Here is a 102,808-nt window from a genome sequence, read left to right as displayed (position 1 = left end):
TTGTAGTGTGAGGCCGGAAAAGATTCCATTTCTGTGCTGGGACCTTAAGTTACACCCCAGCCCCCAGGGAAAGCTGAAGTCCACAGTGGTGTGGGAAATCCTTCTGTGTATATGTTGCTTTTATTGGTTAAAGAATACAAAAGCTGCTTTCAGCCAATGACTTAACAGAATCTATCCAGGCTGGAAAAGATATATACAGAGAGTAGGCAGAGTCAGGAGCCACCATAGGAGGAAGACGCAGGCTGCCAGTTGGAACCTTGTCGGTAGGCCATGAACCTTGGGGTAAAATATAAAATAATAGAAATGGGTTAATTTAAGAGATAAGAGTGAGCTAGAGCCAGGCAGTGGTGACACATACCTTTAATCCCAGCACTTGGGAGGCAGAATCTCTGTGAGTTTGAGGCCAGCCTGGTCTAAAGAGCTAGTTCCAGGACAGGCTCCAAGGACAGGTTTGAGAAACCCTGTCTCAAAAACAAACAAACAAACAAACAAACAAAGAGTGAGCTAAAAATATGCATAAGCTAATAGGCCAAGCAGTGATTTTATTAATTGTAGGGCCCGTGGGTCTACCCTTGCTCCCGGGTTTCATCTTGAAGACAGTTTCTGGTCAGCCAGCTAAAACATTCTGTTTGTTCTTGGGCTCCCTCTGCCCCACCTGGTGATTAGCTATAGGGCATTTACTCCACCTTGGACGTGGTAATTTCCCACCTACCTGGGGGGAATTCCTTGTGCAGCAGCTAGGTATATAAGGATTTTCCCAAGGTTGAATAAACAATTGGCTGATCTTCTTTCGAATGAGCCAGGTTTGTGTGTTCTTTCTATCTCCATGCCCTTGCCTGGCACAGTGGCGCGCGAACTGTACCTAGAGGGTACACAGACGCAGGTGTTACAGTTTGGAGGCACCGCTGGGATATCAGGAATTACAATTAATAAAGTTTCTGCATGGTTATTTCAGGGCTGAGCAGCCGGGAACGAACAAGTGGCCTTCTGCCAACAATGCAGGACACACACACCCCCCCCCCCCCGCCCCTCTCTCTCTCTCTCTCTCTCTCTCTCTCTCTCTCTCTCTCTCTCTCTCTCTCTCTCTGTCTCTTTCAGACAGGTTTCTCTGTGTAGCTTTGGAGCCTGACCAGGCACTGCCTCTGACTCCCAACTGCTGAGATTAAAGGCTTGTGCCACCACTGCCCAGCTGACCCCTCTCTAGGGGAAGTATTAGCTAATGGAGAAAATTAAGTTACACAAAGTTGCTAACTGTAGCCCATTCCCCCACCTGTAGTCATATAGAAAATGTTGACCACCCAACTTCCCCTGTCAGCTGGGTAATATTTCAAACAGCCCCTGAGGTTAGCAAAGGGTCAGCAGATGTCTGGAGGACGTAACCAGGGGGCTGTTGCTCTCCCCCTTAGATAACAACAGCCTATTAGGAACTAACAGCCCAGCTTTACCTAATTTAGCCAATTATGATATAGGATACATTATTTTGCATTTTGAAACTGTAACCTTGTATGAGTGTTTTGTGGTTTTTGTCTTTATAAACCCCTTACAATAGTAGATGGGGTCCTTCTATCTCCATTTGCTGTATCAGCCTGTGAGGCAGGGGACCTGTGCTAGCCTGTACTTAATAAACGAAACCTTGCTTTTGCATTCGGAAGTGTGGCTCTGTGTTAGTCTTCTTGGGGGTCCTAGGACTTGGGTACAACAGCAGTACATTTCAAATGTATCGTGTATATTATTATGCATGACATATGTGTGTGTGTGTGTTGCGGTCACATTTAATTTTCAGAAAAGTAGTATGTATCTAAAGAACGACATGAACAGGGGGTCAAGGTTGATTGTGATGGCAGAGGAATAAAAATAAGAGTCCTAGCTGACGAAAATCCCACTCAGGATACAGTTTTCCTGCCCCTTAACCTCTGCACTTCCATTCCATCCTGTGCAAGTGTTTTCATTTACCTCAGTTCCCTGACGTGGAACTGTGTGTGTGGGGGGGGGGTAGTTTCCCTCGTCCTCTCAGAAGAGTAACTCCTAAATAAACCTCTGCTTCCGGCTCTCATTCCCTGAGCACTGGCTTCTGTGTGGAGCCGGTGAGCTTGGGTCTGGTAACGTCTCTGCTGAACATTGCATTGGGTACTTTTCTGATCAACCACCATGGCCAAGGCACCTTCCAGATGGGTGTGTTCTTCTGTGACAAAAGGACAACATCAGGAAGTGCCATGAAACGTTGAAAAACCAAAGTCCCTCCATCTTGTCTTCTGCCTCCATCTTGTGTCTTGTGTAAGCAAGTTCCCGTAAAAGTTCCAGTCCTCAGAAATGGCTAGGGGCAAAAGTAACAGGGTAGCTGTCTGGAACGTACAGATAACCACAGATAACCGTAGAATGGCCCTAGCTGAAGGTCAGCCAATAAGAAACCTTGACAAGCAACAGGTGAGGGTGAGGTTTGAAATTAAAAATTTCTGAAAAATCCTTAGATATGAGCCAATCAGGATTGAACCCATCGCTCCAAACCCTGCTAATGTAACTTTCCTGGGGTTTGCCTTCAAATAATGCTGTCTAGAAGAGTGGGGTACCTCCTCTCACCGCCACGTTGACGAGGTCCAGGCTGGCTGGTAATTAATTGCTTTTGCATTTCAGTGAGTCGGTCTCCCTGGTGGTCTTTTGGGGTCCCCACAGGCTGGGCATAACTACATGACCAGCTGAACTAATCTTAAGGTCTTTTCAGGACTGGAAACACTGATGTAACTCACCATTTGGGGTAGAGAAGCCTGGACTAATCCCGTGCAGGGCCTGGGGGTGAGGGTGATGCTCTTCAGGCTCACCTGGGTCCTTGATGTTTGACAGGAAAGAATGTGGGCATGGGATAGAGTGAAGCAAATTTAGTGAGCTTATTGGTTAAGAAGAATGGCAAGACAAACCTGAACCATCAAATATGAGCATCACAAGAAGAATGCACCTAAGCACCTTGGCGGTTGCCATATTTGACTTTGGGGCTTTGAAACAACTTAGTCCAAACCCGGGTTTAGAGATTAGGGGAGTATAGGCTGGTAAACTTATTTTTCTTGCCTGCAGAATCTTGTCCTTAGAGAGACTTTCCCCACTCATCGTGAGAGCTTGCTGCTGGAGTGCAAGAGCATTGGGGCAGCTTCGGCTGAAAGCACTGACTCTTCACTAGGACACCTAGAGGCAGGGTGAAAGCTTGGCATTTCCACTTTGATTTCATGTCTGTCTCCTTCACTCAGAAGGCACAGAGGTAAATCTCATGACCATTAACCTTTTTTCTTGAGTCACCTTGGATTTGAGGAACAGCAAAACTTTATGGGTCCGAGGAATCAACCTCAGCACAGATAAGGACAGTTATGTCTATAAAGGCGGGACCTCACCTGGCCACAGAATTAATTGTTTCTCAACAACCGCCTTTTCTTCCTTAAATGAAAAGACTTCTTGAGACCTCCTTGAGGGACTGGAGGTGAAACCAGGTCAGGAAGACCAGGTCTGCTCAGTTATGAATACACCTTGCCTCTGGGCCAGTTCTTCCTCTATTTAAACCTGAATCCACCCTGAAGATGAACTCGGAGTGATCAAACTCACATGTTTCCTTCCCCAATGGTGCCACACTGAATCATCTCTTCTTTCTGCTCTTCACCTTGTGTATGTGGTACTTACATGGTGTGTTGGGGTGGATGGGCAAAAATCTAGCCTCCCAGGGTTGCTGGAGGTCGTATATCTGCCCTAAAAACTCTGGTTCCACTATGAGAGATAGAATGTTGAGCAAATGGATCCTTGTTTGTGTATGAGTCACAAGAAGGTAGATGAAAGGGTTTTGCAGTCAAAGAGTATCTTGGTAAATATTGGGTCCAGGGGTGTCGTGCAAAGATGGGGACAGACTACTAAAGTCTAATATACCAGAAGCAAACTTTATTGCAGAAACCAGAATCCAGAAAAAAATAAAATAAAATAAAATAAAAAAATCTTCATGGGGCACAAAAAGCTTATCAGCTGGCTGAGATCACAGCCAGAGATGGATTTTAAGGCTGTGGCAGAGGCCAGTTTCTAAACCCACCTTTTTATAATAGGGGCACCAAGCATTAGGTCTGAACAAAGGAATTTTTACAATCTCAAGGTAAAAGTCAGATACAGATTTTTTTTTACTTAACAATCTCCATTAGCAGAGTTTCTCAGTTGAACTAGTGTTTATACTTAATCTATTGTCTTTCTTGGTACTTCCAGGTGGTGTTTATTGAAGCCCTGTGCTCTCCCCTTTGATGCTGCCAGTTTCACATAGCAGGGATAATGCATAACCCAGAGGTCATATATCTATTTCCTAAAAGTTGACTCAGTTCATATCCGTAGGCTAGCTCTCAGTTTGCAGAGAGATGCTCTGGCCTTGTAAACAAAACTATGGGTTGTAAAGTGAAATAACACACTATTATTAGTTAATCCTCAAGCTGCAGAGAAAGCTGCTGACAGTCAGCTCTCATTCTCCTAGACTTATAACTTTCTATTTCCTTGTTTCTACATTCTTATCTTTGGAATCTACATTTTTATATACTTATCCTCGGACCCTTCAGTGATCAGGGGCTTAAGGAATGCCACAAAGTCACACCACAAAACAGACCTCATACGAGAGATTTATTGGGGAGGGGGACGCAAAATGGCTGCCTCTAAGCTGGGATGGAAACAAACTTTGGGTGACTGTCCAGGCAGTGAGATGTCTCTCTCAACTCTAGAGTTTGAAAGTTGCTTACAATGTACTTCCTGTTTACTTAGGTAATATTATATCCTTCTGGAGTCTTTGATGGAGTGAAAGAATAGATAATTATAATTATAGTTTTCCTTAGTTATGACAAAAGATAAAGTAGATATAAATGTTGTAATTGTAATTCTTGCTTGATACCTGTCTTGTTATATATAATTTTACTATGTTAAAGTTAAAACCTTCCTTTTTATTTAAACAGAAAAGGGGAAATGGTGTGGGAAGTCCTTCTGAATATGTGTTGCTTTTATTGATTAATAAAGAATCTGCTTTCAACCAATGGCTTAACAGAGTATAGCCAGGCTAGAAAAGATATATAGAGAGGAAGGAGGCAGAGTTAGTGAGAAGCCATGGAGCCACCAGAGGAGAAAGATGCAAGCCGCCAAATGGAAGCTTGCTAGTAGGCCACGAGCCTCATGTTAAAATACAAAATAATAGAAATGGGTTAATTTAAGATATAAGAGTTAGCCAGAAATATGCTTAAACTATTGGCCAAACAGTATTACAAATAATATGGTTTCTGAGTGATCATTTCAGGTCTGGGCAGCTGGGAACGAACAAGCAGCCTCCGACAACAATAAAAGGTTAGAAAATAGGAAAGGGCTACTGGTGAGACAGGAATGAGGGAGCCATGCCCTTTAGACTGCTTGCTGTCACCTGGAAGCATCAGTCTCTTTAGTGACCTGCAAAAGCTGGAATGCTGGCCATGGCTGGGAGGAGCAGTCTATTTCACTCCCTGTCCAGGCTCTGGGGGACCTTCTAGTGCTAGGGAAATGCAGGCTGCGTCGCAACCATTTCAGGTCTTTAAATGATTGGAAATCTGCTGGGGCAAAAGGTGGAGTTAAGGAATTTAAGGGGAACCTTTTTATCTTGGGTGTACATTTGAAACTTCCAGGCCCATGGTCCTGATAGCTGAGGGAGAGGGAGAGAGAGAGAGAGAGAGAGAGAGAGAGAGAGAGAGAGAGAGAGAACAGGAATAGGCAGATGGGGAAAATTTCTGTGTCACCTGTGAAGCAATTCCAAGGCAATTCACTGAAGCATGTATTGTTGTTTTTAAGTTTATAAAAAGAGATAAAAGGTTTTATATGTGTTAGCATTCCCAGGGTTTGTAATCTGTACTGGTTTCCACATTATAGTAGAGGCAGTAGAGTCACATCTTTGAGTCATAGTAAAAACTTGGGGACCCAAAATGATTCTGGGTTAAAAGCATTAACACTCTTTCCAGAAGGCTGCATATGCAAATAGGACAGAGATGTTTGAAACGTGATTGAGAAGCACTTTTAAGTCTATTCTTAGAAGACAGCCAAAAAAAAAAAATTGAGATCTTGAACTTGCAGCTGATAATAGTAGTCGGTACTTTGCCAGCTTGTCAGAACTCCATTGAGTGATGCTGAAAATTTGAACTTTAAAAGTTTTAGTACAGGGAGGAAGAAAGAAATATAAAACCCTTTTTGTTGCAGGAGGAGTGGGCTGCTTGTTCTTTCTATCTGCCCGGCTAGCTCAGCCCTGAAATAACCATACAGAAATTGTATTAATTAATCACTGCTTGGCCCATTATCTCTAGCCTTTTATTGGCTAACTCTATATCTTAATTTAACCCATTTCTATTAATCTTTATATTGCCACGTGGCAGTGGCTTACTGGGAAAGATTCAGCACGTCTGTCTCTGGCGGCTCCATGGCGGCTCTCCTACTCTGCCTCTCTTCCTCTCAGCATTCAGTTCTGTCTTCCCCGCCTACCTAAGTTCTGCCCTATCAACTGGGCCAGGGCAGTTTCTTTATTCATTAACCAATAAAAGCAACACACAAACAGAAAGACCTCAGACACCACCTTTTTATTTTTCTTTTTCCACAAGACATGGCGTGGAGATACACGCACGCGCCAGGTCAGCACAAGCAGCACACACACACACACACACACACACACACACACACACACACACACACACACGGGATTCGAACTCGCTGACACGCGCACGCACCCGCACGCGCCCTAGGCTCGCTCACCGTTTTATTTTTCATCTGCTTAAATCATTTTCTTAAACCTTTACAACTTGCATTTCAATGCCTTAGAGCCCTTTCTTAGTCCCTCAGAACTAACTTACATAAACACTCATGTCTCAGACCCTTAGACCTGTATTTATATGTCTTAGAGCCCTTTCTTAGCCCCTCAGGATGAACATACTTTCAGCCTCTTTCTGTCCAGCCATTTACTGTGAGACACAGGCAGTCACTGTGAAGCAAGATCCTTTAAACAAAGGAAAAGTAAAGCTATTTGAAACCTGTTTTGTGAGTTTATCTCTTTTCAGAGTCTGGTAACAGGTAAGCTGTTTGTCTTTCTTGGCTGGAGACCTATTCACTCTAGGAAAGTGAGGCCCTGCGGCCAGATTTAAATGGACTAGCAAGGCAGCTCACCCTTGGGGGACGAGTTGGTATGCTTGTTGCTGTTAAACTGAAGAAGCTACAGTTAGTCAATATCATCAGAGATAAGAGAAAAATAAATTATAGCAGTAAGTACAATCCAAATGGCCTATGTGAAAAGCTCCTGCACCCCAATAAGCCCCTCTGCTGATGCAATAATCCAAGTCAGACCAAATCAAACTGAATTAGAAAAAGCCCAGGTTTAATGGATACAAATGCTCTTGCATGGCTTTCCAGCTCCCCAGAGAGGAGACAAAAACCATGTGTTTGTTCTCTGGGAGCTGTTTAAATACCCTGTGGGAGTTGTCTTGAGCACCTCTGGGGAGGGATCATCTTTTGACAGACTTTCTCAGGGGTGGAGTCTCGACTGAGGCAACTCCGAGGGGGAGGAGCCTCCAACCAAACTTTACAGACTCTTTGGATCTGTGGATGCCAGGGGCTGGAGTGAAGGCTTCCACCCAAACACTATGTATCAGAGACTTACCCACTACCTAAGCAGTTGTGCTAGGCTCTAGAGGCCTCCGTAACTTCGTTGGAGGCAAAGGTCATAGGTCTTCGGCCGTCACACAGGACAGCATTTAATCTTCACCTACACACAGAGCCGCAGCGGCCCTCGGTTGTCAGACCCAGCTCTGAGAGACTTTCCTGTGGAGAAGGTACTTAGAAAAAATGGTCTTACTTTAACGGGGCAGGGCAGAAGCAATCAACCCAAAAGTGTACACAGTTTGGGCAAAGCCCTAACAGCGAGCGAGGCTTAAGGCATTTTTCCCAGTGGTTAGGGTTACCACAATTCAGGTGGAGTCATTGTGCTCCATCCATCTTTTTTGGAGACCATAGGGTTCTTGGTATGAGCTTGCATGTCTGCTATGGATAACTTTTTAAATTAAGCATTTTAAATGTCATATTCAGCAGATCTCTGAAGAGTGTGAGGACCATCAGTCCACTAAGTTTACCTGATTTTAAGTTTGACCTCAAAAAACACACTCACTTGTATGTTTTAGGTATCTCCAACAGTTTTAGTTGGTAGCTTTTATAAGACTAGGATTTTACAGCTTTATCCCTGTTAAGTTTAGCGTTAAAAATAATTTTTAAATTGAAGATCTTTTAGTATCAAAATAAAGCTTTAAGTCTTCAAAGTAGCTGAGGATTAACAAAGTAAGCAAGGACAAAGAAACTAGACAAACATTACTGTGAACCTGAGTAGAACTTAGGAATGTATTATATCTATTATCAAATAAATCTTACTTATCAAAGATATGTTACTACTTATCTAAGTTTTTAAGAAGCCTTGTGTTCAACAGTTAGCAAAAACATAAGTGGTCAGACATACATCTTACATCAGCTTTTGTTAACTTGGTTAGATGTTTACTGTCTTGACTTTGTAGAGCCTCCCTGGGATTCCATCAAGCAGGAATATGGGGTCATATCTGAGGCACACTGAAAAGGTTCCCTGGCTATTAGACTGTCAGCAGCAGACTGGGAGAAAGACACTGGTAGGATATTATGTACCATCTCTGTTCTGTTGTTGTTTGTTATGTTTTTCGAGACAGGGTTTCTTTGTGTAGCTTTGGAGCCTGTCTTGGAACTCTGTAGACCAGGCTGCCCTTGAACTCACAGAGATCCACCTGCCTCTGCCTCCTGATGCTGGGATAAAGGTGTGCATCACCACCACCCTATGTACCATCTCTAGACCACAGGATCACCAAAGCGTTTTCTCATCTGAAATTCCAGTGTTAAGGATGTTGTTATGTTCAGAGCCTCGCAGCCCTAACAGTAAATTTAGATACCTGTCCTCACCATGCCAATTAAACAAACAATAGTGAAAACATGGATAAAAGAGATTTCTTTAGTGTGGCCACATTAGGAAGAGAATCAAAGAGGTCCATTGACCTCTCAGCGGATCTTCAGGGCCCTAAGGTTAGAAAAAAGCTCATGATCTGTGGTGGTTTGAAAGAAGATGGCCCCCCAAAGGGAGTGACACTTTTAGAAGGTGTGACCTTGTTGGGATAGGTGTGGCCTTGTGGGAGGAAGGGTGTCACTGTGGGGCAGGCTTTGAGTTCTCTACTCTCCCTGTGTCTCTGTCCAACTTCCTGTTGCCTGCGAGGTGTAGGACTCTCGGCTCCTCCAGCACCACACCTGCCTGCGTGCCGACGTGTCTGCTGTGATGATAATGGACTTTAAATAAATAAACTTTAAACCACCACTTCAGTTAAATGTTTTCCATTATAAGAATTGCTGTGGGTTAGGTAATGTTGGCTCATGCCTTCAATCCCAGCATTAGGGAGGCGAGACAGGCAGATCTCTGTGAGTTTGAGGCCAGCCTGGTCTACAGAGTGAGTTCCAGGACAGGCTCCAAAGCTACACAGAGAAACCCTGTCTCAAAAAACTAAAAACAAAAACAAAAAGATTTGTATCTGGGCCAGGTGTGGTGGTGTACACCTTTAATCCTAGCCCCGGGCGGCAGAGGCAGGCAGGTCTCTGAGTTCAAAGTAGCCTGGTTTATAGAGATGTGTTCCAGGACAGCCAGAGCTGTACAGAGAAACCCTGTCTTGAACTCCCAACCTCCACCAAAAAAAAAAAAAAAAAAAAAAAAAAAAAAGGATTTGAATTCTTTGTCCTGAACACAAATTTTATAGTGTTTGATAGAACAGCCTTCTATTTGACATTTTTTATACTAACATGAGATTTAGGGGTTGAGATCAGGCTATGTCCTATTCTAAGTTGTTCTGGGTTGTGGGAAACGTAGTCTTTGCCTTGCCCCCCAAAGTCTTTCTTTCCCGAGTCTCTGTGGGTCTGCTTGCTTCTCAGCATGTCTGTCTATGATGTGTTGTGTGTCTTTTGCCATTCCCTGCCTACTCCACTGAGGCAGGATCTCTCTTTGAACTTAGGACTAGTGTTTTCTAGGATACAATAGAAGTTACCAAGCCCCAGGGAGCCTCCTGGAGGAATTCCATTTTAGAAGTAGCTTCATCTCAGTCTTGAGGATAAAGAATGGTTTGGACCTGGTTGGACACTTGAGGAGTGCCATCTGCCCAGTACTGATAAATGGCTTAGTCCTGGGAATTAAATCTATTCCAAACTCCAAATGCATCAAGATGAATTACTGGAGTAGAAAAGAAGCAAATAGTTGCTTGATGAGTTACCTAAATACAGGATGCAATTCACAAGCTTAGTAAATGTTTTGAAAAGCTTAACAGGTGAAGCATCAGGCCAAGAGGCTACTGTTCCTCCCAAAGATGTGAGGAGAAAGACCACTGACCCAAATCATCAAGGCTAAGTTAATTAAATCAGTAATTAAGTAAAGCAAGCTTTTAAAAAAATTTATTATGTATACAATATTCTGTCTGCATGTATGCCTGCATACAAGGACGCCAGACCTCATTACAGATGGTTGTGAGCCGCCATGTGGTTGCTGGAATCGAACTCAGGACCTCTGGAAGAACAGGCAGTGCTCTTAACCACTGAGCCATCTCTCTAACCCTAAAGCAAGCTTTTTTATTCCTGTACATGACTGCCTTCCCCCAAGGTGGGGTTTGAAAGGTTAGCATTAGATGTGAAGAGACAAGACTGGTTGGTTGGTTGGTTTTTTTTTTTTTTTTGGTTTGGTTTTTCGAGACAGGGTTTCTCAGTGTAGCCTTGGCTATCCTGAAACTTTCTCTGTAGACCAGGCTGGTCTTGAACTCACAGAGATCCTCTTGCCTCTGCTGGGATTAAAGGTGTGCACCACCACCAGGCTTTTTTTTTTTGTTGTTGTTTTTTGAGACAGGGTTTCCCTGTAGTTTCTAGAGCCTGTCCAGGAACTAGCTCTTGTAGACCAGGCTGGCCTCGAACTCAGAGATCCGCCTGCCTCTGCCTCCCGAGTGCTGGGATTAAAGGTGTGCGCCACCACCGCCTGGCTTTACCAGGCTTTTTTTTTTTAAATTGTTTTTATTGAGCTATATGTTTTTCTTCACTCCCCTCTCTTCCTCTCCCCTCCCCTTCTACCCTCTCCCAAGGTCCCCATGCTCCCAATTTTCTCAGGAGATCTTGTCTTTTTCTACTTCCCATGTAGATTAGATCTATGTATATGTCTCTTAGGGTCCTCTTGGTTGTGTAGATTCTCTGGGATTGTGGATTGTAGGCTGGCTTATTTTTGTTTTATGTTTAAAAGTCACTTATGAGTGAGTACTTATGATATTTGTCTTTCTAGGTCTGGGTTACCTCACTCAATATGTGAAGGGGCGTGGTCGATCGGCAGTTATGATTGACCAGACTAGACTAGCTTTAATATATAATATTCTACTTTAATAAAGGAAAGAAAAGGGAACTTACAACAGCCAAGGTTCCAGCAAGGAGCGCAGGAAAACAAAGAGAAGGCAGGCCGCACACCCGCAAGATTTTATAAGTAAATATTAGCCTAAGGGGGACACGCCTTACAAACAAAGTGATTGACTGGGCTTCCCCTTCAAATATGATGTTTTTTTAGATCCATCCATTTGCCAGAAAATTTCAAGATGTCATTATCTATCTATCTATCTATCTATCTATCTATCTATCTATCTATCTATATCTTACTGTGTAGTACTCCATTGTGTAAATGGACCACATTTTCCTTATCCATTCTTCAGTTGAGGGGCTTCTAGGTTGTTTCCAGGTTCTGGCTATGACAAGTAATGCTGCTATGAACATAGCTGAGCACACAAGACAAGGCTTTTATACAGGGGTAGGAGGTTTCCAAATGGAGAATTTGGCTGGCAAAATAGGCAGGGTTACAGGAACACAGCATTATAATGAGTTAGTCCTGAAGCCCTCCTGAAGCAAAGACATGGTTGCAAGGTGGGCATAACAAGGTAGTCATAGCAACAGGTAGCCATAACTGTTTGGGTGGAAGCCTTGCCCCAGCCACTGGCGAATGCTTGGGTGGACGTTCCATCCCAAGACCCCCCTGGGAGTTGCCTCAGTCAAGATTCTACCCCCAAGAAAGCCCAGAGATGCTCAGGACCACGGCCACAGGGTATTTAAACAGCCCCCCCCCCACCACCAAGAGCACAAATGTGGTTTTCTAGTCTTCCTTCCCCAGCTCTTCTCTGGGGGGCTAGAAAGCCATTTGGGAGTGTTGGTATCCATTAAACCTGGGCTTTTTAAAATTCGGTTTGATTTGGTCTGATTTGGATTATTGCTCCTGGAGGGGCTTATTGGGGTGCAGAAACTTTTCAATAACAAGGTAGTCATATATGATTATATAATCTTTTGAACTAAGGTAGAGATGCAAGATAAACATCTTTTTGTTTGGTTTGTTTGGTTTTGATTTATAGAGACAGGGTTTCTCTGTAGAGCCCTGGCTATCTTTGAACTTGCTCCATAGAACTCGGAGGTCCATCTGCCTCTGCCTCCTGAGTGCTGGGATTAAAAGTGTGCTCCATCACCACCACCAGCACCAGCACCACCTAAGTATAAACAACTATTTGAAACAAAGACATGATTGCCATTCCTGGAACTGGCAGCACAGAACGATTTGTAGTTAAGGTTACAGGTGGGGCAGAGTCCAATCCTTAAGAAACAGAGGTTTAATCATAAATAGGAATGAGCCGGGCAGTGGTGGCATGCCTTTAATCCCAGCACTTGGGAGGCAGAGGCAGGTGGATCTTTGTGAGTTCGAGGCAAGCCTGGTCTACAAGAGCTAGTTCCAGGACAGGCTCCAAAGCTACAGAGAAACCCTGTCTTAAAAGGAAAAAAAAAAAAGGAATGACCCTAGTTTGTCTTTATTATAAGCTGGCTTTTAAGCCTAAGATGGAGACAGGTTGGTTCTTCACTACCACATCAAGGAGTCACAGCATGTTCATATTTATTTTATTTACATGGTGTTTCTTATATTGAAATAATTTATATCATGGCATGATGCAGATTTCACTGTGTGGGCATACATTGGTATGTTTCCCTCTGGTTTCTTTCCTCGGTCCTCCAGCATCTCTTGACTACTCTTTGGGAGCTATAGAGATGGCGCAGTGGTTAAGAGCACTTGCTGCTCTCCCAGAGGACCTGGATTCCAGCATCTACATAGCGGCTCACAGCCATCTGTAACTCCAGCCTCAGAGGATCTGATAGCCTCCTCAAGCCTCTGAGTACACCAGGTACAGACATACATGCAGGCAAAACACCTAAACACATAAAAATAAATACATTTGTTTAAAAACTATGAATTACTTTCAGAGGACTCAGGAGGTTTGTGCATAGTTAGACGCTGCCTCTGGGGAGGCTGATGCAGGATGATCAGCAGAGTCCCAGACTTCAAAACCCAGCGTGGTGAACATGGAGGTACATTAATTTTAGTTTCATCTCTGTTACCATGGATAAAACAAACAAATAAAAACAAACAAACAAACAAACAAACAAACAAAAATCCCTCTGTCTTGTGGGTCTAGTGGCACAACTTTAATCCCAGCAGAGGCAGTGGTCTCTGAGTTCAAGGTCAGCCTGGTGTATAGACTGAGTTTCAGGCCAGCCTGGACACAGCATGAGTCCCAGGACAGCGAGGACTGCATAGAGAAACCCTGTCTGGGATGAAACAAAACAAACAAAACCACAGAAACACTTTGACGAAAAGCAACTTAGGGGAGGAAGGAATTTCCATAAGCTTACAAGTTATAGCCCATCACTGAAGGGCGGCAGGGCAGCGACTTGAGGCAGAAACACTGCTTGTTGCTTGCTTGCTTATCTGGGTAACTCCTCCCTTCTTAGGTCATGGTTAAAGCTAACTGGGACACCATCTCAAGAAAAAAGTTAATTACAGATCAAATTGTTCCTAGGCCCCATGGATAAATTGAATCAAAATCATTGGGGATGACACCCAAGCAATGAGAAAATTTCAATATACTATAATGGGAATCTTAAGTTCTCTTTTTTCTTTTTTTCTTCCTTTTTCTTTCTTTCTTTTGGCTTTTTCAAGACAGTGTTTCTCTGTGTAGCTTTGGAGCCTGTCCTGGAATTTGCTTTGTAGACCAGACTGGCCTCGAACTCACAGAGATCCGCCTGCCTCTGCCTCCTGGGTGCTGGGATTAAAGAGGCATGTGCCACCACCACCCGGCAAGTTTTATTATTAGTATTTACTTTATATGTTTGAATGTTTTGCCTACGTTAGGTCTGTGCACCAAATGCTTCTCTATTGCTCTTGGAGGCCAGGAGAGGGCGTCAGATCCCTTGGATCTCGAGTTACAGACAAATAGTTGCGAGCTGCCATGTGGGTGTTCAGAGAACCTGGGTCTTCTGGTAGAGCAGCCAGTAGTCTCCAGCACCAAGTTCAGTTTTATAAATAACTGCTTTATGGGAGATTATAGGTGGTTTTACTACCGAAATTTATGAATGAATAATCTCAGAGCGCGATGAGTAAGCTTGGACAAGTCTTAGTTCAGCATTCCATAGACAATGTAAGTCAGCTCTCTAATGGAAGAGCGGTGGACCAGACTAAGGGAAGGAAGATTCTTTTCTGACTCCATGGCAGGTCTTTCTTTGAAGGCCACGGACAAGTTTGCCCACTTAGTGGAGAGCCAGCCTGATGGTTCACGCGGTTGCCTGGGAAGTGGACTGCGGGGGTTTTAAATGCTGCCATCTGGACTGACTGTCCTTCCTCCCAAGTCTGACTGTGCGGCCGCCGTAGGTCCCTCCAGAGAGTGTCCCTGACAAGATCTGTTGCAGATCCAGCCAAACTATTCTTCGTGCCAGCCTTTAACTGGGAGAGTGAGTCAGGCTGACTTCAAACAGGCTCCCGTGATTTCTGACGATTTCTGACGCTGGCACCTGGTGGGTGTGGCGAGCCTGCCCGAGATAACAGAAACAAAAACACTTTGTAAACTGCGCCGAAGCGACTCCTACTTGTCATTACCCGGGGTCCATCCTGCTAGACATCACAAAGAAAAGTGGGCACTCAGCAGAACTAGAGCCGTGCCCCACAGCGAGTGTGTGTTCTAGAAACTTGCTAGGAAGCCTTACACCGCTGAGGCATTGGCTCTGCCCATTTCCCTGGCACCACTGGGAATGAAAACATCAGTTCTTACCACTCCTTGAAAATTAAACTGCCACATGTATGAAGTGGAGGTACCTAGATTTGTTTTCATTTCCTTCTCTAGCCCTGGGTAGAGAGCTGGCCGCCTGAGCTGCCCAAAAAGAGACTGGAGGATCAGTTATCTCTGTGTTGTGTAAAGTTCCTAAGAAATTAAACATTCCATCCTGCAGGGAAGCTCCTTAAACAGGAAGGTAAACAGCTCAAAATAGCCTCAGAAAACCCCCCAAGATCCACCAGAGCGACTAGACCCCTCCCTTCCAGGGTAAGCAGTAATCTGAGAGCCGCTCCCAGAAGAGCAGAGCCAAGCGGCAAGATTCTGAGACCAGACCAGCTTCCGGTCTGATTGGAAGAGGTTTAGACCCACTGAGGCGCCTGGAAAGGACGCTCTCCAGGTTCCCAGCTCTGTGAGCTGTTTCTCCTGCTGGGGTGAGTTTTGGTGATACAGCCATCTTTGAGTCATTTCTGCTCCTGTACGTAACCCCTCACCCATGCCCTCATAAGTAACCCCAATAAAGCTCATGGTCCACGGAGCGGAACTTTGGTGTTATCTGCACTTTGGTCTGTGGTGGACTCCCTGTCCTGGGTGTCTTGAAACACCTCCTAATGAGATAACATACTTTTCCTTCCCGAAGCCTCCTTTTTCAGGACAGCCCCTTGCAGCTGCTGTCACAATATCTGCCACAAAGCCTGCCCACTTCCTAAGTTACACAGAAAAGTGTGGCTTTCCCCCCTCCCCGCTCCCTGCCAGAGCCCAGGCACTTTTCCAAGGCTCTGTGCTTTGTCATTTCTTTCCCGGTGGTCTCCCTTCACCTCTCCTTCCACCACCTGGCTGCTCATCAATCTCCATTACAAGTGGCATTGTCTTTTCCTCTTCCTCTTTCTTTTCTCTGCTCTTGGCCATTGCCAAGATTTTGAACTTGCCTGTCCTGTTTCTTTTTTTTTGTTTGTTTGTTTTGTTTTTGCTGAAGCTCTAAGGAATTGTCCTCAAGCTTCCTGTCTTCTATCTTTACCAAACAATTTTAACTTTATTGTGTATTTGAGGCTTTTGTCTGTACCACGGGCATGCCTGGTGCAGGTGGAGGCCAGAAGAAGGCATCAGGTCCCCTAGAACTAGAATCGCAAGCCACTCCGTGGATACTGGGAATTGAACCAGGGTCCTCTGGAAGAGCAGCCAGTGCTCTTAACTACTGAACCATCTCTCCGGCTCCCTTCTTTTATTAATAAAACTAACAATCTTAAAGGGGAACCCCAGTTTTCTTTGTAACGAACTGTTGCACATGTTGAGGCTGAATTTTAAGGCATTTAAACTGCATCTTAGTAAAGCCGCTATACTTTAAAGGACGGATTTAAAACACGCGAGCAGCCACAGTTCCTTCAGCATCTCACATCTGAATGAATACTTCATGGTTAACTAAGGGGTGTAGAAATTTCTGAAGTGTCCACTAATAACCTTTCAGCCATTCCCTTCAGGAGAGTCTCCTGTGCCAGAACTTTACTGGTAATGACCATCACGAGTATATAAATGGATGCAGATTTCACATACATGCACATTGCACACACATGCACAGATACACATTATACACATACACACATCACGCATACAATGCATGGTCACACACACAAAGATCTATAAAAGGGACTGAGGGAATGGCTCAGTGGGTAGAACACTCACTGTGTAAATGTGGACCACCGAGTCTTGAGTCCCCAGAACTCTGTGAAACTGGGTAGGTAGCACACACCAGTAATTCTAAAGCCTCAATGGTGATTGGGGTCAGAGGCAGGAGAGTCCCTGCAAGTTCACAAGCCAGCTCGCCTAACATCCATGGTAGTGAACATTAAGAGACTGAAAGTAAGTACTAAAACCCAAAGTTGTCCTCTGACCCCCATGTGTGCCATGGTGCATGTCTTGTAGTGAGAATAGTATTCTGAATCCTTCTTAGGTTGACTGCATCTTGCAGCAAGCTACCACTGACCTGTTCATGTGTCTGACAGCAACAGACTGAGTCACCCTTGCAAGGTAGGGTAGTGTCTGCCAAGACCAACAGAATCCCTGGTAAGGGTCGTGGAACACACATAAACACAGAATCTAGGGTTACTGTTGCTGTGATGAAACACCGTGACCAAAAGCAATTTGGAGAGGAACGAGTTTATGTGGCTCACACATCCTGAATCACCATCTACTGCCCCATCAATCACTGATTAAGAAAATGCCCTACAGGTTTGTCTGTCTACAGCCTGGTTTTATGGAGGCATTTTCTTAATTGGGTTCCCTCCTCTCAGATGACTCCAGCTTGTGTCAAGTGAATATAAAACTAGCCAGTATACCTTCCCAGACACTGTTTTACCTGTGGGGAGTCTGTAGTCACCTCTGCTGCAGCGCTCGGAACCCAGGCTTTACATCCCCTCTCTTGGAGAATTGGAGCTACCGAAATGCAGCTCCGGGGAGATCGGTGGGCACTGGCGAGTCTGAGGACCAGGCAGCTATGGGTTGTTTACCACCCACAAGTTGCCCTTGGTAAACGGTAAATGGTATTTTCACCAACATGAACGAGTCATTTTCTCCATTGTTGGTGCCTTTGCAGTTTGAGGGCAGAGGCTAATGTTACTTTTTCTCAGAAAAAGACAATATTTACAGGCTGAGGTAGAACAAAGTTCCTAGATGTAGTTCAAAGTTTACAAAGAGGAGCCAGACATGGTGGTTCATGCTTGTAATCCTGGCTCCCAGGAAACAGAGGCATGGGGATGGTGATAAGCAAGACCTTATCTCACACACATACACATGTGTGTATATATATATATATATATATACATATATATGCGTGTGAGACATATTTACATATTATGCATATATTTCCATAAAAGGAATATTTAACAACAGAAGAAGTTCGAATGGCCAAAAGACACTTAAGGTCATGCTCAACCTCCCTAGCTATCAGGGAAATGCAAATCAAAACAACTTTGAGATATCATCTTACACCTGTCAGATTGGCTAAAATCCAAAACACCAATAATAACCTTTGCTGGAGAGGTTGTGGGGTAAGGGGCACACTCATCCATTGCTGGTGGGAATGCAAACTTGTGCAACCACTTTGGAAAGCAGTGTGGCGGTTTCTCAGGAAATTCGGGATCAACCTACCCCAGGACCCAGCAATTCCACTATTGGGAATCTACCCAAGAGATGCCCAATCATACAACAAAAGCATATGCTCATCTATGTTCATAGCAGCATTATTTGTAATAGCCAGATCCTGGAGACAGCCTAGATGCCCTTCAGTGGAAGAATGGATGAAGAAACTGTGGAATATATACATGCTAGAATACTACTCAGCGGTAAAAAACAATGACATCTTGAATTTTGCAGGCAAATGGATGGAAATAGAAAACACTATTCTGAGTGAGGTAACCCAGACCCATAAAGATGAACATGGGATGTACTCACTCATATTCGGTTTCTAGCCATAATTAAAGGACATCGAGCCTATAAATTTGGGATCCTTGAGAAGATAATAAGAAGGTGAACTCCCAAAAAAAGATATAGTAATCCTCCTGGATATTGGAAGTAGACACGATCGCCAGGCAAAATTGGGAACTTGAGGGTTGGGCAAGACTGGGCCAAGGGAAGATGGGGAGAGAAAAGTGTGAAGGGGAGAGCGGGGGGAGCTCGGAGGAATGGGGTGCTTGGGATATAGGAAGGGTGGATATGAGAGCAGGGAAGCATATATCTTAATTTAAGGAGCTACCTGAGGGTTGTCAAGAGACTTGACCCTAGAGGGGTTCCCAGGTTTCCAGGGAGACACCCCCAGTTAGTTCCTTGGGCAGCTGAGGAGAGGGAGCCTGAAAAGGCCAGTTCCTATAGCCATACTGATGAATTTCTTGCATATCACCATAGAACCTCCACCTGACAATAGATGAAGAAAATGACAGAGCCCCACATTGGAGCACCGGACTGAGCTCCCAAGGTCCTGATGAGGAGCAGAAGGAGAGAGAACATGAGAAAGAAAGTCAGGACCGTGAGGGAACCTCCAGCTGGCGACAGATGGGGAAGGTGACTGAGCCCCACATTGGAGCACTGGACTGAGCTCCCAAGGTCCCGATGAGGAGCAGAAGGAGCGAGAACATGAGGGAGAAAGTCAGGAACGAGAGGGGTGCGTTCACTCATGGAAACGGTGGGACAGAACTAATGGGAGATCACCAACTCCAGTTGGAATGGGACTGATGGATCATGCGACCAAACCCGTCTCTCTGAGTGTGGCCAACAGCAGGGGCTGACTGAGAAGCAAAGGACAATGGCTCTGGGCTCTGATTGTTCTTCATGGACGGGCTCTGTGGGAGCCTTCTCAGCTTGGTCGATCACCTTCCTGGACCTGGGGGGAGTTGGGAGGACCTTGGTCTTAGCATAGAGTGGGGAACCCTGATGGCTCCTTGGCCTTGAGAGGGAGGGAGGGGAGGTATGGGTGGAGGGGAGGGGAGGGAAGGGGGAGAAGGAGGGGAGGGAAGGGGGAGGAGGAGGGGAGGGAGGGGGGAGGAGGAGGGAAGGAGATGGAAATTTTTAAATATAAAAAAAATAAACCATGAGAAAAAAAAGCCAGAAAAAGAAAAAATGACTAGTACCAAGTTTATCATAATCTCTGTACTTCAAATCTATGAAATACATTCTACTCACAAGGAATACAGAATTGACAGAATGCTAAATCATATTGCAAAGAAAGACTGTGTCCCTCTACTGTTAAAAAATGTTTGTATGCTATTCACATAAATGAAAAAACATGTATTACAAATCGGACATTTAAGTAAAGAGAAACCCACAGAGAGTCTACTGATACTATTGTTTCTAAAGATGACATAATTTGTGAAAATACCAATAATGAAGCATGAGATATTAGCAATTTTTACAATGTTATCTTTTATGGAGTGAGGAAATTATATTATTTTGTCATTTAACAATATGTATTGGAAATGTTTTAGAAGGAAAACCACAAATGTCTTGAAATAATAAACACTTATAAATCAATATTAAAAAAAAGGAATATTTAATGATTAAAAAAAGAATTTTTAGCATATTTTCTTCCTTTGTTAATCATGTTTAGACTAAAATAGAAATATTACTTGTAAGGTGGCATAAAAGAAATGAGTGCATTAAAATTTTTATGAGATGATTTTTGTCTCCCTAACATTTTCTCCTCTGAACAAATATATAAGCAAATAAAAACATGGAAACACAGAGAAATGTTAAATTTGTTGGGTCAAACTCTGTTTGCAAAACCATTGCAATAATTATATGTCATTAATATTTTTAACATGGAAACACATGGGTTCTAGTTTTTTTTGTTTTTGTTTTTTGTTTTGTTTTCTGAGACAGGGTTTCTCTGTAGCTTTGGAGCCTGTCCTAGAACTAGCTCTTGTAGACCAAGGTAGCCTTGAATTCACAGAGATCCACCTGCCTCTGCCTCCCGAGTGCTGGGATTAAAGGTGTGCACCACCACCACTGGGAAAAATTTTGTTTTTTATCTTTTAATTATTGGTGTATGTGTATGTGTGTGACTGTATGTAGTTCTGTGCACATGTGATACATGTACCTTCAGAGTTCAGAAGAAGATACCAGATGCTCTGGGCCTGGAATGACAGGAAGTTGTGAAGGGACATAAACCAACTCAGTGTTGAGCTAGACCCCAAGGTGGCTGTTAGCAGAGCGGAAGTTCCCTAGACTGGAGTCCAGCTGTTTGAGGTGCTGTCAGCAGAGTGGAAAAATCCCCTGGACTGGAGCCAGTCAGTACCCCTTATGCCCATAACAATAAATTTGTGATTTTTTTTTTGCCTTTATAAACCCTGCTTGATAACAGTGGGGCACCTCCTCTGGTCCCCACTGCGTGGGTGTGCAAGATGAAGTCCAAATCGCAGTTTGCATAATTAAACCTTGCTTTTGCATTTCGATAAGACTGTCTCTAGTAGTCTTCTTGGGGTTCCTGTGACTTGGGCACTACATTTGGGGGCTTGTCTGGGATCCTCAGGCAACCCCTGAGACCCCAAGACCACAAAGGTTTAAACTGGCCGGAGGGGTGAGTTACAGTGCAGTCTCTGTCTTTTGTTTGTCTAAAACCTTCCATTTCAGGAGCAGCCACATTCAGCTCTCTGTCAGGTTCTTGCCTTAGTGGATGCACTTGCAAGGCAGACCTGGACTGACCAGGAGACGTCCTGGGCCCTCGTCTGGGAAGTCAGCGGACTTCCGTCAGTAATTCTGATCTTGGGGGATAAGGAAGCGCTCTTAGAGACCTTCCTCCCCATCTGTATGTTTTTGGAATCATTGAGCCCCCTTTGCCAGGACTCACATTCTGGGACCATCTGTAGATCTTGGTCATCTGTTTAGAATCCTCTAATTGTAGTCTGCATCATAGTCCCTGTCCTAATTGTGTGTCTGCCATTTGCTTGACTGCTGACTGACAGACTGAAGATGGGGAATGTTTCCTCAACCCCCTTAGATTTGATGCTGGCACATTGGTGGGAGGTTAGGAACAGCCACCCCCATAACAGTGTAGACATTAAGAAAGGATTAATGTTCTTCAGAATAGCCCTCTTTTGATGTGGGCTGGCCTCCAGAGGGGACTTCTGATCTAGACACCCTACACCAAGTGAAGGAGCAGATTTTCAACCCAGGACAGAGCATCTGGACCAGATAGATCCTTTACATAGTAACTTGGAGAGAGTTGGTGGACAGGCTGCAGGGCCCCCTCCCCTGCATTAGACCCTTTCTCTCTCCACCCCAGCCCTCTGCCCCTATACAGGTGTTTCAAGGTGAAGCCAAAGGAAGATCCCAAATTCTCCAAGAGGGGACTGAGGAGTCTGAACTTTTTCCTCCTCGCTACACTCCTCAGCCTCTGCCATGCAGCTCCTGTCCCTCCCCCCAATGCCTGAGTCCCAGCCTGAGGCCAATCAAGGGCCAGCATAGGCTACTCAAAGCTGGTAAGAGGCAGTAGGGACAGTACCCCAGCTAGAAACCTTGGTTGGCCTGCCTCTCAGGCCAGCAGGGCTGACAGAGAGGATGGGAATCAGCCTTTTCACTATTGGCCCTTCATAACTAGCAATCTATACAATTGGCGTACCAGAATGCTCCTTTTTCTGAAAAACCCCAACATCTTATTAACCTGTTGGAAATTGTCCTCTTCACTCAGCAGCCTACCTGGTGAGTTGATTGCATCCAACTGTTGAAAATATTGTTCACCACTGAAGAGCAGAATCGGATCCTTGAAGCAGCCCAGAAATTGGTTCGGGGCCAACGGGAGCTCCCCTAACAGATCTGGCTCTCTTTAGTGCCTATTTTCCTGCTACCAGACCTGAATGGGATTGTGCTAAGGAGAGACTCCAGGTCTATTGCCAGCCTCTATTGGCAGGTCTCAAGGTGGCGGCTCGCAATCCTACTACTGTGTCCAAAGTTTATGACATAAGGCAGGGTGCAGATGGAAGTCTAGCAGCTACCTAGAAAGACTCCTTGAGGCTTTCCGGCAATATGCTCCATACGACCTGCAAAGGGAGGAAACCACCCAAATGGTGATGTTTGCCTACATTAACCAGGCTGCTCCTGACATTAGGAAAAAATGACAATCTTTAGAAAGGCTAGGAGAAAAACATTATCAGAGCATTAGTGGCGGTGGCAGAAAAGGTTTACAGTAGAGGGAGACGGAGGAACAGAAGGAAGAAAGAAAGGAGAGGTTGAAGGAGAGAGAAAAACGAGATACAAAGCAGGAAAGGAACTTGGCCCAGATCCTGGAATGGCAACAAGCACAACATAGACAAGACCTGACAGAAATCCTGATGGCGACAGGTACCAGATGCCCAAATCGTCAAAAGACGCTGAAAGGAGATGGTGACCCAAACCCAAGGTAGGCAGGAACCAATGTGCCCATTGTAAGGAAGAAAGGCACTGGGTTAAAGAAGGAGGGCTGCCTGACTCCAGTGCTTTTGGTGGCCTGGGCAGAAGACAATGACTCGGGGAGACGGGGCTCAGAACCCCTCCCTGAGCCTAGGGTACCCCTAAAGGTGGAGGGGAAACCTATTGATTTTATGGTAAATACAGGAGTAGAAAACTCAGTCTTATTAAAATCAGGGGGGGCCCATGTCCACCAAAATTACCCAGGTACAAGTGGCTGCAGAGACTAAATCTTACTCATGGATTACTGGAAGAATAGTGGACTTGGGAATGGGATGGGTAACCCATTCATTCCTAGTCATACCTGAATGCCCCTACCCTCTGCTAGGCCGAGACTTCTTATCCAAAATGAAAGCCCAAATTCATTTCTCTGAGAAAGGAGCCAAACTGGTCCACCAGAGTGGAGAGCCAGTCAGGGTCTTGGTCACTAGTGACTTGGCTGAGGAATACAGACTCTACCAGGAACCAGCAACACCAGAGCCTGATACAGAGGACTGGCTTCAACGGGTCCCTCTGGCTTGGGCAGAGACAGGAGGCATGGGACTGGCCCTTCACAGGGCCTGGGTCTACATTGAGATCAAAGCAGGAGTGGATCCCGTTATTGTCACCAGTATCCCATGCCACTGGAAGCAAAGAGAGGCATCACCCCCCCACATATGGAGGCTATTAAGGCTTGGGGTCCTAAAACCCATCCAGTCTGCCTGTAACATGTCCCTGTTGCCAGTTAAAAAGCCTCATGCTAGTGACTATCACCCAGTGCAGGACTGGAGGGAAGTCAACAAAAGAGTAATGGACATGCACCCTCCTGTCCCTAACCCTTATACACTGTTGAGTACCCTGCCTCCAGACCAGCAATGGTACACTGTACTGGATCTCAAAGATGCATTCTTCAGGCTGCCATAGCCCCTATGAGCCAGTCCTTCTTCACCTTCGAATGGCAGGACCCAGAGATCGTAATCAGCAGGCAGCTGACTTGGACCTGTCTGCCTCAAGGCTTCAAAAACTCTCCCACCAGCTTTGTTGAGGCTCTGCATGAAGACCTGGGGGAATTTCGACTCCAAAAACCCAGAGGTGAGTCTATTACAATACGTGGATGACCTGTTGGTTGCTGTGGAGGATCGAGAAAGTTGCCTGAGAGGGACTGAGCATCTGTCGCACATCCTTGGAGAACCAAGACACCGAGCATCAGCAAAGAAGGCTCAAATCTATCAACGACAGGTAACCTATTTGGGATATGTTCTTAAGGAAGGGCAGAGATGGTTGTCTGAGGTCAGTAAAGAGACTGTACTAAAGATCCCAAACCCCAAGTCGGCCAAAGAAGTTAGAGAATTTCTGGGGATGGCAGGATTCTGCCGCCTATGGATCCCTAGGTTTGCTGAGATTGCCAAACCCTTATATGAGGCCATGAAAGGAGGTCAGGACTTTATCTGGATGGAGGAGAGACAAGGGTGTTCGAAGCTCTAAAACACAAGCTCCTGGAAGCCCCGGCCTTGGGCTGCCAGATGTGAGGAAACCCTTTCTCCTCTTCGTTGACTGAAGTTTCTGTCCCGCCCGGTTCCCGCAGTCATTCAGTCCCAAAAAACCACACAGAGGTCTATATTAGTTATAGACTGATTGACCCATTAGCTTAGGCTACTTATTAGCTAATTCTTATAACTTACATTAGCCCATAATTCTTGTCTGAGTTAGCCACGTGGCTCGGTACCCTATTCAGTGAGGCAGTTACATCTTGCTTCCTCTGAGGCTGGGTCACAGTTATGCGCTCCTTCATGAGGTCTAGACTCTAGCTTAGATCCTCAGTAACAGTAGCAAGTGCTCTTAACCGCTGAACTATCTCTCCAGCCCCTTGTTCGTTTCATTTCGCTTTGTTTTAGTGCTTGATAGGTAAGCACTACCACTGAGCTACAACTTAGCACTGTTCTTAGCAGCAGTAGTGACGTGTGTTGTGGTGGACAGTACAGGTCTGTTTGCCTGCTCATGTGGAACTCAGGGGACAACTTCTGGTTCTTTTCTTCCGTGCTGAGCTCCTGGGAGAGAATGCAGGTGGTCAGACTTGTACTGCAAGCATTTTCACCTGCTCAGCCATCTCATCAGACTTGCTCTTTTGGTTGTCTGTGGGGAGGGAGCGTGTCTCACTTTGTAGCCCGAAAACTCACTACATAGTCTAGTCTGGCCTTGAACCCAATGTAATATCTGAAATTACCTGGTGCAAGAGAGTAGGAAATACGGAACACGCAACAAACCCGCTTAGGAGTTTATTAGAATGGGCGTGTACAGGCCTGGGGAATCGGTGTGCAGAGAGAGAGAGAAAGATGGCGCATCCAGCTTTTTAAAAGTTGCCTAGCGCACGTGCACAAGGAGTTGGCGTGACTACTTCATACACAGATGACGGGCTCACGCATGCGCACAAGAGCTCAGCTTGAGTCATAGTGGATGTAACCACGCATGTGTGCACGTGGGTCATGCGGGGCCATTTAACATTCAGGCACTTCTGCTTGAGGGTGTGCATGACTCTAGAACCCGGAAGTGCAGCCTTATTTGTGGTGAATAGTAACAGTTTCTCCTGCTTCGTTCTTCCAAGCGCTAAATTGAATGACTGTACACTCCTCAGTTGTGGGACCAGTCACTACTGACTGTCTGCTCAGTCTCAGTGCTCTCAGTAGTATAGTTTCTCCTAGAACATGGAAAACAACTCAGTTATGATCACTCTGTATGTATCCATGAACAGACAATCGAAAGACCTGGATAAATCCAGACCCCTCTAGCAGAAAAAATAAAGCCAATAATCTAAGCATGGAGAGAAGCATCAAAAATCTAGATTAACCGGTTCAGTGACTCTGTTTCAGGAACTTGCTGAAGATAAAGTTAGATTATAATCTTGAGAAACAGGGAGTAACCCCCTTGTGATTATCACTGGTATTTTCGGAATTTTCCAATGATGCCCTCCCTACCCCCTTTGGGTGGCTTCTTTCCTTAAATACTCCTTTTCCCAGCTACTCGGGGTCGAACTCTCTACCCCCTGCGTGGGAAATGAGTTTCGGCCCCAGTGCACTGGCTCCTGTCCTGTCAATAAACCTCGTGTGATTGCAGCAAGGACGGTCTCTTGTGAGTTCCTGGGGGGTCGTGTATCCCGAGACTTGAGTGAGAGTCTCCCCACTCCGGAGGTCTTTCATAATAAGTCCTAAAAAAGGTTTAAGGTGACTGATTTTTGTCTTTCTCTAGATTCTTTGCTAAATACACAGCAAAGAAAGCAGAATTTAAGATGATTCATGATGCTATGAACACTGATGGCTGAAGTGAAGTCTCAGTCCATGACTACGGTATACAATCTCCAACCTCAGAGCCCAAGAACTGAAGCAAGCCAGAAGGAAGTGTTGTCTTCCTCCTGTAGAGAAAGGTACCACACACCTTCCTTATCTCCTGCCCCAAAGCTCTCCATCTCAGGATGCCAGATCATCTGAGGAAATCTGCAGGGCTCCCATGGGGTGTGGCCTAACCATCTACAACCTTTTCAGGTAGTGGCCTCAGAACCCTGGGATATCTTTCTTATATCATTAAGCATCTGTGGACAAATGGCTCCTTGAGGGGGTCCCGGCAGGTGTCAGACAAGGAAATAAACTGCTGGAAGAGGTGAGAATGAAAACCTGGTGTAGACTGACCTTGTCAACCTGGATCAGACTATTCTCATCATATTTAAAACACAGTACAATTAGGGAAGAGGTCTCCAGGCAACAATCAGTCCAGTTCCAGGTGCACAATAAGGTTTAAGGTGTGACCACATAGGCAGTCCTCTACAGAGTTCATGTGACCACGAGGGTGGGTTTCTAAAGCTAAAATGGCTAGAATCTAATGTGGTCTTTGACCAAGAGCACAGAGGTCAGAAGGCCTTAAAGTACTTATGACATCAGCTCTACAGATGGGTAACAGTCTAGGGAGGGAACAGTCTGGGAAATTGGGTGAGGTCTGCCTCCACAGAGAGCCAAAGGTCACCAGGTCATTAACAAAATCCACTGCGAGCTTCTGAGCAGGAAAGCAGACGTTTTATCTCCTCCACTGAGGAGAGGCCTTGTGTGTTTAAGGTTCCTATTTCCCTACTGCTCTGTGAACACAGGGACCTTTGTGCCCCCAGCATCACTTGGTACCCACTTTAATTTTTTCTTATGCTTATTTAGTGTGTGTGTGTGTGTGTGTGTCTGTACAGGCAATGTATGTTGAGATCAGAGGACAATTTTCTGTTCCTACTAGGTGGGTCCTCGAGATTGAACTCAGGATTGGTAGCAGACACCTTACCTGCTAACACATCTCCCCTGTCCTTGATGGTCATTCTAAAGAAATAATTAAAACGTTATACTCCGATTACAAATAATATAGTAGGACAAACTAATGATTCCATGTAAGCAGCAGCTAAGGAAGAACTGAAGGATTTGGAAGTAAGTGTTTGGTGGAAAGTTCCAAGCCCCTCCACTGGGAGTTGCCACAGTCCAGACTACACCTTCAAGAAAGTTCGTCAAACGCTGACCCCTCCCCGGGGAGGGTCAAGACCACTCCCATAGGCTATTTAAACTGCACCCCAGAGAATGAACTCATGGTCTCCCTGGTTCTCCTTTTCCCTTCTTCCGTGTTTTCTTGGAGGGCCACTGGGAGCGCTGGCATCCATTAAACCTGGGCCTTTTAAAATTCTGTTTGATTTGGTCTGATTTGGATTATTGTGTCTTTGGAGAGGTTTGTCAGGCATGAAAAACTTAACAGGAGCAGCATCTAATACAAATTGGGAGCCAAGTGTGGTGGTGCACACCTTTAATCCCAGCACTTGGGAGGCAGAGGCAGGTGGATCTCTGTGAGTTCCAGGACAGCCAGGACAACTTGCAGAGACCCTGTCTCAAATACCTGACCCCTCATGAGAAAAATGTAGAATAGAGTTTTAGGAAACCAGAGATTTGGCTGCCCATGGGAGTATATTATGAGACTTAGCTGAACTCCGCGAACATCAGCACAACTTCCCTGTGTGAAGAGTGTATCAACGGGACGAGCTGGACACCGAGAGCTTGAAAAACACTTCCGATGGGCTGTGGAGATGGCACGCTGGGTAAAATGCTTGCCGCACAAGCTTGAGGACCTGTGTTTGGATAATGCTAAAAACCAGCTGTGATGGTAGTTCCTGTAATCCCAGGACGGGGTGAGGTAGAGTGGAGCCAGGCGATCCTCAGGGCTTGCTAGCCAGCCAGTCTAGATGAAAGACATCTCAGGTGTAGTGAGAAACCACATCTCGAAATGTCTGCAAATGATAGAGAAGACACCAAAGTGGATCTCTGCCCTCCACATGCCCAGGCGTGGGTGAGTGTACCCCTCACACTCATGAGGACCCCAGCAAACACACAAAATTGAAGGTAGAAGATAAATCAGGATATGTTAGGAAGGCTGATGTGGAGTGGATCAGTTTATAAAAATCTGGCTCTTCCCTCAAACTCTTCTCTGACACATGAGACCCCAGTGCTCAGTTGCCTATGCCTGGTGTGCATGTGATGCCACATCACGTGGACTGGGGCTTTCTTGGGGCTCCAGTGACAGCCGTTATCCAGTATTATATCGTTTTCACCCTAGATTCATGATCTGAATTTTCCTTTGCTTGTTTTTTTTTTTGTATGTACACACATATGTACTCTGTGTGTGTGTGCGTGTCTGCGAGCATGCTGTGTATGTAGCGGTCAGAGATAAACCATGCATGCTGTTTCTCTAGAGCCATCAACCTGTTTTTTTGTTTGTTTTGTTTTGTTCCTATTTTTTTTTGTTCCTATTTTGAGACAGGGTTTCTCTTTGTAGCTTTGGAGCCTGTCCTGGAACTCACTCTGTAGACTAGGCTGATCTCGAACTCACAGAGATCTGCCTGCCTCTGCCTCCCAAGAGTTGGGATCAAAGGCGTGTATCACCACCACCTGGCCAACCTGTTATTTTGAGACAACACCTCTCACTGAGGCCAGAGGCTCCCTAATTGGTTAGGCTCGCTGGCCAGTGACCTTAAGATCCTCCTGTCTCCTTTAGCCTCCTTCCAACCATGGGATTACAGACACATGCCATTGTACCCAGCTTCTTAGGTGAGTGCTGGTGATCAAATCCACACCCTCTGCTTGTGCAAGGAAGACTTTACTGACTCAGCACTCCCACAAACTCTCTGCTTATTTTTATTAATTTTCTTTGCCCAAGATGTGTTAGGTTTTGTGTGCTGTAAAAGTTGGCTGGCCAAGGAGGCTGGTGGTGAGTAGAGAATATACCATCTGTCGTGGCTCTGTGCTCTTTCTCTCCAGAGCAAACCACTGGGAGGCCTGTTACAGCAAAGTCATCAGGGGAAACTTGGGTGGTTATGGAAGCTAAGTGTTGTGCTGAGCACTTGCTTGCTTAGGTCTAGGCACTCCATAGACCTGTACTGCACCACCCAATCTTACTAATCTGACCAGGGCCTTCACATGGACTCTTTAGAAGCAGGAGGGTCTACATGCCTTCTGGATTTTCCCTGTTATCTGACTCCAAGGCCCAGAGCTTTATCTAAACTCTCTGTGGTTGAGCCAGAGGCCTGGAACACTCACTGCTGGCAAGATGGGCTTAGGGAAGTTCAGTGTGCAGCTTTCAGCCTTGTCACCTCTGCTGTGGTTGATCTTAGGTGCCAACGCCACTGGAGTAAAGACTATCTAGATCCTGGGTGTGGTGGCTTAAAACAGAATGGCTCCCATAGGCTCGTGCGTTTGAATGCTTGGTCTCCAATCAGTGGAACTGTCAGGGGAGGGCTAGGAGGTGTGGTCTTATTGGAGGAGGTGTGTGACGGGGGCAGGCTTCAAGGTTTCGAAAGCCCACATCATTCCTGGTCTATTTCTCCCTGCCTCATACTTGGGTATCACGATGTGAGCTCTTTGCTGGGTGGCGGTGGCACATCCCTTTAATCTCAGTACTTGGGAGGCAGACAGGTAGATCTCTGTGAGCTCAAGGTCAGCCTGGTCTATGGAGTGAGTTCCAGGACAACCAGGGCTATTAAATAGAAAAATCCTTGCTCCAGTGCCATGCCTTTCCTGTCTGCTGCCATGCTCCCTGCTATGCCATGCCTTGCCTGTGCTATGATATTCATGGACTCATCCTCTGAAACTGTGAACCCAAATAAACTCTTCTATAAGTTACCTTGGTCATGGTGTCTAGAAAAGAAACTAAGAAACTCGATAAAGAATTGTTTTGAGTTTACCTGTAAAGGCGTGGCCAGAGAAGCCGTGAGGCTCAGTAGAGTAGGTGAAAGAACCCTCTGTGAATGTGTGTGAGTACCATCCAATTGGCCAAGGAGACACTGAGAACAAAACCAGAAAAAAATTAAATGTGTGGATCTAGTGCTCCCTGGAGTCTATGGCTCTTCTCCTTGTCCACTGACTCTATGTGCCTGGCCCCGGTCTCTCAGGACTTACATGGTGTCTCAGCCTTTTGGATTCAGTCTGAGAATGACATACTCAGCTTCCTTTGCCCTTTTTATTTTAAAGATACACTTTTATGTCAGATTAAGTGTCTGTTTCTGTGTGGCATGGCCTGTGGGTGCAGGTGCTATGTAGTCCATAAGAGGGCGCTGGATCCCCTTAGAGCTGGAGTTACAGGGGCCTGAGTCACCTGACATGGAGGAGCTGTAGGAGCTCTTAAACACTAGGCTGGCTCTCCAGCCCCTTGGCTTCCCTTGGGACTTTGACTAAGACACTATAGATATCCCAGGCTCTTCTGCTTGCTGCTAGTTTTAGGCTCCATGACCCTATGAGCCAAGCCCCCTAATAAGTTATATGTTGGTTGACATCTGTCTGTGTATCTATCTGCCTGCTCACCTCTCAGTCATTGGGGTGTGCGGGGACTCGTGTCGCACACCTGAAATAATGAACAAAACTTGGAGGAAGGGTTAGCTGAGCTGAGGGGAGCTTTTCTTTTTTCTTTTTTTAAAATCTCCTTTCAAGTCAACTGTGAGCTGTTTCTTCTCTGGGAAATCCATAAATGTAAAGCAAGTACATAGCCTTTGCTTTTAGTAGAAAACAAGGGCCAGGTGGTGAAAAAAGAGAGAGCAAAAACAAAAGAAAGCAGAACCCTGGAAATCTTAGAAGTCTTTGTTTTTACTTTTGTTGTACTGGAACTTGCTTTATAGACCAGGCTGATCTTGAACTCAGAAACCCACCCGCCTTTGCCTCCAGTGTACTGGTACTAAAGGTGTATACCCCCATGTCTGGTTGACACTGAATCTTTTTGACACAGTGAAGGACAATTTTGGAAATGTGCTGGTTACTAGAAAAATACATACAGAGCTACACACAGGGTTTCTATTGTTCTGACTCACCATTCAGTCATATCAATTTGATTGATAGATGATAGGTATTAGATTCCCGGTTGCTAGATTCCTCTGCCACCGATGCAATAAGCCAAATCAAACTGAATTGATAAATTCAGGTTTAATGAACAGAACAAAGCAACTCCTGGGTGACCTTTGGGAAGGTAGGGGAGGAATCACACGGCAAATATGGCTACCAGGTCTTACATAGCTTGTAGGCGTGGTCTTTGGTGGGCTTTCTCAGGGATGGGGTTTGGAATGGGAGGAGTCAGGCCAGAGTGTGGAACGGGACCCCTGGCTGGAGATCCCCAACCATGGGAATTCAAGTTCCTTATTATGAAAATGGGAAAGCTGGGTAAGGACCACGAAAGCTATAAAATGGACATCCTCATGTTAGGGGATTGACTCTCAGTTTTATGTGGTGTTTCTCTCTAAGAATTACCTAGGAGGAAGCTGCTTAACCAGGCTGCCATAACTGGGCAGTTGTGCAGAATCTCTGCAAGAGATTTGCACATTTGTGTGGCCTTGTTCTTAAGAACCCTGGGGGAGCCTGGGTCACAGTAGTTTCCAGGTAGGAGGGGAATCACAAAGAGAATGTCCTCCCAACACTTTTTATAAGGGTAGGCCAACAGAAAAAGGCAGGGACTAAACTCTTAGCCAGCAGCAAGCAACCGCATGTGCTCCTTGGTTCAGCCAACGCGTATCTGTGAGTGAGTCACTGCTTTGTAAGGGCTTCACTGCTAGTCTCAGAGGATAGCCCTTTCCTGGTCCCAAAGAACTCTTTCTATAGTTCTCTATTAAACTTAGCCTTTTAAAATTATGTTTATTTACTGTGGCAGGCACGGGAGAGTGTGTATGTCACAACACTCCTGTGGCGGTAGGAGGACCTCTTGGAGGACTTGGTTTGTCCCTCTGCTATGTTGCTCCTGGGAATTGAATTCTGTCTGGCTTGGTGGCGAGCGCTACCCACTGCGCAGCCTCCCAGGCCTTTCTCCTGTACCTCAAAGGTCTTCGGATTCAGAACCACATCCTCTCCTCTTCTCGAGCAGCTCAGACCTGAGAGCTCTTGGAGTTTAGGGAAGATGTTTATACGGTCTCCTTGAAGACACCCTGGATTTAAAGGCCAGTCAACCTGCTTGGCATCGGCTAAGACGTAAGTGTGAACAAGGTAACAGACACCTGTATTTGGTGTTGTTCTCACTGCTGTGATTTGACGTGAAGCTACTTAAGGGATGAGAAGTTTATTTTAGTCTGAGGGGATTGAGGTTTGATGGGATGTGGTCCTTCATCATGGGGAAGGCATGGCAAATAGATAGCTTCTTGGCCACAGGTGCTTGTAGCAGTTTGGCCCGTGACATTGTGGGTCAGATGAGAGGAGAACAGTGGCCCTCAGCACACTTTCTGCTTTTTTTTCCCTTTCTATATATTCATCTCAGGGCCCTGGGCCATGGAAAGGTGCCACCAACTTCCAGGCTGGCTCTCCCCCATTGTCTGGTCTTGCAGCTGTTCAGTTCCAACAAAACACACAGAGGCTTTTATTGATTATAAACTGGTTGGCCTATTAGCTCAGGGTTATTATTAACTAGCTCTTACAACTTACCCATAATTCTTATTCATGTTTAGCCACGTGACTTCGTAACTTACTCAGTAAGGCATTCTCATCTTGCTTCCTCTGTGTCTGGGTAGCCACTGCAGATTGAGCCTTTCCTCTCCCCAGAATTCTCCTACTTTGGTCATCCCGTCTATACTTCCTGTCTGGCTACTTGCCAATCAGCATTTTCTTAAACCAATACAAATGACAATGTTTACAGGGTACAAGAGCACCCATGCCATTGGTTAAGGGCAGAACAGTAATGAATGGATTAGGTTTCACAGTTGGTTGTATCAGATAATCTAATATTTTAGGACTGCAAAGGTTGTTAGAAATCATGAAAGCGTAAGGGAGCATTTATTTGTCACCAAAATGCAAACATTTTGAGAGTGAAAAAGGATGCTGTTAAAGTATATGCGAAGTGGCCGGGGAATGTAGCTTAGCAGGGAGAACGTTTGCCTAGAATGCATGAAATCCTGGTTTGACTACCACATTCATGGGACAGATGGTGTGTGTACATGTGTCATCCTGACACTCATGGGGGAGAAAACACAAGATGCTGAAATGTAAGGTCATTCTTAGCCACGGAGGAGTGAGTTTGAGGGCAGCCTGGGCTATGTGAGACTCAGACAAAAAAAAAAGATTCTTTCTCTTTATCACACACACACACACACACACACACACACACACACACACACAAAACCTCCACCCTGGACAAATTTCATACTGTGCATTTACTGTTAATTGAATTTTATCTATTTTTTTTTTTTTTTTAGATTTATATATCACATATACAGTGTTCTGCCTGCAGGCCAGAAGAGGGCACCAGATCCCATTACAGATGGTTGTGATCCACCAAGTGGTTACTGGGATTTAGGATCTCTGGAAGAGCAGGCAGCATTCTTAATCCCTGAACCAGCTCTCCAGCCCCTAAATTTTATCTTTTTTTTTTAAAAATAAAAAAGTACATAGTTTTATTCAGAATCATAGACCTTGTCGTGTTAACCGTGGACTGGGCATGTCGGCCTGTGTCAGTGGTTCCCAGCCTTCCTAGTGCTGTGACTCTAATACAGTTCCTCTTGTTGAGTTGAGATCAACCATAAAATTATTTTCATTGTACTTCATAACTGTAATTTCCCTACTGTGATGAATCATAATGTAAATATTTGTGTATTCTCATGGTTTTAGGCAATCCCTAAAGTGAGCAAGACCCACGTGTTGAGGATCAAATCCCAGCACTCAGGAGACAAAGGCAGGTGGACCTCTGTGGGTTCAAGGACAGCCTACTCTACAGAGAAAGTTCAAGGCTAGCCAGAACTATGTAGTGAGACCCTGTCTAAGAAAGACAGAAAGGAAGGAAGGAAGGAGGGAGAAAGACAAAATGAAATGAAATGCTAACTGTGCCAGAGTTCTAGAGACGTCAATCAGGCTTGGGGACAAAAGGTCCCTCTCTCTTCTTGTGTCCCCATAATTTCTCTGTCACAGTCTGATTAATTGTAATCAATATTGTTTGTTGAGTCAAGATCTTACTGTGTAGCCCTGGCTGGCCTTGAGCTCAAAGAGATCCACCTGCCCTGGTTTCTTGAGTACTGGGATTAGAGGTGTGCGCCATTGTGCAGGCCTAAATAATGGTGGATTTTTAGATAAATTCTTTCTAGATTACTGTAGACCCTAAAGCAGGATTAAATGTCTTCATAAGAGAAGAAAAAGGCTGAGGATGTAGCTCAGTGGTAGGCTTTTTGCCTAGGAAGGTCAAATCAATACTGGGCAGAGATGGGGGTTATACAAACCCAAGGCCTCTGGAAACAGAGGCTTGAAGAGGGAAAAGATCCTTGCGAGGGCTTAGAGGGGAGCCTGACCTGCACTACAGACGCCTTGATTGCAGATTTCTGGCTTCCATTAAGGTGAAAACTGCTATTTGGTGTTGCAGAGGAGTCCTGCCTGAAGGAAGGGGAAGGAGCTTCCCAGGAGGTAAGGCAAGCCTGGAGCCTCTCCTTTTCTGAGGTTGCCATGGGCGCCAGCATCTTTGGGGGGGCTGTGTTGGTTTTGCAGTCTTCAGGTGAGAAGGAACACTGCCCTTCTAGCAGTTTTCTGACTTCCGGATACAGCTTTGTTTACAGAGCCATTCCTAAACAAAACCCCAAACCAAAGCCAGTTCACAAGTTTGGTTATGAACAAGCAAACATACTGGGGCGCATGTGCACTCAGTACCAGTGTGTTTAAACAGAAATAAGGGCTGCCTGGACGTTTCCTCTGCAGGGTGGATTCTGGAACAATCATTCAGCATTTGGTTGGAGGAAATAAAGGAGGCTAAATATTTTTCCTGGATAGTATTAAATGAGCTAGTAAATCCTAGATTGTGAGCTAACTATATAAACCACACGTGTACACAAAGATATATGTTGGCCAGCTTCCAGAAATGTTTATTTCTGCACATAGATGTTTCTTTTTGTGATTTTGAGACAGGGTCTCTTATAGCCTTGAACTCCTGGTCCCCTTGTCTCCATTTCCCAAGTGCTGGGATTACAGGTTTTTCTCTTCATGCCTGGTAATTTTTTTTTCTTTTTGGTTTTTCGAGACAGGGTTTCTCTGTGGCTTTAGAGCCTGTCCTGGAACTAGCTCTTGTAGACCAGGCTGGTCTCAAACTCACAGAGATCCAACTCCCAAGTGCTGGGATTAAAGGTGTGAGCCATCACAGCCCAGCTGTCTGGTAAAATTTTTAAGTGATGTTTTATTTTATCGAGTGAGTGAGTGTGTGTGTGTGTGTGTGTGTGTGTGTGTGTGTGTGTGTCTGTCTGTCTGTCTGTCTGTCTGTCTGTCTGTCTCTCTCTCTCTGTGTCTGTGTCTGTCTCTGTCTCTGTCTCTCTCTCTCTGTCTGTCTGTGTGTGTGTGTGTGTGTGTGTGTGATGCCACTGAGCACCTGTTGTCAGGGGTAAATTGGTTCCATGGGAGTTCAAAGACGGACAGGTCACTATGTTTGGCAGCAAGGCACCTTTGTTGGTGAGCCATCTCACTGGCCCCCTTTTGAGAGTAAGTCCCTTCACAACTTCTAGTGGGGAGAGTGTGGGCAACTGGTTGGAGCTGCAGAGGAGATTCCTACTTCTTTCATGCCCACTGGGGGATGGGGGTAGCTTTCTCTGCAATGTTTGCTTAACTTAACAGGTTCCGTTCAGTTTGCAGGTCACCCTACTTTTTCAGCTCCAAAAACAGTTCCTGACTGTCAACTGTAAAGCTAGTTTGGTCTTACTAAGGATTTAGAGCCGTTTCAATTATGGTCTGGACCCTACTGCTTTCAGCGTTCCTTCTCAGGCTTAATCTTAAAACTGTTTGTGCTGCAGCGGAATACACGTGCAGGCTTTTTTGTTCTTTGTTTTAGTAAGGGCTAGCACCACAGCGGCGTGGGATGTGGATCCTCGGGAAACTCGAGCGTGCGGGTTGGGTGAAGGTTAGCATTTGAGAAGCATTTTCTGCACTATGTGCTAAGTGTGGGTGGACTAAGGGAAGCTTAGACTGGAATCTCCTCCGGGGAGGGGAGTGACAAACAGTCTCCTCCCTGCTCACCCTCTTAAAGAGTCTGTAAGGGATCTGGCTATTTAGCCCCAGGATGACTATTGGACCACCACGCAGCCCAGTACCATCTCCTCTTCAGTTTCAGATTCCTGTGTGTAAGTGCTGGAATTACACTCCTGCGACACTGCCGCTCCGGTCCGTGCCAGGGAGGTGTTGGCAGAGTGATTAAGGAGGCTTGTGGAGAGCGAACACGCTTTCTCCTTTCCAGCCCGGTAGGCTTCAGCCCTGCGGCTGGCTGGGTAAGGAAGGAGGCGTGGGGGGAGCCAGGAGAGGCGGTGACTGCTCACCCTTGCTCTGCAGTTTCCCACGGAAAGCTTTTCCCACGAGGTCATTTTGCACGTTCACAAAACAAGGTTTTCCGCAGTGTCCGGGAGACCACAGATTCTGTGGGTGAAGATGGAAAGTCTGCTCCCGAAAGGACCTTTGCTGGGAGTGCAGTGCACGGGGGCGGGGGAGAGGCGGGACGGAAGGCAGCGGCTCACAAGGCAGCGTGCCCCTGGGACTCAGTCGTGCCAGGGAGCTCCCTGTTGGGTGGCGAGGGGGGTGGGGCAAGGGCAGAGTGCAGTAAAAGGGGCTCCCAGCACCCGAAAGCAAGCCAGTGGCTTGCTACCCGCATAGCCCGCAGCCCACGCCAAGACACAGGGAACCTGCAGGGATCCTCACTGCCCCAGGGCCTCGGTGAGTCACCGCGGGGTTGTCGCAATCGCTCCCCGGAGGAAATCAGGCCCGGGGTGGGGCACGTTCCTGGCTGCCTTCGTGAGCTCTGACCGCACCAACCAGGGTGTCCCCTAGATCGCCGCCAGCTGGGTCTTCTCGCCCAACACTCCGATCTGCTCCTGCCGCGGTGTGGCCGCAGCTTGGCCTGGGCCTCTAGTGGAGAGTTAGCCCTTGGGACAGCAGGGACCCCAGAAGAGGAAGGAAGGAGATCGCCGTGGTTCTGAGAGTTCTCCCTCTCCTCTTCGCTCCGCAGAGCTCAAGGGAGTGAGGCGAGCGGCTCTGACTCCCCGGAGCCGGGCTCCAGGTCGGACGCTGTATTTTCCGAGCTGCGCTGGGCTGCCCAGGACTCGGGTATCTATCTACTGCGCTCGGATCTCCTGGGGACGTCTCCCAGAGGGCGTGCCGAGACATGGAGGGCACTGACCTGGCGGTGAAGCTCCTGTCCACCTGGCTGACGCTGGTAGTCGGCCTCATCCTGTTGCCCTCGGTCTTCGGATTATCTCTAGGCATCTCGGAGGTCTACATGAAGATCCTGGTGAAAACCTTGGAGGTGAGCGCTGCGGGGGAAGGATGCGGAGCCCCGACTGCTGAGAACTTAGGGAGCCTGAACTTAGAATGGTGGGAGCCTTTTGAGCAAAGGGTCGGGGTGGGACGTTGGGTAGGGGGGGATAGAGATGGATTGGGGATCTGGTCTGTCTTAGCGAGAGAGACAGCGACCCGCCTCAGAGGAGCCCTTGCCCCCGGGCTCTGCCATCACTAGTTCACTCGCTAGATGAACTCTATGACAGACCTTTGCTACATCAGCAGGTTCATTGCCCACTGTGCCTGCACGGCAAGCTGTCAGTCACTTCGTTGTGAGTTTTTTACAGCCCCAGGTTTCAGAGGTCCTTTTGTGCCCACAGAGATCACGTTTCACTTCATGCCCAAGATAAGAAACCAGTGGCTGGGTGGCAGAAAAAGAATCTGATTTTATTTTAGTGGAGTCACGGGGATTTTTTTTTTTATTAAAGATTTCCATCTCCTCCCCCTTCCCTCCCCTCCCTTCCACCCATACCCCCACTCCACCCCTCTCCAAGACAAAGAGCCATCAGGGTTCCCTTCACTATGTTAAGTCCAAGGTCCTCCCAGCTCCCCCTAAGTAGTCACGGGGATTTTTATCTAACCAGGGGCACTGGCAGACCATCACAAAGGTTCTTGGACCTCAGTTTGGCCTAGGGTGTGTTTCCAAATTCTCCTAAGGATGTTAGGTGTGACTGAGTGGAGGTTGGAGAGACACTTCAGCTTAACTTTATACAAGTCTTTAGTAAAATTCAGGAGGCCTCACCATGCAGGGAGGCAAGTGCCAGGAGACTCAGCGCTCCAAGGTTTGTTTGAATTCGCGCACAGACAGTGGTCTTAATGGAGAGGGGCCCTGTAGGCTGTACAGATTTGCCTAGATTTTGGTACTTAACTCTCATCCCTGTTTCCCAGTATCTGATCTAACAAGGTCATCTGACTCCAGTACTTTATAGCACTCACCTACCAAATAGGAGTACCAACACCTATTTGCATATCATTTTCATCTGTCTGTCTGTTTGTCTGTCTGTTTTGAGACAGGCTATCATTCTTGGAGCCCTAGCTGGCTTTGAAAATCTTTTTTGTTTTGTTTTGTTTTTCGAGACAGGGTTTCTCTGTAGCTTTGGAGCCTGTCCTGGAACTAGCTCTTAGACAGGCTGACATTGAACTCACAGAGATCCACCTGCCTCTGCCTCCCGAATGCTGGGATTAAAGGCATGAGGCACCACTGCCCGGCTGGCTTTGAAATTCTTGACAATCCACTTACCTCAGGCTACCAAGTTCTGGTTTTTCGAGACAGGGTTTCTCTGCAGTTTTGGAGCCTATCCTGGCACTAGCTCTTGTAGACAAGGCTGGCCTTGAACTCACAGAGCTCCACCTGCCTCTGCCTCCCAAATGCTGGAATTAGAGGTGTGCACCACCACCGCCCCACAAAGTTCTTTTTAAATGTGAAAATAAGTGGGTACACAGAACCCCTAGCAGGGTGCCTGTTTATTTGCTGCCCTGTGTGTTTGGTGTGATTAAGTGAACGGTATGGTTGTTAGAGTTGGCTGTCTTTGTTTCTCCAGCTTCTCTATTACCACTCACAACTGTGTGTGTTTTTTTTTTTTTTTTTTTTCTGGCCTGTACTTTCGGTCCTCCTGTAGGATTTGGCTCTGTCTCTTCTTAGTAAAGGAGTGGCTCCTAGATGTCTATCTCTACCCCATGGCTGCCTGCTGCTGCTTTCCCTAGATGTTTATCTATCTCTACCCAATGGCTGCCTGCTACTGCTTTCTTCTGGACTTTTTCTTTGTGGCTACTTCTTTGCTGAATCCTTGAAGCTATATTAGATTCTTTATCTCCAGTCTGCTGCTCGCTCTCTGCTTTTTTTTTTTCCAAGATGGCATCTCACTATGTAGCTCAGTCTGGCCTCAAACTCTGGATCCTGCTGCCTCAGGCTCCCAAACACTGGCTGAAGAGGTGTGTACTACCTTGCCAGCAAGCTCTTGTCTGTTTGTCTGTTCTTCTCATCGCCGGTACACAGTGTGGTCACACTGTACTCTGAGTGTGTTCCTCGCTCTGTTAGACATTCTAGCATGCTCACACCGCAGCAAATGAGCCTTTCCTCCTGGGCTCCTGAAATGATTGAGCTGGTTTCCTGGGTAGCAGTGCCATTTGGAGAGCGAGATAAGGGGAATCACACACTTTGCTTCTAGGTGCTTATTACTGCCTTTTTGCTTTAATCTTTTCTGGGCAGCTAAAGATACGGCAAGGAGGGAGTTACCACTTAGCTATTCTCAGCTGGTAAATTACTATATTTGATAAGATGATTACCAGGCCAGGCTCTGACTTTGAGTTTGTTTGACAGGGCCTCGAGTTTTCCACCTAGAACAGAAAGAAACTCTACAGATAGATGGTCTCTCTCTCTCTCTCTCTCCACGTGTATGATTTAAACCCAAACAACATACACTCATATATATATATATACACACACACACAGCACATACACACACATGCGCACACATACACACAGGACACATACCACAATACCACACCATGTATATACACAGCACATACATACACCCAACCCCACTACACACACACACACACACACACACACACACACACACTATAGCTCAAGTTAACCTGGAACTCAGAACTCAGTATATGAGTCAATCTGCCATCTGAACTGACTTCAAATGGTATTGGCCCCCAAGTTCATGTTTTGAATTACTGATGTGAGCTTCTACACCTAGTGTCAGAGGTGAATTTCTTGATAATTGGAGAAGTTTGTCTTCAAAAGAAGTCTTTTCATTTTTTTAAAATTAAAAATAGACCCTTTCTTGGGAGACAGGATCTCATGTGGTCCAAACAGTCTTTGAGTTGCTGTGTAGCTGAGGATGCTCTTGCCTATCCCAACATCCTGTCTCCACCTCCCAAGTTCTAGGATTCCAAGCACGCAACACTGCTTACAGTTCCATTCGATGCTGGGAATGGAAACAGGTCTTCATGCCTGGCCATCTCCAGAACTTGTCATTAGTTTTCTAAGTTGATGTACAAAGCAGCGAGTCTCGTGGCATTTTCACTCAGTGATGCTGATACCGTCTGATGTTTTAGGTCTCCTTCCTCCTAACTTCTCGTAAGGAATGCTATTCTAGTTAAAGCAGACATACTGTTAATCTTGGACAGTAAGTGGGAGCCAATGTAAGCAGTCATCTTCACTGCCAAGCTATTAGATTAGGGGGTGTTTGACATATACAGGATTTAGGTAGCGATTCATTTTGTGAATCGGTTGATTGTTGGTCATGGCTGCCTAGAGCTCCTAATAGGGACTCATCAGGGAAGAAAGGTGTGACCCCAGGTTAACATTCTTCCCCCAGAACAGTGCTGTCTCAGGCACTTCCCAAAGGCTAGACTGGCTGCAGTGGATGGCTATCTCCAGTGTAGGGATAAGTTCCGGTGGAATCGTTTAGTCTTAGAACATATTTAGCTCTCTGTATATCAGCATTCAACGAAGTTAATTTTATAGACCCAGTACCTTTGTTATTCCTATTGCCCAGTAAGTGCTCAGTTAATTTGGTTCTGGGTTGTCTCAAGAATATTCTTCACATACACACACACACACACACACACACACACACCACACACACACGTCTCACTATTTAACTTTAGCTGGCTTGGAGGAACTTTGAATATGAGTCCAACTTGGGTATATATCAAGTCGCAGATCCTGTCTCAAGAAACTAACAAGAAAACAAATAAGCAAACCACAGAGATCTGCCTGCCTCTGCCTCCCTAGTCCTGGGATTAAAGGCGTGCTCCATATTGCCTATGTGTTGTTTAAAAAGATCATTTAGTCTTGCCACTGTGTGTTTACCTTAGTTTTCTTACTGTTGGTAGATGGTTTTATAATGATCACACTCAGGTTCTGGAGGTTGAGTTGGGTGTGGATGTCTGCTTGTTATACTGTCAGGGTAGCTCTGCTTACTGCAGGGCTTATTAGACTGCCAGGATAGCTCACTGAAACCACAGGTATCATCCTATCAAGCCCAGCAAACAGAGACAGGAGGATTGCTCGGAGCTTGAGGACAGCCTAGGTTGCAGCATGAGACCTTGTCTTGAGAAAACATCCTGTGAGCCCTCTTGATGGCTCATAAGAATTGTTACTATTGGGACTGGAGAGGTGGATCAGTAACTAAAAAGGTGCTGGCTGCTCTTCCAGAGGACTGGGTTCGAGTCCCAGCACCCACATGGTCTGGGATTCTAGCTCCAAGGGGTTCCAATGCTCTCTCCTGGCCTCCTCAGGCACTGTAAATTGTGGTGAACAGGCATACGTGCAGGCAAAGCACCATGCACGTAAAATTAGTAAGTCTAAAAAATTAAAATGAAAAAAGTATTATTATGATTAATTTTGGCTTTTATGAGACAGGATCTAAGAATTATTATTATTATTTTAATTGTTACATGTTTACTTTAATAAATGGAATTTATTATATATATGCATATATAATACATGGAATATCTATCTATCTATGTCTATTTATATGGGCATGAAAGCAGAAATGACTATCTGGGGAGGAAGCTGGTGGCAGAGGGTGAAGGGATAGAGGGCAGATATGTGGGGATTATGGTCAGAATAGATGATGCAGCTGAATGAAGATGTCTTTATGAAACCCATCACTGTGTACAAGGAATAAAAAGATGCTGAGATATTTTAGGTGGAAGCAGAGCAAAATCTTTCTATCTGCTAACTCATATCTGTTAAACACTATAGAAATATTAACGTTTCCTTTGTCTGACACGGTGGTCGTACCTATGATCTCAACACTCAAAAGGCCGAGGAAGGCTGTCGTAAGTTTGAGGCCAGGTTGAGCCTGGTGAGAGGGTACTTATCACCTAGCCTGATGACCTGAGTTTGGTCCTTGAAACCTACATACATGGTGAGTCAGAGAGGGGACCATGGCAAGTTGTCCTCTGACCTCCACACATGCTGAGTTGTACATGCCCACAGGTTCTAGTAGCCATCACGTTCTCTGTGAGCTATTATTTGATGTCTCCTTCTCCTCCCTCCTTTCCTCCTTCTCTGTCATTAAGTAGGACAGGATCTCCTTGCAGTGTGGCATTAAGGTAGTGAGGGGCATTGACTTTTCTTGCTTTGTTTCTTCCGTTAGAGAAAATACTTCTAATCTTAAAAGTTGTTACATTTATTTATTGTATTATATTATTATTCTTTAGAACTTATATGTGATTACATATCATTATGTACTATATATAATTACATATTATTATTTACATGCCTGTAAATGTTACATAGTTATATTACATTATTATTTTTATAAATTGCTATTATACACACATATATTATATATATTTACATATGTGCTTGCATAATAATTATTATTTGAGCATCTTCTGCATGCTGCTTTCTCAGTTGCTAGGTGTCCTTAGATATGAATACATGTCCTTGGTATGGCGAGCTGTTTGAAGATGAGGCTTGAGTATTTGGGACAGGATCACTTCAGTGAGTGTGCAGACCTGTGATTTCTAAGGGGTATATAAGAACCTACTATGTAATATGCATGCCAAAGATTAGTTAATGTTGGGGGAAATTGTTTTGGGATTCAAACTGAGAAGTAAAACTTCAGACTGAGGCGGTGTCCTCAGGAGAAATCCTCCCCCTGGATGGTCAAATGTATTGTCAGAATTCCTAGTGTGTGTGTGTGTGTGTGTGTGTGTGTGTGTGTGTGTGTGTGTGTGAGGTTTTCATGTTTATCCAACAGCAGTGTAGGTTAAACACTGCAAGGTGCCCGCTGCTCTCAACCCTCCAAGTTAATTGTAAGGTTAGCGATTAAGGTGCGAGAAGGGAGGAGTTGCTTTGCGATAGTCTGAGGTTTACGAGCAAAAAGAAACAAGGAACAGAAAGACAACATAGAACTATTGACAGGAAGAAAGTAGGACAGCCGTGGATACGGCTCGTAGAGGACCCATCGTGGGCCCAGCCCTGGCGTCTCTCGCCAGCCCTGAGAGAAAGGGTTTTGTTAGATGCAATTATTTTCTGATAACGCAGGCACAACAAGCAGGAACCTCTCCACTTTTGTGGACTAAGATGGAGTCATGGACAAGTTCTCCCATGTTTCTGGCTCTCTGGTCTCTGGCAGGTCACTTTGTCACAGCCTTGGTTTCTGCATGTACAGCTCCAGCATCCTCTTGTGTTCTGAGGACTGAACTAGAAGAGGAAATGAAGGCCCTTGACACACAGTTGGTGCTCGGAGTTTAGACTGGGACAATGGGACACTGTGTTGCCTGCTCACACACTGAAATTTAATATGTTCACTTTGATGGTGAACACCCACTCAGCTGATTCTTCTTGCGCTTTCTCTCATCTCTTTACTCTCTCTGCCATCCACAGAACAGTTTTCCATCCTTTGAAAGAGGCGTGCCCGTAATTCCCAGGAGCCGATCACCAAGTTTGTATACCAAGAGAGATGCTCCCTCTGATGTTGGAAATACAATGAGTGTGCTGGAAGGCCCAGGCTGTTTACAACAAGCAATGGCAACAACGAAAAGCTGGGTTTTCATATCTTATTCCATGGGGGCCTGTCATTATTCTTATTGATTTAGGGCAGGAGTTCAGTAGCATTCAGCTGTCGGGGGAAGAATTAGGTTCTCAGTCTGAATCCAGAACCAGGATTTTTAGTCTGTGACTATGACGGACTCTGCCAAGAAGTTCCATTTGGCTACAGATGAGAGCTAGCCGTTATTTTTTGTAAACCTTACAATTTGAATTTTTAGATGATTTTTTATTCATTTTCCTTGTCTCCTTCCCCATCTTTAGTCAATTCTTGACTCGTTACAGCATAAAGTTTTAGAAGTTGTGATTGTCTAGGGTGAGAATCTTATAATTGTGCAAGCTTTGGGCTTGTTTGAAACTCAGAGTTGAAGGCTGGGGATGTGGCTCAGATGGTACAGCGCTGTCTTGGTACACACGGAGCCGTGGGTTTGATTCCTAGCACTACATGAACTGAGCAGCATGGCACACGCCTGTAATCTCAGCACTTGGGAGGTAGAGGCAGGAATATATATATATATATATATGTATATGTATAATACAATATATATATATAATACAATATATCACTAATAATTAAAGAGATAATGAAATTGAGAGGGAGTGGTGGGGACATGAAAAGTGGGAAAAGATAGGGTGAAAGTAATGTAAATATGGTACTCAAGTATGAAATTTTCAAAAAAAAGATAAAAGAAAAAAATTTAAGGTATCCTCATCTCCATAGCTTGGAATACATGAGATTTTTTTTTTTTTAAATCTGGCTTAAAATAAACTTTAGTGAATTTCCCCCTCCAGACTTTGGAAATTAAGTGGTGAGAAACTTGATAGATCCATGCTTTTTAGCTTTCCTTGGGGCTTGAAGATTGAGGTGGGGTGTAGCAGTGGATGTTAAAGCTACTTCTGTATTCAGGGTCCTCTTGTCTGCATGGTCTTGAGGCAGAAGCATTCTGAGAATGCTTGAAGAGATGTGGAGTCTCCAGAAGAACAATCCTGGGACTCCCCCATGAGTGGAGAAGCTGGTTTGGTGAAAGACAAATAGTGGCTTGTTGGGAAAGACACTGATGGTCTGGGGACCTAAACCAAGCGTGAGGTGTGTGAGGAATTGCCTAGTATTCTCCCATCTGCTGGGCACCAGGCAGCTGCTCTCTTTCTATGCTTCCCCACAGGCCCACATCCTCATATTGGGGGTGGAACCCAAGGACTTGCATGTGCTAGGCAAGTGCTCTCTACCACTGCCCTGTCTCCCCAGTCCTCATTTAACTTGTATTTTGACATAGGGACTCAGTAAGTCATGCAGGCTGGTCTTTAAATCCCTAGAATTAGCTATTAGATTTAGTGTAGGCAGGCCTTGAATTTATGATCCTTCTGTAGCAGCCTCCCAAGTAGTTGGACTTACAGATCTGAGTCAGACCTTGCCTGGCTCACTAATCTTTACTGTCACCTTTGGTATTGACCCTCCTTAGAGAGATGATGAAACAGATGCCCTGAGAGCTTAAAGTCTCAGCTGTGGGAAATAATAGGAAGACAAATTCTCCCTGACACCAGGCAGGCTGCAATGCCTCTTGGTTTTCAGTGGTGAATAAGCACACACTGAAAAGTGGTTGTCTCTACAGATTCCCAAGCAGTTGTCTACACAGATTCCCAAGCAGTATGTCTACACAGATTCCCAAGCGGTTGTCTACACAGATTCCTAAGTGGCTCTCTACACAGATTCCCAAGCGGTTGTCTACACAGGTTCCCAAGCAGTATGTCTACACAGATTCCTAAGCGGTTGTCTACACAGATTCCCAAGCGGTTGTCTACACAGATTCCCAAGCAGTATGTCTACACAGATTCCTAAGCGGTTGTCTACACAGATTCACACAGATTCCCAGGCGGTTGTCTACACAGATTCCTGTTGGCTTTGAGGAGCTGTTTCTCCAACCTTGAACAGTTGCTCATCTTGAACAGTTTTTGCAGATCCTTGGTGCTCTCCACTGGAGAAACCTTATATATTCTCAAAGTTCTTGTCTTTGAGTCTGATTTTTATGATGTATGCAGGAAGTTAGCGTGAAGTTATTACCTTCTGTGGATTCTCCTGTTTCTGCCTCCCATCTATTCTATAGGAGAGCTGGGATTATAGATGCTTGCCAACACATCTGGCTTTCTGTGGGCCCTTGGGATTTGAACTGAAATCCTCACACATGCACGGCAAATGCTTTAACCCACTGCACCATCTTCGTAACACTCTCTCTGATAGTCGAGATTTCTTCTTAGACTACTCATCAGGGTTCCCTTTAATGGTGTCATTTTAACCGACTCACATCTTTTAAAGATCTGCTCTCCAAATATAAACCTTCTTTATTTAACATGTGAATTTTGGAGGGTACATAATTGAGTGCTTACCTGCTAAAAGTGCTACGTCATTAAAATTAGAAATGCTCACATCGTTAGTATGTCCTAACTCTCTAGTCTAAGGTGCCTTAGTACGAAATATAAAATCAGGTGGCCACAATAGAAAGGTGAGTTCTAAGAGTAATAACGATTGATTGATTTATTTTATATGATCTTTGACTTTTTACAAGTGATAATAGATGTCAAAGCTTTAGGGGGAAACTATGGAAATTCACCTTTTCCTCAGGTGAGAAAAGATGGGAGCCCAGAGTTTAATGCCTCTCCCCCAAACAAGAAGAGAAAGGCAACCAGGTGAAGACTAAGTCTATTGGTAGTGAGGGGCGACTGGAAGCCTGGAGGACTGGGCCTCTCTCTTTAGGTGTTCTAAGTTAGGTGGCCGTCTCCTGCTTGGCTCCGTGCTGTTATGTATGGTCCTGCTGGAGTCTTGCTCCTTGACCTTCGTGCTATGTTCTAGGCTGTTTATTCTCTTGCTTATTGGAAAAATACAATGTTGAATTTCTCTGTTTTAAGATGGATATCTGAGCCTTTCAAGTTTCTTTCTGTACATTAATAAATCTGTCTTTTCATTCCTTAACGTGTGCTTATATATGATTATAATTATCACAGTGCATTTTAACTCTTACTTTGCCCTTTCCCATTCCTTTCAGATAGTCAGTTTAGACTTTAGTGTCTAGGCTGGGTGTGGTGGCGCACGCCTTTAATTTTAGCACTGGGAGGCAGAGGTAGGCCAATCTGAGTTCGATGCCAGCGCCTGGTCCACAGAGTGAGATCCAGGACAGCTAGAGCTACACAAAGAAATCCTGATTCAGAAAGAAAAAACCCAGATATTAGTATCTGGACTGTAGATATCATTGTAATTGGTTTTAAAAATAAACCTATTTATCTATGTTTCTGTCTGTCTCTCTATCATCTATGCATCATCTATCTGTTTATCAATCTATCATCTGTGTGTCATTTCACTATTATTGATGCATGTATAGGTGTGTCACCTACCATCGTACATGAGTTGTGTATACTCTAGCAGCGAGTCAAGAGCGAGCGAGAGGAGAGCGAGCTAGAAGCGAGAGAGCAGCGAGCGAGCGAGCGAGCGAGCGAGCGAGCGAGCGAGCGAGAGAGCTGAGGCAGGCGAGCGAGCAGCCAAGCGAGCGATCGAGGCGAGCCCCGAGCGAGCGAGAGAGGCGAGCGAGGAGGCGAGCGCGAGCAGCTAGCGAGCGAGCGAGGAGCGAGCAGCGAGCGAGCTGAGCGAGCGAGCAGCAGGAGCGAGCAGCGGGCGAGCGAGCGACAGCGAGCGAGCGAGGGAGCGAGCACCGAGCGCATGCGAGCGAGCGAGCGAGCGAGCGAGCGAGGAGCGAGCACGAGCGAGCAGCGAGCGAGCGAGTCGATAGAGAAGCAGCTAGCGAGCAGCGAGCGAGCGAGCAGCGAGCGAGCTATCTAGCGATCATCTATCTATCTATCTATCTATCTATCTATCTATCTATCTATCACCTATCTATCTATCATCTATCTATCTATCTATCTATCTATCTATCAATCTATCATCTATCTATCTATCATCTATCTATCTATCTATCTATCTATCTATCTATCTATCTATCTATCTGAAAAATAAAATCCACTTGCGCCTTTTAAGTTATGGTGGTAATAATACTAGAAATGCATGAAGAGAGGGCAGACTGTAGCTCAGGTGGGAGAATGCTTGCCTTGCGGGTGTGAAGCTCTGGATTTAATCTCCAGGCTTGCATAAACCAGGTGTGGATTGTCATCTTCATCACAAGGGGAGGTGGAGGCGGGAAAGTCCTGTGCCCAAGGACTGGGGTGGGATCAGCAGTAAAGTGCCTGCCTAGACTGCTCCAGGCACTGACTTTAGTAGTTTAGTTTCTGGTTTTTGTTTGTTGTGCTTTTTAAATCCAAGGTCATTCTTGGCTATTTTTATGAAAAACCTACCGTAGGATCTTTAGTGCAATGATGGGCATTCACGACCTTGCAGGAAATGTGCTGCCCCACCCACTGTGTTATCCTATTAGCACAGGACCCTTCTGATGGGAACTTAGAGGACACTGACTTTTGGTGGCTGAAACAAAAGAGCTAAAGTGGTCATTAAAAACATCTTGGAAGCCCAGTTTGGTGGCTCACGCCTTTAATCCCAGCATTGGGCCTGGCGGGAGGGGGGCAGAGGCAGGTGGATCTCTGTGAGTTCGAGGCCAGCCTGGTGTGCAAGAACTAGTTCCAGGACAGGCTCCAAAGATACAGAGAAACCCTGTCTCGAAAATCCAAAAAAAAAAAAAAAAAAAAAAAAAAAAAAAAAAGTGCAAGTAGGTGTTTTTCAACACAGCATCTAAAGACTCACATACTTTGCCCCGCCCCCTGGGGTTGGTTTGGGATTTGGTGGGTCTTCTTTTCCAACCAGACATTGTTGAAACCATAGCCTATTTTTTTGCCCCGCATGGTTCACAGCTTCCTCAGGAAGTAGGACATGGTCAGTGACAGCTCTAAGTGCACAAAGAAGAACTGTGTTAATCCACTGGGTGAACATAAGACCACTACCGCATGCTGAGCTGAATTTGAGGCAAACTTTATTAAATACTGGCCAGGTTCATACCTGGGATTCCCAGAGAATGGCCGAGAGTTAGTCCTGTGTTTGTGGAACCCTAGAAGGCACGGTCTCTCACCTTGCTCCACTCTGGGATGAGTATACATCCTGATGAGCGTCCTGACTGTGTTCCTCCTGCCAAGTGTGATCAAGCATATCCTGTGCAGCAGGGGCAGCCAACCTTGTTACAGACGTGAAAACGCAGGGCTTGACATCTTATGTAGACAGCAGCCCCAGCTCTCCAGGGAGTCAGTACTCTGTCCTTGGGCAAGCGGGGCTTACAGGCCAGAGGCTTTTTTGTTTTCTGGATCTCTTAAGCCAGAGTGATTTAAACTTAAACCATAACTTTAGCCTTCACCCTAGCAAGAGTGCATCTCAGAGATTCCCTGGGGCGTCTCCCTAATTCAGACGGTGCCCAGCCTTAGTTTTCAACGTCACTTCTGTATGTTTCTGTGTTTGCAAGTGTCTATGGAAGAGTTTCAATGAATGCTTCTTGTTTTGAACAGTGGGCCACATTGCGAATTGAAAAGGGAGCTCCAAAGGAGTCAGTTCTGAAAAGCTCCGCTTCTGTGGGTAAGTCTTGCCTTCTAATCTGACTGTTTAACTACACGAACTGAATGGGTTTAGAGTGCTCAGGCTGTAGTTGGTGCTGCTACTTCTATAGGCCTGAGGCTATTCAGAGTTTGTCTGTGATGTAGTAGAGCAGCTGCCTGGGTTTTGATAGAGTTGTTATCAGGAGGGCTGGGCGGTATGTGTTAGCTCCTCTATGTGTTCTTCCATATATTATTTTATTTCCAAGGCCTGCATTTGAAGAGGATACTCATAGCTTTAAAGATGTAGTCAGCAATTAGCTGAAACACGGACAGGCAACGAGTACTTTCGCCGCTCCAAGCTAACAGGGGTATTCAGCTCATTTGCATATAATCAAGGACATAGTGGGGTTCAATCTGCGTACTTACTACTTGTTTATTTGGTTTTGTGTATGCTTGTTTTGGCGGGGGAATTATTGTTGTCTCTGGTACATTTTCCAGTTGCTGTAGATTATATGGCTGTCTTAATTACTCAGTACTTCACAATAGAATTTCTATGTTTTATACATATATTACTGTTGAGTTTTCTAATCTTTACATTGAAAATTTTGTTAGCTTGAAAACATCAGTAATTATTTTTTCCATTTTGGTTTAGGGTTTCTCTGTGTAGCCCTGGCTGTCCTGGAACTCTCTCTCTGTAGACCAGGCTGGCCTCTAACTCAGAGATCAGGCTAACTCTGCCTCCCAAATCTTGGGATTAGAGGTGTGTGCCACCACCACCTGGCATGGTAATTATTTTTTTCATCTTAGTCTTTTGACTTGTCCTCTGACTTTGCTGTGTGTATGTTTTGATGGCATCAGTAAATTCTTTGTTTTACTTTGATCATTTATATCTTAATTTTGCAACTGACTAATTTTTTTCAAGAGGGCGGGATGAGAGCTGTTCGTCACTTTTTTTTGTTTGTTTTTTCGAGACAGGGTTTCTCTGTGTAGCCTGGACTGTAGTCTTGACTGTCCTGGAACTCGCTCTGTAGACCAGGCTGGCCTGGAACTCACAGAGATCTGCCTGCCTCTACCTCCCGAGTGCTGGGAATAATAAAGGCATGCACTACCATTGCCTGGCTGTTCGTCATTTTTTTTTTAAATCACTATAACAAGTCACGGGGTGGACTACTCTGCTCAGGTGCAGGAGCAGGATGCTGCTCTCGGCTCCCTGAGGATCTCCCACAGGATGGTGGAGCCCAGGTGGTAGGAGGAAGCCCCTCCCACTGTGAGCCAGAAGCAGACAGTGACTCAGGGGTCTGTCTCAAGCTTTAACCACTCATACCTACAAGTACTATCACTAGACTGCCGAAGCAGAACCTTAGTCTCTTCCCTGATGACCTAGGGACTCATTCAAGAGCCCACCTCATAAAAGTCTTAAGTACTTAAGCTTGCCACACTGAGGACCAATCCCCTGACATGGGAACCTTTGAGATTTACACTTAAGCCATCGCAGAACAGAGACTCATCCAAACCATAGCCGAGACCAATCGATCAGAATACTTGGAAGTTAGAACTTGGACGCTGAGGTTTTATCAGGCCTTCATTCTTACTTTTAACCAGATGTTCTCAAAGTATCATCTTTAGATACATCTTACTGCTGAAGGCTGATTGGGAATGCTGCGATAAAGCTGTAGGCTGGACGGATGGCTCGGTGGGCAAGAACAAATAATGACCCAAACGCAGCACCCAGCACCCACGCTGGGTTGTTCACACCAGCGACTCCAGCTCTAGGGAGATCTGATACCTCCGACTGCCTCAGGCACCTGCACCCACGCACACACACTGCATACAGACACACAATGAGAAATAATTCAGATAAATAATAAAGAAATTAAAGAAAACCATCACAACTCTTGTCTGGGGAAGGACTGTATCTCACTGGTAGAGTATATACTTCACATGCATGAAGCTCTAGGACCAGTCTCCAACAGCACCCCGAAACTCCAGGAACAACAGCATCAGATCCTCCAGGGAAAAGTTTAGAGGCATTATATACTGTCCCTTCCTCTGGAAGAGCACTATTGTGTGGTGACAAAGGTCTAGAAAAGTTCCATAGTAAAGAGCATGTTGGTGGAACATGGTGGTATGTGTCTGTAATCCCAGCCCTGGAGGCTGAGGTAGGACCGTGTGTTTGATAGCAGCCTGGGCTACATAGCTGATCCAAAGTCAACTTGAACTATGTTACTAAGACCTTGTTTTTAAAAACTGGAAAAATGAGAGTGCACATGAGAGACAGAGTTTTTTTTCTATTAAATGTAATGCTTTCCTAGGGTTACTTGACTTCAGACTTCTTTTTCCCATACAATCTATGATACCTGTTAGCTTCTGGTAGAAGCAAGTTAAAACCAGCCCTTGTTTACTTACGTGCTTAAAGAATCAGTTTTAGTTGGAGTAAGAACTCGGATAATCATTTCAGACATTACGTTCATAGGAAGTAAAATTTTATAGGATTAGTGACTAAACAGTAAGGAAGAAATAAATCATTAGATTAATCAAAGGCTAAACTTTTCAGAGTCCCGCAGTGGTCCTTGTCTGCCCTGTAGCCTCTCTGATGGAGTGGTCCATCTAGCGTTGCTATCTGTAACGTGGGGGATTCCCAGAGGGCCGAGCTGGCTGTCTCTAACTAAGGAGCAGAGTTTTGTCCCCTCGCTGGTGTTGCCACCAAGGTTAGTTAACAAGGCCCACAAGAAGTTCAGGGGGTGTCCTGTCATGTCCAGTGCACACCCTCTTCCGCTGCATTCAGTGGGCCAACCAGAACATAGTGCAAGTGTGTCTTCATTCCCTACTTCCCCCCTGGCTGCTGGAGGTATTTGCCATGCGTGCATAGCTTCTGGGTTTTGGGGCCAGTTCTGCATACACAGGAGACAGTAGTAAGGGTTTGGAGGGTCTGTTGGGTCTCCTGCTCTCTGCCCTGATGGGTACACGATGTCCTCTACATTCCAGCATCGTAGACGTCTTAGACTTGACCTGGGCAGTGGTTCCAGATGCTGCCACCAAGTTTTTACAGGACTTTAAATTCTCACTCAGTTTGCATGACTTACCCTAGTTTCCAGTTACAGTTTTTTCCTAAACATAATAAAAAATGTAGAAAAATCTTGGCCCTCTGCTTTCGTGTTAAAACTGGTCAAGTGATCAGGTACTTTATAAGAAGAAGTTTATCATCTGAAGGGTTGTGGATGAGGAACTGTAGAACTGTATGCTGTTTGGAGCTGTGGCTATTAGTCGGTAGATTGCTTGTCTGGCATACCTGAAGCCCACACTTCGATCCCAGTGCCACACGAGCTAAGAGAAGTGGTGCACACTTGTAATGCCAGGCACTCAGGATGGTAGAGGCTGGTCAAGATCATCCATGACTGGAGTTTGAGACCAGCTTGGGTTACACAGGATATGCGGGACCCTCGAAGGAAAGAGTGGGAGAAAACACATCATTTAGAGTATGGCTAGCACCTATGACATTTACTGCATTTAATCCAGAGAGGCTGTCCTTTAGCCGGTGAAATTGGAATAAAATCTCTAAGTTATGGACCCTCTGCAACATCTAAGGTTGGCACAGGGTCCTAAGCTCGTTAAAGTGTGGAGCCTGTTGGGAGACAGTCATCCTCAGGCCCCTGCGACAGGTACACATAGATGAACACACAAGAGATGATGTAAGAGGAATTATGATGTGTTCTGTGTTCATTTGTGTGCATTACTCCACGTAAATCATGACTGTATGCTGTTCACCTCTGCCCCACATCTGATTCTATGTTTAGGAAGCCCGGGCTTGGGGCCGTGCCCTGTTGATCCACCCAGTGTTTGGAGTCATTAGGGAAACGGTGTCACAATCCTAGACAGACAGTAGAGGGTGATGAAACACACTGAGCATTTGTGTGCCTGGCTGGTGCAATCATCCATCCATGGGGCATCATGTCTCTGTACCGGAGCCAACAGAAGCACAAGTCAGTGTGGAGCCATCCAGCTCAGGCAAGGGTCACTGGGAGGCCTGGGGCCTTGGGCAGTGTGATTTCTGACATGCCTCTGAATTCTACAGTCCCAATAATACATTTGGAAGACCCGTGAGGCACAGATTGGCTAGGGAGGGGTAGGAACTACTTATCTTTTGCACGCTCATGCAGAGTCTGCTCCCGTAGATGAGTCTGCTCACTCAGATCCTTTCTGCTGCTATTAGTGAAACACACATATATTTTATAACACATCAGGTCTCTCTACCAGTTATGTGCCTTTCGTGTTTTATTTCTTCTGTGCTCTCACTATATAAGCCATCTGCAAGCAAACCTAGGAAAGTAGCATCATCACGGAGAAGTCTATTTTCCTGTCTTTAGCCACGCTCATTCTCCTGTGCCGACTGTAGAAGATGGTGGTGTTGTTGGGCTCAGGATACATTCATGAGCAGGGTCTTCCCTTGCCTGCATCTTTTTGAGATTAGAGGCCTTTCTCTCATTGTTAATATATAGGTGGGGGTTAACCCCTTCAAGTAACTGGCACTCAGTTGGTGGGACTATAATTACTCCCTTACTCTCATCCTTCCTGGGTACCACCTTCACATGTACTCATTACAGCCATGTGAGGAGGAAGGGAAAGACAGGGAAGGAATGCTAATGGCTCCTACATTGGCCCCCCTCCCCCCGACAGGGTTTCTCAGTGTAACAGCCCTTGCTGTCCTGGAACTAGCTCTTGTAGACCAAGCTGGCCTTGAACTCACAAAGATCCATCTGCTTCTGCCTCAGACTGAGATCTTAATAACTTTCATTTAAACTTGTTATAAATAGTACAAGACTTTTAGGACTTAGGAAAACTTATTATTTTTTTAATATAAAGATAGGGTCTCTCTGTGTAGCCCTGGATGGCTTGGAACTCTCTATGTAGATCAGACTGGCCTCAGAGATTCATTTGTCTCTGCCTTCTGAGTGCTGGGGTTAAAAGTGTGTGCTGCCTTGCTTGGACACCCAGAAGAGTGGCTGGCCACACTCTTTGGGTCCTTGATTGATTCCAGTACAATGTTAGGCTTGAACTGGTCATTTTGGCTGTGAAATTTTAGGGGCAGCAGGTGAATTGAGTGTAAGCGTATGATGCAGGGACTGCAGGATGGTTTCCAGCTCAGAGTCAGCTGGCAGGAACATTGGCACTGATCTGAGAGTGAGTCGGACAGGGCCAGCACTGTACGTGGAACTGGGGTGCGCGGAGATGTGGCGCAGTCATTCGGCCTTGGTCCTGGGAAAGTTATTAAGTTGTCTTTGAAAGTCTGTTCTTTTTTTCCCTTGTGGTCCTAATGATCAAACTCAGATCTCATGTATGTGAGTTAAGTGTTGTACCATTGTGCTATTCCTTAGTCCTATAGTCAGTCTAAGTTGGGTAGATTGCTGTAAGTACTATTTATTATCTTGGTTTAAACTCACGGAATACACACCCAGTCCTTACCACCCTAAAGCATGGAGTGCAGTACATTTAACAGAGTCCTCTTAACCTCTGAGCTCTCTTTCCAGCTCCTGTTTGGCTAGTTTTGAAGACAGGGTGTGGTGGTTTAAATCAGAACAGCTGCCATAAGCTCATATGTTTGAATTCTTGATTCCCAATCAGTGGAACTGTTTGGGAAGGATTAGGAGGTGTGGCCTTGTTGGAGAAGGTGTGTCACGGGGGACAGGCTTTGAGGTTTTAAAAGCCCAAGTCATTCTAGTGTCTTTCTTCCTGCTTCCTGCTTGTGTCTCAAGACATGAGCTCCCAGCTGCTGCTCCTGAGCCATCCTTGCCTTCCTGTTGCCTTCCTCCCATCCATGATGATCACAGACTCTCACCCTTTGGAACTGTGAGTTCCCAGTGAACTCTTTGCTCTGTGAGTTGCCTTGGTCACAGCAATGGAGTAGTGACTAAGACACGGGTTTAACTCTACAGCCCTGTCTGGTCTGGAACGCAGATTGGTACAAGCTTGTCTCACATTCCTAAGTCTTTTATCTCAGGCTGCAGGTGGGATCAGTTGTGCTTGGCCCATCATGATCTCTTCTCCCCTACACCCCCAGACTCAGGGTTTCTCTGTGTAACCCTGGCTGTCTTGGAACTCGCTCTGAGGATCAGGCTGGTCTCGAACTCAGATCTGCCTGCCTCTGCCTACTGAGTGTATTAAAGGTGTGTACCACAGCCACCCACCCAGGTATAATTTCTTATTTTTATAAAAATATTTTTATTAGCATAAATGACTATATGTAACTACAGATTTTATTATGACATTTCTATACATATATACATGTTTTCCGGTCACATTCACAAATTCAACCTCTACCCCTTCTCCTCTTCCCTTCCCCCCCACTTCTCAACCCCCTTACTCCTGCTAACACCCTTCCTCTTCCCAACTAACCCCACTTTTACATTTGTCTTTGTGTGTGTGTGTGTGTGTGTGTGTGTGTGTGTGTGTGTGTGAGTGATTCAGTGGGTTTTACTAGGGTTGTTTATGGAGTTTCTCACCCTTCCTCACCAACCATTAGGGAGGGGTAAGGCTCTGTGAGCTCCTTCCTTTCCTTGACAGTCCCAATCTCAGGGAGATTGTGTGCATGTAATCACAACTACTGTGAGTTCAAAGCCATGTCATGCCCAGAGTCAGCTCTCCTCTCTTTTCCCCTGCCTTCCTCTGGCTCTTATGTACTTCCTATTCCTCCTCCTTCCTCAATATGTCCTGAGCCCAGGAAGGGGGATAATTAAGACATCCCATTTATCGCTGTCCATTATTCTCTGTACCTTGACCAGTTATGAATGAATCTTTGTAGCCACTGCAGAGAGAAGCTTCTCTGAGCAAAGCTGACACAGCACTTGTGTGTGCTAAAGGTCTGGCTATCTAGAAAGCACATCGTGGTCCAATCATAGCTTAATATCCACTAACACACAGCAATATTTATATTACCTCAATCGAAAAATTTATTTTAAAAAAGATTTTTTAATTATGTATACAGTATGCTGTCTACACGTATGCCTGCAAGGCAGAAGAGGGCACCAGATCTCATTACAGATGGTTGTGAGCCACCATGTGGTTGCTGGGAATTGAACTCAGGTCTTCCAGGAAGAGTGGCCAGTGCTGCTAACCTCTGAGCCATCTCTCCAACCCCTCAACTGGAAACATTGTTTAAAATTGATGTGGGTGAATTGAAATTCACTCATGGTTCAGCAAAAATGGTTACTAGCTTTCCTCTTTGTTTTACTATGTAACTCCTGCTAAGTAGACCAGGCTGGCCTTGAATTCACAGAGTCACCTGCCTCGTTGTTCTTTTAATTGCAAATATGGAAGTTTTGTGGAAGTTTTTTTTTTTTAACATTTTGTAATTCAAGGAAAGTAAAAAGGAGTTTAGAAGTAAGTGGTTCTGAGAGAAGTTACATTGCTACCTATTTTTTGTCTTTTTTTTTGGAAGGTTTTGTTTTGTTTTTTGAGACAGGCTCTGGTATAGCCAGTTCAGGTTGACCTAGAACCCCCAACCTGCCTCTACCTGAGAATGCCAGCATGTCGCAAGGTACGTAGCTCTGTCTCCTATCTTAGTTTTGACCTGCAGCTGGCAAATGTTTGGTTGTTTACTTGTTTGTTTGAAAACCACAGCTTCCTGTCTCCGTTTAAGTGCAATAAAAGACTTAACCAAGGACCTTGGAGAACAGTTTGGCAGCAGCTGTGTCTTAGTTTAGTTCTCCGCGATGAGAGGACCTCCATGAGTAGAAGCTGTGTGGGGAGGACCTCCCTGAGTAGAAGCCGTGTGGGGAGAACCTCCCTGAGTAGAAGCCGTGTGGGGAGGACCTCCCTGAGTAGAAGCCGTGTGGGGAGGACCTCCACGAGTAGAAGCCGTGTGGGGAGGACCTCCCTGAGTAGAAGCCATGTGGGGAGGACCTCCCTGAGTAGAAGCCGTGTGGGGAGGACCTCCCTGAGTAGAAGCCGTGTGGGGAGGAAAGTGCTTTTACATCATGCTTCTGTGTCATAGTCCATCATCAAAGGAACTCAGGGCAGGAAGTCAGGCAGGAACGTGGAGGCCGGAACTGGGACCGAAACTCTATGGAGTTACTATGGTCACTGCCTGCTTGTTTTTGTTTTTCCTTTCCTTTCCTTTCCTTTCCTTTCCTTTCCTTTCCTTTCCTTTCCTTTCCTTTCCTTTCCTTTCCTTTCCTTTCCTTCTTTTTTCCTCTTCTTTTCTCCTCCTTCCTTTCTTTTTTCTTTTCCTTCCTTCCTTCCTTCCTTCCTTCCTTCCTTCCTTCCTTCCTTCCTTCCTTCCTTCCTTTCTTTCTTTTTATAAAACCCAGGACCACTTGCCCAGAGGTGACAGCACTCAGAATGCCCACCTCAATCACTAATCAAGAAAATGTACCACATGCCTGTCTATAGACCAGTGTGATGGAAGCGTTTTCTTGGCTGAGGTTCTTTCTGCCTTCCCAGATGACTCTGTCATGTGTCAAGTTGACATAACTTCCTGGAAGACTTCATCTTGTGTCAAGTTGACGTATCTAGCAGAATCTACTTACTGAGTGCAGCTGAAGATTGTTCTTTAGCTCACGGCCCACGGCCTCGGCCTCGGCCTCGTAAGACATCAAGCCTATCTAAACTCTGAGTGTGGCTGCACCAGGTGAGCTGACACAGGTGCGTGCCATGAGCTCAAACATGGCTATGATGCCTTTCACAGCAGGCCCGTTGACTTTCAAGTCTTGCTTCAGTACTCTATAGCAGCTGGAGCGAATTAGCTGGACTTAGACGGAGGGAAGAAAGTAGATAAAACTCAATGTTAAGAGAAAAGAAAATATATACTGTGATCACGTTTCTTTAAGATTTCCTGCCATGGGCACTGAGAGTGTGTGGTTGGTGGCAGAATGCTTAGCATGTAAGAACCCTTGAGGTTTTTTTTTTTTTTTTAATTTTTTTCCAAGATAAGGTTTCTCTGTATAGCCCTGGTGGTCTTGGAATTCACTATGTAGATCATTCTACCTCCACCTCCAGAGTGCTGGGATTAAAGGCATACACAACTATGGCCAGCTTGAGCCCCTGAGTTTAAACCCAAGCAGCATAAACACACACACACACACACACACACACACACACACACACACACACACACATTAAAATTTACCATTGAGTATGGATACTCCATATTTAAGTAAATATTTACAGATAAATATAATATAGACGTATGGAAATGATAAATACTGCAAGAGAGCCGTCTTCTAGGAAGGAGGTGGCAAGGTAGGAATTTAATGTTAGCTGTGCTGTAAAGGTGGCTGAAGGTGGGCCTGAGGAGGTTGCTCAGTTGGCAGAATGCTCGCCTAGCATGCATGAAGCCCTGCATTCACTCCCTGGCAGCCTGCAGCCAGGGTGTGGGAGTGCGTTCCTTTCCTTGCTGGGACACCAACTCCCTGGCTCTCAGCTTTGAATCATGATTCTGACAAATGAAGCTACAGGAATGGAAACCTGGCACTTGTCCCAGGAGTCCGACTTGATGCTTACTGCCTTCAAAATACACCTTCCTTTTTAGCTGGGCTAGTTTCTAGAATTTAAAGCTCACCTTCCTTCCTGGTTAGTGTCTAGAATTTAAAGCTCACCTTCCTTCCTGGTTAGTATCTAGAATTTAAAGCTCACCTTCCTTCCTGTTTAGTGTCTAGAATTTAAAACTCGCTTTCCTTTAGCCTGGTTAGTGTCTAGAATTTAAAGCCGAGGAGAATAGGCATTGTTAACAGAAAGGTCTTACTAGAGCGGGACTTGTGAACCACACTGTGGTTTAGACAGGGACCCCATGAGGGTGACTGGGTGACCCTTTGTTGTGGACAGTAGTTTCCCACTTGTGAGATGCTTAGCAGCATTCCTGTGTGATGCCTCTAGGTGACAGCGGGGCACGCCCATCTGACGACCAGGCACGGGAGCTGACCCTCCCATGTCCGCCCCATTGTCGGCTACCACAATAGTGCGTTCAGCGACCGGCATGCACCATTAGTGACATGGTTGACTTTTGTGTCCAACAGAACTTGGTTTCCAGTTTTCAGTGACTGGTTTGGGTGACAGGACAATGTGAGGGGCTATGTGAGTAGCTGTTGGGGGCTATGGACCCAGACCCTGAGTTTCCTGTAAACAGCTTGTTATGCTTGCAGCTGCTTTGAGCAAAACAACTTGTTTTCCTGTGTTTGCAGCTTCTCTGAGCACAGACCCTCAGGAGTTCCTGATGGCAGAGGAGTGGTTTCTGGTGTGTTCGGCTGGGGCGTGGCTATCAGTTAAGGATCCTTATATAAGCGGCTCTGGTACACCATAAAGGGGGCATTCCTTTTTCAAGGATGACCTGGGTCTCTGTCTATGTGTCTTTGTGTGTTTAAATCTCCAGGCCCTTGCTGGGCTCGTGAATGGTCCTGTAGTGCAGGCTCCACACTCCAGGCGTAGAGCCGTAGTACACGTAGTAGTACGGACGGTACACGTAGCATGTTAACAGAGAACACTGGCATTCACGGATGTGTGCTCCTCAAGGAATGGCAGAGGCAGGTTATGCTGCCCCCACTGTGTCTTAACCCAGTGAGAATGAATTGCTGTCTGGGTCTCATCCTAGAGCCACGGATTTGCTTAACTTTAAAGTGGCGTGGAGATGTGTGTCTCTGGCTTATTAGGTTCTGGATGTCCGTGTGTCTGCTGCCCCCACTCCCAGACTGATCATTTGAAATCTTTGCTCCCAACACTATGCACATTATTTATGTGAGAGAAGTCTTATTAGCCCTCATCTTGCTAATGAGGAAGATAAGCAACTCAATCGAGATCACATCACCAGGCAAGGCAGCCTCAAAAGGAGTTGGGATTTGTCCTGTGCAGAAGCCTCTCCTACCACCCCACCCAAAAAAGGAATCGGGATTTGTCCCTTGCTGAAGCCTTCATAGGACCCCTCCCCCCAGAATCCTGCCATTTTTCTGGATCCCCAGTCAGCACCTACTTCTTACCCAGCTGGCTCTCCTATAAATAACACCTTCTCTGCCACTGTCACTGTGACCTAGCAAGAAATGGTCATTTGCCTTCCTCACCCCTTCCCTGATGCTTAGTATAGAATCTTGGTAAAGCCTGACACACAGCATCTTTTGGTTTACAAGTGGAGTGGCTGCTGGCTGGAGTTCCTGCATAGCTTCAGGATGGAGCTGATGACCCTTCTTCAACCCCAGGGCCTAGGGACTGTATTGGTTCCCCCATGACCAGGACAACTTTCAGAGAAGAGTTTATTTGGGTTTTCTGTTTCAGAGGACTGAGAGTCCTCCATGGCGAGTGGCAAGCCTGCAGGAGCAGGGAGCTGAGAGATCAGACCTTGAACAGCAAGCCTGAAGCAGAGCCAACTGGAAGGTGGGGGCAAGGCTTTCAACCCAGCTCAGCCCCAGTGACATACTTCCTCTAACAAGGTGGCACTTCATAAACTTTCCTGAACAGAGCCACCAACTGGGGACCAATTGTTCAAATGCCTGAACTCACGGGAGACATTTCTCATTCGCCACCACAAGAACTAAGGGTTATAGTAATTCTTTGTAGCTAATGTTCTAACTAATCAATCCTGTCTAACAAGTCCTCCAGAAATCTCCAACGAACAGGGTTCAAAGAGCCCCCTGGATCGCCAAACACATGCAGGCACTGGGATGGAGGCAGGTCCCATTGCAGAGGACAGAGGTGCCCATACTTGAGACCCTTCTGACTCTTGCCCTGTGTGTTTCTTCATCTAGGCGTTCATGTGTATCCCTGAAAATGTTCCTCTGTTATCAGCGGTGGCAAGTAGAGTATTATCTTGAGTTTTGGCGGTCATTCTTACAAACTGCTATACCCGAGAAGGGACTGATTTTGGGAATCCCTACTCTAGCCGATCGATATGGTCACCTGAAGTGGTTGTGAGATTGAACTCTTAATCTCTGGTGTCCGACTTTGAATCCCTGCCTTCAATTCCTGCTCTTGGAAAACAGAGGCAGGCGGATCTCTGAGTTCCAGGGCAGCCAGGGCTACGTAGAGAAATCCTGTTTCAAAAAAATATTTAACGTTGAGCTGGGCATGGCCATGCATATCTTGAATCCCAGCACTCTCAGGGGATCTCTGAGTTCGAGGCTAGCTTGGTCAACATGGTGAATTTCAGGTTAGCCAGAAGTCATAGCGAGACCCTGTCTCTCAATTTCTTTTTCATGTTATAATTGAGGACACTGAGGGTGGGCACCAAACCATGAAGTCTAACATGTTTCCCTTTTGTGGAACTTCTTAATTAACTGAGTTATCTATGCATAAATGGGCACAGTTGACTTATACAAGTGTGGGCTGTCATCCAGGGTAAGAATAAGCAGTGTTGAGAGAGCTGCTAAATTGGAATCTTGCCTATTCTTTCAAGTGCTTGTTGGTTTCTCTGTGGTGCTGACAACTGATTATAATGTCTACACCCCACCCCTGACTTTCATGCTTCAAAACACAGGGCTAATTCAGTAAGAAATACTCACTTGAGTTAAAAAGCTTCACATTTTATGATTGTCATTGTTTTAGAAATGTCCTCCGTAGAGCATACAATGACTGATTTTCCTCAGTTGTTGTTTTCAATACAAAAGTAAACGTCTAACACTTTTAGCTTAGCAAGAGTTTTAGTCTATTTCGGCTTATATAACAAAATATGATAATTTGGGTGGTTTAGAAGCAACAGAGATTTATTTTTCACACTTCCAGAAGCTAGGCAGTTCAGTTCAAGGGTTATAGACAAGAGTCTTTCGCTACGTCCTTAGGTGGCAGGGATGAGGGACTTCTCTGAGGTCTTGTGTGTGTGTGTGTGTGTGTGTGTGTGTGTGCGTGCGTGAGTGTGTTGCATGTGGAGGCTAAAGGTCAACAGTAAACAACTTTCTCAGCTGTCTCCATCTTACTGTTTTTGAGCAGGGTCTCATTGAGTTAGTCACCTACCATCTAGTGTGGCCAGCTGGTGAGCTCCAGCAATCTCCACTGGGGTACAATTGTGTACTCTCCAGCTTTGGGATCTCAGCTGAGGTCCTCATGATTGGCATCTCCCAGCTCTGAGAGACATTCTCAAGGACTCCACTCTTGTGACCTAAGTGACCTCCAAATGTCCCATCTCTAAATACCTTCACATTGGGGATTACATTTCAATGTGTGAATTTTATGGCTATACAGCCATTTATCCTAGAACAACAGTTTTATCTGGGCCTTGAAAACCAAGGGACACCAGCAGAAAATCATTTAATGATAAAAAGAAGTGTGTGTGTGTGTGTGTGTGTGTGTGTGTTTATTGACAGACATGCAAACCATGTAAAATAGGATGATAGAAGAAGGTACATTTATTGGAGTTAAGCGTTTGAGTCTTTTCATCCTAAGTAACAGGGTCAACACACCAATTGACCATCCATCACCCTCGAGATACAACGAGCTGGTGAGATCTGTTACTAAACCAAGATACAGCCTCAGCATTCACGTCACAGTCGGGCAGACAGATGTCACAAGATGCAGCCTCAGCTTTATGTCACAGTCCTGCAGACAGATGTCACAGCTAGCTAATTTGGAGCTGGCATTCCTGATGGAGCACTTGTTCTAGCATGTAGATGGTGTACCAGCCTGGTTTTGGCACACACTTGGTTTCTTTGCTTGAGGTTATATTGATCAGTTTGACATAATTGAAAGTACAGCAAGGTTGATTGGACGCTTTTAAAATAATCCCGATTTTAAACAATATAGAAAACAAATAGAATTTAAAGCCATCTTGGGGCTGGGAGTGCAGCTAAGTATAAAACACATGCTTAACCCGCACCAGGCCCTGGGGTCTGTACTCACTCTACAAAGTTAAAATAAATATTGGTGGTTTTGATAAGTGAACCATTGGACTGAGCAGCTTCATTTTACCCAATTTACCCAAGGGTGATGATATAGGGGACCTTGGGATCCCTTCTCCGGGTTTTTAGTTTTATTAATAAAAGAAGAATGGATTTTAATGGGAGCAGGAGAGTTTTTTAGAGTTTAAAAGCAAAGCCCCTCAGGGCAGATAATCTGTAAGTCTCAGCAGCTGCCTGGATGAGGAGAATGGAAAGAAAAAGGAAAAAATAGGTTGTTTAAGCCGGCTTGGATGTCAGACAAGTAGGCACATGGCAGGGGTAGGGGTGGCTTTACAGAAGGAGCAAGGAAGCCAAAGTGTTAGGAGAAACATGCTTGGCTCTGGTTAGTCTCTAGAAGAAAGAGACGGAAACAAGGAAAAAGGAAAAGCTGTACATTTCTCAGACAGAACTGAGAAGCACCTGGACTGCTTGGGCTGTAGGGCTGGGATTTCAGGGAAGGAAAAGATAGTCTCATTAAAATGATTGCTCCTGCCTCTTTAGTGTGGTTTAGAGGAGCCCACTTTCCTAGGTCATTGACCTGGCCCAGGGGAGGGTTAGGTAGGTATCCAGGGCAGGCATTCTGTTCTCTGGACCAGAGGACTCCCCACCCTTGAGTCTTTACTGATACTCTCGACAATGATTCTTGGTTACACGACAGAAAAGCCTTGCTACAAAATGTCAGCAGAAGAAAAACAGATAGCTACTGGTGGGAAGCAAGGCAAAACTAGAACCTAGAAAGATGCCAAGGTGGCTTCCATGGCCCGAAGGCTCAAATATGTAATGATAGACCCGCTTGACCCATGTCTCACTGAGAACCACAGCTGCCACGTGTCTCCACCTAGTAGTCTAGCCCGTACTGTGGTGATGTTGGGCGTGGCCTTACATAATTCTTAGCTTCCATGTGGGGTGGTGTTTACCAGCATCTAAATGTTAATGAGAGCCAGGCAATGTGTCATCGAATTCCACAAATGTATACATGCAATTATTTGAGAAAGACAGTTCCTAAGTGCTTCAGGGGATGAAATCATTTTGGATGGATTAAATTGATGTTGAACCTGCCTGTGGAGATGATTTTTTTTATTTTTTAAAATATTTATTTATTTATTTATGTATACAATATTCTGTCTGCATGTATGCCTGTAGGCCAGAAGAGGGCACCAGACCCCATTACAGATGGTTGTGAGCCACCATGTGGTTGCTGGGAATTGAACTCAGGACCCTTGGAAGAGCAGGCAATGCTCTTAACCTCTGAGCCATCTCTCCAGCCCCCAAAGATTTTATTTATTTATTATGTATACAATATTCCAACTGCATGTGTGCCTGCAGGCCAGAAGAGGGTGCCAGATCTCATTACAGATGGTTGTGAGCCACCATGTGGTTGCTGGGAATTGAACCCAGGTCCTCTGGAAGAACAGTCAGTGCTCTTAACCGCTGAGCCATCTCTCCAGCCCTGGAGATGATTTTTAAACCAGGAAAACGAAGGAAAAGTTCAATTGTGCATGAGGGTGTGTTGGTTTACGGCAGGGAGAGGCAAACAGACCTAAGGTTGTATAGGTGGGCATAAGTAGGCCCTCAGAGCGTGCCAGTTTAGAGCTGTGTTCCTGCCTGAGCCCTAGTACTTGGGCTGCGAGAGACAGGCAGATCCTGACATCTCAATAGCTAGTCAGCCAATGAGAAATGGGGAGTTTCTGGTTCAAAGAGACCTTGTCCCAAGGCAACAAGAGGGACAGCAATAAAGAAAGACACCTGGCCTGGCATTCTGCTCTGGCTTCTGCATGCCTGAGCCTGGATATGTGCATACTCATGTTCATGTACCACACACACACACACACACACACACACACACACACACACACACATGCACTCAACCGTACACACAGCAAAACAGAAATTAGCAAGATTTGAGTTGGCTGTTTATCAAGTCCAGAGGAAAATGAAGATGTCTCACTAAAGTTGTTTAATTACTAGAGGAAGTAAACTTTACTTTTCTTCATATTCCTAAGAGGTGGAACAAAAATGTTGGCTTAAGTCAAAATCACATAATTAAATTGTATTTAAGAAAAATCTCCTTATTATTTAAAAATGATCAGAAAACCATGCCAGGTTAGTACATTAGACAGTTGAAAATTGTGAACTAATAATGTAACTCTTCTCATTTTAAAAAAGAACTAGGTCTGGAGAGAAGGATCAGCGTATGAATTGCTTCTTCCAGGTCCAGGGGCATCTGGTATCTTGGCCCCACAAACATTCGAACTGCCATGCATATATGTACCTACGTCACAATTATTTAAAACCTTTATTTTGTTTTGAAATTATGTGTGTGTGTGTGTGTGTGTGTGTGTATCTGTCTGTCTGACCATATGTGGGTATGTGCACAGGAGTGCAGATGCCATCATAGGCCAGAAGAGGGTGACAGAGCCCCTGGAGCTGGAGTTAACAGGCAGTTGTGAGTTATAGTGTGCTACTTGGGTGCCAGGAACTGATCTTGGATCCTTTGGAAGAGCAGCAAGCATTCTTAACCACTGAGCTACCTTTCCAGCCCCTGTTTTCATTTGTTTTTTTTTTTATTTATTTATTTATTTATTTTTATTTAGAGTTCCTGATTGTCTTGGTGGATATAAATTATCTATGAAAAACTGAAGATTCTTCTGTGGGCTGTGTTTATTTCTATAGTGGTGGGGTCACCTGTAGGAGGTGGGTCCCTTGTTCCATGAAAGCCACAAAGATCTTCAGTTCTTTCTCCTTTTCTCTGAAAGGTTTGTGGCATTTCCCACTTCTGTTTCCTTTCTGAAGCTCTTGGTTAACCCCTCTCCCCGACACCCTCCAAAAATAAAGCAAGCAGTGGAATCAATGCCAAAGCAGGCTGTGCAGAGGAGGCGGGGTGCATGAGGCATGCTCCTATGTTGAGAGAGAGGTTCCTGGGCCCAGGAGGAGAGCTCAATGGTCTTGGGCCTAAAGAGAAGCCTTTGCTTGTGTTAGCCTGGTAAGAAGCCATTGATGTGTGGATGGCCTGGTGACAGGTGGAACCTCAGGAAGGGTCCTTCCCATTTCAGAGCAGTGTGAGGGAGCTTCCCTCGCTTTCCTAGGTCAGAGGCATGGTTTCCCAGCGTGTCTCCCTCCAAGTTCTGTTTGCTCCAGAGCTTAGATTAGCTTCAGAGGAATATCAACTGCTTGGACTCTTCCATTTCCAGAAGGCTCCTCTAGGAGCAGTATGCCCTTCCATCTGTAATTTCTTAGAGACAGAGGTGAACAGTATCAAGAGGAGGGAGCAGCTTCTGGGATGACGTGAGTGCTCCTGAGCTCCTGGTACTCGGCAACCTGGACCAACTCGCTTCACCGGGGTCAGCCCTGCAGCATCAGGATGCAGGGGACTCAGGTGACAACCTGGACCAGCTCGCTTCACCAGGGTCAGCCCTGCAGCATCAGGATTCAGGGGACTCAGGTGACAACCTGGACCAGCTTGCTTCACCAGGGTCAGCCCTGCAGCATCAGGATGCAGGGGACTCAGGTGAAAAGCCCTGACCCATTCTCATTTCAATATATTGAGAAACCTACTGTGGTGAAGACAGCATCATGAAGGAGGGAGACTACAGGCCTTTAAAAAGAAGATAACTTACTTTGGCGATAGTGAAACGTGTGTAGTAAATACATGACATTATTTTTCACGTCATAAGCCGTAATAATACCTCATTACAGCCAGTGACATTCTCTTGGTTTTCGGAGGAGGATACTTAGGGCTTTGTACATGCTGAACAGTTGTACCACTGAGGTACATTCTCAATTTTCTCTTTGGGGAATTTTGGAAGGAGAGAGATATTAAGAGATAAGAAATTGAGACTGGGACTGGAGAGGTGGCCCAGTGGTTAAGAGCACTGACTGCTCTTCCAAAGGACCTGGGTTCAATTCCCAGTATCCACATGGCAGCTCACAACCACCTGTGACTCTAGTTCTAGGGGATCCAACATCCTCACACAGATATACACGCAGGCAAAACACCAATGCACATAAAATAAAAATAAATTACTAAAAAAATAAGAAGAAATTGAGACTAGGTAAAGAGGATGGTATTCTGGTTCCTTGATGGAATACATAATTCAAGTTATGAGCCATGGTGGTCCATGCCTTCCATCCCTGTAACTGGAAGGCAGATCTACGTGAGTTCAGGGCCAGCCTGGTCTACATAGACGCAGGCAGATCTGTGTGAGTTTAGGACTAGCCTGGTCTACTAGTGACAGGCAGATCTACGTGAGTTCAGGGCCAGCCTGGTCTACATAGACCTAGTCTCAACACACACACCACATAAATAAAATTTTTGCAAGACGGAACACACTCCCCCGTAAAATGTGGTGTGGCTTTAGTCGTGTGGGTGCGGATCATTGTTTCATTCACATCCCTTCCGCTTTTTGCCTCCCCGGTGATGTGGGCACCATTCTGCTTGACTAACTTCCTCATTTCTGCTGACTCACAGCAGCTGCATCAGCACGTGCACTTGAGCTCAGGTATCTAAATAGGCGTGTCCCTGTAATCTCACTTATGGTGACCCCACCCACAGGATCTCTTAGCATCAGCGCGTGCTGCTGGCAGGCTTTCAAATCATCCGCTGCCCCGTGAGCTCTCTATGCAATGATCACGGGTCCATTACCTCCTTTAGTCAAACTTGGTTTAAGTTTTGAAACTTTGAAATTGTATTTCAAGATTGGTATGACTTTTTTTTCCCCCCACAGGGTCTTAATACTAGAAGTTTGGGCTACACGGGAAGCTGGGCCTCCTCTTTCCAGCCCGTGCCCAGTGAGTGTTCCCTGTCCTTCAGTTCAACTAGAATGGTTTCTCATCGATTAGTTTTTCCTGTCTTGGAAATCTATGTATGTGGAGTCATGCTGCATGTTCTCTGTGTGTATTCCTTTCCCGTTCAGCAGACGGTCTGGAGGCTTCCTTCTGTCGTATGAAGCAGATTTTTAAAAGCCATTTTTGTGGTATATTCCTTTACACAGACACTGAGGATGTGTTTATCTGTGGTCATATTGGTTGACATTTGGTTTGATTTTGGTTTTTAACCATTAGGAACAGGGCTGCTGAGAACATTGTTGTACAGATATTCTGGTCAATTTTTTGGCTGTAGGATAAGCAACTAACTTGTTCAGCTTTGTTAGAAAGGGCCAGTGGTCTCCTGAAGTGTTTGCACTTACTCACCAAGCACTGCCGGGTGTCCCCTCTGGATCCCGGCTTAGGCTCAGACCACACCCAAACTCTGATTTCCAAGCACAGAGATCCTTTTTATTTTTTCTGCTTTTTCGAGACAGGGTTTCTCTGTAGCTTTGGAGCCTGTCCTGGAACTAGCTCTTGTAGATCAGGTTGGCCTCAAACTCACAGAGATCTGCCTGCCTCTGCCTCCTGAGTGCTGGGATTAGGCTGAGATCCTTTATTGAGCAAGGCAAAGAGACTGAGTGGCTGGGTCTGAATCAGAAACAGCAGCAAAGGGCTTTGCAAGTGTTAGCATGAAGGAGGGCAAAGGGGGAGGAGTCTGTGAATGAGTGAGGATGTGTTGGGAGGTTCTGATTGGGCATTTGATTAGTTTAATCTAAGGGCTGATTAGCAAGGGGAGAAAGGTAAAAGGCAGAATTCGTCATTGCTGGGGTGCAGCGCCGTGGTGTTCACATGGTCCGGTCTGCTGGAGCCCTTCAACTTATCTAAAGCATTTATGGAGAATTTGATACATTTGTTTCATCTGTCTTTTTTCCGGGTTTCTTTGTGGAATTATTTGTGCTTTGATTTGGGTCAGGACCCCAATCTTTCCACCTCAGCCTCCAGAGTGCTGAGGTTATAGGTGTGACCCATCTACCCTACTTGGTTTGTTGAACTGTTTTTAAAACTCTAATGAATTGTAGACTAAGCCTATAAATGACATCGATAGTTTGGAATTCACAAATAGGTAGTAGTGTATTCTGGGGCTGGAGAGATGACTCAGCATTCCCGATGTAGGAAGGAATCTAAAATTACAGTTCAGCTGCTTTTCCAGAGGACAAAGTTCAGTTCCCAGCACCCACGACGGTTCACGATAGTCTATGATTTGAGCTTTAGGGGACTGGACATCTTTTGCCCCCAAAGGTACCTACCTACCTCCACACTCACGTGGCCTAGCACGCACAAACGCTGGGTTGCCTTCCCAGCACTGTTAACTGGATATGGTGGCTCACATCTGTGATCTCAGACGTGGAGATCTGGAGGTAGGAGGATCAGAAGTTCAATGGCCATCTGTTTTCTGATGGTCTTAGGTGACCCACATGAAAGGGCCATTCAGGGGTTGAGACCCACAGTTGAGAAATCAAGAAATGGAACTTGACCAGTTCCCAGAATGTTCTCATGCCCCACCCTTCCCCCAGAGAGTGTACTCTTAATTTTAGATATTTCCATATACAATATCCATAAACAATATTAGAATAGATGATTGTCTGCCTTTTTTTTCAAGACAGGGTTTCTCTGTGTAACAGCCCTGGCTGTCCTGCCTCTGCCTCCCGAGTGCTGAATTAAAGGCGTGTGCCACCACCATCCGGCTGATTGCCTACTTTTGAAAGTGTTTTTGAGAGACGGGGTGTCAGGTAACCCAGGTTTTTCCCACTCTAAAGCTGAGAATGCTGTTGAACTTCTGGCCTTCAACTCCTGAATCGCTGGGATTCAGGGGTGTGCGTAGCTACTTCCGCTCTTTAATAAATTATTTTTATTTGCAATTTTAACTCTATGTGTATTCATGTTTTGCCTGTGTGCATGTCGGTGTACCGTTTATACCTGGCACCCAAGGAGGCAGGCAGACAGCACTGATCTTTGAGAATGGAGCTACAACGTGAGCCACTAAGTGGGTGCTGGGTGTCAGTTTGGGTCCTGTGGAGAAACAGCCACCTTTTAATCCCCGTTTGGACTTTCATATGATGCTGAGGATTGAGCCCACAGCTTTTCAAATGCGAGGCTATCACCTGGCTGACTGAGCTATGCCCTCAGTCCCACCTGCCTTCTTGATAGAGGATGATAACTGAATTGGCTTCTTGATTAATCAAGGTTTGGAATAATGGACTCCTGACCTTTGGACCGTTGGTAGGTTAAGGTTCTACTTGCGCGTGTAATTACCATGTCCTCTTTGGATCTGCAGTAGGCCTGCTTTTCTTAATCGGTGGCTTAGGAAGTTCCCTTTATAACTGGAGGATGGAACGCTTATCTAGGGTGATTTACAACGGGGCAGTTATCCCAAAAGTTCACTCAGCTAATTTAGAGTGAGTTCAGTATGGAGGAGATGGTTTTAACTTCTGCCTCATTTCTGCAGGCCTCTCAGACGTGCTGTTATTTATGCAGAATGGTTCACTAAAGGCAGAGGGCCACAGGGCATCTTGTGCAATTAATCTCTTGCATTAGACCAAGAGCTAGCTCTTAATTTTCATTTTTATCCAAGCATGGTCTATGTTGGCTCAGCCTGAGCATTTTGTATAAGGACAAAGTTCAAATATTCATGGCTTTATTTTCTTAAACTGAGTTGTAAAATTAAAGGAAAATCTCCTAGAATCCATATTTGCTCACTTAAGAAGTGTGGGGTCTGAAAGATCAGGATTAGTTTGTTAAAAAAACTAGACTTTAAAAATCACTGTTATTATTTTATGTGTATGGGTGTTTTACCCGTGTGTATGTCTGTGCACTGTGTATACACCTTGTGCCCCTGGAGGCCAGAAGAGTGTGTCAGAACCCCTGGGACTGGAGTTTATAGGGACCTTTGTAAACTGCCTCTGTTAATGAAACCTGGCTTCTCAGGTAGAGGAGCCGGTGTTCTTAGCCACCGAGCCGTCTCTCCAACTCCTGTTCTTTATGATAGTGTAAGAATTGTTCCTATAGTAATTTGATGTGTGCATGTGGTAAATTTTAGTCTCCTTCTGGACATTTTTTAGTGCCCAAAGAAATATTTTTACTTTTTTTTCTTACCTCCAATTTGATGCCTGATTCATGGTTTTCACTGTATATTGATTATATTAGTTATTTTCTTCCTGTCAGAAGTTTATAATTTAGCAAGTTGGATGCATAGTTTGACCTGCAATAGTTACTGTATCTCAGAAAGAAAATGTTTTGAGTAGTGGCTCCTCATAGGGCCTAGTTTATAAATCCATCTTCAGGTATTGTGTGTCTATTGATCTCGGATATTTTTTATTTTCCTGTTGTGGTTTTTATCATATTTATGCCCAGTACCCTGTTTAATAAATAAAACAATATCTTGAGATGTAGGAAGCTTAGTATATTTAAGGCAGATAAAAGATTTGACATGTAAATATGATATAGGAGCTTGGATTGAATATTGGACAGTTATGAAAGAATTGAATGAGGTAGATTAGACACCAGCATTGCTTTGGTGCCAACCTCTTCGCTTTTGATGCTTTTGTTCTGGTTAAGTACCCCGAGGAAATGTCTGTTGAGAGATAAGGAACACTGTGTGCGCAGTTTCTTCTAAGCGGCCCAGAAAAAAACTTATTTTCATGCGTAGAGATGGAATAACAAAGTAACAAAGTAAATGTGGTGGAATGAAGGCAATTAGCATATCTGGGCAGGATGACCCACGCGTGTAGCCTTTTTGTGCATTTGGTATTGTATAAAAGATCTCTGAGTGGAATTCCTGAGTTCTGCTCTCTGGATGTTTGAGTCTACTCCACGGTGAATTGCTTTCCAGTACAGTTTTACTAATTGTGTTCCTGTTGGTTCCCATTTGTGGAGCACTCGATGTGACCGTGTTGTTGTGGTGCAGTGAAGCCAAGCATCTTTTCTGAGAGTCCAGTCATGACAGGCTTTCTCCTGCTGCCATCCTTACTGAGCTTTGAAGTTCATTCTTCTGCTGGCCTTTTGTATGTCTTAGTATATGCTAGAAGTCTTCTTTGTCCATCTCCTGGCATTGCAGCTGTCCACACATTTTTGAAAGATACTTAACTAAAAATACAGAACTGCATTCCATTTGATTGGAATTGCAGGGCACAGGCTAGGTCCCAGGTGGGTGGGGCTGGCAAGCTGCAGTGTAGGCAGGGTTCTTCCACCTTAGCTCAGTTACATAATCAAACCCGGAGTTGCATTCTCTTGTCTCTGGCCTTTCTGAGAAGGGCTATTTCTAGAAGGTCTATCTACTGTCCCTGGTGTATTTTATTCAGAGATTTACTGACGAGCTTTGACTTCTAACCCTTGTAGATGTTTAAGAAAGATATAGATTGCTAAATAACGAAACTGTGGCATCGCTAAGTATTGGCGAGCACTTGGCGAGAGTACTCTGCTTCAGTGGCATTGCAGAGCCTGTGGAGCAAGAGGGCAACTTGGTAGGGACTGGAAGTAATTAAAAGCAAGAAAGATTTGACCTAACTTAAAAAAAATCTAATAAGCATTCAAGAGTATGCTTTATTATTCTAATTATTTTGATTAATTTCTTTTATTGTTATAAGTAAGTTATTAAATAAAACAATTAGGCAAAACCACACATATCCTCTCTCACTCTCTGATCCCAAAGCCTTAGTCCTGTAAGAAAACTAAAGATGTCCAACTTCTTCATTATATAAAGACACACACCCACCATGGAGCTGGTGCCTTCTTCATTATATAAAGACACACGCCCACCATGGAGCTGGTGCCTGACATAAACACAACCTGACTTTCAATTTCAAGTCATGTTTTCTTTCTCTCCTGCTGTGTCCTGAACCCAGAACAGCTGGGACTTGGGCAATGACTGGGGTTGTGAGGGCACGAAGGAAGGACAGACCCACAGACAGATGTACAGAAAGCTCACTGTACTCGCTCCGATGGAGTGAACTTACTTGGCAACAACAGCTCAGAACCTCAGGGCATCCATTCTGTACAACACAGGGAGGAGTTAGCTAGTCTTGGTAGGAAGCGTCTATAGGTGAGCCGTCTACCTGAGCAGTCTCAGGTTGCAGCCGGCTGGGAGGAAGCTGTGGTTGCCAGTGTGGCCAATCACTTGGATTAGAACAGTAGTTCTCAACCTTCCTAATGCTTGATTCTTTAATACATTTCCTCATGTAGTGGTGACTGCCAATCACAAAATTATCTCATTGCGGCTTCATAACTGTAATTTTGCTACTGTTATGAATAGTAATGTTATCATCTGGTCCGTAGGGATTGTGAGCCACAGGTTGAGAACCCCTGGGATAGAAGGCAGTTTTGCCATTCTCTGAGCCTCACTCCAGGAAGGCTTCACCAGTGTCTGTGGGTGTGAGGCCGTTGGTGTCCTTGACAGCAATAGACATCCACTCAGGACTTCATCCACTCCTTACACATTCACTTAGGATTTCTGGGGCCCTCTAGAAGGGTCCCCCAGTGCATCATGCTGTTATTCCTTTAGAACATCAAAAAGAATAGAGAAAGAAACACCCCTTTCCTGGTAAACTTGGCTTTGAAAACCTTTTGAATTACTTTTTTTTTAAACTTGGCTTTGAAAACCTTTTGAATTACTTTTTTTTTCTTCAGAAAATAGTCTCAGTGGAGAAGAAAACCTAATACTGTTGCCCAAAGAGCATGTTTTCTTCTTGGTGTTTTTTTCCCCTCTATAAACGTATTTCATGGCTTTAAATTGGTTTAAAGTCCCATCTCTTTTCACTTGATAATGGAGCCTTGTTAACAGTGTTACTGTGTATCACTGGGTAAGGTGCTACCATGAATATCTTCCCTGTGTTCTTAGGGAACGTTTTGGGAGCGGGATTACCAATCCTGGGTAAGGTGCTACAGTGAATGTCTTCCCTCTTCCCTGCGTCTCTTAGGGAAGAACATTTTAGGAGTGGGATTACCAATCCCCAGCAGAACTCTTTTAGTCCTTTCCTGGTGAGTCACTTTAAGACTGGCCACAGGTCCTTCCACTTTACACAGGGGCATTTAAGGGTAGCGGTTACCATTTCTGTCACCAGATTTTGTCATGACATCAAAGTGTCTGTTTACTAATGCGGTTACTCCTATCGATCCAGATGAGCTTTGCATATTTTCCTGAAACACAACTACTTCTATCAATCCAGATGTTCTTTGCTTATTTTTCTGAAACACCTTCTGGTTTCCTTTTTGTTTTGTGACAGGGTCTCATTATGTAGCTCTGGCTGGGCTGGAATTTTCTATGTAGACCAGGCTAGCTTCAAACTCATACAGATCTGTCTTCTTCTGCTTCCTGAGTGCCTATATGAAAGACGTCTGCCACCATGTCTGGCTGTATTTTCCTTATTAAATATTTTTGGCAGTTCTAAGGATTGAACTCAGGGCCTTGTGCATACTAGGCCAGCATTCTGTCACCACACATACACCCCAGTCTCTTATGAAGTAATTTTTGTGAAGTCACTGGGTGGAGGTCGCTCTGTGAAGATGCTGTGGTCTCACCTCTTCCCATCATGCGCTAACATCTTCACGTTGCCCACGTCATTCGTGATGCTCCCTGAGCTTGTTTTCTGTGTTCTATGCAGTTAACATCGCCCCTTCACTCCTATGGCATTTTCTCATGTCTGATACTTTCTTTTTAAGGTATTATCCAAAGAGATGAGTCACCAATGGAGAAAGGGCTCTCCGGTCTTCGAGGACGGGACTTTGAGCTCTCTGATGTGTTTTATTTCTCCAAGAAGGGATTGGAAGCCATTGTGGAAGACGAGGTGACCCAGAGGTTCTCCTCTGAGGAGCTAGTGTCATGGAACCTCCTCACAAGAACCAATGTCAACTTCCAGTACATCAGTCCGAAGCTCACTATGGTGTGGGTGCTGGGTGTCCTAATACGCTATTGCTTTCTCTTGCCTCTGAGGTAAGTCTCCTGCCTGGTTTTACGGGTGCCATCAGTCCAGCCTTCCTCTTCAGAATGTGTGTAATGGCTGCTTAAGAGTACATGGAGTGGATTCCACCTCTTCCGGGTTAGGAAACACCAGCAGGTGTGACCTGCAGCCACCTGTGACCTGTATACTCCTTTTAAAGTTTTTTTCTTCCAAATGAAGATATGCATTCAAAATTCGTGCCCCCCCCCCCCACGTGTGTGTTCCCCTTTGCTCTTATAGTGGTAAATAATTTGCGAATGTAGGTAAAAGAGAAGTTAGAACAAGAGGGGGATACGTAGGTGACTCAGTCACTGAAGTGCTTGGCAGGCAAGCATGAGGACCCGATTCTATCCTAGAACTCACATGAGCTGAGTGTGGTGGCCCATGCGTGTTATCCCAGTGTTGGGGGAACAGAGACAGGCGATCTCTGGGGCTCGCTGGCCAGCAAGGCTAACCTACTTGGCCAATTTCAGGCCAGAGAGAGACCCTGTCTTAAAAACAAGGTGGGTGACAGTTTGTGGTTTCCAGGAGTTGCTACTAGCCAGCTACCACTGGCATGTGAAGGGAAACCTCGCTTCCACGCCTAGGTGGGTGATACTGGCCTCCCTCCGATCTGGCACAGGGCACAACATGGTTTACTTATAAGTATTAAGTATTTCTTAAGTATAGACAGACACAAATCACTAAGTTCTGTTTCCATGGATGGGTATGTGAGTGTGTGTGTGTGTGTGTGTGCACGCATGCATATGCATGTGTGCGTGCATGTATGTGTTTGCATGTGTATGTGTGTGTTGATTAGAATTGTAGCTGTGGTAAACAGTGAAGTTCAGGACTGCATATTTGCTCTTACTTGAACTGGAAGCTGTTGGGGACCAGTCTCGACAAAAATACCTCTTGCCAGGGTAGGGAGTGTGGGAATTTAGAAATATAAGTAAAGAATATGAAGATGCATGAAAAATAATAAGACAGAAACCACAGAACAGTACCGGGAGGGCATCCAGTGAATACAGAAATTGTCCGAGGTTTGTTATCCATACGCTTTTATACTCCAATGTGAAACCGGGAAGAAGGCAGCCAAAGCCTTCTTTAACATGATATAAAGGACCACTCAAATAGTTAATTGCTTCAACACTTTGAGACATCAAGTCATTAGTATTCTGTTGTTTAAGTAGAAAAGCCACTCTAGACCAAGTATCCTGAAGAGATCCACTCCTCAGGTATCCTCCTATTACAGAAGAAGGAGCAGAAGTACCCTTGTATAGCCTGACCATCTGTCAGGGTGGAGTGGATCTACTTGTGTGAACCATCTTAATGTCAAAAGAACCAAGTAACCACATCCTGAGTCAGGATATGTAGCTACACTTGGTGTCAACAATTTTGAGCCACCTTTAAACTCTCTGACCATCAGACAAGGTCGAAATAGGCTCACATTTTTGGGCCTCCACAGGAACCTTAACCCATTGCTTCCAAAGTGGGGTCCAAGTATTCTGGGGATGCACAGGACTATCTTTTGACATTTGAGAAGGAAATACTAAAGTTTTTTGGGGGGCGAGGGGAAGGTTTTTTTTTTTTTTTCAAGACAGGATTTCTCTGTTTCCTGGCTGTCCTGAAACTCACTCTGTAGACCAGGCTGGCCTCAAACTTACTGATATCTGCCTGCCTCTGCCTCCCAAGAACTGGGATTAAAGGTGTATGCCTCTACTGCCAGGCAATACTAGAGCTTTTAATTTTTGTTTTGCTTATTTGATGCTTTTTGAGACAGGGTCTCATGAAGGCCAGATGGCCCTGAACTTGCTAAGCAACCTGGAATAGTTTTGAGCCCCTGATTCTCCTGCCTTGGCCTCCCAAGTGCTGAGATTACCAGCCTGTGTCCCCATAGAGCTTCTATTTATGGGAACCCACCATCTTTTTATCTTCCTCTCAGAATGAATCATAGAACGATCTATAGAGTCATGTTGGAATCCACGTTTACCAGACCTTCCCATCACTGTACCATACTCCATAATGCTCTGTCTCCAAAGTTAAAATAGTTTCGGTGTTCAGGAGGCTGTGAGGGAATTCTTCAGGCTGTGTCCCTAACGTCTGGCAAGTGCTTACAGTAGCCTTCTCTTCTCTTTCAGGGTTACTCTGGCTTTCATTGGGATCAATTTGATGATTATAGGAACTACGGTGGTTGGACAGCTCCCAGACAGCAGGTGACACGTCTCTTTCCTTCTAGCCTTACCTAGGACTGTCCTCTTTCCCTAGCTGTGTTCACCAAGCTAGAATTGGGCTAGTTCATAGGTTTTGCATTAATGTTATGGTCTCAAACCACTTGCGAGAATTCTTACCGAATTCATCTTCCATGGTCTTTATTTGATTTTTTTTTTAATCTATCTGTTCAAACTGAAAGATTTTTTTCCAAGGGGAAAGGAAAGAAGAAAGTGAGCCTGAAGAACCCAGAGGAAAAACAGAATCTTTGACCCTGGCAACCTGGGTGGTCCAGACCCGAGAAACTTCAGCTGGTCTTTTAGTACTTTATGATAACCTAGCGGGGTGGGGGTTACTTCATACTGGAATTTTGTTTAATTCTCCTTTAATAGACAACACATCAACGAGATGGCAAGAGTCACTCTTTGGTGCAACGGAACCCAGGCTGCTGCTGCGAGCAGCGCATTGAAGCTTTTATTGTGTTTCTTAGGAGTACCCAGAACAAGATAATAAAAACGGTTTCTTTTTCTTTCAGCCTCAAAAACTGGCTGAGCGAACTGGTGCATCTGACTTGCTCTAGGATCTGTGTCCGGTCCCTGTCTGGCACCATCCGTTATCATAACAAGTGCGTGTAGGCCGTGGCTGTGGGCTTCAGACAGATCCAGCTGGAAGGGACGGGGTGCGGGTGACCATGGCTGCGGGCTTCAGACAGATCCAGCGGGAAGGGAAGGGGTGCGGGTGACCATGGCTGAGGGCTTCAGACAGATCCAGCGGGAAGGGACGGGGTGGGGGTGACCATGGCTGAGGGCTTCAGACAGATCCAGCGGGAAGGGACGGGGTGGGGGTGATGAGAGCTGGGAGGAGGTCGGGGAGGAAGCAGTGGGTTCTGGGAACTTCTGTGTTCATCATTGCTGTGTTTTCAGAAGGAATACGAAAATTAACACTGAGCAGGGCTCGTAGAGGGCATGTGCTGAGGTGTGACCGTCTCGTAGGTTATTCCTGGGGGGTGGACACTGCTATCTCACGGGAGAGATGAATTGTGGGAACTCTGGGTCTGGTTGCCGAGGCTGGTGCAGGCTCAAAGTCAGGTTTTGAGCTGGGTCAGTCTATTTTGAAGATGCGGCTGCTGGCAGTCCTGGGGTATGGCCGAGTCTGAGGCCTGTTTTCCACACTTAGTCTTGCCTTTTCTAAAATTCTCTACCTGGTTCCTAAGACGGAATACTTTATTATGCTCCCTTTACCCACAATTAGAGAATACAAGTAGCTAGGGGAAAATCATCAACTAAATTAAAGTGATTGTGATTGCTTTGGAATTACTTTTCTCATAATTCAATGTTATTTTTTTTTAAAAAAAATTTGTTATTATTTACTATTATCATTCTTTTTGAGACAAGACCTTGCTACGTAACCCTGGTTGTCTGGGAACTCATTAAGTAGCACAGGCTAGCTTCCAACTTGTGTCCGTCCTCTTGCCTTGGTCTCCTAAGTGCTGGGATAACAGACACAAACCATCCTGCCTGGCAGCGTTGTAATTGTAGGAATTCTAGAACAAGCTCTTCCCAGCCTGACTGGTCTCGTTTACAGGTGGAAACATGTCATTTGGTTTGACCAGGTGTTAATCAACAAAGGGCTCCTTAAAGTTTTTAAACTGGGTGAGTGTGGTGGGCCACACAGTAATCTTTATGTCTGGGAGGCTGAGGCAAGAGAATCAGAAGTTCAAGGCCAAGAGAATCAGATGTTCAAGGCCAGAATCAGCTACACAGCCTGTTTGAGGCCAGCCTGGGCTACAAGAGACCCTGTCTCAACAACATAATAGCATATTATACTCAGGGCAATCAACATAAATCAAAATAGTTTTGATTTAATAAAGCAAAATATAAATTACAAAGAGAATGTCATGGTCCCTTACACAGCTCATTGTAATACATGGGGTAATGCTTTAAAGATGGACCCATGTGCATAAAAGCTTTAAAAAAATCCTAATCCTAAGCATGGTGAGTCTTTACCTGCTGGCCTGTAAAAATCAAGTGTGTCCCGAGGCGCAGTACTTATGGCTATTTTAATTGCAGGCAGTACAGACCCCAGAAGGGCGGCATTTGCGTTGCCAACCACACTTCTCCCATCGATGTCTTGATCCTGACCACGGATGGGTGCTACGCCATGGTAAGAGCAACTCCTTGTAGTTCTGTTGTGTGCGTTTGCTGCATTGCACACCAGAGCGCTGGTTGGTATTAGGCATTTGTCTGGGACCGAGCAGAATAGGCTATGCAGTGCATTTCCACAAGGAGCAAACACTGCGGGAAGATAGCTGTAATAGTGAAGGTGGGAAAACCCCTTGACAGACTTTGTAATGTTGATTTCATCTTGCTCTGAACATGCCAGCTGGTGTTTAGTATACCGTACAAAGTTAAAGTCTTCCTCGCCAGAGTTTTACAGATCCAGCCAGCCAGTTAGTTCTCTTTTCAGAGAGATGAGTACAATTCTTAAAAAATCTGTTTCTTTCATGAGGCTCTGGTAAGGAAGGCAAAATACTTGTGCCTCAGCCTGGGTCGCAGGTTTTGTCCACAGCCTCCAAAGAAAGCAAAGGAAAAGAGCAGAAAATCCGGTAACCACGAAGTCCATAGCAAACCCAGGTCCCGGTGCCCTTTCTTGTGCACGATGTTTCCGCCATATCTTCTGTTGCTCAAACAGTTGGCCTTGACATTTCCTCTGCTGGGTCAATCCCAGAAGCTGACTCAAGTTTCCTCCTGCTCACGGGTCAGCTGTGTCCTAAGGAGGTGTGGGCACAGGACGACTAGACAGATGAGTGTCTGGGGTTCTCCTCTTCTCATGGTGGAGGGTGTAGATGTAGGGTTAGGCTGTGAGCACATACAATGGCTTCTGTTCACTGGTCAGTTCTCCAGATTGGTATTTGTGGTCCAGGGTGCTTTTCTGGGAAAGCCTTTGAAGGGAACCTCACTGGTGTGTGCACGCTGAATGAGTGAGTGGGAAGTGCCATCCTGCACACCGGTTTGCACGGTGCCAGCGTGTACACTCTCCATGGGTTGTATGATCAACAGGCCTCTGTAAAGATTCTCACTTGCTGCTAAGTTTACTTTGTCTAAGATTGTAAGCTCAGTGGATTCCGACATGGTCCTGAGATAGAATACTTGTCTAGCACGTGTGAAACTCTGGGATCTAGCCCTAGCACCACCAGAAAAGAAATAAAAATGTCTAAAATAAAAGTACAACCTAGACATGGTGGTATATTTCTACAATCCTAGCACTCAGGAGGGAGAGGCAGGAGGATATCTGTGAGTTTGAAGCCAGCCTGGACTACATAGCAAGTTCCAGGCCAGTCAGAGCTACACAAGAGAGATTCTGACACACCCCCATTTCTCTGCCAAATTAAACAAATAGTGACATAAAATCTTCAGAACATATAACTCTTAAACAAGTACTTTTTAATACATCATTAAGTTAAGTGAGCTTATTTTGAACCTAAAGATTTTTTTTTATCATCTTCGGGAAAAGAGATAGGAATTGGCCATTTATCTTTTGGTAGGGTAGTAACCAATTGATTGTTATATACTTTGAAAAATGAAACGAAACTGGAAAAAACACACATGTGTCATACAAACATAATTTTGTGTATAATTTCAGTATTTCGGCATCCTTCCTAAAGCCCACCCAAGGCAGCCCTCAGAGCCCCAGAACATGCTTGAGCATCTGTACCAGCCTTCCGTGTGTGTGGACATGCCTACTTCACCCACTGTATTTGATTTTCCCTGTGATGCAGTTAGGTCAGGCTTGGGATTGCATCGTAGAAGGAGTGGCAGAAGCAGGTCCCCCTTGTGCTGACCTACTAACAGAGTACTGCAGATGGGGTAATTTATGAGGAACAAGAGTTACTGGCTCACCCTGTAGGATGAGGAGTCTAAAGTCAGGGTGTCTAGTGAGGATTTGACTGTCAGAAGGAAGGCCTGGAGTTACAAAAGGAGGTCTGCTCCCAAGAGCACCCCACTTTGTAAAGATATTTATTTTCATTATTTTTGTGTGTGTGTGATTGTCTTGCCTGTATGTCTATCTGTCTGTGCATCATGTGTATGCAACTCCCCAGGAGGCCAGAAAAGGCAATGGATTCTCTGTACCTATACGGTGGTGAGCTGCCATGTGGGTGTCCCTGCTAAAGCAGCACATGCTCTTGACTGCTGAGCCATCTCTCCAGCCTCAGCAAGAGCACTCTTTGTAATGGTTTTAATTTGTTCATTTGAGCAGGGCTGTTGTGATCCAGGCCTGCCCCCTAAGTCATTTCTCCAGCACTGTTGCACTGGGGACTTAGTTTCTAGGACCTGAATTCCGGGGGATGTGCTCAAACCATACCAACGGTTCAGTTATGATTTTGGGTTTCTGAGACCACACACTATTTCTTCTGTGCTCTGGCCCACAGAGAATTGATTATCATACATTTGAAAATGAAGACCTCAGAGTATTGCTGATCTCTTTGTAGGTTCCCAACATTGTTGCTTGGTCATCCTTTCTTATTTATTCTTGAAGGGTTAAAAAAAAAGGCAAATGTATCATTTCATTTTTCATTTCCCCGCAGAGACAACATGCTTTTCTGTTTTTACCTTTGTCATTTAACACCATTGTCTGGAAAAAAGCATCACTCCTTATCTGCCCTAGAGGTCAGCCTTGTCCTTTGCTCAGCTGCATAATATTCTACTGCACATATGCGTGTGTATCCACACACGCACACACATAAACACTTGCACACACACGTTTTCACTATATATATGCGTGTATATGCACATACACACATATTCTACTGTATATATGGATGTGTATGCACACACACACACACACACACATACACACACACCCCTCCACCACCGTCACATCATTGACACTATTGTTCATGCATTTGAACATTTAGGTAGCTTTCAATATTTTGCAAATAATAAACAATACTATATCTTATAATCTTTTGAGTATGTATTTTTATTTTGCTGATATATTTTCAGGGAGAATTTCTAGACGAGAAACGATTGAAATGGAGGATAACTGACTATGTCATCTTGACAGCTGTTAGATGTCCTCACTCCTTCCCCCAAAGCCTTGTGTGGTATCAGGCACTAAGTCCTTGCCGTTCAGGTACATATGAAATCATAGTTCAGTGTGCCTTTGACTTGCATTTCCGTGATCTTGATGAAGTTGAGCGATCTCTGTTTTTCAGAGTTGTAGGCTAGCCCGTGGAGCGAAGTGACTCTAATGTCCAGGATGCTGCTAAAGAGCACATTTTGGCTTGCATTTGGCTTCGCAAATCTGCTGTCTAGATTTGGGGCTTACCTGTCAGTAAAAGGCAGCCAGTCTTCTCTCTAGAGGGGAGTAGGATTTCCTCTCTTGAAAAGACCCCTTGCGTCTTGTGGGAGGCTGTACCTTTATGTTTTTCTGTTTCTCCTGATACTTCTAGGTTGGACAGGTTCATGGTGGGTTGATGGGGATCCTTCAGAGAGCCATGGTGAAGGCTTGTCCACACGTCTGGTTTGAGCGCTCAGAAATGAGGGACCGACACCTGGTCACTAAGAGGTAAGCAGTGCAGTTCCTTGGCCTTCATTGGAGGAACAGAGAAGCTGATTTGCCAAAGGGCAAAAAAATTTATTAAGATGGGAACAAAATCATGCAAAGCTCTATTTTTCTGGAGTCATGGATAGGGCTGATGTAATAATTCTGCAGTCAGGGGATATATGGCTGCATATAACCAGACTGGAAAGCTCAGATATCCGTTTTGCTGTGACTTGAGTATAATCACTGAACTGTTAAAAGTTTAAAATTTCAAACATTTGTTTGCTGAATAAATGATTGTTTTTGCTGAGCAGCCCTGGCCGTTAGAATCTAGTTACCAGAGAGCTGATAGTCACCTCTGTATCCTCTGCCACCATCACAAAATACACAAGAATCCACACAATAGGGGAAAGGGTTTATTTTGGCTCCTGGTTTCGGGGTTGTCAGTGTGTGGTCCCTTGGCTCTGGTGCTTGGGTCTGTGACTACACAATAAACTGAAATTTGGCAGAGGAAATCTGTTCACTTCATGGGGACAGGGAAATGAGAGAGTGGAGGGACCAGGGTCTCAGTCTTCACTCCGAGGGCACGTACCCAGTGACTAATGTCTTTCTTCTAACCCCATCTCCTAAAAGCTCCATCATCCCTCAGTAGTGCCAAAGTGGCTGCTGAACCATGAACACATGGCTGTAGAGAGTACATCCAGCTCAGCAGATCTTTACGGAAAGAGAGATGAGCCCAGCAGGAAGAAAGCTAAGGAAAAGCTTTCCCTGAAGAGGCTGTGCTTACTGCTTTTAGACATGCAGGGGTGGCCTGTGTTCCTAGTGGGAACCTTTTCCTCCCTGTGGAGCCCAGGCTAGACTTACTTGTGCCAGCCTCCTGTCTCACCCTCCTGAATACTGGGATTCCCATACCTGGTTTACGGTGTTTGACTTCATAGGAAAGCTCAACCTGACTCATCTGAGGGGTTACTTACTTAACGGCCATAATGCAGCCAGATCAAGCGTGATCGGACTTCCCATTTTTTTCCACACACCGACTTACCAACACATGGAGAAAGGCAGAACACTAATGGCACGTGGCTGTCTAGGTCCCTTTTAGGAGCAGATGGGAGAGCTGGACTTGACAGTGCATTACCTGTAGTCCCAGGGCTTGGAGAGTGGAAACAGGAGGTCAGGAGTTCAAGCTCATTCTCGGTTACGTAGTGAGTTTAAGGCCAGCTGAAGCTAATGAGACTCTGTCCCAAACACTCTAGGCTGAAGTTAGCAAAACCCACTCACTTCAGAGAAAATGAGAGAGTTTGGATTTCCTTGTCCCCTTGCCCCTCATCTCTTTTTCTTTTTTTTTTTTTTTTTTTGGTTTTTCAAGACAGGGTTTCTCTGCAGCTTTTTTAGAGCCTGTCCTGGAACTAGCTCTTGTAGACCAGGCTGGTCTCGAACTCACAGAGATCCGCCTGCCTCTGCCTCCCGAGTGCTGGGATTAAAGGCGTGCGCCACCACCGCCCGGCTCATCTCTTTTTCTTTTGTCAGTTATTTCTTTTCTTACGACTTTTTTCCTGCTAGCAGGATAGGAAAAACAAGCACTCTCATCTGTTCATCTCTCAAAACTGACTCCTAGATCCTTTATTTATTTATTTTTTACAGATTAAAAGAACACATCGCTGATAAGAAAAAGCTCCCCATATTAATCTTCCCTGAAGGTAAGAGCAGAGACTGCCCACCAGTCTACAGCTGACGGCAGTAAGCCATCTGAAGGACTCTTTGGCACTCTTCAAGGAAGGGACGGGAGCCTTTTCTTTTCCTGCTTTATGATGGGTCACAGAACCTAGTGATTTTTTTTTCCTCTTCAAGACAGGGTTTCTCTGTGTAACAGTCCTGGCTGTCCTGGAACTCGAATTGTAAACTAGGTTGGCCTTGAACTCACAGAGATCCGCCTGCCTCTGCCTCCTGAGTGCTGGGATTAAAGGTGTGCACCACTGCCGATGCTTATTTGATTTGTAAAGTAATTTTTCCACAATGGTATTAAACAGCATGGTCTATGACTTTGTGGGTGGTATACTTGAAATGCAATGAAATTGTCAATCATTGTGATGGGGTTGTTGCTAAGTGTTTAGTGGCAAAGTGAAAGTTTGCTGTTAAAATTACTCAAAACTTTTGAATTGTTTTTGAAGCAAGCATTGACTTTCAAAGTAGCACTAAAGTATCTGCAGTTTTGACCTCCAGATACATGCACCCATGTGAAAATGTAATAATCTCTAGAGCAATTCCTTTTAAAAATTTGTTTTTATAAAGTGACTTGTAGGCGGAGACTGCCTATTCATTTCCCGGCTGCCCAGACCCGAATAATCACACAGAAACTATATTAATCACAGTGCTGTTTGGCCAACAGCTCAAGCATGTTTCCAGCTAGCTCTTATATCTGAAATTAACCCATTTCTATTAATCTATGTATCACCACGAGGTTCATGGTTTACTAGTAATATTCCGGATAGCTGTCTCCTTGAGCAGTTACATGATGTCTTCATGGTGACATTGCCTACTCTCTATATCTCTGTTTGGATTTCCCACCTGGCTTTACTCTGCAAAGCCATTGGCCAAAACAGCTTTATTCATTAACCAGTCAAAGCAACAATAAAATATAAAATAAAAGGACATCCCACGCCAGTGACTCACTTCCTCACCTCCTCTGCCAGGTACCTGCATCAACAATACTTCCGTCATGATGTTTAAGAAAGGAAGCTTTGAAATCGGAGGGACCATCTATCCAGTGGCAATGAAGGTAGAACTCAGAGTTTCAAATGGGGAGCCTTTGATCGTTAGCTTTATTTGATATTGTTACAAAAGCTTTATTTGGTATCATTACAAATTTAAAACATGTAAGAATAAAGAACACTTGTATATCTCTAGATAGATAATCAACAATTGATAGGTGATAGGCACATGCATAGATAACTGGTAGACAATCTATAGATGCTCAGGTAGTAGGTAGATACTTAGAGGTGGAGATAGGAAGATGCATGGATACAGAAAGACAGATAGTTGGCCAGATGGGCAGACAGGATGACTATGTAACAAAGGTTGTGTTAATACTAATACAAATATTATTGGTGGGCAAATATGATTTTGCTGACTTTCTAATTAAGTGTGGAATCACACACATTTAGAAGTCATGTAAATAGCTTTCTTAGTGTAGCACTCTGGGCTCTGCTTAGCAAAGCAGTTGGCACTAATTGAAGGCATTAGTGGGATTGACTTAGTTCTTGCTAAAAATTCTATCAAGAGAAGTCAGTTCTCTTGGAGTCTGACAGGCTCATTTATCTTACCATCTGAAAACTGATTTGGATGAGAGAAGCCAGCATGGAATTCATGGCTGGGATGATTGTTTTCTTTCAGTACAACCCCCAGTTTGGTGACGCGTTCTGGAACAGTAGCAAATACAACATGGTGAGCTACTTGCTTCGAATAATGACCAGCTGGGCCATCGTCTGCGATGTGTGGTACATGCCTCCCATGACCAGAGAGGTATTGCTTAGATCATGTCCAGTCTTTGATACTTTATATTTAATCAGATAAAAGCAAGGAAACCTTTTCCTAAAGCCTTGGGTAGCTCCATTTCTCCCATCATGCTTTTCTTCATTCTCCCATCATGCTTTTCTTCATTCTCCCATCATGCTTTTCTTCATTCCTAGCAAATGGGTGTTTCTTAGTAATGTATTTAGTATTATAAAAACAGATAAAAATGATGATGAGACATTTTCAGGCATTTAAAAACATCATGCTCAATTGATATAACCTTTTCATTTAACCAGGAAGGAGAAGATGCGGTTCAGTTTGCGAACAGGGTTAAATCTGCCATCGCTATACAAGGAGGACTGACAGAGCTGCCTTGGTAAGAGCCTCTCAGAAGCTGTTGTCTTCTTTTGTAAAAATGCATACATTTAACAAAATCACACTGGTTAGCTATAGATTTAGCAAAAAGTACCTAAGAAAAACTTAAATAGGTAGAAGCTTCTTCTCCCACTTTAGCCTGGGAGTCCAGGCTGGCTAAGAGCTTCGCCTTTATTCCTATGCCCACTCTATCTTCTGGCCCAAGAGTGTGGTTCTACCTTCACCCAGTGAGCACAGCAAATGACTGACTGGGCGGCCCTTGGAAAAGGACACGCCATCTCCATAGATGCACACACTGGAAATTTGCACAAGTAACAAACTTGTATCTGTCTGCTGCAAGTCTCGGGGTAGCAGTGAGCTGCAAAGGAAACTGGATAATGTAGTCTTTGCTCTGGATGACCATGCTCTTAGGTAAAAGTGAGAGTTCTTTTACTGAAGAAGAAGGGAGAGGAAGCCTGGATTTGGGGGCAGGGCTGTTTGTGTTTCATTCTCACTGTTGCTGTATCAGAAAACTGAAGAATGGGAAGGAAGGAAGGAAGTGAGATGTTTTGGTGATAGATAACTATAGCTTCTTTCTTTCTTTCTTTCTTTTTTTCTTTCTTTCTTTCTTCCTTCCTTCCTTCCTTCCTTTCTTTCTTTCTTTCTTTCTTTCTCTTTTCTTTTCTTTTTTCATCTGATGAAAGGTTAATGTAGGTGTGTGCATTGGTCAGTTTGGCTTGCCATAACATAATACCACACAGTGGTGTCTTCATGGAATTTGTTTGCTCCAAGTTCTGAAGGCTAGAGGTTTGAGCTTAGGATGGTCAGCCGGTTTCTGGTGCGGGTTCTTCCTTGGGTTTCAGAAGGCTGTTTTCTTTGTTCAAGCAAAGTGGCATAAATTAACTTGCCACTTTGTAATAAGAGCACTAACTTTCTTTAAGGGCCCCACCCTTCTGACCTTATCCAACCCTAATAAATCTAAAGTCCTCATTGTCAAGTCTTGTCACCCTGGGAGTTTGGCTTTAACTTACACATTTGTGAGGAGAGACATTTTCGGAGTAAAGCGATGAGCAGCAAGGGTTAACTCTACCCACCTTGAAGGAGGAGGTCAATCCCTGTATGAGCGAGCTGTCACCAAATAGTCTGTATTTTAAGTCCATTAAGTTCAGTAAAGTCGCTATGACCATTTTGGATGTTTCAAAACACTTTTTATGGTGAGTTTAACTGAGGCAATTGTAGTGATGCTCTAGGATTTAATTTCTGTGTTAATATCAACAAGAATAGCCTCAGCATAGGGGATCGGGATTACTTAGGGGCCATATTTTCAAAAATGGGCTGGCTAGCATTTTATATTCCTTTATCCAATAGTAGGGAATATCATTAAAATATATTTGCCCATTCACCTATCTTGAAATCAGTTAATTTATGCCATCCCAGCCTATTTCTGTCAAACAGCAAGCTTTTTATGATGCTAATTTTTATAGCAAAAAAGTCATTTTAGAAGTTTTATGCTAACTAGCCAATTTTGGAAATTGATGGGAGTTGGAAGTCGACGCCATATGACTGCTGGGAGTCTGAATTCTTAACTGACAGCAGCTGATCTGCTCTAAGCCGCAGGCTAAGATGAGCATCTTTTCATCTCGCAATCTTATCTGGAAGTGTTAAACTGGCAAACACTAACATCACAAAACTATAGGCCACCCTCAGGGTAAAAGTATCTTAGATTCTTCAAGTTCATGTATGTAGCTACCTTCCTCTTTTTCCTCTTCTTAAAACCTCTTTTCCCAATGCTTCCTCTTACCTGACATGCTAGCCCTATCTGAATCTATTATGAAAAGCTTGTGGCTGGGTCTGTGGTTACAGGCACAGGGAGAGAAGCAAGCAAGCATGCATGCACGCGCGTACACACACACACACATGCACACATACATACATACACACACACACACACACACACAGAGAGAGAGAGAGAGAGAGAGAGAGAGAGAGAGAGAGAGAGAGAGAGAGAGAGAGAGAGAGAGAGCAGGTAGACTCACTGTCAGGTTCACTTAGGATCTCTGTCAACAATGACCTTCACCTCTAACCCTAGTATTGAGGGACAGAGGCAGGAGGATTCCCATGAGTTACAGGCCTACCTGGACTCAATAGTGTATTTCAGGCCAGCCTGGGCTACAGAGTAAGCCCTTATCTCAGAAAAGCAAAACACACCAAAACAAATCCTTTGAGCTTTTCCATTTCCTTTTACTGGATTGTATGTTGTTTTATAAATAAGATTACTCTCAACTACCTGGCCTGTTTTTCCAAAAGGAAAGAACCTTCCTGCCTTTCTGGATATAGTTTTCATTCACCTGCTGAGTATAAGTCTAGACTGATTTCTTGGCAGGTGATTGAGAACTGCTGTGTGATTTGGTGGGGGTGGGAGTGAGTACTTTTAATTTTAATTTATTACTTTTGATTTTTGAGATAGGGGTTTCTCCATGTAGCCCTGGCAGTACCAGGACTCACTCAGTAGACCAGGCTGGTCTCAAACGCAGATCCACCTGCTTTGGCCTCCCGAGTACTGGGACTAAAGACTTGTACCACCACACCTGACCTTTTGCTGTGTCTAAAACTGGCTATTATATGGCTGTACCTTCCTAAAAGAACTAAGATCCACTGTTACTGTAGTAGGGAGTTTGTTAGAACTTTGAAGGCCCTAGAGGTGATGTATCATAGCTGGGGCGGTTCACTGGGTGGCTAAAGAAGACCATCCAAAGGTGATGCCAGGAGGCTTAGGAACAGGCATTATTAACAGCAGCAGCGCTTGGATTATTGTCCAGTTTGATTCAGGCCCTAGAAAAAGAAAAAGACTTTTCTTCTCTCTCCTCCCTGCTACTCAAAATCTATGTGAACGCTACGAATAATGAGAGGTGGCTCATCTGGAGAAGAGAGGCTTATGTGTACAGTTCTTAGTACCTGATCACAACCCCGTACCCTGTAAAAATCTGTGCCCTGAGGTCCGTTTTCAAGTTGAAGGCTGTGATTTAGGCTTGACTCTGAGCCTGAACATTGCACTGGCTTCAGGGATGTGTCTGTATGAAGGTCAGTTTCCGTCCTCATGGAATCAAGTTCACTGTGTGAACCATGATCGTTCGGTACTGTCGGAACTTGCCTGACTGGGCTAAAGTCCAGCCGTTCCCTCCCCACAGGAGCGAAAATCTAGCATATTATAATGGGGGTGGGAGAGGAGCAATCCCCATAGCCTGGTCTACTTCCAGCTCTCTAGTTTGCTGTTCCTTTTGTTCAAAGAAGTAAGACACTCAGAGAGAGCCCTTATAACCCAGAAAGATCTGTGGTCCACAGCCCTGGAGAAGGTTCAAAGATTCAAGGCTCCGAGTGGAGGAAAGCTGTTTCTACTGTACTAACTTCAGGCCAAATGCAGTTTACGATTTTGTTTGTTTTATCTTGAATCTGTTTTGGAGTATAAAAGTGTAAATATGTTTTTAATAAAAATAAAGTGGTTAAACATAGGGTTAGATTTGAATGACTATTAGATAGTTTATTTTTAAGAAATTTGCCTGTGTTTATAACTCTTGCGTGGACAGCAGTCTCATTGTTTCCTGTGTGTGTGTTTACAGCTTCTCACGGGCTTTCTTTGCAAACCACAGTCAGTGCAAAACCAACGTTTGGTTTTCCAAGGGAAGAATCTAAAGAAACATCTTGGCTGTAGTAATCCTTGTTTCTGTTTAAATATTGAATGCAACAGCTCTAACTTCTGAAACAAAACAGGTCGGAAGCAAGGGATGTACAAAGTTCTGAGTTCAATTCCCAGACTCAGAAAACGGCTGCCTCTTCAGGGCAGAAATAGCACGCAGGTGGTATTACTCTTCACTTTTACCAAGCACAGAGAGCGTGTTCTTTGCTCGAAGGAGCACACGCTTGGTCATTTGTAGAGCAGAGACCAGAATCAGCCCTTCCTGTTTCTGTTAAGCGTCCTGGCTCCAGGAGGCATCTATCTGCTCCTCCGGTTTCTATTAAGCATCCTGGCTCCAGGAGGCATCTATCTGCTCCTCTGGTTTCTATTAAGCATCCTGGCTCCAGGAGGCATCTATCTGCTCCTCCGTTTTCTATTAAGCATCCTGGCTCTAGGAGGAGTCTATCTGCTCCTCTGGTTTCTGCTGAGGGTCCTGGCTCCAGGAGGCGTGTGTCTTCACTGGCAGAGCATCCTCCTATGTGTGCCTCTCTGTCCGCAGGGATGGAGGACTGAAGAGAGCAAAGGTGAAGGACACCTTTAAGGAAGAGCAGCAGAAGAACTACAGCAAGATGATCGTGGGCAATGGCTCGCCCAGCCTGGACCTGGCCTGAAGCAGTGTGGATAAGCGTGGCTTCCCAGAGCTGGCCTTCCGGAGAGACGTTTTATAGCCTTGTTTTGTTGTGCTGCTCTTTGCTTGTTTATTGCTAGTCTTTTCTACCGGATGACTGTCTCTACCTCTTCACGCCGGAGGCAGAACCTACAGGTGCCCTTTTCTGACATCTTGGGTAGACTGTGAACTCAATGAGTTGTAAGGCTGCTTCTCCAGTGGAAACAGAGCCTGCCTTTTGTAAAATGACATGTCATTGATGATTGAATGAAATCTTTGTGTGCAAAAAAGTGCTTCTAAAGTGTGCTTGGAACTTGTTAATAAGGTAATTCTCACAAACAACCCCAAACTCTGTAATTCGATTTCCTTCTCCCTTCAATCTCTTTTATTATTTTGAGACAGGGTGTTATTTATATAGCCCAGACTGGCTTCAAACTCACTACACAGTCAAGACTGGCCGGGAACTACTGACTGCTCCTGGCTTTACTTCCCAAGTGCTAGGACTCCAGGCATGTGCCACTTCACCTAGCTGTTGATGTCAGTATCATATGTGAAATCTCACCACAGCTCATTCGCTACGGGCACAATTATGGTTGCATTCTGCCCTAAGAATGGAAGAAAAATGGAGGATTATTTTTAGGGAAAAGGGCAAATCTGTGGTCACCTGATCTGAAAGGAATTGAATGGAGATTTTTCTTCCCCGTGTGTTGCAAGAGAGATGTTGATTGGTTATATTTATTTAAGAAACGTGTAGGAGTGGCGTTTGAGTCCAGCAGCAGTGGGAAAAGCCCAGTTAGCTTTTCTTGTTTGTATGCTAAAGATCTCCTTTGTCTTAGGATTTTCTTCTTTTTGTTTTTAGAAGGGAAGGAGCCTTTAATAATCACACTATCTTCAGTAGGAAGTGAGTGAACGAGGAGCTTGCTTCCTGTGCCCCCACCACCCTCACTGTAGTGATTTAGTCCCAAACTTTCCCCGGCCTTTTAAGCAGAAAACTAAGTGGTATAATTACCTTTTGGAAACTGAGCCTTAACGTTTTTAAAGGGGAAACAAGCTTTCTCCGAGTCCAATAGCATGAGCAATACTTGATGATAGCAATATATTTCCGCGGCGAGCTCTCGAGGCTGTTAGGAACCTCCAGAGAAACCCTGTACAGAAAGTGAACTGTCTTACTGAATATGAATAAATTTTATATTTTTAAGTGGGTGTTGCATTCTTCTTCCTCCGCGTCTCCCTCTTTTCCTGTAGCAAGTGTCAGTTTTTTGTTTCAGCAACAGATTTTATTGGACATACACTGGCTAGTTTTATATCAACCGGGCACAAGCTAGAGTCATCCGAAGAGAGAGCCTAAGCTGAGAAAAAGTCTCCATAAGGTCGGGCTGTAGGCAAGCCTGCAGGGCGTTTTCTTAATTAGTGATCAATGAGGAAGAGCCCAGATCATTGTGTGCGGTGCCGCCTCTGGGCTGTGATCTTGTTCTCTTATATAGTAGCACCCCTCCATGGCCTCTGCATCAGCTCCTGCCTCCAGGTCTGTACCTGCGCTGCTTTGGATGATGGAACTGTGAGTGAAATAAACACTTCCCTCCCCAAGTTGCTCTTGGTCATGGTGTTTCATCACAGCAGGAGTGACCCTGACTAAGACAGCCCAGGACATCAGCCACCACTCTCTTTCTCACTTTGGTGTGCAGCTTGGCTATTTGGAATCTGGTCCTTGAATCCTTGAGAGCCCATTTAAAGGAATAGTAGGGAGCCCATTTAAAGGGATAGTAAAGGTCAGAGGAAGGTCAGCCCAAGGTCGTGGGTGGGTGAATACCCACTACAAACCCCACCTAAAGCAGCCAGACTCAGGCAATCTTAGGTAATGTGATTGGCTAGATTGGCAGGCCTGGCATGAGCTGTCTGATGTAGGTGTGTCTTCTTTCTATCTGATGATTTCATTGGTTAATTAATAAAGAAACTGCTTGGCCTGATAGGTCAGAACATAGGTGGGTGGAGTAGACAGAACAAGATGCTGGGAGTGAGGCAGATGCCTCAAGCAGTCGCCATGCCTCTCCTCTCTGGATAGTTGCCATGGAGCCAGCCGCCAGGTCAGACATGCTGAATCATTCCTGGTAAGCCACCACCTGGTGGTGCTACACAGATTACTAAATATGGGTTAAAGCAAGATATGAGAATTTAGCCTGTAAGAGGCTAGAGTTAATGGGCCAAGCAGTGTTTAAAAGAATACAATTTGTATGTTGTTATTTCGGGGCATAAACTAGCCAGGCAGCCGGGAGCTGGGTGGCAGTAACACAGCCAGCTGCTCATCACTACAGCTGTCAGTGCTCCTCTAGCTGGTTAGATCCAAAGGACACTGCGCACGGGTGTCCCTGGTGGCCAGCGTCTTCCCTTCTTTCTCCTCCTCCTTCTGGGTCTGTTGTTGCTTTGGGTTTGACTCTTCCTAAAACCAGATCAGGGCGGTGGTGAAGGAGAATGATCTCATTCAGCTTTGCTAAAGTGACCCTTTGTTTGATTTTCCTTTTTTTTTTTTTCTCAGAAAGAGACGTTCCTATTTCTTTTTACTTTTAGTATTCGGTAAGGCTTGAATTACAGAATCCATTTCATGTTGCTGTGTTTGAACACAAATGAAGTGTGTCTTTTACAGAGCATAAGAGAATAATAATGCTGTCCTCTATGCTAGTAAATGGAATGCTACTATGGAGACAGCGACTTTAAAGGAGTCACTGGGTAAAATGTGGTCCTATTGGAAGAGTCTCACCCAGTGTGACTTGTTGACCAATGAGAAAGGAGATGATGCACAGAACACACAGACCAGAGAAAAGCCATGTGAATAAAAAGGCAACCATCCATGTTCAAACTTCTACCTTAGACTTCTTCAAAACTATGAGAAACTCATTCCTGGCATCTTGTTATAGTAGCATGAGACAGCCAGTACACATTAATCAAAGGCCAGGGGTGAACACCCTTGTGAAGGAACAGATGAAGCATGGACCATCTGAGAAGAAGGTTGAGCACGCTGTCCTGTTACTCCTCCAAGATGTAATGTGTATACCAATCACGAGAGCACACCAGAGACACCCAAGTCAAGGAAAATATACACGAAATAGCCAGACTAGCATTTTTCAAAATTATCAAAGTCATAAATGCCAATGAAGTACTGAGGCATGATGATGCATTTACCCACTGAGCAAAGTCACGGTGAAGCTACAGTCCATCCTGGAGTAGCATGGAGCCTTAGGACTAACAGGCCGACCCCTGTGCCTTGCCTAACATGCATGAAAATGTCTAACATGGCACCTTGAAGTGGACTTTTTCTCCATAGAGATACAAGGCCAAGCGATGGATTAGACAAAGCTGCATCCTCTCAAATAGTTGGCACCATTGGCTAGCCAAACTTATGCAGAACTTTAGAGATAGGGATGGATTCCTGGAGTCATTTCTTCTCATATTCTAAGCAAAATCATGGTTCTGAAGGAACAATCCCTGAAGCCACTTAACACCAGCACTGAAAATTCTGATAAAGGTTTGACTGCTCAGTCGGTGCCTGGTTTTAGCAACAGGTGAGTGTCAGGGCTGCATGTATCAAAGATGGTTCCCACCAAAGTCAGGCGCCCACCACAGCCAGAAACACCACGGGAGTAGCTTCAGAGATTGGCGTGCTTTCTGTTCATGGTCAGAGTCTGATCCGTTGACACCCGTAAGGAAGAAGTCACAGCTTCTGTAGCTTCCCTCAGCTGCTCCCTGCCATGGGATCTCTGTGTCCTCTACGTGGAAACCTCCGGAGTTCCGTGTGGCAGTTCACATCTTCCTGCACCTAACTTTGTAAAAGTTCTTCAGGACACTGTTAATTTACAAGTAGGGTCAAGATGGAGCTCAGCTGGCACGGTATTTGTCTCCCACACATGATGCTTTGGTTTGGTTTCTGAACACTGCATGTAGTTAGGTGTGGTGGCACGTAGCTGTTATCCCAGTGTGTATGTGTGCGTGCGTGCGTGCTTGTGTATGTGTTTGTGTGTGTGTGTGTCAGGTGGGGGAGGGGGAGAACAGGAAAAACATTGGATCAAGGTCAACCTCAGCTGCCCAACGGCAAACTTGAGGCCAGCTTGGACTATAGACTGTAGAAGACCCTCTTTCCCAAAACAAAAAATAAAAAGCAAATACAATAAAATCAGCAATGGCTCTAAAGGAACACTGTTGCTCTTAAAATAATAGTCAAATCCAGATTGAAAGACAGGGGACTTTTTTTTTTAAAATTTACAGCTATCTCTTCCCAGAACTTTTGTTTCTCAGAAGAGCTAATCCATCCTAGAGAGATAAAGGAAAATCACACAAATGCCTCCTTAGACTAAGAAGTGGGGCCAGGTGTGCTGGGATATGCCTTTAATCCCAGCATTCAGGGTTCAGATACAGGAGGCTCTCCGTGAGGCCAGCCTGATCTCATAGCAAGTTCCAGGCTGGCTGGGGCAATATTGTGAGACTGTTTAAAAAAACAAAAACCAAAAAAACCCATAAAGAAACGAGACTAACAAGTGAATCTGAAACACTCGAGCCAAGGACTGAAGGAAGTCAGCCCCAGTTCAGAAGCCAGAGCCTGGAGTCAACTGCAGCCATGCCCTTGAAGATGGGATCTCCAAAAGCCACTCAGCTAAGCAGGAAGAAGGTAGAAACCATCCATCCCCCTTCCAAACGTGAGCAAGACAAGTGGCTTGTATCAAGCTTTAGGGCTAAGTGACAGCAAAAATAACACCCCCCAAGCATTTAAAACTACTTGGCAACTAAAATTCATGAAAGGCTTAGAGCACAACATGGATTCATTTCAAAGACATGAGGAACAGGAAGTAGTGCAGCAGCCTGTGAAGAGAGCTATCTTCAGGAAGGTTCTGTATGTTCAGCTTATCTATCCTCTGTATTTATCATCGTTTCTCTATATTCTCCTCTCTCTCTCTCTCTCTCTCTCTCTCTCTCTCTCTCTCTCTCTCTCTCTCTCTCTCTCTCTCCTATGCTTCCATCTATCTCACTGTCTTCTATATCTACTTACCAACTATCTATCTATCTATCTATCTATCTATCTATCTATCTATCTATCTATCTATCTATCTATCTTCTATCTATCTATCTATCTATCTATCTATCTATCATCTATCTTCTATCTATCATCTATCTTCTATCTATCATCTATCTATCTATCTATCTATCTATCTATCTATCTATCTATCTATCTATCTATCTATCTATCTATCATCTATCTTCTATCTATCATCTATCTATCTATCTATCTATCTATCTTCTATCTATCTATCTATCTGCCTATCTATCTGCCTATCTATCTATCTATCTTCTATCTATCTATCTGCCTATCTATCTATCTGCCTATCTATCTATCTATCTATCTATCTGCCTATCTATCATCTATCTATCTATCTATCTATCTATCTATCTATCTATCTATCTATCTATCTATCATCTCTCAATCATCAGTCTTCTTTTCTTTTTCCCCTCCTTTTTTTTCTATCTCTTTTTTAAAAGCACAAGTTCTCTCCTCTAACTATTTCCAGTCAACCCTGCAGGGTAGGTACACTTTAGTTTTCCTACCTTTCTGTATTGTATTTCTTTCTTCCAGGGAGGAATGAATCTGTTTCCCACCCCCTGATATTTACTCACTGGTAATCCATCCCATTGCCCTTGCCACCCTCCCCCACTTAGGCATTTTTCTCTCTCTACTCTGTGTCTGCTTCTACTGGATCCTTTCACGAGAGTCCAGGTCAGGAGAGGCAGATCATAGGTGAATCTCCCAGGCAGCCACCATGCTTGAGTCCTTATTCAAGACTGGCTCGTCTCAGTCAGGACGCCTTATATCCCAATGCAAGGTCCTTCACCTCACCTACTTTAGCTCCGGTGCCCGGGTAAGTCCTTCTCTGTGGCTCTTCACTGACTCGGCCCTGCCAACTTTGCTGACCTGCCATAGCCTTCCTAACACCAGTGTGGAGGTCCCTTTTCTCTGCCCGCTTATGGCTTTAGGGCTGTGTTGTTCAAGGAAGGAGGATAGGAGAAAAGGGAAATGCAAGGATTCTTCCTGCTTCCTTTTCTTTTTTAGAGGCTTCCTTGTGTGTCTTTTCCCGGGCCTTTGTTTTCCTTTGTTTGTGTTTCTTTAGGTTACACATGAATGGAGAGACATCTTGAAGTCAGGACCTCTTACTTCCGTGGAGCTGGACTTCCAACTTATGACCTCATGCATGTCAGGCAAGCTCTATGCCTTTGAGGTTTGCTTCTAATCTTGAGCCTACTGTGTCTGTTCATGACCAGGTGGGTTCCATGGAAGATGGTCCATGTTTAAGGGTCATTTTGGAAATGTCACCATGACACACAACTGCCCTGCATTGTTTTAGCCATGCTGTAGTGGGATATTACCTTTTCTCTCACAGGTACCCTTTCTATTGCCTGGTCACACTATTGGCAATATTGTTCCTTTCCACCAACATTGGCACATGAGCCCTGGTTGCCTGGTTGGGTGATTTCTTCCTGCCTAAGTGGAAACACAGCCCATGAACCTCAAGTGAGTTCTTTCCTAGAGAGCAGCAGGAATGCCAGGCGACTTGGTTCTTTGTTTTCTAGACAGGGTCTTTCTGTGTAGCTCTGGCTGTCCCAGAACTTGCTCTGTAGCCCAGGCTGGCCTCAGACTCACAGAGATCCACCCTGCCTCTGCTCCCTGAGGGCTGGAATTAAAGGCATGCACCACCACATCCAGCTGAAATTTATTTCTTGTTTCTTCTGTGTCTCTGGGTAAGATGCTCAAAGGTCCTGGGAGTGATCTTTGATGCCATCAGAAGAGTAATTCTAGAACTGAGTTGAACATGGGTAAAAGGGGGAGTAAAAGGCATTCCTCCTGTGGTCTGATGCTCTTTATTCAACAGTGCTAAAAGCCAGAGAACCCTCAGATCTTTCAATATTAAAATCCACTCCCCCTTTTTAAGCCAGAGTAAACTGGGATGCACTTAGATAGAAGAGAACTGACCCCTGGACAGAGCTGCAAATGAAACAGTCCTGAAGCAGATGGCTGTTGTGTGAGAGGTGCAGGCTGCCTGGCTAGCTTAACCCCCAAATTAACCACACAGAAATTGTATTAATTAAATCACTGCCTGGCCATTAGCTCTAGCTTCTTATTGGCTAACTCTCACATCTTGATTCAACCCATTTGTAATAATCTGTATGTCACCACGAGGTCATGGTTTACCGGGAGAGATTCTAACCTACATTCATCTTAGGCTGGAGATTCATGGCGTCTGCCACACTGCCTTCTTCCCAGCATTCTGTTTTGTCTACTCTGCCCACTTAAGGGCTGCCCTTTCAAAAGGCCAAGGCAGTCTCTTTATTCAACCAATGAAAGCAACACACAAACAGAAGAACCTCCTACACTAGATGGCTTTGTAAACATGCATGGTTAGTGGGCACTGTGTATATGCTTGTGAAGGACCCATGAGCTATCAGCTACTTTTCTCACTGTGTTGAGAAGAAACACCTTACAAAAGCAACATAGGCGTAGAAGGGTTGGTTTTGGCTTACAGTTTGAAGAGATTCAGTCCATCGTGGTGGGAACATCAAGGCTGCTGGAATGTGAGGCAGTTGGTCACGTTGTATATTCAGCCAGGAAATAGAGGGGAACAAAGGCCTGGGTTCAGTTTGCATTCCCCTTTTCGTTGAGTATGGGACCACAGACTAAATAAATGAAATGTACCCAAAGTTAGGGTGGGTCATTCCATCTCAGCTTACCACGTCTGGGAACTCCTTCACTGACATGCCCAGAAATTCTGGTAATATTAACTATCAGGCTCCTGTACCCATAGTGCCCTGACTCTGCTCCTTCTGCTCCCCATTGTCTCCTTGGATAGGTTCTCACACATCCTAGGCTGGTCTCTAGCTCAATACATAGCTAGAAAGACCCTGGAGTCCTGGGGCTGCTGCCCTCTTTGCGAGTGCTGGGTGTCAGGGTTGCACCAGCACAGTAGTTCAGATGGATGGGGATGGGGCTCCACATGCCTGTACCCACCCCTCGGTCTTGAACTCTTGATTCTCCGCTGTGCTGTGGAAAGACCGAGAACTCTACAAAACAAAAATTAAGCACAGCAGAGAGCACGGAATATGTAATTTATACAATTCCTCTCCTTCACCGTGTGATCCAATTTTAGCTTTAAAAATCCATAACACTCACTACAGACTTGGTTGAATGTTTACAGAATCTAAAAGCTCCCCTGAAATAACTCTTGGGAATATAAAACTATTAAGCCAGTGTTAATCTCACTGGGCCAGAATAAGAGCACCACCACATTTTTTTTTTTGAGCCAAATTTGAAGGAAACTATTCAATACTGGCCAGAGTGATGGACACTGGTCACGTCCATACCTGGGATTCCAAGAGGATCCCCCAAAATGACATTAGTTAGGTACTTATAAAGGCAAACCCCACAAGGCTTTGTACATCCCACCTTCGTCCAAACAGGAGCAAGCATATATCCTGACATAATGCCTGCTTATGTACCTTCTGCCTACTTGCAACCAAGCACATCCTGTGTAGTTGGGGCAGCCAGCCTTCTTTAGAGACGTGATCACGAGGCCTGTTATCTTACACAAACAACAGCCCCCAGCATTTAGAAAGTCATCTGCCCTTGGGCAAGTGGGGCTTGCTTGTTAGAGGTGGTTTTTTTTTTTTTTTGGTTGTTGTTTGTTTGTTTGTTTGTTTTCTGGATCTCTTAGGCATTGTAATTAAAACAACGTTGGACTCACAGTAGATTAAATATTAACTAAATCAAGCCAGACTTTAGACGAGCAATTGTGCCTGAGAGCTTCTGGAAATTTCCTCGCTGCTGCAGAGAAGGCGGTGTGGGTATCATCCGGGACAATGAGGGCTCCTGTGGTGCACACATTCTGTGGCAGCTGTTCAGCACACTGTTTGCCCAGTGCAGGGCCGACAGCCAGGGAGAGTCACAGAACGCTCATAAGGACTGGGCAACCTTTCCAGAAGTCTGCCTCCCCTTCATGAGAGACAACAGAGAGGAATGCACATTTTGAGGCCCCGGATATCTCAGAGTGTCTGATCCAGGCCTGCACAGCAAGTCAGTTTCCTCATGTTCTGGGCCCTGTGCACATGTGTCCACTCACAATAAGCATATAACTACATACATGACTATTGTAAAGAAAGAATTTATTTTCTCACTGTGCCCTGGGAATGTGTCTGGATTAAATACAAAGCGTTTTGGCCAAGCCTTCAACCTTTCCCCTCCATTCTCTTTTCTCCTATTTATAGCCCGGCTCCCTTGGCACATGTCTGGCGCAGGTTCTCCGTGCTCTGTTCACTCTGGCTTGCTATTTTAAACAGCGTGGAGGTCGTCTCCAGCTACAGTCCTGTGTCTCGGCAGCAAAAGTTGCTCGGCTAAGAAAGGCACAAGGCTTACTGAAGTGGTGGTCAAATTAGAATATTTTTTAAAAAGAATATATATTTTTTCCTACTAGCTCTGTGAATTCTTCTCAGATGTGTTTTAGAACGAGTCACATTTATTTCCTACTATTGATCTCATGTCTTTCTGACGTGATCTTGTCAAATAGTTGGTTCCATCATTAAAAGATAATTCAGTTTCATAGACTATGAGTAAGTCAAAAATCTTCAGCTTCTACTAAGAAAGTAAATGGTGTCATATCAGAAACTGAAAGGGTTGCTACATGCTCACACCTTTAAATGTGCTATCTTCTCTGCAGTTTTTTTTATTTTAAATGATGTTTCAAAGAAAAATCTTACTAATAAATTTTATTCTTTGAAAACTATGTACACACACACACACACATATATATATAATATATAATATATTCTGATATGCCCCCATTACTCCCTTCCCACCATTGCTAACCTTTCTATCCCCTACAGATCTCTTCCCCATGTTCCTGGCTTTTGTTTTGTCTTCCACGAGATTAACTCTACCTGTGTGACCATGAATTTGGAACTGTCCAGAGATATTTGGTGGGCACACGAATTGGGCACTCTGCCTCCTTCCCCTCTCAGAATCTGTTTACTGCTCAGAGTTCAGCAGTAAGCGGTAAGGTCCCAGGAGCCCTCCTCCCCATCTCTAGTTGACTGTTGACCAGGACAGTCTTGCGTAGGCCCACTGCCAGTAACCGAGGTGGTGTGGGGCCATGATTGCCATGCACATGTGGTGCTGATCTTGCAGTGGTTGTGTTCTTTCTGCTTCCTCTCATTCAGTGATCTCTGAGACTTAAGGGGTTGGTATAAACATCGTGTTTAGGCCTCAGCAACAACTGTCATTCACCATCAGCTGTCCGTCACTCCTCTCCATCAGCTGTCACTCACCGTCAATTGTCCCTTCTCTCTGCTATTACTCATTCTGCAGGACTCATGCAGTCATGAGTCTCTGCGTTCACCTCTGCTCATTGTAAAGAGAGACTTCCCTGGTTAAGACAGAGTGGCCTTTGTCTGCGGGTGTCTATAGATGTTTAGAAGGCAGCTTGATGCTGTCAGGGCTCCCCTAGGACCTAAGACGTCATGGCGCTTTGACTGGGTTTATAGTACCAGGCATGAGTTCCCTCTTGTGGAGCGAGCCTCGGATCAGTTAGTCTTCTTATACATTGTAGTGCCTTTTTGTGCGGGAGATTTTGTTCTGCAGTTCGTGATGAACTTCAGAGACTGGATCACTGTAAACTGATCAAGAGGACACAGTTTCTACAGCCTACAGTTCAGAAAGGAAATCTGAAAAGGAAGCAGATCAAGTTTGAGAAAAATGGCAGACCGCAAAGATCTACATGAAGGACAAGTAAGTATGTGTTTCTGCCCCTGGCCTCCTGCTGTTGCCGACCCGTTAATAAACATTGGAAAGATTCAGTTATTATAGGCTGGCCTAGGGAAAAAATAGAGAGTGACTCTTATGGCAACAAATTAAAATAACTTTTGGATTAATCACCTGTCCTATAGTGTACCTTTCTGAGCAAAAACTTTGCAAATATTCATTCATTCATTCATTCATTCATGCATGCATGAATGCATTCTTTGGCCATTTGGGGGAAAATGTTTTCTGGGCAATACAGCAATACCTTTCTACTTGAGTGCTTTGACCATCTCTCTGCTCCATCATTGGCAGCCTCAAGTCGTCTGCTGGCGATCTTGTAGTCTTTCTTCAGTCTTGGGTTAGACGTCTCCAGCTCTTGAAGTAGAGGACCAGACCAGGACCAAATGGATGAGTGAGGGTTTTGCGCCCTGGCTTCTTCTGACGAGGG

General features: G+C 45.0%; 1 protein-coding gene across 2 annotated transcripts; it reads left to right on the top strand.

Moving 5' to 3' along the window:
• Window positions 1-37,172: 37,172 nt before the first annotated feature.
• Gpat3 (glycerol-3-phosphate acyltransferase 3) lies at window positions 37,173-92,736 on the top strand. Of its 2 annotated transcripts, XM_038330196.1 has the most exons (13): window positions 37,173-37,300; window positions 37,593-37,889; window positions 49,932-49,998; window positions 75,323-75,593; window positions 77,721-77,795; window positions 78,326-78,415; window positions 79,860-79,953; window positions 83,243-83,358; window positions 84,976-85,031; window positions 86,025-86,110; window positions 86,725-86,853; window positions 87,141-87,220; window positions 91,431-92,736. In XM_038330196.1, the coding sequence occupies exons 2-13, from the start codon at window positions 37,749-37,751 to the stop codon at window positions 91,540-91,542; spliced, it is 1,317 nt and encodes a 438-aa protein (XP_038186124.1). In that variant the 5' UTR covers window positions 37,173-37,300; window positions 37,593-37,748; the 3' UTR covers window positions 91,543-92,736. The 2 variants fall into 2 exon arrangements, with proteins under 2 accessions (XP_038186124.1, XP_038186115.1); XM_038330187.1 differs by having other exon boundaries at window positions 37,181-37,889.
• Window positions 92,737-102,808: the final 10,072 nt, after the last annotated feature.

The sequence above is a fragment of the Arvicola amphibius genome, chromosome 1, assembly GCF_903992535.2.
Source record: "Arvicola amphibius chromosome 1, mArvAmp1.2, whole genome shotgun sequence".
NCBI classification, from domain to species: domain Eukaryota; kingdom Metazoa; phylum Chordata; class Mammalia; order Rodentia; family Cricetidae; genus Arvicola; species Arvicola amphibius.
This window is presented reverse-complemented; position numbering and strand designations above follow the sequence as displayed.

Coding starts and splice junctions, on each gene's coding strand:
- Gpat3 (XM_038330196.1), top strand. CDS start 37,749: ATGGAGGGCACTGACCTGGCGGTGAAGCTCCTGTCCACCTGGCTGACG. Junction 49,999..75,322: donor GAAAAGCTCCGCTTCTGTGG/GTAAGTCTTGCC, acceptor TTTCTTTTTAAG/GTATTATCCAAAGAGATGAG. Junction 77,796..78,325: donor GGACAGCTCCCAGACAGCAG/GTGACACGTCTC, acceptor TTTTTCTTTCAG/CCTCAAAAACTGGCTGAGCG.